The 124,938-nt window shown below is 40.2% G+C and overlaps 6 protein-coding genes and 1 long non-coding RNA gene across 10 annotated transcripts in view; 4 read left to right on the top strand and 3 right to left on the bottom strand.

Moving 5' to 3' along the window:
- The window catches only part of LOC119016783 (ubiquitin-conjugating enzyme E2 E2-like), a 79,831-nt gene extending 70,681 nt beyond the window's left edge, over positions 1-9,150 (bottom strand). The window contains exons 1-2 of the mRNA XM_037093027.1: positions 8,992-9,150; positions 3,506-3,703 (exon numbers count right to left, since the gene is read on the bottom strand). Of these exons, the coding sequence (XP_036948922.1) occupies positions 3,506-3,696 (191 nt within the window). The 5' untranslated portion in view covers positions 3,697-3,703; positions 8,992-9,150. The remainder of the gene's footprint in view (positions 1-3,505; positions 3,704-8,991) is intronic.
- Positions 9,151-10,318: 1,168 nt separating this feature from the next.
- Positions 10,319-18,517, top strand: sf3a3 (splicing factor 3a, subunit 3). Its single transcript, XM_037093018.1, has 17 exons — positions 10,319-10,598; positions 10,700-10,747; positions 11,674-11,726; positions 11,965-12,070; positions 12,176-12,248; positions 13,164-13,255; positions 13,348-13,430; positions 13,672-13,810; positions 13,905-13,973; positions 14,076-14,143; positions 16,233-16,340; positions 16,437-16,506; positions 16,649-16,813; positions 17,612-17,722; positions 17,906-17,996; positions 18,090-18,145; positions 18,238-18,517. The coding sequence occupies exons 1-17, from the start codon at positions 10,503-10,505 to the stop codon at positions 18,313-18,315; spliced, it is 1,506 nt and encodes a 501-aa protein (XP_036948913.1). The 5' UTR covers positions 10,319-10,502; the 3' UTR covers positions 18,316-18,517.
- A 5,272-nt stretch (positions 18,518-23,789) lies between these two features.
- LOC119016784 lies at positions 23,790-25,303 on the bottom strand. The gene is made up of 3 exons (XR_005074254.1): positions 24,217-25,303; positions 24,059-24,130; positions 23,790-23,972 (listed from the first exon to the last, which is right to left on the bottom strand). It is a non-coding gene; the product is annotated as an uncharacterized LOC119016784 (long non-coding RNA).
- A 5,177-nt stretch (positions 25,304-30,480) lies between these two features.
- si:ch211-30b16.2 (glycoprotein endo-alpha-1,2-mannosidase-like protein) lies at positions 30,481-42,328 on the bottom strand. Its single transcript, XM_037093019.1, has 4 exons — positions 41,166-42,328; positions 39,942-40,051; positions 32,738-32,814; positions 30,481-31,528 (listed from the first exon to the last, which is right to left on the bottom strand). Exons 1-4 carry the CDS (start codon positions 41,668-41,670, stop codon positions 30,892-30,894), a joined length of 1,329 nt encoding a protein of 442 aa, XP_036948914.1. The 5' UTR covers positions 41,671-42,328; the 3' UTR covers positions 30,481-30,891.
- Positions 32,865-69,401, top strand: LOC119016782 (protein lin-28 homolog A-like). Of its 2 annotated transcripts, XM_037093026.1 has the most exons (5): positions 50,700-50,839; positions 50,943-51,091; positions 52,111-52,271; positions 55,217-55,395; positions 63,896-69,401. In XM_037093026.1, exons 2-5 carry the CDS (start codon positions 51,061-51,063, stop codon positions 64,116-64,118), a joined length of 594 nt encoding a protein of 197 aa, XP_036948921.1. In that variant the 5' UTR covers positions 50,700-50,839; positions 50,943-51,060; the 3' UTR covers positions 64,119-69,401. The 2 variants fall into 2 exon arrangements, with proteins under 2 accessions (XP_036948920.1, XP_036948921.1); XM_037093025.1 differs by lacking the exons at positions 50,700-50,839; positions 50,943-51,091 and adding an exon at positions 32,865-35,869.
- A 7,370-nt stretch (positions 69,402-76,771) lies between these two features.
- On the top strand, positions 76,772-97,562 carry pdik1l (PDLIM1 interacting kinase 1 like). The gene is made up of 3 exons (XM_037093020.1): positions 76,772-76,918; positions 80,285-80,580; positions 91,147-97,562. Exons 2-3 carry the CDS (start codon positions 80,296-80,298, stop codon positions 91,885-91,887), a joined length of 1,026 nt encoding a protein of 341 aa, XP_036948915.1. The 5' UTR covers positions 76,772-76,918; positions 80,285-80,295; the 3' UTR covers positions 91,888-97,562.
- A 172-nt stretch (positions 97,563-97,734) lies between these two features.
- LOC119016781 (replication protein A 32 kDa subunit-like) lies at positions 97,735-107,048 on the top strand. 3 transcript variants are annotated; one of them, XM_037093024.1, is made up of 9 exons: positions 97,735-97,896; positions 97,992-98,044; positions 98,135-98,236; positions 103,475-103,585; positions 103,681-103,752; positions 103,855-103,962; positions 104,201-104,320; positions 105,164-105,230; positions 106,401-106,473. In XM_037093024.1, exons 1-8 carry the CDS (start codon positions 97,884-97,886, stop codon positions 105,227-105,229), a joined length of 645 nt encoding a protein of 214 aa, XP_036948919.1. In that variant the 5' UTR covers positions 97,735-97,883; the 3' UTR covers position 105,230; positions 106,401-106,473. The 3 variants fall into 3 exon arrangements, with proteins under 3 accessions (XP_036948919.1, XP_036948918.1, XP_036948916.1); XM_037093023.1 differs by lacking the exon at positions 105,164-105,230 and adding an exon at positions 106,607-107,048 and having other exon boundaries at positions 97,736-97,896; positions 98,135-98,191; positions 106,401-106,498; XM_037093021.1 differs by lacking the exon at positions 105,164-105,230 and adding an exon at positions 106,607-107,048 and having other exon boundaries at positions 97,736-97,896; positions 106,401-106,498.
- Positions 107,049-124,938: the final 17,890 nt, after the last annotated feature.

Raw genomic sequence — 124,938 nt, 5'->3', positions numbered from 1 at the left:
CTTAAATTGTAAGCTTTCTTGCACTATAATCAGAAGAATTACATTCTTTAATGAAAATAAGAAACACCCAGCAACATCAACCCATCATTATCTAGTAGCACAATACATCAACAACTTAAAAGAAGCATCGTCCAATTGAAAAGACCTCTCCAAAATAACAACCTTCCAGGAGACAAAAGGGGAACAGATATAAAAATATAAACACAGCCTAAACAGACGCCATAATATTCAAATCAAATCAAAATGACACAAATAAAAGAAGGAAAACAAAACAAATCAAAAACCATCCATACATCCATTAGTACCACACTCTGTATATTTGATCTAGTTCATAAGTCAATAGTCTTTAGTCTTTATTTAGCATATGTCACTGTCCTCCTATCCAATCCTTTGAAGACATATTCAGACAATGCAAATGGTGCAAATTAACGTAATTTACACACCTATACTGTTTCTTAAATTAAAAATAACTTCTTAGTTTTGGCTTACTCCAGACTTCCTCAGACCATTATTGTGAGCATTTAGTCCTAACTTGGTGTTTAACTCCAACTCCACATTTACTAATTGGAGGTAGTTTTCTTCCAGTCCACTCTGAGATAAATCGAATACTTGACTTGCCTATTCATCTTAAACAGACAAATCCATGTGTCAAGTACAACTTTTCATCTTAAAAGAACTCCTGGAATGTGTACACACAGGCAGATGATAAATAACATGAAAAGAGTATTTTTCTTTAAAGTTTCCTCAGGGGGGAAATGACTGTACATGACACACTTTGGGGAAAGAAGGGTGGAAAAAAAGACATATACAGTATTTGCAAACGAGCCTGTAATACAATCTCCACAGTTATGGAGTCATTCTCAGCTTGAGTGCGTGCTGTGTAATTTTATCTGCAGTATTTCCTGAGGTGGCACATTTTGACGGCTGAAGCAGGGGACCTGTTAGGGAGAGTGGTGCAATGAACAAGGCCAGGGGAATCCAAAGGGAAAAGTACTGGTTCGAATGTGAGTTCCTTTGAAAAAATACTTGCTTTCTGTAATGTTCCACAGCTCATTGCATGTGATGAACACTAGAGCAGTAAGCCATTACATTCTGCATGCCTTGAGAAATGCAAATAAATCAATATCAACTGAGCAGAGTTTTCATGATGGAACACAACAGCACCGACTTGTGTGTGGAGGAGTTGATGATTTATAGCAAGAAGTAGCACTGAGAAGCAACTAAATAACTGTGTGCCTGTCAACTTCCCTATAAAGTGGTAACCCTCTAGGTACTTATTTTTTATGTTGTAGCCTTATCTGGTGATAAGAAGTCATTGCTGTATTTATTTCTAACTGTCTGCTGTAGCTGATGTCTGAAGCATAAAAGCTATCACTTCCTTTGAGCCATAAGAGTTAATTCCCAGGATGTACCTGGGGCAGAATATTTACAAGAGCAGATCCAGAGGCTTTCATTAAAGTCATCGTAAAGAATAAGTCATGATACTGATAGACAGTAGTTAGACAAATACAGATTATGCTGGCCAATGTGGTTTAGAGTCAGTGAAGACGGTGAGATTCTGTATTTTTCAAATCCGACAGTCTGTCTTTCACATCCACTTCATGTTGTGATTGGCCAGCTACGTGGAGGTTGAGACAGGAGCCAGGGTTGAATTTACTCTCTAGCTCACTTCTTTCAAACTTTACAAAAATATCTCTGTTACTTTTCATGTTCAACAACTGAGTACACACAATGCACATTTAAACAACCTCTGATTGGTCAGTCAGAACAACCCAATTGTATCATCATCTGCACTCTAATGTAAGGTTTCACAAACACTAATAATTGTTTAATTAACACACACTTTCTATGCCCACTGCTTGTGTGCGTAGCAAGTATGTGATTTGGAAAGATTAAGAGAGCAGCAGCAACTGCACTGCAGTTAAATTGCAGTGGAGCAGAGGGAAAAAATTTTAGCAGTTTGTAAATGTTGTCAATCTGACAGTAATGTACATATTGGTTACAGGATGACAGTTAATACATTTAGCAGCTTCCTAAGAGTTCAGACCAAGAAAAGTTTCCCACCAGCTCAAAAAGGGGTTACCCCCGAGGCCCCAGTAACAGCCCCCACCTACATAGGACTACCATTATGCTGTGAAACAGCTCTGTAGTTTAGGTACATTATTCACAGGGTATGTACAGGTTCAAGGCCCCTGTACCAAAAGCACTTTGGTTGAAACCAGGCTTGACAGTACTGGTGGTCATGCAGCTTTGGTGGCAAGTTAAATTATGGTTTTGGCGATATTGCTTCTAATAGCCTTGTTCATCATTTGCACTGCAGCTGCCAGAAAGTGACACGGTGTAGAGGACAACAACAGCTCTCTCAACTGATCTGGTATCAGCATCAACACCCCATCTGAACTGGCTTTGCTGCTTGGCAAGCTTATTCCCCAATCAGATAACAACTGCTGTTGCTCTGTGCCATTACCCTATGATATCCAATGCCAACCTGCCATGAACTGGTTATCAAGTGAATCAGAACAGTGTTACATTAGGGAACTGGGCTAAGCCGCCAGGGGTGCATTTGAAACTAAAACATCTGGCACTGGTCTGCAACCTCTTTCTGGCGAAATTCTATGTTCAATCTCTGCAGTTCACATCAGCAGCAGTAGCCTTTAACATCTGATCATTGATTGAGTATGTTGGTGGTAAAACCCACAAAGAGCATAAGTGTGTGAACAAAATTGGCTTCCAAATTGCTATCAACACATAATAGAGCACAATATAGTATAATTGGAACTTTTCAAAGATGACAGAAAACTGTGTTTACGTGCTTACGTGTAGTAACTTGAATTAACACTCGACAATAAAATGTTCATTAAACAAAGAATGAACATTTTGTTGTTGTTGTTTAATAGCGTGGGTGTCTGGTGGGGCATCACAGGAAGTGATGCTTCAAAGTCCCGTAGTTTGTTTGGGAATATTAAAAACATGTCAGCAGTAGAGTGGACAAAGAAGTCAATATCAGACACAACAATAATCAAACTTCATTAGCACACTAACTAATAACTATTTCATAGTTTTTAAATTAATTTATCCACTGTAGTGAAGAAATCTTCCCATTATAATTCAACAGCCCATGGTGACACTCTCAAATGGCTCGTTCTGTCCAACCAACAGTCAAAAACACAAAAGTAATCAATTTGATGTACAACAGAGTAAGACAACATATCCTTACATTTATCCTCATGACAGAGAACCATGTTGGCTTGAGTAATGTCTTACACAGCTCATCAAAACTGAATTGTTAATTTTCTGTTGCTCAAATAACTAATCTACTAGTACCTTAGCGACATTGAAAATGACAGCTTGACAGTGATCACAGGAAAAATTGGGAACAAAACAAAGCAGTCAGTACCAAAGATGGAGTGAAGTGATGAATAACAACTTGAACAGCTCAATAGTGTAGGAACACACCCGGCAGAAAAAAAAACAAAGTGAAGTAAAGTTAGTGCAGCTGATCTACCTCTTGGCGCTGGTGGAGAGCTTGGCAGCTGTCTTGCTTGAGATTTTGGCCTCCTTCTTTTTAGGCTGGGTCTGGTCCCGTTGCTCAGGGCCCGGCTGCTCCGGTGGAGCTGCCTCCCTCTGCTCAGCATCAGAGCTTCCCCCACTGGTGTTGGGGCTATCGTCCGGCCTCTGCTGCACCTCACTGGACATGCTGACACTGCCCACACACACCCGAAAACACACACACAGTTAGAGCCAAGGGATTAATTTAAAATTGTTTTCATTTAGCATATGATTTTGGCGTCCTTCTAATTATGAAAACAAGATAATTGAGATTTTTAAAAAAATAAAAAGTTCCAAAAATGTAGGATATTTATCCTGTTAAATAATAGTTCATCTCCAGATCGACCAAAATAATAATCATTATGAGTTTTATGATAATCGAGCAGCCTTTTGCAAAAGACAATGACATACTCATCTAAAGGTTTTTCTGCAGCTTTATTGTTGGGTTGCACATCTGTGGGCTGATAGCTAGAATTCCATTCTAGATTTGTTGGTTAATATTTTATTCCTGATAAATTGATGAATAACTTTGAAACCGTCACAGACAAGAAGCACGACATATTCTATGGATACAATTATAAGATTACATCTCCTTGGAAACTGAGCAATCTCATTCAGCTGAAGGATGATGGTTGAAAGGCCCAGAAAAAGATCATAAGCAGACCAAGGCTTGTGTTGTTTGTTGGTCAAGAATGAACTTTTGCTCTCAATTCATGAATGATTGATGTGTTTATGATGTGTTTATGTCAGAAAATAGTTAAATGTCTGCATCCTACAACAACAATGAAACACCCCCGCATTCCAAACATCGCGATAGACCATATAATCCTCCTACTCATCCAAATCACTTGGCCCACCATTTTCTCCAGCTTTAAATCTGAAATACTGCAAAATTGGTGGGCTGTCATTCTTTTCAGAAACTACGTCTATGTCTGCAGGAAAATGCTCTAACATCTGTTCCATAAACAATACTGTGAAAAATATTGCAAATGACAGCAAATATGGCAATATTCGATAATATTGAATACTGGCCCAAGCCTAGCTGAAGTATCCTTGGGCAAGAGACTGAACCCCAAATTGGCTGTTCCATTGTTGTGTGAGAGTGTGTGCATAGCTGTGCACAAAAACATTGTAAACACATAAATGTTGGGGGTTTTCATGAATGAAGAAAAAGCTTCATTAAATTAAGTCATTGTTTGGTCTTTTCAAAACATAATGAAAATTTGTGAAAATGGAACCATTAGTTGAAGAGAAATTAATACTATGTTTATGAGACTGCTTTCATGAGAATGTAAAAGCCCTGTAACCGGTAAAGAAGCTGACTCTGCAGGGATAACTGGGGAGGATAACTGAACTGTTCTGGAAGAACACAGACATACATTGTGTAGGGATGTGAAGAAAGGAACTGACTGCTTCAGAGAGACTGACTCACATTGTTAAAGGAAAGACAAGAAATTCACCAGACTATGGAACCCTTATACTTAAGTATATGAAAGAATAATTTTCAAATGAACTTAAAGACATAAACATGGGAGAGGGAATGTGTTAGTAAACTAGTATAAATGAAAGTATTTTTTCCTTCTTCAGAAAATATGTCCAAAAGGTGTCCTTTAAAACAATTAATAGAATGGGCAAGTAGTGTATTTCTAAATTTGTTTCAATCACTAGATAGATAGATATAGATATAGATATAGATATATTGTGTCTTGTATATATATACAGTCAAGCCCGAAACTGCCAAAAATGCCAAGCCCTGGCAAATTTTGACTTAAACTTACTTTCATTCAACCAGCAAGTTTTTTCTTAATTGGAAATGACACAGGCTTCTCCCAGAAGATAATAAGATGATGTACAAGAGGCATCATTGTGGAAAAAAATATTTCTCAGCTTTTATTTACATTTGAACAAAAAGTAGCATGTCCAAAATTATTCATACCCTTCTCAATAATCAACAGAAAAGCCTTTGTTGGCTATAACAGCAATCAAACGCTTCCTATAATTGTTGTCCAGCTTTTTGCATGTCCCCACTGGTATATTTACCCATTCATCTTCAGCGCTAAGCTCCAACTCTTTCAGGTTGGAGGGTCTCCTTGCCATCACCCTGATCTTAAGCTCCCTCCATAGATTCGCATTTGGATTCAAGTCAGGACTCTGGCTGGGCCACTGCAAAATGTTAATGTTTTTGCCGCTAACCATTTCTTCACCACTTTTTCTGTGCATTTTGGGTCGTTGTCGTGCTGAAATGTCCACTGGTGCCAAAGGCCAAGTTCCTCTGCAGACTGCCTGAAGTTGTTGTTGAGAATCTTGATGTATTGTTCTTTTTTCATGGTGCCATTTACTGTGATTAGGTTCCCTGATCCATTGGCTGAAAAACACCCCTAAAGCATTAGGTTCCCACCACCATGTTTGACAGTGGGGATGGTATTCTTAGGGTTGAGAGCTTCTCCTTTTTTTTTTTACACCAAATGAAGGATACATCATTGTGGCCAAACAATTCCATTTTTGTTTAATCTGACCATAAGACCAGAAGTCTTCTTATTTGTCCAGATGAGCATTTGCAAAGGCCAAGAGGGCTTTTGTGTGCCTTATCTGGAGAAGTGGCATCCTCCTTGGACTGTATCCGTGGAACCCAGCAGTGTGCAGTGTCCGTTGGACTGTCTATCTTGAGACGTTGCCACCTGCAGAGCCCACACTCACCAGGATGGCCTTGGTGGCGATCCTTGGATTCTTTTTCACCTCTCTCACTATCCTCCTAGCCAGCACAGGTGTCACTCTTGGCTTCCAACAACGTCCTCTGAGATTTTCCACAATGCGGAACATCTTGTATTTCTTAATAATACTTTGCACTGTAGCCAATGGAACTTGAAAACATTTAGATATGGCCTTATAACCCTTTCCTGACTTGTGAGCAGCCACAGTGTGCAGCCGCAGGTCTTCAGTGAGCTCCTTTGTCTTAGCCATGACTGTCCACAAACCAACTGCAGAGAGCTGCTATTTTTCACCTGTTGAGTTTATCAAAACAGCTGTCCCCAATGAATCAGGGTAATTAGGATGCTTTAGAACAGCTTGGACTATTTGGACATGCCACTTTCTATTCAAATGTAAATAAAAGTTGAGAAATATTTTTTTTCCACAATGATGCCTCTTGTACATCATCTGATTATCTTTTGGGGGAAGCCTGTGTCATTTCCAGTCAAAAAAAAAAAAACTTGCTGGTTGGAAAAAAGTAAGTTTAAGTCAAAATTTGCTAGGGGTAGGGATGTAACGGTAAACAATGGTAAAATTCCTGACGGTGGAGGATACCATTTAAGCTTTACTTGCCATGGTAACCGCCGCGGTCAATAATCACGGTGTGGAAAACTCACAAGATACTTCCTAAGTCTCCCTACGCATGTGCAGTGCACAACGTGCACTTATTATGTAGTGAAGAAGACATTGCGGAAGGAGGACATGATAGCATCCGCTTTCAAAGAGAACCAAATCTGAAGTCTGGGCATATGGTTATTATAAGAATGCTCAGAGACAGCTGGTCCAGGAGGGCAGCCCTATCTGCAGGATAGGATTTATTTTAGATGGGTGGATTAGGTGGGTGGATGGATAGCTGGTGACTGTCAACTGTCGTTCTCCAGAAAGCTACATAGCGGTCATTTAAGAAGCTGGAAACAGAGAATTTTGATTTAATGATTTAAAACTGATAAATTGATTACCAAATAAGTTTGCAATTAATAGTCAACAAAAGAATGTTAAATGGTTGCAGCTCTATTGGGTATCTCCCTGCAGAGATATTCAGAGCCACAGAGGCAGAAAAGTTAAATACAGACCTCCAATCAGATCATTTACTGCTGATCCTCAGAACGCACCAAGCTGAACGTCTGCTGGTTCACAAGCATGCAGTCTCAATACTAAAAGACACCTACAAGGTCATTTTCACTGAATCCAATTCCTTTGTCACTGTGTGTGTGTGTGTGTGAGAGAGAGAGAGAGAGAGAGAGAGAGAGAGAGAGAGAGAGAGAGAGAGAGAGAGAGAGAGAGAGAGAGAGAGAGAGAGAGAGTGCATGTGTGTCGAACTCAAGGTGAATGCCTCTATTTACATTCCCTGCTTTGGTATGAAAAATGTATGATACAGATGAATGAGTGTGAGGGCATTTTTGCTGCACACAGCAGAGCTGAAATGAATATCAAATTGGACAGAAGTACAGACAGATTGTTCAATAAACATGACAGCGGCTTTGGCAAGCTTACTTGGCTTTTGACATTTGACAAACAGCCACTGCATGCAGGCTATCTGATGCAATTAACTGCATTTGGTGGTGAGCTGATATGGGAGATAATTGGGAGATTATATGGGTTAGCGTGATAGGGGGGCATCATTTCAAAAGGTTATAGCACGTACATGCTCTGGTGAAAGGAATCCTCTAAGGGTAAGCTGTTGTTATTATGATGTGAATATCAAAATGATGTACGACCAGTTGTCAGGGGAGAACACACTGAAAGTAAAACTTGCAGGCTGAGCAGCAAATATACTGCTCTTGCCACAAGATTCTGGGCAAATGCTTATTTCCCTTCAGGCATATAACTGTTACAACATCCTCAAAAAATTACTATGAGCATAGGTGAAGCTTTCCAAACTGAACAGGCCTATAGAAAATCAAACTTCAGAGAGAACCCACGGTTACAATACATGCCCTCCCCTCATGTGTGTCCGTGTGTGTGTGTTATATGCCCAATTCACTTTTGAGGACACAAACATTTAGCTGCTAGGTAACACTCGTCGAAAATGACCTTTTCTGACCTCAAGTTTAATGTTTTAAATAAACCAGCTATTAAATAGCGACATTTTAACGTTTTAAATATAGTTCTTTTCACCTTTATCCGCAGGAATTCCAGTGGTAAAGGTTGACTATCAAGCAAGCTAATAAGTTACAAAAGTTTCCATTTTAATGGACTTAGGTGTTGTTTTGTGCAATGGGTGTACGCCGAATGAAACGGTGGCTGTTGAGGATTTTAAAAGGTGTTTAACAGCATCCAGGTGAAGTATGTGTACGCGGCTAAAGAGGACTAGGCTTTAAATTGCTAATATTCTTAACGGGTTTCGGGGAGACGCTCTCAATACTCAGCACCGTGCTGAAGAGGCACGTATCGGGCAGGAGCCCCCCGAGCACTCACCACCACCACTCCTCCATGCTCAACATGAAGACAGCCTCGGCACGAGACGTCTTGATGCAGATAGGACGTCATGAAGCTCAACGGCACACTTGTCCGACCCAATATCGGAGCTCTCACTGACCACTGCCTACTAATCTGCTCCAGTACAAAAGACGGAATGGATGCCCCCCTCTCTTCCCCCAACCACCTCCACCGCCCCCTCCCTCCAGAAGATAACGTAATAAACCTTTGTTCAATCCGTAGAGTTGATTTTACAGATGGACACCGGCGACTCACCTTTGTAAGCAGGCTGGACGCACGGTGGCAGGGGAGATATGTTATAATTTCCACTGTATATTCCGTATTCTGTAGCACTGCTTGTCTGCTGCTTCCCGTTCGTTGCTTTGACTGACTGACTGCTGGAGAATGTGCCAAACCGAGGCCGTCAAGAGGCGGCTGGAGCTACACGCGTCGTTTCCGTTGTTAGCTAACAAAATAAAAGCCTAAACGAGCGCGCCCCCAGTTTGTTTTTCGAGAGAAGCACGAGTGAGGTGAAACATTACAGATAAAGACAGACTACACAAGAGAACACTAAAGCATTTTTACAATCTACTATAGGCAGCAGTGTTTCAAACTCACTTTTACCTCACTACACTATTATTTGCTATTTGCTCAAGTACACAAGAAAAGTACTTTAACGTCTATCCATGCCATTTCATGCCCAATGTAGATTATATATCTTTTTAATGACATTTTCACAATTGAATTGGTTATTTCACGTTATGAACACCGACAAATAAGACCGACAATCAACTGGTTGGTTTCCTGAATAGAAAAGGCTCAGTTTGTTATGCGCTTCCATGCCTATTTGATAATCACGAAATTAAAAATAATTCTCATAAATAGCCTATGGATGAACAAACAGTTATATTTTTTTTATTTGTTTGTGTTTTTGCAACAAATAGCATATCCTCACTCACTAGTGTCACATACTTTCATGAAACGCGTGTCTTTTATGTTTAGGCAGTGGATCCTCAGTTCCGATGTTTTCTTTTGTTTGCCGTAACTTGACGGATCAGACCGCCTCCGTGCGCGCCCCCCACGCGTGTCCGTGCAGACTGTGCTCTCTGAAGCGTTATGGCAAGCCTTGGTGGTAGTGTAGAGACCACAAAGGAAGTGCAAAAGAGAGCAACACAGTGAGGGCTTCCAATCCATCTTGTTTTAAAAGTCTGCAACATAATAGGATCAATGTCCTGCATGTTTAGGATTTAAAAACTCGCATGGACGGAATCCTATTCAGTAATGGAGTTATTGGTGATGTCTGTGTTTGGTGACCTACAACTGTACGAAGACAAGCTGCTCCATTGTTCAATTCAAGTAAACAGTCAGAATGAACGATAGCATTAAAATACCTCAGGAAGACGTAAAGATTTCAATTAACCTTATATAAATAACTAAATGAAACCGATATGTCCTCCACAATGTATCATTCTAGCTATGTATCTTGTCACAGGTGTCGTGTAAACTAATTCAAAAACATTTTGGACACGCTTACGTTCCATGGTATCATGGTTTGTAGCGAACATTGACAAGCAAACAAGTCACCACTGCGGAACCATTAATGTGCTCGATGTTTCTCTACGTGAAATACAGTGACGGACGTTCACCATTCGGACATGCGTCGTTGAAAACAAACGTATAACGTTACTGCACGGCCCGGGCGACTCGATTTTTATGCGAAGCAGCAGTTAGATTTTTTTTTTTTGCCGTTTCTTGTTTTTACTAAACGTCCAACACATCATTTAAGTATGGAGACTATTTTAGAGCAGCAGCGTCGCTATCACGAAGAGAAAGAAAGGCTAATGGATGCTAAAACAAAAGAAATGTTGCACAAGAAGTCCACGGTAAGCTGCTCTCTCTGTGTTAGCATTAGCATGACTGCTAATCAACGCCAGAAATATCGGCAAGTTAACTTTAAAATGTATATTGTTTCTTTTACTGACAGCTACGGGATCAGATCAACTCTGACCACCGAACAAGAGCGATGTTGGACGTAAGCATGACTTTTGATTTGTTTTAATCAAGAGGAAATGGCAGGCTAAAATTAGCTCTTCATGAAGGTACATAGGTAACCATTCCTCAAGCCACAATGGACATAATGGCTCAATGATATCATTTCTGAGTCAAAATTTCTGTCGTTGTTTACCTGAGCCACTCACTGATGTCAAAGTGTTGCAAACGTTACATCTGTGTAGTTGGGACTAGTATCCAAAGCAATTTACAATAACTGCCTTTAGCCATATGTATACAACTCAAGAATTCCAAAGATCGTGCAAGTCTGATTTAAAAAAATTTACTCCATCAGATATGCTGAACTTGTTAAATTGCTGTAGAAAGAATGGACGATAGAGACCCGGATTTCTTGTGCGCTGAATGTTCCAGTCGACCCCACTAAAGCCACGACGCTATGAGTAAAAGAAATGCAAGGGTACTTGTGAATTTGTATACATTAGGTTCTTTTATCTTATGAAATATTACATTAATCCGTAGATTTTATTGGGGGATTCTTAGTGGCACTTTCTCCTCAAGAATGTTAGTTGCAGAGAAACGTTGCTATATTTTTTTAATCTTTAGTTTGTAAGTAGCTAAATATGACCAATATACAACGGTGCCAACTGGCAACCAGTCCAGATATAAAAGCTAAAATTGTGAACATGTATATCTGTTGTGTAGTGCATTTAATGGAACACTCGCACACTACGTAAGTGCTCTTCAATAAAACGTTGCCGCAAAACAGCAGCGTGCGGTTAGATGCCCTTTTCCTGTTGAGAAACAAGGGCAGTAGTCAGTTTTGGCTGTTGGATTAAACATTTTCTCCATGTCAAATAAGGTAGGCAGGTCTGAGTTCAGTAAGTTATACAAATGTGGTTAATGTTCAATGTGAAAATAGGTCAAGGCTGACAGTCTATCTTTTGACAGAGGTATATGGAAGTGAGCGCAAATCTCCGAGACTCCTATGAAGACAAAGATGGGTAAGGCTGCGCTCCTCCCTAATCATGATACTGTGATTTGTTAAACACAACACCTGTTTAGTATTAACCATTTTTTTAATCAACTTGGTGATACATGAACAGGATTTTGAAACTATTATTTTAAGGTAAAAATGCTGAATACTTGCGCTACCTGATTTCATGTTTATTGTGGATAATACCGTCAGAATCGTGCCCTAACATGTGACCTTGAACAAGAAAATCTTTTTCATTCTGACAGAATGAGAAAGGATGAACTTGCTGCCATCTCAGGACCAAATGAGTTTGCAGAGTTCTACAACAGACTGAAACAGATAAAGGAGTTTCACAGAAAGCATCCGAATGAGGTAGTTAACCTGTCAATTAGTGACGGTAAATGGTCAAATTAGAATATATTACAGAATGAAACAGAATAATAACAATAATGCTGTCACCTTTTATTTTTTTTGTAGATTTCCATTCCCATGTCTGCAGAGTTTGAGGAGCTGATGAAGGCCAGAGACAACCCCAGCGAGGAGGCTCAGAGTACGATAACCTAGCCAATCAATCTTTGTCAAGGCTGTATTCAGCATACCTGTCTGAAACATCCTGATGGATATTCTTAACTAGGGAGTTTATCAGCTGCCCCTTTTAAAACCAAGATTTTCCAGACCAGCAGTGAAAGTTTTAAAAAAAAGAACCATTTAAGGCATTTCAGTCTTGATATTTCTAAGATGAGATCAATACATTTGCTCAGATAAGTTGTCAGTATCATGGAAAACTGTGGTCAGATACCTGAAATAGCTGCCATTAGTGATCATACATTTAGCCTCTGTATGACAGTCTAGCAGGACAGTATATAATCAAAGCAAATAATTAGATGGAACATTGTCATTTGAGTGAAAATGATGTATGGCATGATAAAATTGAATTTTTATTTTGTGTAGAAAACTATTTTGTTAACAACATGGGCCTCTTTTTCAAACTTTGTGAATGTCAACCATTATGAATGTGATGATACAAAAGTCATGTAGTTGTCATCACAGTTATGGATCAACATTATCATTTACTTTGAGTCAGGTTTGAGTTCTACTGTATGTCCAAAATTTACCCCATTATGTCAGTTCTCCACCAACTCAGAATCAGGATATCTGTATGTTGATCACTATAAGAGGTCCCTTACACATTTGTCCCATTTTTTTGTCATTTTTATTTCATACACTCTGACAAAAATATAGTTTATTGCTGGAATTGTGACTTTCTGATTTCCATACAGCTTACTCCTAAGGATGCTTTCAAATACCCGTTTGCTCCGTCGCAGGTTAAATGACCTCCATAGAGATCTGCCCTGTTTAAAAGTAGACAAGTTAAGACTGATGCTCTCTTGCTAATTTGGTAAACTGTAAGAAAGGCATCAGGTCTGTAATTGACAATTGAGTGAAATCTGTATGTCTTCCACAGACTTAGTGGAGTTCACTGATGAGGAAGGATATGGCCGCTACCTCGACCTCCATGATTGCTTCCTGAAGTACATCAACCTGAAGGGAGCTGAGGTAATGATCCTTTTAAAGGCTGCATAATTCAAAGTGAACCTTCAAACTGAATGAGTATTTTATTAACCACAGTCTGTACTCTTCCTCTACAGAAACTGGAGTATATTTCCTACCTGTCTTCATTCGATCAGCTGTTTGACATTCCTAAGGACAGGAAGAATGCAGAATACAAAAAGTAGGTCCATTACGATTATTTCCATCACGACTCTCTGCTAACATCCATATAGAACGTAAATGCTTAAAGTAGGATATGCACTAATCAGTGATTCATGTCAGGTGATTGTAACAAAATGATCATAGTTTTTTTTATTGATAAATAAATGAATGAATAAATAAATGAATAAAGCCTGTAAATGTGCAGATTGTTTATATACTGTGCTATTGGACCAACGTGATGTGAATCGTGGTTTGTTCAGGTATTTGGAGATGCTGCTGGAATACCTGCAGGACTACACGGACCGGGTCAAACCTCTGTTGGACCAGAACGATCTCTATGGCAAAGTGTTGTTAGACTTCGAGAAGAAGTGGGATGTGGGGACATTTCCAGGCTGGCCTGTAAGTTCTCTTGCTACGTTATCTATATAGTATGATAGTTGGTATTTTAGATGTACATTGCATGTAACCTGTCTGTAACCTGTTTTTATTGCAGAAAGAGACGAGCAGTGCTTTGACGCATGCTGGAGCTCATCTGGACCTCTCTGCTTTCTCCTCCTGGGAGGTAACACTCTCAGTGATCATGCTTAAAGGATCTTTAGTTTAATATTCATAGATCTGCTTATTCATACTTCTATTGATGTGTTTTTCTTTTTCCTTTCCACAGGAGTTGGCCTCTTTGGGTCTGGACAGATTGAAGTCTGCCCTCATGGCATTGGGACTGAAATGTGGAGGGTGAGCATATTTACTTGCAGAAACAATAACAGACGTCTTTTGAAAATAATAATGAAGCTATCACAGAACCCACATAAGCTAATTGAAGTTTAGGTTAAGTTTAGAGTTGTAGAGATTCTCTAGATCCACAGTTCAAAACAGATCTTGATATTTTGTTTTTTAATCTGGTGCGGTGGTTGCAGTTCCAGAAGATGGGAGAACGACATTAGACTGGATGTAAAATCGCAACTTCATGCTAGTTTTCAGAATTGTTAATTCCGTTCAATTCAGTATATTTTATTTGTCCCTGGGGGGCAATGTAAGGCACATGGAGTAGTTGTACACAGAAACAAACAAGTCACACACCCCTTAGTAGGAACTTTTCCGGAATCTGGGAACCTATTGAAGTATTTAATTACTTTACCTAGTGCTCTATCACAGAAAGTCCCATTATTGTTCCCAAGCAGTAGTCCCTATCCGATGAGAAGTCTTTGCTCTTGAGGCACTCTGTTCTTATGGTCCCCCAGTTCGCAGCTCGTTTATAACACAGAAGGTTTTTTTGTTGTTCTTTATGCTTATTCTTAAAATGCATTGTGTTTCTTGTCAAAAGTGAAATGTGCTTACTCTTAAGGCATTGACGCTATTTAGCGCTTAGTTGCTGAAGTATTGATAGTATTAGTATACATATAGTAATATGTTTGCTGGCTAAAGAGCAGGCTGGTCTGTCTCAAGATGTTACCCGAATAGGGGTGTCACAATTCTCTGTATCCACAGTCCAATGTGACTTTTGATTTTAGATATTTTTCAGCACTGACCTCATGCTTTTGTTAGACTGAGACTTTCGTGCCCTACAATTGTCATTTACATTTTTATGAGGTGCACTGGAATTCACCATGGCGTCCCTGACAAGTCCTGCGCCATAGGAAGTGATGTAGATTTAGATAGTTTGACATCTGCAGCTGAATGCACCATGAAGTGCCTCTGTGTGTGTTAAATTCCAACAAAGACAGACTACACAGGAGAGCAGCATAGATAAATGTAAGGAGAGAAAAGACACCATGCACAACAGGGTCACTCGGCACAGTTTTTTTATTCTCAGTAACTGTGTAGCGATGAGTCGTTTGAGATTTACCCACCTAACAGAAAATGATGCCATCATTTGGTGCTTGTATGACTCTGTTCTTAACAAACGTTTATATTATTTGTAGAAACTGTGTACTAGAGAAAATGAGACGCATTATGTATCTATGACTCAGGAGCTGACGGCAAATTCTTAGCTGTGAAGTGCATCAACTCCAGCAGTTAATGTTGCCACAATATCAATGAGCGGACAATAAGCCACATTTAAACCACATTCATCCATAGATAGGGATGCTGTAAATCTTGCACTATACTTTGTTTTCAATGTAACTAACAATTAATTGATCAATAGAAATGACTTGCAGTTTAGTCCTGATGCGGATTAAAATCCAAGCTTTGATAAGCCCTGCAAAAACTTATTTTTCTGAAACATCTCTGATCTCTGAATTACCTTCGTACCAGTTGCTCATTTGTTGTCCGGCAAACTGGTGCACAGGATAACTGTCTGGAAGTAGAGCTGCAGGCCACCAGTAAGCTAGCTCTGTCCTCCATGATTTTGAATTGTTAATGCTGCATTTGATTTCATTAGTCGAAATTGAAGGCTTGTTTTAACCCGTTCTTGATTTGAAATATAAATTTGTGACACCCCTACACCTGAGTTGACTGGACACTATCGCATCCCCCATGCTGCCATCTCCAATCCATAAAATACTACAAGCCAAGTAGCAGTTATTGTTTAGTCTGATATTGGTTCTTTTGGACAGCTCAGGTTTTGTTTCTTAGACTGTGTTGATGGCCAAGAAGAATCAGCATTTTTTTTTTTACATCTGTTTGACACCAAATCTTTTACCACTTGTCATTTAATTTTCTTACCTTGTGTGTGCATAAAAATCAGCAGTCATTAAGACTGCAGACAAGGACGTGGGATGGTAATGAATATTGTTAATGTGTATTAACTGCACTATAAGAATGTGCACAACAATTTCCGACTAAGGGAGGACAACTGACTGACTTAATATATACTGGACAGGACTCTGGAGGAGAGAGCCCAGAGACTCTTCAGCACAAAAGGCAAATCCCTGGAATCACTGGACCCTTCACTGTTTGCCAAGAATCCCAAAGCCAAAGGCCCTAAAAAGTAAGTGGGTGTTTAAAATTCAGTGTAATGCTGACAGTGTCTTATGATATGTCTCATTACATAATTCATAACAATTTCCATCCATCACTTTGGCAGAGACACGGAGCGTAACAAGGAAATTGCCTTCCTAGAGGCTCAAGTCTATGAATATGTGGAGATCCTTGGGGTGAGTCATATTATCAGGCTAACTCTGCTGTTGGAGTCAGAAATTAGGGCTTAGAGCCAACATTTTGAGAAAAGTGTTACCTAGCTTACTGGTGAGAGATTTATGATGTTAATGACAGCTGCTGATGTTGTCATGGTACCAGGAGCAGAGGCAACTGACTCATGAGAACGTCCAGAGGAAGCAGGCCCGGACCGGAGAGGAGCGCGAGGAAGAGGAGGAGGAGCAGCTCAGTGAGAGTGAGAGCGAAGATGAAGATAATGAGATCATCTACAACCCCAAGAACCTGCCGCTGGGCTGGGATGGCAAGGTGAGGACATGTACAAGACTATCAATAGCTCTGCACAATATAACACAAATACAACATGTACAATACGAGGAAGAAAATAAACATTTTAAGTGACATCTGGGACAAGCGCTTTTTATCAGATGTAAATCGTGATTACTGTCTGATTAACTAGTTGTTGTTACACAAATGTGTGACTGCAGGGTTTAGGAATACAAAGGCCTAGGTGGCTACCCCCTCCCCAAAAATCAGATTTGTTTCCTACATCAGATCTGAAATATGGCATGTCGGTACTGTTCATTTATATGTGATCAGATTGCACTTCTTGTGTCTAGACAAGACAAAACCAACATATCGGCCAGCGCAACTCCTGGAAAACTACAAAGGATAACTATTGTCAAGTTAAAATGACAGGTTTGGCAACATGTTTTTGTTAAACTATTTTCCTAATATAATATAAGAGAGTTTCTAGATGAAACACCACGTTGGCCTGTTTGAAATCCAGGAGCAGACAGCCCAAGACTGCCGTTTACCCAAGCAGCTGCAGCCAGAAGGTGATGCAGGAAGTGTCCTAGAGTGCTGCTGGGAAGCAGTGTTGCCCCTTACTTCAAAAAGCACCCCAGTGGACCATAAAAATCATGATGGCTCTGTATCTGCTGGTGTGATTCTGACATTTGAATGTCTCTAGAGTTTTAAATCACTAGGCACTATCTACCAGATATATTTACAATACTGTAAAATTCTAGCATTACACTCTTCTGTTTGTATTCTCAGCATATGTCTGAACTTTTTTTTTTTTGATTGCTGCTTTCTTCCGTCCAGCCGATTCCATACTGGCTATATAAGCTCCACGGACTGAACATCAACTACAACTGTGAGATCTGTGGAAACTACACCTACAGGGGACCCAAAGCCTTCCAGAGGCACTTTGCAGTATGTTTTGATTTTATTTAACAAGTGTCTATTATAAAGGCATTGTTATTACATTGAATCTTCTGACAGATTTTCCACTGTCAGCTTATCAGACTAAACAAAATACATCAATATTGTACATTAATTATAACATGAAGTGCGTACTTGTGCAGCTGAAGTATACTTTGCTCTGTATTTCTGTAGGAATGGAGGCATGCTCATGGTATGCGCTGTCTTGGAATCCCCAACACTGCTCACTTCGCGAATGTCACACAGATTGAGGACGCTGTCTCTTGTAAGAGTCTTGGGCTTGTTATGAACATCTGGATTTTGAAGATGTTTTAGAAGTTGGTCTCACTAACTGCTTTTCATTTATTTGTCACTCCAGTGTGGGCAAAGCTGAAGTCCCAGAAGGCGTCAGAACGGTGGCAGCCAGACACAGAGGTAAGTCCACACGATGGTACCAGGATAACGGATTGGTGAATAATGTCATCTTAGTTAAAATTTACACAAAAATTGCTAAATTGTGTTTTCAGGAAGAGTACGAGGACTCGAGTGGAAATGTGGTCAACAAGAAGACCTATGAGGATTTGAAGAGACAAGGCTTATTGTAGATTGAGGAGAATGTGACTGAGTCACACAGAAGACATGAAAAACATCTGATGAGCGTCCTTTAATTTTTTATCACCCACCTTTCTTTTTATTTGTATGTAGTAATGTTTTACAGGCTGTGCCCCACCCTCCATTCCTCCCTTTGATAACATTGTAATGTGGCAAAGATTGATCATTATAATAAACTGAGTACTTTTGTTTCCATCAGTGTTGGAACTTTACAGCAGCCATGCACCAACGTGTGTGTGCGCCAGTTTACTCCTGTGTTTTTATGGCAGCATCAAACACAAGTAATGCATTAAAATGTGCATTTCTCTGAATAGGAAAAACCTGCTGTTGCCATAGAGCCATGTTTGTCAAGTTATGACCAAGTATAATCCAAGATGGAAAATTTAAAGGTGCTGAATAATTGATTTTGATTTTTTTTAACCATAAATGTTCCTGCAGGGCTTGTTACAGACATCAAAGGACTGATGCCAAAAATGTAAAGCTGGTCTTGCAAAAGATAAAGATGTTAGATACTTGTAAGCGTTTTCTACTGTTTCTAGGATACATGATTCAGCATCACCTGATAGTAACGGATTTATTGCAACTAATGCGGAGTTAATGCCAAACATGAAGATGTAATAACCCTTCTCGGTGTCCTGAATATTTATCAGATTGCCCTGGAAAACAGTTTTGTAATGGGAGACTGATAAGTGGGGGAGACCAGGGGCAGATATTACACTAAAACTTCTCCAAATAAAAGAAATTTAGACATCTACACAAGCTGGGTTAATGCTGTCTATGACAAACAGCCCGAATTATGAAGTTGAATGAAAGAAACAGTTCAGCCAAAAATGACTATTCAGTTTATATCTACTCACCCCCATGCCAAGTAAGTGTGTGTTGCAGTTTGGTAATCCACAAAACATTTGTGGAGCTTTAACAGCAAAACAGCATATCGCAGCATTCTCCTGAACAACTGAAGAAGATGCTCCACACAGTGTTTTTTGGGCTCCAAAAGCCTGAGATCACACATTTATCTGGAAAGAAGTTATTTATTTACACCCTTTTTTATAACTGAATTCTTTACTGTAGCTGCTAAGCAAAAAATTTTTTAGCACACACCTGTCGGAAATGGTGACCAAGCCTCGAAGTTTCATCCAGGATGTAGATCTTTTTTTCTTTTTTTTTCTTTTTTTTCTTTTCTTTTTTTTCTTTTTTTTTCATTTTAAGGCAGATTTTCAGCAACTTAAATAGGTAGGAAGTAGAATGCTGCAACACTGTTTTGCTGTGAAACTCAAGAAATTATTTGTGACTAGGAAACTTCACCTGACTTTCTTTCGGCATGGGGGTGAGCAGATACTGACTGAATGTTAATGTTTCAGGGCAGGGGTTTTCATATCCTCACTTTTAGGAAGCTGGAATCATTAAATGATTGATCCTTTATGGTATCTGCAGTAAGAAATGCCAATCATTTATCAAAATAAATAGATAAATACATTTTTTGCCAATTGTTATGCTGGATATCATTTATCAAGAACATGCTCTCAAGAGCGTGCAATGATTTTCATGAGGTTTTATAATGAAATCAAGTAAATGTTAAAAGAGCTGACAGACAGATGATCTGGATATTGACTATTTCAGGCATTGAACATTAGCACATTAGGCAGCAAACACCTTTTATATTTCATGTTTTATATAAATCTCATCACTCTTAATCCCAATACGGGGAGCTTGCAGATGAAGTGACAGGCTCATTACCTGCTCCCACAGCACCCTGGCTGCTGTAGTAGAAGAAAATCGAAAGAATTTCCTTGATTGTGTGATTCAGTCAGTTTCCAGTTAGTGGAGTGGAATGACTGATTGGTTTCATATCTAATTTTGAAGCAGGAAGTAATTGGCACCTTATACTTAGGGGAGTCATTTTTTCTGCTGGCTATATTCAACAATAATGACTGTATTACTTGCAAGCAGTTGCTGCATAAATTAAATTAGATGACATGATTTCATGCAACAGAAGCTCTGATGTGTTTGTCATATATGACTCCAACTAAGCTCTGTCACATGATTAATATCAACAGAGGGAGCTGAAATGAAATTGGGGAGAGTTCTGCCCAGATTCAGCCAGCGGACAATCTCTAACCTGAACATGACAACAGTATGCATGGTCGAGTCTTGATATATTTGTTATTTGTTAATAGATTTGTACAACACATAGGGTTGTACAGTGAAATGTAAGTTGTAGTCTCTTTATGCTACACAATACAAACTACCTTTTATGGTGGTGCTGAGGATCACTTGAGGAGTTTCAGCCTGAGGAAAAAAGCTGCTCCATAGTCTGGTGGCATGGCAGCAAATACTTGTGTATCTTTTAGCAGATGGCAGCAGGGTGACAACATTACAACGACAGATAGTCTTACAGGTAAAGATGAGTGTCTGAATGCTATTCAGAGACTGTGTATATAGATGAGGTGTGATGACATGTGATTCACCATTTGTAAATTGGATAGTAGACAATATAAACATGAGAATATACCTATTAACTATTTCATTGAGAGTAGGAACACAATTTCAATAGAAGTATCATTTATATATTTAGGATGATGATGGGTAAATACAGAATATATTACTAACCTTAATAAAGCTGTTCAGTTTCAAACATGGTTTCATACAGTCAGTTAAAATGCCTTCAGTAATTGCAACATTAAATGCAATCCCTGAGTTTTTGTTTACAGCTCATCAAAGCCTGCAGATGGTGCTGCTTTACCATGATAGATGATGTTTCAGTGTAATACAGACAAAAGAAAACAAGCATTTGAGCAGTGCCATTTTGTTAGATTATATAAGATTAGACGAGAGTAGATTAGATAGATAGACTTGATTTATATCACAACAAGGAAATTAAAGACAGGTTAAAAAAAAGTCAAACAAATGCACATAAAGAAAGAAAAATACACTGAAAATACAAAAAACAAAGTTAGTGGAAAGTGATTGTTCAGCTAGAGCTTGAGTTACACAGTCTGATGGCTGTGGGGATTAATGACCTGCAGTAGTGCTTCCTCATACACAATGGGTATAAGAGCTTGCTACTGAAAGAACTGCTCAAGGCTTGTTGTCCATGATTGATGTCAGCTTGGCTTCCTCTCACCAACTACCTCGATGGAATCCAGTGGACGGTCCGGGACAGAGCTAGCCCTCCTGACCAGTTAGTTTAGTCTCTTCCTGTCCCTGTCCGTGCTGCTACATAGAGAATTAATGAAAAAAAGTAAAAACAAAAAATCACAGTTGCTACAGCTACACCTTTTTGTAATACTGTTTTAGTAACGGTTGTGCATCTCCTTCAAGTCACAATATCTGCTGTGAAATAGTATTTTTTTTTTCATCATGCTACACAACTAAAAACCATCACATCTGATCTATTCTAACATTCACTGAGATATTTGATCACAGATATTTGGATAAATCATGGTGAAACAATAAATCTTTCAGATGGTTATAATGCCACCTGATATTAAACGTCAGATAATCATGCTATTTGAAAGAATGGTCCTTTTACATGTTGCTACTGGTAAAGGTTGAATTAAACTTAACAACACAATAGAAATGATTATAGTAATGATTATTACTATTGTGATGATTATTGGTGTTGTTAAGTTTAATTAGTTCTGATGGACAACAACTGTTTATTTTAGAGATCTTTACACCTGAGCTCATGAATGTGCAAGCTTTATCGCTTATTTTCTATCACTGTTTCAGACTCTAATAAGTAAAGAAAGACAGAAATTATATTTCCAAGATATTTATTTAAAAAAACAAACAATTTTTATAGATATCTCCAGATACGCAATCACTATGAACATGAAAATATGTTGACTGCATAAGAGTTTAAACTGACTCTGTATGCATATGCAGAATATGAAATTATTATTATTATTATTATTATTATTATTATTATTATTAGTAGTAGTAGTATTTATAATAGTATTTGTTATTATTATTATTATTATTATTAGTACTAAGTACTACTACTAATAACAACAACAACAACAACAACAATAATAATAATAATAATAATAATAATAATAATAATTCTTAATAATTAAACAAACAATTATATATACAGTAAATAGTGTCTTCCTCCACACTGTCTCACTTCCTCTTTTCTGCAGCTCATCTGTCCCTTTCAGCCTCAAAGAACAGGGTCTGTTGAAAGTCTCTCCAAGTCATCTCCTCAACCATGCCCTGCTCCTTGTATAAGGAAAAGACTCTGGAGGGACAGTAGATGCCGGGGAAGCAGGTATGAGTGTGAGGGCTGCTGATACCCTGCATTAGTGGCTGGTGGCAGAACCTGCAAAGACGACCAGTTGGCAGGTTTACCACAGACTTCCTCTTTGCCCTCTCCTCTGCTACCCTTTTCCACTCAGCACCTCTCTTTCTGGCAGCCTCCAGCTCCCGCTCAAAAAATGGACAAGCAGCAAAATCCTCAAAGGACATCCTTCTGTTTGTGAGGCCTTCATGTGTGTAAGTCTTGAAGAGCAGTAGAAGTATATGACTGCTGGTGTTTGAAAAATGAACTGAAGAGCCATCAACAAGATAACACTTCCTGGTCACCTTCTGCTGCTGCTGCTGCTGCTGCTGTTGTTGCTGTCTCTCCAGGAAATCTGTCACAATCCTCTCCACCGTGGCACGGCTCAGTGACACCTCCTGGGAGGGAGCAACAGGAGGAGGGTTAACTGTTGCAGGAAGCAGGGTTGTGACAGGAACACTTACAGTTTGGCTGCCTGTGGTCGAACTCTGCCAAAGCTGCTGCGTCTCCACAACCTTCTCTGGGTTGGTATTGAAAGAGGAGCTGGTGTTTTCAGTTTTGCAAGATACTTCACATATCTGGAGATATGTTGGCAGGTGGTGGGTTGCAGGAGGCTGCACGGGTCAGAGCAAGCCCTATGTACCATTGCAGCATAATCTGCATCAACTCGCTTCAAAAGACCATCAGCTCCATGATGCTTAAAGAAAAGCCCATCAATGGCAGCTGTCAATGGTGCTGTCCACCTGCTGTGGTCCAGGACTTGAACAAGGCCTCCTGTCTTGATTGGTCCAGTATGGGTGGCCCGAGGAGAGGAGGATACAGGCAGTGGTGCTACTCCTGGAAGGCCTAAAAAAATGTAATAAATCAAACATATGCTTATTATGATGTTTTTTGACACATTTCAGAAGACTCATATTACTGCAGTAATATGTTTCACACAGTTCTGTCAAACACAGTGATCATTAAAACTAAGTTTGGCTTTTGCATTTGCAACAACAATTCTGTGCGAAAAATGTGACAAGTTTCATCAAAAGAAAGAAAACATTTAAAATTCAGTTTGTTGAATTACTCCGGTTTTACATTTTACAGTCATTATTACTATTACTAACACTTATTATTGTTTATTGACAATATATTAATATAACCATCATGATATTAATTGCACCCTAAGTTTCCATGCCTATGTTTAACTTATAGTTCTACTTGAGGGATGGTAGGTGGGCTTGAATGACCTGTGTCCATTAAAGACTGCATCCCAGCTTTCATTGTGGCAGATGCTGGTATCAAGGGTGCCTGGGACTGAGCGTCAGAGCACTGCTGGGAAGACAGGACCGGCACGGGATCCACCTGGACAGTTCCACTGGTCTCCTGAAATATAGCATCAAATGTAGTGATTTAGTCACTCAGTCTGTTGCTCAGTCAGTAATCGACAATAAGTGATTAATCTGTATCACCTGAGCATCTGTGTCCACGACAGCAGCAGGGCAGTGGCCCCCCCCTCTCCAGCTCCTTGTCTTCCTCCATCACTGAGAGATTAAACAATAACCTTAACTATGCATCAGGTAAATGACATGTTCACATAAAATTATCATTTGCATATTTTTCCACTAACCTATAGTGAAGGATGGTGGCACAGACACATCTGATGTAGTTGAGGTTGCAGTTGGTGTTGCACAGGACTCAGCAGCCTGCCGCTCCCTGATTTACTGCTGCAGTTTGAACATTTTGTTGTTTGGGATGCACTTCACTCTGAGGATGAAACCCACACAACCACTAGCCTTTTTCTCCCAGATCTGCTTCCAGGTGTCCTTGGCCCTTTCCCCAAAGCCGTCTGAAGCCACGGGTGTCACAGGCTTTCGGGAGAACAGGTAGTCCCTCAGGTCCACAACTTCTTGGAAACTCCTGGTGTTGTCCAGAAATGACGGCAGGCTGTCCTTGTTATGTCCCTGGGGGTTGAGGGTCCTGTCTCTCTCCTCTTCTTTTACCTACCTTAACAGGAAGATGATGTACCTGACAACATTCCCCAGAAGCCATCTGAACCTCTTTCCGTTGTACTTCCCGAACTGCAAGATGTACTCCCCTGTCACCTCCAGACAGTCTGACACATCACCGCCCCTCTGAAAGACCTCAGTAAGGGCGTTCGTCCTCACTATATCATGACTCTGGGGCAGAGACCTGTCTTGAAGCAGAGGATTTTTCTTAATCTTCATGGCCTCATCTGAGGGGCCCTGCTTCAGGTGGCCCAATGGACTCTTCCTGAAGGACACCCTCATCCTTCCTGGAAAGAAGTTAGCTTACCTCTTCATATTTCCTGTGCACAACCAAACACAATGGTTATTATACAGTAACAATTGTAATCGCACTGTTGTAGCAGTTACTCATGCTAAGTGGGCCATACAGACAGATATATCAAATGTCTTAGTGTTAAACCTTTTAATAACAAATATGCCCTAATGATTAAACACGTTTTATATGAAGGCATCCAAATAGACATGTAATAATAATAATAATTTGGTATATGATGTAGTATTTAGCCATTCAATACGTACACTGTGTATGTACACACAGCTTTAGCAAAATGAATGAACGAATGAATGAATGAATGAATTAAACTTAAACTTAGTGGGATTCTGATTAAATGTGACAAAGACAACTGCAAACTCGACCAACAACTCTTCTTCATGATGTGCAAAGTAGCATCAATAAAATGTGCTCTTGTTAACAGACTTTCCTGTTATATTTCTAACTAATGTACCTGCTAGCTACTGTTACCTAAGCTAGCAACACAACGATTACAATCTGTACTTGCAACACAACCTCTGCATTAGCAATACATCTTTCATTATGATTTTACACACTATACTGTGTGTTGTGATAATTGTCTTCTTGCCTACGGTACCATATAAAAAACCTTGTTACATACTCATGTTCAGTGTTGGGTGTAATGCCTTACTGTAATTACATTACCTTTTTCAGTAACAAGTAGTATAAGGCATTACTGTTGTGAATGTAGTAATCACATTGCAGTTCGCCAAGCTTGTTGCTTACGTTACATTGCTAGGTTAATCAATTGGGGTTGTTTTAACGAGGTATCTCTGACCATCACCAATTGGTTAGTCGCCACCCACAAGGGGAGATGGGATAACGTGGCAGCGTCAACAACACGAGCAGAACATGCTGCTGCATACGACTTGCCTGAGGACCCCCCGCTGCGTAAAGCCACTTTTGACGGTTGGAGAAACAAACATTACTTTGAATTTGTTGAACATAAGAAAATAACTTGACTGTAAGGTGCACACTTTGCCCATATTGGAAACTTCTCTCCACTGCTTGTAACAGAGACAGCACGCACACACAAAGCTTGTTGTTAACGAACCCTGGAGCAACATGAATGAGACGCCAAGTAAGCATGCACGAGAATGTAATGAGTAATGTAACTAGTTATGTAACTCATTACTTTCCTCAGGGAGTAATCATGTAATGTAAGGCATTACTATTTTTGAGAGTAATGTGTAATATGTAATATATTACTTTTTTGGGAAACGAGCCCCAACACTGCTCATATGTGTACACTATTGCCAAATGTTATTGGTAGCCTATATTCCTTGCATATTTATCATTTTTAATACAGCAATATCATTAAGAACCGTATATGTATTAGTTCAGTAGTGATCAGAGAAACAGATGATACAAATCAACACTGAATACAAATCAGGAATTCTGACTTATTTAGGAGGCTAAATTTTAAGGGCTTTCAGTTCAGTGCCTTTTTGTTATGTCTTTCACAGTAAGATGGTTTCTGGCATAATTTTGAACTAAACTAAAAATGGTACCAGGTTCTAACCAAAAAGAGAATACAATCCATCCACATTTGGTTTACATGAACATCCTCAGTATGTATCAGCTACGCTGGTGCACCCCCATCTTGTGTGAAGTTTAACATCAGAGCTTGTAGTGGAAGCACTGGAAAGGGTTGGATGATATTAACACTAATGTGCCTTAGATTGAATGTTTTCTGTGTTCAGCCATGACATTTTGACCAGGGGGGTGGTGCAAGAGACACAGGCAGATAAGGATGAAAAATATTAGAATCTGAGTATTGGTTGAGACATTTTGTGAGTCTGGACTGAGATGAATTACTGACAGAGATTATCATTGCATGCTTAACTGAATCCTGAGGCCTCCCTGCTACCAAAGTGAAACAGAATCAGCGCCAGTGGCCATGTATTGGAAGTTGCTAATTGATGATGAAATAATGCATTATTTGGCTCTCAGTATTCTCCTTAAGTTGGATAACATTACCATATTAACTCTGCAGTGAAAAGAGCAATCTTTATGTTAAAAAAAACACTCCTTCCCTGTCACAGATATGTTGTTCAGGCCCTACAGGAGCTTTGAATCACATTTCACAGTCTATGAGGGGCAAATTGTTCAGTTGTGATATGATACGCTGTTGGAGATCTTCTGTTTAATGTCAAGTGCTTGGACGGGTCACAAGTTTACTTAAATGTAATGGTCAAAAAGTCTACATCCCTCAGGGAATTCTTACTTTATATACCTTCTTCGTTCCCATTCAAATGTCTTGCATTATACTGTAGATATCTTATTTGTAACTTTTTCACCAGATCAGTGACTGTAATAACAATCTCAAAAATCAGAAAATACTACGTGACTTAAACTGTATAAACAAGTATCTAAGCTCTACTGGTGGCTATGTTGGGCTGTTCTTAAGCACAGTGCCCAGCTATCATCCACATGCTGTTGAAAGCCACTACACTGCTGGAATGGGTGTTTACCATGGTCAAGTAAATTTGTTAGCATATGCTAACATTTGCTTATAAACACAAATGCAGCTGGGGATGATGGGAATGCCAGTATTGGACAAATTAGAATATTAAACTAATAATGCACCACATAAAAAGGATCACCAATATCTGTACATAGTGGCAACAGTCAGAGCAGCAGCTAATTGTTGCTGTTCAGGCACATACCTTAGGCATGTTTAGTACAGTCATGATCATGGTATTCTATTATGGTGTGTTTCAGAGGGCGTTTTAGTCTCTTGCAAGGGTCCACATTCTTAAGTTTTTCTCACAGGGAGAATTCTAAGAGAAACACTTTGTAAAAATCACAAACTGTAGAAAAGCTTTGATTAGCTGCTCCAAGACCTGACAATTGTAAAAGGGCTGCCAGTAGCCTTAGGTTGTTTTCACAGTAGGTACGTTTGTTTTGTACCATTGCTGAGCCCCCTCTCCCTCGTCTGTCAGCTTTCACATTAGTAAGTGCCTTCTGTATGAGTACGCTCGCATGTGTCCACCTTGTTGGTTTGCGATCTGCCAATACACACAAAGAAGAAGAAGAAGCCAACACCTATATGTTTTTGCGGTCATGGTTTTATGGATCCCATTCAAATTCTCATGCAACCCACCTTGGAAATATCTGTTTTCTGTGGGTTTTTTAACTGTAGTTTTGTGGGTAAAATATTAACTTATTTAGCCTCTCTCCCAGTCTTCTGCTTCTCCTCTTGGGGTCACTCATCCTCTGGAGTCACTCTTCACAGTCAGTGTGTCTCAGGGCTCATAAAGGTAGAGGGGTCAGGAAGGCTGCTGCTGGGCTGCCCTGCTGCTGCTCCGCCACCCCGTCTTTCCCCTCTACCTAACAAGCTCAGAGACACTGCAGCTGGTGTATTTTATGACAATTTAACAAGGCATTTGCAAGCTTGTTTTATTTTGGTGAAAGAGAGAAACCTAAAACCTGATTTTTTTCTGTCTTTTTTGTTTACTTATTAGACCTAGAAGTGAACTTGCTATTATATCTCCCAGCTGAAACTATGGGGGCTATCAGACCTTACCTGTTAAAGTACAAAGTGGTATTATGAGAAGTCTTTAACATAATGTCATATATACATAATTGTTTGAGTGTTTTAACCTAAAATTCTGGCCATAGCTTACAAATTGCTCCTATAAACAAACCCTAAGGTTAGCTAAACATATGTAGGCAGCGACAAACTGTAAATTAGTACCAGCTCTTTACCTCAAGGTGCACAGGTTGACGACCAAATTTAATCTGGTCATGCGTGCACATAATCAATGAGAAATTATTTTGAACATTTTTTGGCATAGTCATTTTGGTTTTACCCTCAAAAAATGGTTTAGTTCATGTGGCCTAACTTCCGTCACCAAAGTACTCCTTCCACCGCGCTATCACCTCCCCAGTTGAAGTCAACAAGGTCCCATCCTTGCTGTACACAGCTCGGATGGTTCCCTGTTTCCCACCTCCTGAGGTGCTGGACAGTTTTCCAAAAGCGCTTTGGTGCCGCCCAACAGTCCTTCTCCATGGCCTCACCAAACTCCTCTAACACCCGCTGCTTTGCTTCTGTCACAGCTGCAGCTGCTGGCCTTCGGGCCTGTTGGCTTCCCTTACCCCTGGTGTCCACCACAGTGTCTGGGGGTTGCTGCTCCTTGGGGCACCTAAGACCCTATGGGCACAGGACACAGCTGCAGCTTCAACAACGGAAGCTTTGAACAACATCCATTCAGGTTCGATATCCCCAGCCTCCACAGGGATGCTAGAGAAGCTCCTTCGGCGTTGGGAGTTAAAGGCTTCTCAGACGGGGGCCTCTCCCAGACGTTCCCAGTCTCCCGCACTACTCGTTTGGGCTCACCAGGTCTGTTCAGGGGTTTCCCCTGCCAACAAACCCAACTCAGCACCAGGTGGTGATCAGTTGACAGCTCTGCTCCTCTCTTCACCGAGTGTCCAAAACACACAGCCTCAGATCAGCTGATGCAATCACAAAATCGATCATTCACATCTCCCAGTAAGACCACAGAGTCTCCCACTGGAGCCCCATGCAGGACCCCAGCCAGGACCCCAGCCAGGACCTCCAAGAAGGCCACATACACTGAAATTCTGTTTGGTGTATATGCACAAACAACAGTCAGAGTATTCCCCCAAGCCTTTAGGCATAGGGAGGCAACACTCTCGTCCACCGGGGTAAACTCCAACACAGCGGCGCTCAGCTGCAACTGGTAGCGCTCAACCACCCGCACCAGCTCTGGTTCCTTTCCCCCCAGAGAGGTGATGTTCCATGTCCCAGAGTCAGCCTCTACCGCCCATGTGGCGGTGCACCCGACCCCAGTGGTTTCTCCTGCGGATGGTGGGTCCATGGGATGGGGGAGGAAGAAGTGCCACGTTACTCATTCGGGCTGTGCCCGGCCAGGCCTCGTGGCAGACCCAGCCAACAGGCGCATGTTCACTGGCCCCAGGCCTGCCTCCAGACGTGGGCCCTGGGCTTCCTCCGGACTTCCTCCAGGCAGGGTTTCTTGCCTCACACCTCTGTGTTCCATGGGGTGATTTGTGAACCATACTTAGTCTACCCCCTCATCAGAGACCAATTTGCCTTGAGAGACCCTACCGGTAGCACAAGTTCCCAGGTGGCTAAACTCGGATTATTTAAAAGCTGCTGAACATTGCCCTGTTGGACTTTGTTGTATAGATGGCATTACTGTATGTTCATCAATGTACTTGAGTCTGTGTGATTTTAGTTTAAAAGGCCTGAATGGCTTATTATTGCACAGTGTGGACTAAAATTAACTACAAACAAAAATGTAAAAAAAGGAACCTAACATAGCCCTAACCCACTGCGATTCAGCGAACCCTTAATTTTGGCCAGCTGGAGCAACTTTCAGCAGCCTCTACCTCAGACTCATCTTTTTGTATTCTGCTCATGCTGATTAATTCACCATCTGCAAACTATCTTCGAAACAAAACTCTGTCTGAAGGCCATGACAGAATTACCACCTTTCTAAGATCCAGAGGTGTTGCGGATTTCTAATCTTTCTTGGAAGTCACTTTTCTTGTGCAGTGACACCATTTATTCATCAACAATAAATGGACACACATTTTAATTTGTCTTCAAACAAATACAGGAAAAAACAGTCTGTCATCATAAGAAAATAAGAAAAAAAACCTACAGAGCAGCGTTACTGTACGTAACATAGCCGTACTTCCTTGACGTGGCAAACAGATACTGAACAGAGTTGTTATCAGGAAACCATGATTAGCTATCCATCATTATGACGTTGTAGATTCAAAACATCAGGGACATATCAACCTGTACAAAAATGTTAGTGGTTAAAAACTGCAACGGTAGAGTGAACATTTAGGGAAAATCTGATCATAAGGGCTCAAAGCTGGAGAAAAACAGATAGGTGAATGAACATAAAGATATTGTCTTTTAACAGCATAGACTTAATGTTATTTCTAGGCATGGGGAATGAAGCCATGTTCACATCAGCCACTTGTCCTTCTCCTTGTTGAAGTTCTCAGCCCACTGGCGTGTAAGCTCCAAGTAGTGGTCTGGTTGGTTGGGTTGGTAGTCCAGGTACAATCGGGTCACCGTTTTCCTGGGTACAGCCTTCTCTATCTGCGTGCCTTCATGCCATTGGTTAAAAGATGTAATGGTGACGATTTCTGGTCTGACAGACAATGCTGCCTGCAAAGATGTTTCATAGTAACGTCCGTTAACCCTGTTCCTGGTGTTGTGATTGTTCCATGGCCGAACAGCTGTATCCACGTACCCTGGACCAACACTGGGAATAAATAGCAGATTGTTTGCATCGCAGAAGGACTTGATGGCTTTCCAGTTCTGGTGGGATGAGCCAAAGGAGAAACCGTTGGAGGCAAAGTAAGTGTAGATTCCATCAAAACCGCTAGCTTGGATGTCGTGCTTATGGCGCTCTTCAACAATTAGGGCGACGAAAACGCCGTCGTATGGTGTGCCTCTGATGCTGTGAGAGCCTTTAGTCGTCAGAAGCTCTGCCCAGGACTCTGGTGGCGTAAGGTAGGAGTCATAGACATAAAACAGAGGCAGGACTCGCCCTGTGCTGGACCTGAATCTGTAGAAGGCGCCATGCTTTCCGTATCTGAGAAACATAAGATGAGATGAGGCTTAGTCCTTCAAGCAGTATGCACAAAAACGTATTTTTAAGATACAACATGTAGATTTGTTGTGATTATAAGGGTTGCATATACTTCTGCTGCACATGCTCGCTTCTACTGGCCTAATTACTCTTTGTGCTCCTCCTTGTTCCAAGGATAATTGGTAGCTTTCTTTGCTTCGTGGTGTGCTGCCAATGGGTCTTTTTTATTTCTTACTACCACTAAGGGTTGCCAAATGCAGCTTTTAGGTCTGTGGCTAAAAGATATTAACTGCAGTAAAAGGCTGCAATCTCTGGATACTTTAGCATTTTAAATGAGGACAGCAGTGACTTTAGCTTAGAAGCCACATGTCAGTGATGGAAAGCCCTGAAATTAAGTTGAATTGTAATATTCATTAGTACGACTCAAAGTCAGTGTGTAGCCAGTCTACAGGCCCAGGCTACCAATATTTTAGTAAGCAGTATTTACTTTGATTGTTAATATATTGTCTCAATCTGATGCCATCACATGGCACTTGTAATACACCTAATATTTCACAGGTTGACTATGAGTCAAACATTTGGAAAATAATTATGCTTTTCTGAAACCATCATCCCTTTCTCTCCCTACATATTTGTTTTATTTCATACAGATGGTCAGCACAGTTGGTTTCCAGAAATACTGGCTGCAATATAAAGTCAACTCCAATTTCTAAAATCGGGATTAATTTTACTCCAGTCTTGTATCTTTATAAATATGGCTTCAGTGAGCCTATATTCGTGATCCTAGTCACAGCATGAGAGGCTTCTTTTTATCATCAGACTACAACTGAATATCTGATTAGACGAAACACTGTCTGATTAGCCTTGCTCTTAAAGCTAACATAATTTATATGTAGCTGTACTTATGGGGAAAGCTCAATTATTTAATGTTTTGAGGTAGACCAAGAGTCAGCTTCCCTTTGACAGACATTCAGACTGCTTGAAGTCAGAAAAAAAGGTAGCTGCTGATCCATTACAGCAGGATCACAGGGGAGACATCTATATTTAACAACCACCTTCCTCATCTTCCCTTATCAGACTTAATGTTTGAATAGATTGCCAGAATTCTAACATCAGCAGCCACTGATATGCATAGAAGAGTTCGACCCTGTGGTCAATGAAAGGAAACAGGTCTAGCACAGAGGAAAGTGGTGGCAGAGAAAAACAGCTTACTTGTCAATAATGTATTTGATGTTGTCATGCATGCTCTGGTCCGTCCGTCCTTTGTATGGCTGTATGTGAAAGGCCACCTGTGCAAAACACATTTGAACACTGATGTTAACAGAAAGATTATAAAAAGCACAAGACAAATACAAGCCTGAAAAACAAGGGGTCATACAGTGAAACTGAGCACTCTGTTGTTCGTTATACCAGTGTGTTATTTGTTCTGATGGACAGCCAGTATGAAGGCAACATCTAATTAGTAGTCTGTGGACCTTGCTAATTATTTGGTCTGTGAAGCACAGTGTTGACTGAAGTGTCATTTTGTGCCTACTCTGGAGGGGCTTCTGTACAGTGGTTGCATATTTTTGTGTGAATACTCAAATATCAAATTGCTCAACATTGTTACAGCAGCATGTTCATTTAAGGAGCAATCAAAGCAAATCAATCATGTCAATTTGAGGAAAAACAGTAAGGCTTTAATGAGGGGCTGTGCTTGCAATATTTTATATGTAGCTGTTCTATTTACAATCAGGCATAAATGTTGAGTATTTATATATCATATCGGGTATCAAATTCTGCTCTGGGCTTAACTCGGGTTTTCCTGTATGAAGCCAGGCTGTCCTCATCAGAAAAACGACCATATAGGTTGACTATGATGGCAGCTTAATACGAACCATATTTACATTTCCAGTTAAGCAGTGGACCCTAGGGGTCATAATAATTATAACGGCAGCAAAGGAGGAAGTCAGGCAAACAAGTATGCAGAGTGTCAAAGTCTATAAACAGAGGACGGTGACAGAACACGTGACTAATTATTTGTTCATGAAAATCTTGATATTGTTTCAACACAACAGCATGGCTGGCTGGCCTGCTAGTCTTGACCTAACATACCACAAAATAAATGTATTGTTTGTCAACCAAATGCAATACTATGGACTTGAATAACTTAAGCTTTCTGGCTAATGTGAGAAATTAAATAGTTTGTCCATTCAGTAATCAATGTACCTTAAAGAGCAGGATCAGGATGTGAGACGAGGAGGGGAGAATGCCTTTTGGTTAAGGTGCCAGAAATGCACATGTGGAGCAATTCTCCACATGGGGGGTTACAAGAAGGTAGATAAGATGACATTTACTGTCATAATAAAACATCAAAGGGTCACTTGCCTGGGAAGACATGGTCAACCCAAATCTCAGGGGGTCACTGTTTTGGGAAGAGATGATTGATGACTATTGTAAATGAAGGTAACCTCCTCTCTGTTTTGTATTTAAGTCAGTAACATTTAGCAACTCTCAACCTCACAAGGAGAATGTTCCACTACACTAATCACAGAGCTAAAGGGCTGTGAGCTGAGCTGACTACTCTATCCCCCGTTTGTAAAGTCATATCTAAGGTTTGTCCTGTTTACTGGAGTAGAAGAATGTTTCCAAAGTTTTCCAAAGATTGTTCCAGCTCTATGGTGTTGCAAGAAGTTACTGCTTGTTAAAACTTCAAGTTTTGACGCTGTTATTCCAATATCATGAGATCATATATCATATAATATCGTGAACTGTTTGCTGTCTGTTTATTAGCTCTCAGGATTATTCATTTCATTTCTGGTTCTAGAATGAAACAGACAAATGTGTCTTTCAAAGTGTTATGGTGCAAAAAAATGATGTCAACATTAAGACAAGTCTCAGTGGAAGCAGACACAAGACCACTTTAAAAATGTGGCATGGCGACTGAATCCTGATGCTACAGTAGAGGGACACCATCTGGAATTAAGTCCATAAAAATGAACTTTTTTAGTGTCTCCATTTTACACAACTAATGTTCCCAATAGACACCTTCAAGTGTGCATAAAACATCATAGTTCACTTAATGCCTTGGAAAAGGGGCACACTTCTACACACAGTGCTGTTGAGCTTCTGTCTCCCAGTGTTAAGTGTTCAATTATACCTTGTTATATGTAAAAATATGTCCACAAAATACTTCTACAGCAAATTTCCTCTATTCTCTTTTCCAGTAATTGTTTTAATGTTTTTAAGAGACACTTTTTAAGTGGCATAAAAACTGTTGCATTACTACAAGCAACACCTATTACTACATATTACTCTCTACAGTTGGCAGAAAAGGGATCATGCCAACGTCATGCTCACATCTGTGTCCTCATACTAGAGCTGATAGAATATGAAATATAAGAAATAAAGGGATTTGGTCATTAAGCAATCTACAGCACCGCCAGTGCTCAAAAACACCACAGGGCACTTTTAAGTTGTCAAAAAGTCATAATGCGTACAATTATTTTAAAATCTGATTTCAATGCAGTTATTTTTGCCCCGGTGTCTTTTCCTGCATGCCAGCACAGATGGACTGAATGTGCTCAGATTCTTGCATGTACAGCACAAGATTCTTGTGTATCCCTGACATATTTGGTATAAAAATAATCTTCCATTGGAGAGGTACCATGGTCCATGAGCCATCAGTCATCAAAGAGAAAAGGCAGACAATCAGTGTCCTATTGCTGTGGTACAAAGATAGAAAGAGACAGAATTTGAGACCAAAGCTAAATTTAGCCCACAGGATGCTGAGGAATTCTTGAAAATGGAGCTAAGACGGAGGAGGAGAGAACAAGTTGAGTGAATGCTCTCCATCCTCAAAGGCTTGTCCTGTACTGTCACTTCATCTGTCAACACATATGACACAAGGTGACTTCTATTCCACTGACCCAAGTGTCTCAGAAATCCTTTTCAGCCACTTTGATTTAAAACTTCAAAGAGTATCGAAAAACTATTCAGAGAAACAAAAATGATAATCCAGAAATGAAAACCACTAAAACTTGGGCAGTATTATTTGACATAAAACACAGTTTTGCTCTTTGTCAGGGACTTAGAGCTGAATGATGGATGCCCAGCTGTCATCAAGGCTAAACTATGGTGTGCTTGTTTGCTTGTAAAAAAGGTCTACAGCAGCAAAACGGAAAACACTAAAGCATTGACAGGGCTGTCGAGCCACAAATACCGAGTGCTCGACGCCCACTCTATCATTCAAAAGAGGCTGCAAGGTCTACCTAAACAGTTTCCATGGTAACGCAGCCATGTTTGGTGCCCGGGATCAGGCTTGTCAGCCGCTCGACTGGTTGGAAATCATGAAAGGCCAGCGAGGTAAGACGCTGCTCAATCTGTTCCTGTTTGGCTGAATAGAGCGTGGATGGATGCGAATGAGAATTGCTTTGTGTGCTCAGATTCCCTCAGGCTTTGATGCTGACAGACTCTCATATTTACACTCCGAGCCTCACGTGTACAGGCACTGCCGCGGTTTCTTCAGTTGATGACAAACACTAACCTGAAGCAATGTTATATCATAATGTTGGTATACGCTACATTAAATCAGTCAATTATGTAAACAGAGACGGTGAATTCAAGGGTGTGGATGCAAAATACCAAAGAATGGTCTCAAAGTCTGTGCAACTTTGCTTCTTGAGATCTCAAAATGAAAAAATTGTGCCATGTTGCCAGAGTTAACACATCTAAGAAGATTCTTGTTATACATTTAAAGTGCATGTTATCATAATGGGAATCTTATTATGTCAGTTTGGTCTCACAGACAAGAATAGGCTATTAACAGCCACAATGGGGGTGTCATGGTTGTTGTGTGAGATTTTGTGGGATATGTGGCAGCAGAAACTACTAATAATGGAAGTTTGGGAGGGAAAAAGTCTTTGGCATGGATTTATATTTTCAAACTGGGAGAGGCTGTTTAACTCCTGTTTGAACTCCTAAAGAACCACAACCACAAGGTTTTATCTTGGTCATTCATGTTCATATAGATTTCCTCACAAATATCAACCACATGTTTGATATAATGTTAGCAGACAGCTACCCACTTTACACATCATGTAGACACAGAACAATATTAGACCAATGACCAATAATTTCTAATTTGGCTCTGTTTTAATCTTCACTCCTGAGAGATGTAGACCTTTCAGTTGCTAAATGCTGCACTGTGTTTACCAGCGGGCTGCTAACTTTATTTTCATGCCGATTAGAGCTGGGCATAACATGAACAGAGTTTAACAAACCTTTTTTGCTTAAAGTAGCTTCCTGCTGTTCCTTGAATCAAGGTTGGTGAGAGCAGTGACACCTAAACAAAATCGTACAGTTGCAGCCAAACCAAGACAATGTGCTGTAAGAAGCTAAATGTCTGGGCTGAGGATAACTGCAGTGCTGGGTGATAATTATCTGTGTGTTTGTCACTGCAAACAACACCTCCCACATTACACAGTCATTTGACTGACAGCTCATGAATATAATGATTTGTGCAGCTTCAATGTTTTCATTGCAAGACTTGAGTACAGTTGCTGCTCATGGAGATGCAGTGGTGGGTAGTACCTTCAATCTTAGCCACATTTTTTCAACTTTATCCCCAAAACATGTATGACAGAAATACATTCAACAGCACTGGAGAAGAATGTGCAGATTTCGGATTAAGTGCAGTGGACTTTGAGTTGATCACTGCCCACGGCATCCTTTGAACCAACCTGACCAGCTGGACTGAGGAGAGTCGGGATAAGAGTTATGCTACACCAGGTTGGACTAAAAGCTGCTCCTGGCTAAAAACAAAGAAGAAACAACAGCACAGTGCAACAACGTGAAATCAGGGACTGCTGTGCCCACATTTTTTGCACTCGAGGGGAGGACCATGTTCCGATCTGACAGAGCACAGCAATACAGCATGACGAGGAGTGACAGACTCTGTGTCATTGATGCTCGGTGCCCAAAAGCAGTCAAAGTTGATTCACAGTGTTTACCTGATGTCAGACTTTTAAGACAAAGAGGCTGACCATATTATCATCACCATCTTGTTGCTGCTGTCTACATTCAACCTGACGCAGATGTACTACAGAATTAATTCCTGGATGTGTACATGTTCATATGTATATAAAGAACCGCTTATGTTCTACGTTTGTGTAGCACGTTACAAAATCATTTTGTCATGTTACCCTCTGTTGTATATTGTCAAATAAATCACCTGGTCACCTTGTTTTCATTTACCTTGCTGTTACTTTAAATCAAATATACTTCCAAGCGCATGTTTGAGCGTTTACTATTAAAAGGAAGAAAGGATTTTCAGCCTATTCTAATCTTTGGATGTAATTACACAATTGTTTTAAAGAGAACATCTTTATCTTTTAAACAAGAAAGCTTCTTTGTAGTAGTAAGAGGTTGCAGAGTTTCAGTTCCTCTATTCCTTTTTGATGCTAGCATCCTGACATTAACATTTCACTGAGCAATGAGGGTCAATCTATGTTTAATTAGTGAGGACACAGCACTGGAGGGGATTATAGATCAGCCTGTGTCCTCCTGCATGTCAAATGTGTTGGCTCCCTTTTCTATCAGTGACACCAGTAGTCTGGGTTGGATTTGTAACAACAATCACGCTTCACATGTCATTTTGATGTTGAATACCTACAAAGGAACTCATCCTCATATATGACTTTTGTTGAGGAAGTACCCCCACACACACACACACACACACACACACACATAAAAACACACACGACTGGTCACAAACACAGACTTCAGCCTGGGTTTTGTCAGCAGCAGCTCTGGTGCACAGAAACACTGGAGCATTAGCCCTCAGGTCAGCTGTGAGGTACACACTGTTGTGTAATTCTGACTGAGACACACAGAGAGACCCAGTTCTCAGTCTAAGACTTCCATATAAGGAGCAGCAAAGTAGACCGAGGGAAAGCTCTTCTGTCCTCTCAGTGCTGAGTCTACAGCCTGTCTGTGCTCAGCTTGTTTTGCCACTGCTGTCTCAAGCACCTTCACCCTCTCTTGACTTTATGATATCTGACCCCCTCAGCACTAAGTAGATATAAGTTTGTTAGATGGAGTGGTGCAGTGAAAAATAAAAAAAACTACCCATAAGCACCTCTAGTCTTTAAAGCAGCTAATGGCTCAGGCCTCTGAAAGCGGAACATTTTCTTCTCTCTGCAATGTCCATATAAATGTAAATGTCAGGTTTGAGGTCAGAGAATCAGAATTATAGATGCCACTTGCACCCACTGGGGAGGGAACCGAATTCCTCACTGTGAGGAGCTTAAGTGGACTAGAATGCAATGCAGCTGCAGGACATGCTGCATTTTAAATAAAGGGCATGACACAATTTTTCTCAACTGGAGAAAATGCAGTCTTGAGGACCCGTCACACTCGTGTTAAAGTTAAATCTTTGTGAATCCTTTTTGTTGTCACTAACATGGCTGGAAAATGTCTGAAGGTCATATCAAAAATATCTGGTTTGCTGCCACTAACATCGTTGAAAATGTTCCAAAATTACATCTGGTTTTGTTGCCACAAACATGGCTGGAAAGTGTCTTGACATCTCATCAAACATATCCAGTGGTTTCACACATACCAAAGTTGAAACACAATCTGGAACAGTGGTCTGTGGCTTGGCAGTCTTTTCACCTTAAACTCCAGATCTCCGTCTCCTGACATGAAAATCAGTTCATATACATGTAATGTGCACTTGGTATTGTACAAATGTCACCATGATTCATATGTCGCACACATGTTGGAATGGATCCGTGGCTTGCAGAGATGTTAACTCTCAGAATTTTTCCTCAGGTGACTGGGCTGGAGTTCAACTACGGTGAACACTTTGCAATGTTGACTAGTAACAGTACCGTCCTGACATTTGAGGGAACAGCTGGTAACTCCAAAACATAGTCAGTGTGCTATAGTGCACATGAATCAGTTGGTAAAATATGAATGTTTGGAAATAAGTGCATTTTTGTATACAAATAGATTTTTTTTCATTTGAGCTCCACTCATTATGGTCACATTAGAGGCTTTTGTGCCACAAATCGGTTCTCTCATGAAATGTCCACTGTATCCACTTCAGGGTGTAACCCATATCCAATATGAACTGACACTCATGCCTAAAAGACACAATATAGTTAGTGGCCATAGGCCATAGCGCTCAATGAAGCAAGCATCCCACAACAGACATGTACATATCTCAGAATATGATTATTTTCCAGGACAGAATTGACATGAATCGACTGCATGCAGCTATCTATCTTTTTTCAGATGCAGGGTGAAAGCATAGCTGGTGATACAATGCTTAGATATATGATGTTCTCAGGTTAAACATTTAACTGACACTGGCTAGTAATCAATTCTGTAAATCATCAGAAAGGAAAAACATACCGGTTGTCTCACCAGTTACCTTGATGCTGTGCCTGTGGGCTGCATCCATGACAGCAGGAACCAGGTCCTCGGTGGGCTCCCCGTGGTCGTCTGCCACCCCGGGAGGATACCAGGACAACACCAGCACTCCTACAACACCACAGCATGGGGAGGAGGTTTGAATGTAATGTATGATGTTGGAAGTTGACACACTGTTTTCCAAGGATTGAGGTACATGCAGGAAATGTAAACTTGGATGTTAAGTGTAAAGTAAATTATGACCTCCAGTCAATGTTCCAGTCGAATTTTTAAAAACGTATCAATGAAAAAAAACTAGTCATCTGAAAATTCTATCTTCAGATGTCTCTCTATTTTGCCTGTTTCTCCAAAGATAATTCTCCTATCACTATACATTATTCACACAGATGGAGCTTGTCCCTCCTTCTCATTTCTGCTTTTGTCTCAATAATATTAGTCTTCCACTTAATCTCTTACTCATCCCTGTATCCTAGCAACTATGTCCATATTGGATGACTCCACATGACAGTTTGCATCCAAAGCCAACATTCAGTGCCAATGCAGCATGTTACGTGCCCTTTACACAGCTAGGTAGAAAGTAAGCTTGACCAGGGTGGGGTTCTGGGTTGGCATGTAGGAAGTAGGAAAAATATTACATTTAATATTATATTGTACTAAGTATAACCCACCATGAACTAAAGGTTTTGGCTTAAGTCGAAGAAAACAGTCACAACTTTTTCCCGCGGCACAAAGTTTAATCATGCTTTGTACTGCTACTTTTAGGATGATTGTCATTTGTACACATAAAGTACAATCATCTGACTTACACCAAGTGTGGACAGTGAGATGAGGCCACTTAGTTCCAGCCGTCTCTTATCATGGGAATTTGGGGCTTTAGTGCTTGCTGGGTTTTTACATTCATCCATTTAAGAAATTAGTAATTGGTGAATACTTTACAGGCTGTTTGATGATATACCATCCTGCTTGTATTGAGGGCATTCGACAGCTTGAAGATACTCACGTATTGCACCTTTAAGACAGGTTTATGAATGTCATAGTACAGAATATATATTGTATCTTTAAAGTAAACTGAATACATTCAAAATCCAAACAAGTTTAAAATGTAAACGTTAATTCATTTTTCGGATCTGGGGTGGGATGGGGGCCTTTAGGGCTAGGGCCCTGCAGGATTGTAATGCTGAACAGTAACAACGGGCAACTTTAGAGCCAGTGTTACCACCAGTACCTGCTGCAGCCTCTTCTATCTGGGACATGTGCGACTCCAGCACCTTTGGGTCCCTGGAACTGTAGGGTCCCAGCTCGGGGTAAAAACTTGAGGCAATATCCTCCGGAGGTGCGTGCTTTCCTTGGGCATGGCTGGCTGCGATTTTGGGGTCCCAGTGTGGCACCAGCACATGATCCCAGTGAATGTACTTGTTGTCCATGCTGGGAGAGCCGTACCACAAGTAGTAGAAGATGTGCACGTCGTAGAATATGCTGTAATCTCGGTCTGATTTGGTGAAAACAACCTTAGTGTCGCTGCTGCCCATGTGGAACTGGCCCGGCGACGCCGCCACGTCTTTCACGTCCAGCCGCCTCCTGTCGGTTCTCTCCCCGATGAAGTCCATGCCGGGGGCCAGGTCCGAGAAGCCGTCGCTGGGTTTCAGCGTCCTCAGCCCCATCATGGCCCCGAAGATGAAGAGGGTGAAGAGGAAGAGGGCCACCAGAGCTTTCCTGCGGAGCCGAGTCATCGTCGCTGTCCGTGGTGCCGCAGAGCAGCCGGTCCAGCAGGCGGCGGCGGGGGGGGGGAACACGGCTTGCTCTCACAACAGCCGACCGCAGCCCGCGGGTGCAGTCATCGTCTGTCAGCGTCAATCAGGCAGGTGGAGAAAACGCGCTCAGTCACTGGAGCGGCTGGCGCATAATGGAGTCTGTGAAACGCATCATAACCGACCAAAATCCCATACCACGTCCATGTGGACGACCTGAAGGATCTCTGTTCAGCAGGCTCCATCGCCTAGGCACAGCCATTTTTCTTTCCTCTGAAAAGTGGCGGTCACTCAACAGTTCCCTCGTGTCCCCTCAGAGACCCAGCAGCCAGTGTGGTCACAGTCGAGGCTTTTGTACAGCTCAGAGAAAAAGCCGCTCTGGTGGTCACAGTCTGATTCCACCCAGTGGTTTGTGTGACTGTCTGACGGTGTGCTCTTCTTTTTCCATCGAGCCGCAGTTCCTCCTGCTGTCACCCCGTCGTTTCAACCCCGCCTGTCGGCCAGCTGTTTCTGTGCTCTCGTCGGAAACAGTCGCATCCTAGCGAAACACTGTTTTTGAGTGTGGCTCACGGACGACGGGTCGTTACATTTGTTTCTGTGGCGCTGGCAGGAGGGAGGTGGGATTATCCCCAACCGGAAGTCATATGAGGCGGGATTAATGCCACACAGCGGCAGGAGGCGGAGGTGGGGTCCTCTCTGTTGGGGATCAGTCATAAAGAGCATTAGGTTTAGTTTACAGAAACAGCGTACTGTGAAAAGTGCAATGGAAAAATCATACTACATCGTTCTCCTTGCTGATGAATTATTTCAAACACAAGGAAAAAAATCATTCAACTTTTTTTTTTTTTTTTTTTTAATTTTGCAATAACGTAACGTTTCAACCTGTATTATGGCACAATCGCAACTGAAACAATACAGGTGTGCTAATCTAGGGTTTTACAAACCCGCACAACAGATATACACCCCAAAAGGAGGAGCTGTGTCATTTCCACGTTCAGTCTCTTTGGAATCAGTGTCCAGGAAACGTATCCTGTAGGCTTCTCTCTGGAGGAGCATTCTGTCTCTCTCACCACCTCTGCGTGGCGTGTTGAAAGTGCTGAAATACCTGTGGCTACTGATGAGTTACAAATAGAACCCTTAAGATCACAGATTCTGTTCATGATTTTTGTGATAACATATACTTGTTGTGATAGTTCATATTTTTCCAAGTCCTTTCCTGGCAATGTTGATGTTTGCAAAAATATATTCTGACAAATAACTAAAATTATTTTTGCTCATAGTCACCAAATCTAAGTTGTTGCCAATATGGAGCAATGATATATGGCTATAGTGGAATCTGGGAGTCTCTGCATTGTATAAGCAGCTTGGCTCTGTCAAGAGATGCTGTCTAGTAGCAGCAGATGTACAGTACAGGTCACAATTTGACCATGAAAAAACTGCAGCTCCTCAATGTACAAGGAGAGCCTCTGTTTAAGTGACAGCTATCACTATCCCTGCTAATATTGATGGAACTGCTTATCGATGCTAGTGATGTTAATCTTGCTCATACATTCGTGAGCAGACAGTATGGCAACATGAACAAAGGATGCATTGCACCCAGTGAAGGGTGCAAATGCTGAATACTCATTATCAAAGTATTGTGTTTATTTCCCATGTTATTACCGACCATACGTCTCCACTCTGCATTGATAACCCAATACTTTACAAGAAATTCTATTCTATTATACTATTAAAACTTGTCATGATACTGATTTGACTGTTTTTTCTGTTGAGTGAGTATACCATTGTGTGCGATATGTGGAGGTGTAGTCCAGTCCAGTATGTTTCCCTAAAAAGCATTTTGATCAAGCAAAGATACTGAAAGATTGTAATTCTTTGAGACACAGTTTTATGCAATGACACACAACCAACAGGCTATGCTTGTCTCTGCTGCAAGTTGGCGATATACCAGCCAAAGAAAATGCAGTCCTCTAGACAGCATCTCTCCATGATGTGCAATGCCCTTGTTAGATGGGACATAAGAACAGCTGCAAAAACAGAAAACCGTTAAAGAAATGTTATCAACAGGGAAGAAACAAAAATAAACAAAAAGAGAGCAAGACACGCTGAGGAAGTACAGCCTGCAGCAAAGCTCAGCACCTCAAAGACTGCAGTGCAGGTGAGAAATGATATGAAGTGGAGGAAGAAGAAAGAGCTTCAAAACAGTTCATGAGGAGCAGCAAGTGACACACTGTATAATCAAAGAGCCCTTCCAAGTTCCCAACTGCACTCCAGAGGCAGGACAAAAATAAGCTTCTTCAAGACAAACAGGATTGGATCATCAAGTCAAACAATAAGATCAGCCTCAAGTATGAAGCTGATGTTACTGAGGTCAGACAGCAGGAGGAGACACTACTGAGAGGCCATTATGAGGAGCTGGAAGTGGCACATGCACACAGCCATGACAAGTTCACAGCTGACCTGCAGGTGGAGCACCAGGCGCACCAGCTTCTCCAAGACAAACTGGAGAGGATCAGTGTGTCACACAATGACATCAGCCAAAGGGATGACATTGATGTCATCACTGTCAGACAGAAGGCTTCCCTCTGTCACAGGATGACTGAGGAAATCAACAATCTCCTGCAAAACGTCTTGGAGAAGGAGGGATGTTATGAGAGACAGCTGAAGGAGCTAAAAACCCAGCTTGATATTCAGATCTCACTCAACCTTCAGCTTTCCACAGAGCTTCGGGCTGAGAGAGAAGACTCAGATGAGGAGATGGTAGACATGTGAGGAAAAGTCATGCAAGCAGCAGGACTCACTCCCTAACGCGCCTTCCATAACTCCCTTGAAAGAAGCTGAAGTCTCAGACACAACAACAAAGACTCCGTCTATCTGATAAAGAACCTGTCACATTCTGGGATTGAGGAAACCAAAGTGAAAGAAGTAGGCCGGCTTCCAATCAGACATGCACACATGCATACATACATCATCACAGTATAGACAGAATTTCTTAGGACCTCTGTACTGTAGATACCATGACAAGAAAAAATGCCTGCTTTGATGAAGCTTCTATTAAATCACATGACTGATGTAAAATATTTACGTCATGTGAATGTGGGCATGGTGGGGCAGTGTCTGACTGTCACCTCTCCCAGCAGCACACATGTCTTGCTGAAGTCGCCATATCATGGGGAATTAATTGGGAAAATGAGATGTCCACCAAAATTTTGCTGTCCCACCCATGTGTGGGCCAGATTTGGGCAACAACAATTTTACCATCTGGGATTTGTCTTTCCGAAGTCTGAAAGGGTCAAAAGAAGATCATTCCACCTAGCTGGTGCCCTTCTGTGTGGAGTTTGTATGTCCTCCCCATGCCTGTGTGGGTTTACCCCAATGCGTAGGGTTTCTGTCCACAATTTCAAAAACACACAAGTAATTGTTAAATGTATGGATTTTAATAAGAAAGGTGCCCCCCAAGTGGCATTTCATTGTTTGCAGTGTCAACATAGTCTGTCAAATAGCCTGAATAAGTGGGACATAAAATTATTCCAATAATGAAAACCAACTGGCAAAAAAAAAACCCTCTGTACTTCGGCACAGCTGTGTATTCAACAAACTGGTCAATGTCAACATGCTAACATGCTGATAAGGAGAAGGCTAAAATGTTAATGCAAAGTTAAGTTTATCATGTTAAACTGCTTAATTTAGTGTCTTTGAAAGGTAATATTAGCCAAATATTACAGCTGAGGCTGATGGGAATGTCATTACCTTTGATAAAATTAATTTACTACTGGTCACTTAGAAACAGGTTTGAAGTAGAGTGTCACACTGCAGTGAGGGTTTTGTCTTGTTCTGGGTTTTTGTTTCGTGGCTTCCTGGTTTATTTTGAAAAGTAACTCTCCTCTCAATTCAGCTCACTTCCCCTTCCTCATTGTCATCCATCTGATTGCCTCCCCTGATTCCTGATTGTGTCCACCTGTTCCCCTTTACCCTCATGTGTCTTATAGTCTGCGTCTCCCTTTGTCTTGTGCCAGAGTGACTCGTTCTACCGTGCACCCCAGCCTGTCTCCACAGCCCTTGTCTGGTCGAGTATGTCCTTTTCATGGTGTGTTTTAGCTAACCTGTAGATGAGCCATAACAATGGAGTATTAGGCTGTGTAATATAGAAAGTACATTATAATCATACTTTAAAGTTGGGGTGGTGAAACATTCAGGCGAGGGCTGCAGGCTGCAGTTGTTGGTACACCTTCTGTCGCTATCAGAGCAATGTTTAGATTCACAATCATGATCTCACTGTGGAACACATTTCAAAATGCTACTGTAACACTAGCAGGACATTTGAGACAATCTATAAGACATGCCACTGCAATTCCTCCTTAAATAAAACCCTAGATTTTGATGATAATACATCTTTCCTTTTAATGTTACCATTTGACGTCACTGTGGCACTAATCACCCATCATACAGCTCGTTTTTTCTTTTATTAAAAATGTTATGTGTTTAGTCCCACTCTCTGACTTGCAACTGCAACAGCTGGCTGTATCCTGTAGAGGCCCGTGTTAATTGGGTTGCATACAAGACAAGATCACACATTGCAGTCCTGTAACAAAGAGATTCAAAATAATGATACACCACTGTGTCACTGTTAATAGTGGAGTTAAATCTCTGTTGATGTTGTAAATCTTACTATTTATTCTGAATTCAACAGCGAGAGCCAAATATCTGATGTAAGTTTCTGCTCTAGACTAACTATTAACATTATAAAGAAACAAACGGTTGCTTTGATTTTCTGTTCGTGTGGCAATCTAAGAGCAGCATTTCCAAACAAAAATAAGTCTATTGTTATTAGTATTACCTGCAGACTTGGGGTTGTAGGGCGATCGAAAATGATTGAGTTTTAATTTTTCAGTGAATTAATCCGTAAAGGAATTATTTTGGCACGCTCTTGTTGAGTAAATTTTTCCTCCATGCTTTAATCATTGCGCATTTCCTGTAGGTGCTATACCTACAGTACATGGAATTTCTGTGGCAATGTTTTTTTAAAATAAATATATAGATGATAGCTCTGGCTTATTATGGTTGGATATGTATGACTAATTAACCTAATGCCATCTCTTTCAGTGGCCTTGTGCATTAATCAACAACAGTATCTTCCTCAAATATATATGATTTTATATTCTAAATACATAATCAGTAGACATGAGTTGCTTAAAGCACTGGTTGTATGAAACATGGACAAAGCTTCAGCTTGGCTTAAACTTAAACTTAAGCTTAAACCTGCTTTTCTCTCAGAGATTGGAGTCGGGGAGGTCAGATTGTATGTAAGCTTATGAGAAACTGACCCTACTCCTAGCTTGATTAATTACCACAATAAACAGTTTCACACTAATGAGTCTATGCACTTGGTGCCTAGATTAAAATTTTCATCATTACAGCATGATCATTGTAATTTAGTATCATTGTCCATTGTTCATTTAGTAAATTATGCTCCCATTTGGTGTAAAAAAAAAAACAAAAAATTGATGAATCGCTGCCACAGCACGTCCCCAGGTTCTCAGTAAGGTTATCAGGATATCCTCCCCAGCTCCACTCTCTCGTCCAAATATTCTCACTTCTGCCTCCAAAAAAAGCTATGATTGTGATGGCCATAATACCATACCTGAATCTCTCCACAAAGTAATATGTGAAGTGGGTTTAGACTTGGATGTGAGAAATGTGACCGAAAGAGGGCCTGAGTGGAACTGTCCCTGGTGCTGAAAATAGTCCTCTGTAAATACAATAAACCAGGCTACTGATGACTTAATGCATGAATAGAGCAGTGTCTGTTGTTTGCCTTTTCCTTTCAACAATGTCTTTACATCTGTAGTTAATTGCATCTGTTTCTAATTAGGGAGCAAAACCCACTATCAATATGAATTCATCCTTTCAACATCAAACTTAATTCATTTTGCATGGACCTTTAATCAGAAGCTTCTTTCATAATCAGACACCTAAAAACAGATTATTTAGATGTACACACAATATGTACTGAAACACTAAATGAAACGTACTGAATCTAAATCTATCTCCAGTCAATGTTGTAAAACAATTAAATATGAAAACCTACAGACACTGTGTGCAATAGATGAGGTCAATGATGAGGCTATAGATACTATGTATTTTTCTTATTGTCAGTAAATCCACATCAAGACTGAAAGACTGTGTGGCCAAAAAAAAAACTCATTATATGTCTTATTTTTCCACTGAAAAACAATTGAAACACATCAATGAGCCTCACTGGGTGTGGACTGGACTGGGTGATGTGTTCCCTCATATCCATGGACAGAAAAGCAGTCCCACATAAACTGTCCTGCTACTCCACATGTTCATTAGGTCACCAAATGCGGATTAATCAAGAAATCAAGTAGTCCCGAACAAATACACTATATCCTCCTGTTTAACAATTGATGCAACAAATCATAGTTGATTTTGGTCTTTTCACAGGGTCTGTTGACAATGAGAAAAATGTAGAGCACCAGCTTTATCTTTTAAGTTGCTTTGTGTAGGATTTGGAACTGGCTGTCACATTGGCGCCACCTGGTGTTATTGTGAAGAGTGAGCCTGTGATAGACAATGCATGCAAGCACAGATCTGACCAGTGGAGAGGGAAGTTTATGGGCCGAAAGCAAAACATAGACTGCACCACTTTTCATCAGAATAGTATTATTGTTTTATAACATTAGAGTCACACATGTAAATCACACAGATTGCCACTTTAAAAATCTACAGCACTCACCAAACTGGAATAAAAATGGTCAAATTCAGTCAATCAAATCAATCAAAATAACAGTCGCCACCCAAAAACTAGTCCTATTGATTTGACGGACAGGTCTCTTGAATAAACAAGGCTTTAGCATGTCATTGTTGTCTTGGCCCTGGGGTGGCCCTTAGCAGTCTCTGTAACCCCCCCCATGTGGGATTGTATCTGTCACAACATGGCAGCGCATTGTAGATTTGTATTGATCAGGATTATTGATTGATTTCGCTTTAGAAAAGAGGTGAAAAGTGAGCTGACAGGCTTCCCGTGGGATGGCTGCTTATTTCCATTCAAAAACACCCTGGCAGTCATTCCCAAAGTGTGTTTTAAAGCGCACATCACTACATACACAATGTGAATACTGTGGTCCTAACAGTGCGTCAATATGTGCAATTTATGGAACATTTTACTGTCGAAGACTTACTTTCTCAGTGACATAACAGCCTGTGTGGGTGTACGTGTGTGATGACTGCTGGCTGAGCATGTGCCGAGGCTTTGTTCCCACATGCCCCTCTGGATGACTCAGGTCACCTTAGGGTGGCTTGTTCTGTCGTGCAGCAGCCGGTGGGCTTTTCCTTTTCCATGATGACTTTCAGAGGGCCTCTGGCTACACTATTGAACGCATGAATGGAGGTAGTCATTTGGTTTTCATCAGAGAACTCCTCTCTCTCTGGCTTTAGCTCATTATCTCTGCATTGTAAGGGTGTGTGTGTGTGTGTGTGTGTGTGTGTGTGTGTGTCGGTGTATTTGCTGTCATTACAGAAAGATCCATGACTCAGCAGCGGCTAATTACCAATTAATGAGCGCGAGTGAATTGTTACAACAGGCCATCGTATGTCTGTTCACAAACTGTAACAGGTGGACTTGAATCACCTCAGCGGAGACAATGCAAGGAGCTTAACTTCATCTGCAACAAATGTGATTCATCTAGTTAGAATAAGGAACAGAGAGATACCATCTGGTGTCTAAGTTACACCTATCAGTGTCAGTCATCACTAACGTAAGCACACTGTTCATTTAGAGAACATTTGTACTCCTCACTGTACTGTTGTAGTACATTAGATAAATCAGGCGAAGATTGTGATAGACTGAAGAAAACTGTGAACACTGGAACAGCAATGCTTTAATAAATCCCTAATTTAACAGTGAAAACAGATGGAATGCCTTCATCACAAGGTTCTACATGACCCCATGAATTTAAACATTCATTTGAAACCTTTCTCTTACCGATTATATATCAATGTTAGGTGTCGTTTTTTTTAAAGGGCTAAAAAATGTTATTCACAAAAATAACATTAGAAATACATGTAATTTGACCAGTTAAATTTTGTCCAAATGTCCAAATTAGGGAATCAACACCAATTAGCACTTAATAAAAGGATACATTAATGGTTATATTAAATGGGTGTTTTACGGAGCATTTGAACGATTTAAGTGTTTTCAATGGCTAAAAATAAACCTTCAATTTTACGTGAATTGTCACATTTAAAGTATAAATTAGGCTTTCAGCTTAGGTAAACTCGTGTAAGATTGATATTACTCTGTGCCACAGTATTTAAAGTTGTTTTTTTTGTGTTTTTTTTTAAACTGCCACTTGATTCCTTTGACTTATCTTATTTTTGAAAGCAGTGTACTAATGGAAAAAGTCAATTTTAAGTCAACTAGGCAGAGGGTCTATTCTAAAATCAGTAAAATTCCAGTATTCTTTTGAACAATTTCATGCGTATTTCCTTTTGGTTAAAATATTTGGATGTGAACTGTGTGAATCAAGGTTTCACTGCAAAATGTTGGAACAAATATAATTTTAATTACATTCGTGGATTAGGCCTATATATATACTAGATAATATTATTTGTGTTGACATGGATTAGGCCTATATATATTAGATAATATTGCTTGTGTTGACACATAACACAGTCGCTGTGTGGTGGAGGCTGGTAGTGGGCGGAGTGATATCCTTCTGGACCTTTGGGTGAAAAGCTGATGCTGTAATGTCCAACGCTATAATTGGTCATTTTGGCTCCCCATCTTATTGACCAAGTGTGATTTATCTGTAATTGACAAATCACGTGGACTTGAAAGAAAAGGTGGTGGTGGGGTGTGTGTGTGTGTGCGCGGTGGGGGGTTACCAGAGGTAGGAGGGTCAGTGAGGTTCTACATATTGTGTAAGACGAGACCAGGAGGCAGGAGAAAGGCAGCCTTTCTCCTGTAGGATTGCATACACACACACACACACACACACACACACACACACACACACACACACACACCGCGCACGGATATCCAGCATGCTGTTAACTCAGATCATCTGATATTTTGTGGGCCGGCGCAGTTTCTGCAGGAGGCTGCGGAAACCTCCCACCATGGCAGAAGGTATGAGGAACTTCTTTGCAGATGAAGGAGGTTGAATAGAAAGAGGCCTCTCTCTTTGTCTTTTCCACTCCTTTCTGAGGGGCTGGTTGGTGTGTCTATTCAGTGTATAGTGAGAGAAAAGCAAGTCTTTGTGGACGTGGAGGTAGAACGGAGGTGTGAGAAGCTGCAGGCAGCAGTTCAGTCCACTTCAAGGCCGGGAAGAAGCAGCAGAGAGCGGCGGGATGGTCTCCGCTTCCAATCAGAGTTTCACAGGTAGACCAAGAGAAAACCATTTACTGAACATTTACTGAGAATCCGCTTCTTACGAGGAACAGATAAAGACCTTTTAAAGATTGGCTTACAGAAAGATTTAGCTGATTATCGATTCTAATATTGGCAAAGGAAGGACCCGTTTTTATTCTGAGGGCCTGCTGGTCATGGGAGGTAGAATTTTAGGACATTTTGGGATCTAAAACAACAATAAGAAATTACTTGATTTGCTCTCTGACTGGTGGAAAATGCGAGAATGTAGACATGATAATAATAATAATAATAATAATAATAATAATAACAACAACAATAAGAATGATAATAATGTAAGAAACAAAATATATACCAGCAACGACAGTTAGTTTACAAAATATAGTAATGTATCATAAATAACGAACACACACTTTATACAGGCGTGATTTGTTTTTTTAACTACTTTATTGTCAATAATTGACTTAATTTCCGCAGCACCACTTTTATCATGTTGATCGTGTTTTATCAGTTTTAGATGTGTTTAATGTGACCCCCTATCAATAGGAGAACGTAACAGTAATAGAGTGGAAAGAGAAAAGCAAAAGAAAGAAATAGATAATGAATAGATAAATAAATGAAATAATCGATGAGGTCATTCTTTTTTTTTTTTTTTTTTTTTTTTTCAGAATTAGTCAAGTTGGCTTGTTTCCGCCTCTCAAACATGTGAAAATGTGTTGTTTTTGTTGGCTGGACAAAATAAGACTTTTAGGTATGGCATCATGATCTATGGGAGATTGTAATGGGCATTATTCACTGTTTTTGATGGCGTTTTGTAGTTGAATGTAAATAGTCTGTCGATTAATTGATTATAAAAATCGTCCATTTGTACCCCTGTTTTAAAGTATTTCCCACATGCCTTGTCTGAGAAAATATGTAACTTTTAATATTAACAGTATTGTAGTACGGGCCCTGCTGTCTTTGTGTGTTTTGCTGGTAATCAGGACACAGCACTCTAACCATCACTGTCTGTGTGTGTGTGTCCCATGCAGGAGGCTGTGTGCACAGACAGGAGGAGGGCTCCACCGCGGATCTGTGCCGGGGCAGTGGGGTCTGCAAGTGGTTCAACATGCGAATGGGCTTTGGCTTCCTCTCCATGAGCAGCAGGGACGGAGCTCTGCTGGAGGAGCCGCTCGACGTGTTCGTCCACCAGGTGAGAGGATGCTGAGAGGCGCTCCGCTGCACTGAATGCGCTTACACATAAACAGTCCAGACTTCATGTCAGTTGGTGGAGGGCGCGACAACATAGGGCATTTAAACATTTTGCAAGCGTGAACCCATTTGGTATGGAATACCATCGTGGTGACCAAAACAGGTATTTCAAGCCAAAACACAATCTTTTCCTCACTGTGCCTAAGCCTTTCAAGACCATAGGCAAAGCATTGCTACAAGATAGAACTGAGCCTTAGAACAGTAAAGATTCAACCTATATGTGGTTTGCAGAAACCTACATGGTTATTATTATTCCGGTGATAGGATCCAGCCATTTTCAGCATGTGTAAGAATTCAGTTTATTCATTAAAACCAAAGGCAAGGGGATATCTTTCATGTAAAGATTAAACTAATTTTTTAAGAAATATGACAAGCATCTGTGATTGTAGCTTCTCAACTGTGTAGCTGAACAGTTTTTTTTTCTTTTTAGAAAAAATGTGTCGTATCCTTGTAAGAAGACTAAGACATCTGCTGTGTTTTGTGTAAAATTACCTGAAGATTAACACATCTTAAAGTCAATTATGCCTGATTTTTGTTCTGACACTCCCCAATTTGCTTCATCTCATGGACAGATATTTGCTGTGGAACCTCAATCAAAGATGTGTGTGTGTGTGTGTGTGTGTGTGTGTGTGTGTGTGTGTGTGTGTTTGGGGGGGTTTAAAGGGGTTAGAGGCTAAAGCAGAGAAAACAAGGCTCATTCCTCTACCCATCCAGCCCTGCTTCCTGTTATAAAGTCATTAAAGCATCAGGGAGCCCACCCAACCCTGAGTTTCAGTCCCACCTCCCATGTGGACCCTTTTGGCAGAGACCTCTTCTCAGATTACCTCTCTCTGTGTTGTAAATCTGATGAGAGACAGGGGACAAAGGCATGTACATGCCGATTTGGTGCCCTGAGCTTTGATCAAATGGGAGATTGTTGTACGTATTTTTGTAATGACCAACATCTAAATAATTTGGAGACAAATCTGAAAGATTCTGGTAACCACTGACACAATGTGCTCAGAATTTGCAGTACCTGAAGACCTCAGTATGCTTCTAACAAGACACAGTGTGTTGTCTGTCAGGTCTAAAGGCAAAAAATGTTTACACCTGTTCAGAAGAAAGCCTGTCATCTCCTGACTGCTTCAAACTGCCACACCAACCCAGTTCAATAACTCCGTGTCTTATAGCCTCACTGTGATGATTCGCACAAATGACAAAAAGGGCTTATGTCCACATAACCTTTTTTTTTTTTTTTTTTTTGCAGAAAAGTGCTGGCAGTGGTGTTGGGTTTGTGTGGTGAGAGAAAAAAGTGCTGTGTGTTGTTTCAATTGACATGCGCTAACTTTGTTTGTATCAAACACACTTACAACAAACTTACAACTTGTAAGTGACACAAGACTTATCAGGACCATTTCAGCGTCCAGCAGATCTGGTCCTGAATGATAATTACTGTCTCTGTTATGCTATTTTCTGTCTGATAAAGCTCAGAATCGACAGACACAGCCAGAGCAAGCTTCTATTTTCTTGGTTACCCGGCCTATTCACCAGTATATAATGTTAGTGGTCGAGGTTTTAGCAAATCACAGATATGCCCAAGTTTGACATTGGATAGGCTACATACCACACTGACATTTGTACAAAATGGTGTTAAGGAATGCTTTGGAGACACCCATGGGGAGGAGGGGTGTTTGAGAGCATTGATGTTTTAACAGGGCTGTAAACATGAACAGGATTTTTAGGAGAAGGCTGAGCATTCCCTGACGGAGAGCTACTCATTTATGTTTGTGCAACATTTATAGTGATTATCTCAAATGTGCAGTCAATTATTTTAGTAAGCTGCACCTTTGTCTTAATCAAAAATGGAAATGAGTAATTTAATGTGCAGACATCTAGAACCGTTAGCCCTAAACAGCTGTATTTATCTCATAACAAGCTGCTAAAATAACACTTAAACCTACAATACATGATTTTTTTTAAAACTTGGGGGCAGGTTAGGTAAACACAACACTGACATATCAACTAACAACATTTATTATTTTCACAAATGCACACAGTCAATTTTCAATTTGTACACATGAGTCATATTTGCGTCCACCTGATGAATTTAAGTCTAATATTTACTCTTATTTAGCTCAGTTTTTAATCTCCATCAAGGAAAACATGCTCTTTTGCTACTAAACGCTTCACTGTGATCACAAGCTTTTCTTAAGCTGTGAGTCAAAACCAACACAACCTCATACCAAAGTGAATGAATATCTAAATTGCCAGCAACTCTGAATGACATATATCACCAATGCCAAATCACTATGATCATTGCAGCGTAATATCGTCAGACGTACTGGATCTTCGTCAACACTTGCTTTTTGGTTTTGGCAAGAAAACTACTTGGTCAGATTTAAGCACTCAGACTACTTAGTCAGGTTTAGAAGAACACACAGTTTGACTTAAAATAACATTACATTACTTGTGTACCTTTAGCTAAAAACCTACCTATGTTACATAGTGACTTATGTTCATGCGTAACTTCACTACATAGGTAAGTTAAAATAACTCACTGGTTTTACATTGGACATAAAAAGCGGTCCCCTGAATCAAAGTCCTATACAGACTTTTTACTCTTTATACTACTTCTCCTCACTTACTCCTTTTCAGCTGTAATAATGACTACAGCCACTAAATGTCATTGCCTAACAAGAAATACCAATATAGGGCATTGTAAGCCGCTTTTGTAGTCTACCTACTGTTCACAGTGGTTGATGACCGGCTGACCAAAACAGTGAAGTTGTGGAACTGAAATGTTTTTGATGATAAATCTCAAACAGCTCATGAGAAACCCAGATAAATCTGTTGTAATTCCATGACAAATCCCTAACACCAATGAACCCCACTCTCTCTCATTAACAGAGCAAACTGCACATGGAGGGCTTCCGCAGCCTCAGAGAGGGTGAAGCTCTAGAGTTCACGTTTAAAAAATCATCTAAAGGGCTGGAGTCTGTCTGGGTTACTGGGCCAAATGGAGCACCATGTCTTGGCAGCGAGAGAAGGCCAAAGAGCACCCAGAAACGTCGCCCAAGGGGTGACAGGTAGGTCCAGTCTGATATACATGCTAATTTACGACATGAACAGTTTTGAGAAATATGCTTTCTCAGTAAAATGAGATTATCGATAATCTTATGTATAAGCAGACCTAGAGTCAGGATGTAGTTAGCAGAGTTAAAGAAAAGAAGTGGGGGTCAAAAGCTATCCTGGTATTGTAAACATATGCCTACTAGCTCCTCTAAAGCTAACTTATTGAAATGGCATATTTTGTTTGTTTAACATGTGCACAGATAGATGGGTAGAAATGACTGTTGTTCACTTTAGGAGGAGTTACATGATGGAATTATTTCTTGAACAGTTCGCCAGACACAGTTGGTTAACACAGGTTCTGATTTGTAACGGCCCGGTGTTATTTTACTGTGACGACATTACATTTTCCCCAACAAATTGTTTCAATATGCCATGAATGATCAATTCTATCTTTGTGTGCAGATTAAACAAAGAGATTCAACATTTTGATTTTTGATCTTTAGGGGTGTTCTAGACAGTTGTTTTTGCGCTTTAGAAAGAGCCTGGCTGCCTGTTTCGTCTTGCTTCCAGGACGGGTTCTACGTCAAGTCAGGACCTGCTCCTGACTTGAGAGCCATAGTGAATTAACACATTGTTTTTGTCTTGAACCCACATTCGACTCCTCCTGGCAGTGACAATACTAACACAAACACTGTCAGTGTGGCCAATTATGATTCTTTCTATCATGAATTTTTGATCCATGGAGGTTTCATATATCTAATAAAACTTTTCTAGAGCTGAGGAAAGCGAAACTCTACTGCGTATATTCAGCAGGCCACATAACCAAGAAGTAAACCTGGAGGCTAGAAAACTTTGTTGGCGGATGCACTAGATGGGTACTCTTACTTGGACTGAATAGGAGCTATCTTTGCATATGCTAATAGGTCTATATTATATCTACTGTGGAAGTGCATAAAACTTGGCGCAGATGGCTTCAGATATAAAAAACTCCAGTATTCTGTGAAATACAACAAGATTGATCTTGGGATGACAAGCTTAATCAGCACTGAGGAAGCTAGTTAAAAAAAGATTTTCACCAATGTACCACACCACTGCTGTGTACTTATTGTGTGAAGTTGCACGTTTTATACAAAAAAGTACTTTAATTGATCTCTTGAATAGTGAAGGTGGGAGTGATTGTTCAAGATTCCTGTCTTTTGTATTGAAATTATGTAGCTTCTAGAGAATGTGCAAAAAGTATTGAGTGTGAAAAGGAAACATGAAGTGGCTATAACAATGTTATAAATGATTTGCTTACCAAGGTTGAATGATGAGTGTTCACTATCTTAAACTAACTGAAGTGGTGAAAATGTTACTTTTCAACTTTATTGTGAATCTCCATCAAGTCAGTTTATTTTCACATTCACAATCATACATAGTTCAACATCTAGTGAAACTGTTACAGGTACCGGCAGCAGAACAAGTCTACAAGGAGTAGAAAGATGGAATAAAGATGTATCTAACTTGGAAAAGAATCTCGCAAATAGAGCAGATAAAAGAAAATGGAAATTGGCTATCCTGCAAAAGGTTTTTTTTTTTTTTTTATTGATATCAATTCTTTAAGATTAACCATTAAGGAAATAAAGAAACCAAAATATTATTTTAGCAATTGAAGATGTTTTTTGTTTGCCTCAGACTCCTATTGACAAAAAGGACCTGATAAAGAGGGAGATATTTGTAGTGTTCATATCTGCAAGTGATACCAGTCTCTATTTTCCAACTTGTTAAGTTATGTGTAAAGCCAGGGGCTTTGAACTGAACTGAACTGAATTGAACTGAACTGAACTAAGCATTCAAACAGAAGGTATTTTGCTCTTTGTGGAGCAGCAGGCTGAGCTGGATCAATACATAGTTTGATCTCAGAATACCCCTAACGTTCTGCTTTTTGGTCTTTGTGTATCTTTTTGTTATCAAATGCAAACTTGACGGCTATAGATTAACCTAAAAATGAATGCTACTGAGAAAACTGTAATTTATTTGCAATTGCTCCATTTGTCTTGGAGGCTCGTTTGGGTAATCAAGATCCAGTGAGACTATTAATTTGATAGCATCTTGTAGAAATGAGCATATTTTCATGGCTGGCAGTGATAAAATGGATCCCACATCTTCCTGTCTTTAAATACCTGCTGGGTTTGATTACATTCAGATGTTTCTCCTCTCAATTCAATTTGAGTGGTCCAACTGAGAGAAAAGAAGTTAGATTTGCAGATTGGAAGGAATTAAGATCTGACAAAGTTATTAATGCGATAACATCTTATTGCCTTGGACTTTATATTAACATTAATCATGGTGCCTGGACCAGTGATAAAAATAATCCCACCACTTCCTGTTCTTAAGTATCTGCTATAGGTTTGATTGCATTCACATGTTCCCTCTTTTCTCCCAAACATAAATGTAGTATTCAGAGTGAGGACGGATCTTATCCATTTAATTGATAACAGATGTAGGTGGTCAGAGGTCACCATCACCATGGCAACAATGGGATGTGGTGTGCAAATTAGGTTGTGGAGGGGTGGTGGTTGAGCGAGTGGGGGTCAAGGTTCATAGGTCACAGTAGGCCACGTGGCCACTCTGATCAATACTGAGCACTGATGGGGGGGCTAGGAGGAAGAGAGGAAGGAAGTGGTGGCTGGCTGAGAGGTGATCCAGCGCTTACTCTTATTTCATCACTCTGTATCTCACAGACGAAATTGGACCGTTTTAAAAAGCACTGATTCTGTGTTTTTTTCTAACCATCAACAAATTCCATGGAAAGACAGAACACTGCAATTAATGGATCTACCGAGACATACTGTGTGTGAATCAAAGGCTGATATATTGTCTTCCTCTGTGCCATAGTGTTGCATTGTTGTGAAAAAAAATATCAAAAAACACATGAGCCACACTGTTACACTGTAGTTTATTCTGATTTGATTCGACATACAGTGTTCTGCTGCCCCATATACTATGCAGAGCACCGATTGTGTGTTAATAACAAGGATAAAGTTAAGAATGGTCCCCTTAAATGCACTATTTCCATGTTTAAGTGACATTTAAAACTACACTGAACAGCTGTTTTAGGAAGTTACAGTGCCTACAATTTTTAAATGAAACTGTATATTTGTTTAGACCTCCCATCTTGTCTCCCAGTGTTTAAGCATCTTTCTTGTTATGGCCAACAACTAGGCCATAGTAGGCCATAGACAAACAGGGTCGGGTAATTGGAAAGTATTAAAGCTGGTGTTGTTTGACTTATATTAGGGTTAGGGTTACATTTATTATTAAAAAAAGCTCAAATCTGCTGTTGCAACTGCAGCAAGCCCATCCGACACTTGGACTCATTTGGCCAGTATAAAATTATTGGATGACCCACCTGTGTGCATTCTGTCCATGCACACATTATTTTGTGATATTTATGAAGGTCCTTTGTCATCCAGGTCATGGTAATTGTAAGTGCTGTATTGTAGGCAGACATTTCACCTCTCATCCAAGAGGTTTTTCAGTTTTATCTAGCTGGAAGGGAGTTGGCAGGTTCTTAAACTCTGTGTGGGAGTGTCTTTACAGAGTCAGAGTTTGTGGGTCGTCAAACCGGCTGTCATGTTTTTTACATCCCTAATTATAATGCTAGGTGATTTCTTACATATGAATGAGTCTCGAGGTAGTTTGATATGGTTAGTGATGACAACTATGTGCTGCATTCAAAGTACACAGGCCCTGAGCCTCTCATTCAGCAGCTAACCCAGTAGTGTCGGCACATAGCACACCTACTATAGCTGTAAGGAGTAACAAGGTCTCCTTTTCAGACTGAGGTACAATCGTGATGACTATGTATTTTCACTGTGGCATATGAGTTGTTTTAATTATATTTTCATCAGACCAAAAAAACCTAAGAGAGCTTGTGGAACGTTGCAAACTAGCCGCTAACACATTATTCCTGCTGCCCAGCGAGAGCTATGGAAAGTCAGTGTTTTTGTACTTAGAGGCTGTGGAGGGAGGCCTAAAGAATCGCTTTTGGATTTTTTTTTTGGGTTGGATACTTACTGGTTTCTCAGCTTTAAGAGATAGAAAAATATGTTGTTGGTTTTGTTTTTGAAATAATTATAGGGTCGAAGAGAGTCTTAAAAGAAGTCTTTGTGTATTTGGACAGGCAATGTTGCCTTCCCTGGAGACGGAGAGCAGAGAGCCCATAGAAAATCAGGCTGTCAGTGTAGAAATAATCAATACATTTTGCCTGCCTGTTTAAGTGGTTGCTGTCTCTTTGTGTCACGGTGCACAGTGCTTGGGCCTCACTGGCCTTATTTATTCTGCTCTAATGAATTCCCCAACAGGATTTCACTTAGCTACTGATCATTAGCTTGCTCAGCATAGATTTACTGTGAACAATACACACATAACTACGAGATCAAAGCAGCCTGTTTAGCAACAACTCTTGTGTGTGGAGACTCAGCAGTGGCAAGATTAGGGCTGAGTGATAATTTAATGCTATCGTCTAGTAACTTTCAGTGGAATCCTGTTGGTGAAAAGTAATTGTTGTCTAACATATTTCTGTTTAAATGACAGATTGCTTGTGAATTTAAATTAGAATCAGTTTTTTTGTTTGGAAGGCCTTTTTTTTTTTTTTTTACAGCAGACAAGTCAGCTTGCAATGCCAGCAGAAGCACAGGTATCATCATATTGTTTATGATGGGTTTGCTGTTGATGAATTTCTGCCAGATCAGTAGTCATCTTACGAGCAGTTTGAGGGGGCTAATGAAGATGCCTGATTAAATGCCTGAACATTTAATGATGCCCACTGGATCCAAAGATATCTATCCTATAATATCTATCATGAATTCTTGTGAGCTTGTTTTAATATTGGTGGATTAGTGAACATGTTATGTTAAATTGTTGTCTTGTGTCTGAAATGGACTCTCCACAAAAAGTTCAGTTAAACAGGTAAACATCAGCTCATCAACAGTTTTTTTTTTTTATTGAAAAATCTTGAATCTCTTAAAAAGCCAGTATTGTTAATTTCAAACGTTTTACTAGCAAAGGATTTCTCTTACTTCACTGAAAAGTGTTTTCTCTGTTTAAAGTTACCGCATCACATTTGTGTAATTGCATATTGGACTATAATTGCCTTCCAAACTGTGATGTCATAATATCCTGCTGGAAAAGCCACGTAAAAAGATGAAAAAGAATGTTTTTAGTTCAGGGTGACTTTAGACGCAGTGCTGAACCAGCGTCCACCTTGTTATCTTGGTTCGTGGAAAAACCAAGCCAGGCTGTCAAAGAATCCCTGATACCTACCCCAGAGGAACAGAGATCAATTTGGACAATTCCCGTAACAACTGTTCACCACTGGGACTCCACTTAATGTGGATGCATGGTGGCAGGTCCTGGGTACAACCCAATTCCCTCATTTGTTGTTTCCTCACTCTGTTCTGTAACTGAAAGTCGTTCTATCAATGAACACAGAGGCAAATGATGACTAATGATATAAATACAAGTTGTGGGCTCACTAAAAAATCTAGAGAAAGTGTAATGTGAATAACAGAAGCTTTGTTTGCATGACAGTTAATAATGATATCAGCAGGTGCATCACATCCCGACTAATATGTCCTAGGAGTGATTAAAATTGTGACAATTACATAGGCGCTGAGCTCACATAGACTGCCAAATGAGACAGTAAAGCAGATGCAGTTCCCAGCAGTCAGAGCTTCTCCAGAGATGAGCCTTTTGAAATCATCCAGGAAAAAACTGCTTGCCGTCTGCAATGAAGTTATTTAAACTTGTAAAAAGCACAGGACTGATGCAGAGGCATAAGGATAATTGGACAATAAAATCTTTATTTTAACCTTTTCGAAAATCCAAGTTAATCACAGTTTAAGTGTAGTACTAAATTCTATTCCCTCAAACTTAAATCACATAAATGTCTTTACTAATTACACTGTACACACTGCAAACAAAGAAACACATTTGCTATTACCACAGTAGTGAAGCTTGGATTACATATCCATGGACACTGCGGTAAATTCTTGGATTGGGTAGTCCAAGTAATAAAAGAAAAAATCTAGAAAATGTATCTAATTACAAATAACCTGCGCTACCAGCAGCAGAAGTGATGGAAGTGTAGCTCTCCATAAAGAGAGCTGTGCATGGAGCAGTTTGACTTCATTGATTATCTAGATTTATTTGTTCTGTGATATTATTAAAAAATATATACTCTGTACACAGTTTATCATAAAAGATGGGTCAGATTTCTGGAGATATCTGCAAATAAGAAGTAGTTTGGGGAGTGTAATTAAGCAGTTACCTGTGGAAGATAATATGGTACAGTTCTACTTTAAATTACCTAAAAATAAACTGTCATCCTCCATATTTTACAAGATAATTGCTAATGCAATGCATGGCAATTGCGAGAATCTTAGACTTGTGGGCAAAGATAATTCCCAGTGCAGGCTGGTTCACAAGAGAAGCTAGAGGCAAATTTATACACTATAGGATACTTCCTTGGTATTTTACAGCTGTCCGGCTTCATGAAACGGGTTTACTGGAAAATAATTTGTGCTGGAATAGTAAAGCGCATTTACCCACAATATCCAGGCATTTGCCCGATGTCTAGCAGGCTTTACTTCAGCTGCTAGGATTATCCTCCGCCATTGGAGATGTCAAGTCAGACCGGAATATAGAGAGTGGGTTAAGTTATTGACAGAGAATTCAGAATTCATTTGAGTTTAATGTTTGTTAACCTACACAACCATAATCATTTCTGCTTGTATGGAAGAAGTTTTTGTCTTTTGGTAAGCTGTGCAACAGGAGCCTGGATATATGTCTCTCTTTGAGTTCTGTTGATTATCACGGCATAAGAATTGTCTCTCTCTTTTATTTATTTATTTGGACTTTTCTTTAGTTGGTGAGTTAGATCCCTAGAGTGGGTTAATGGATGACTTTTTTTAAAAGACTGGTATTGTGCTTGTAGACTCATAAATCATTAATGCTATGGGCAGTGTAAAGATGATGCTTTTGCTTCTGTCTTGTCTGCGCGGTCCAATTTTTTGTTGTTTTTCTTTTGTATCTTTTTTTTTTGTAGCACTCCATACTTGTACAGGGGCGGCTGTAGCTCAGCGGGTAGAGCAGGCCGACTAGTGATCGGAAGGTCGCTGGTCCAAATCCTGGCTCCAGGCAGGGCTGTGCTGCATGTCGAAGTGTCCTTGAGCGAGACACTGAACCCCACATTGCTCATCAGTGAGGGCCCTGCGATGAGCTGGCGACTTGTCCAGGGAGCACCCTGCCCTCGCCCTGAGACAAGGCTGGGATTGGCTCCAGCAGCAACACCCTGTGACCCCATGGAAATTGGAAAGGGATAAGCGGCTATGGACAATGACATGACATGACATACTTGTATATTTGTGTTAATGTTCATATTGATTGAAACACAATGATCAACAACAAGGGACTGTGTGCAGACAAATTCATCTAAGATCTGAACTAATGCTGGAGTGTGCTGCCCTCTGGTGGTTGAATGTCACTTCACTGCAGATGAGACATTTTTGAGAATCAAGTGAAATGAGCTACTTCACACACTTAGGGTGTATCAGTCTGTTGCTGAAGGAGCTGCCTAGTGCTGTGAGAGTGTCCTGCAGGGGGTGGGACTCCTGCACGAGCAGTGATGACAGTTTGTCCATCATTCTGCTCTCTCCCACCACCTGCACTGAATCAAGAGGGCATCCCAGGATGGAGCTGGCTTATCAAGTCTCCTCCTGTCTGCTGCCGAGATGCTGCTGCACCAGCAGACTACTCCATAGAAAATGGCTGATGCCACCACAGAGTCATAGAAAGAGATCAGGAGGTCCCCCTGCACCCCAAAGGACCTGAGCTTCCTCAGCAGATACCTTTCTTGTATGTTGCTGCAGTGTGATCAGTCCAGTCCAGTTTATTGTTCAGGTGAACTCCCAGATACTTGTAAGATGTCACCATCTCATTGTCTGTTCCCAGGATGTTCACCTGCGTGTAGAGTTGTTTTTGCCTGTGGAAATCCACCACCAGCTCTTTGGTCTTCCCGGCGCTGAGCTGGAGGTGGTTCCGCTGGCACCAGTCCACAAAGTCCTGAATAAGTTCTCTGTAGGCTCTGTTGTCCTCGTCCCTGATGAGGCCGACAATAGCGGAGTCATCAGAGAACTTCTGTTGAACTTCTGTAGAAAGTTCCACTAAAAACTAAAAGTACAAAAGTATTTACAAAATTAATCAAAATTAATTCCAAAAGTACCAAAATTTAAAGTACCCATTGCAGAAAGACATATTTCAGATTAATTTATGTTGTGTTTATTGATGCATTGATGCGACTTTACTGTTGAAACTAGTAAAGGTGGTTTTACAAAGATACTTTCCACCACTGACTAAAAGCATGAATGTGTTGGAGGAACAATGATTTTCATTTGGCAGTTGTGCCAAAGTAACTGAGCAAAATTGTAATAGCCGCCTTTGAAGTAATTCATTCTCTTCTGTCCATTCTAGATGCTACAACTGTGGAGGTACTGGCCATCATGCTAAAGAGTGTCAGCTGCCCCCTCAGCCCAAAAAGTGCCATTTCTGTCAGAGTGTTTCCCACATGGTGGCCAGCTGTCCACTCAAAGCACAGCAGCAGCATTCATCTCCAGGCTCTCAGGGACCAGCTACCTCATGGAGGGATGAGGAAGAGGGGCAAAACCAGACCACCCTCTCCAAACACTTTGAGTGAATGACTAAGGGAAACTGTGAGGTTATTCACTGGAACACTGCTAACAGAAAGAGCTACCTCAGGTTTTATTTATTGAGTGATAAAATAGGAGTCATCACCATGGTGCTGATGTGATGTGTTTGTTCAGTAGAGCACTGACAGTCATGTCCATTTTTTTCTTTTTGTGCTGTTTTTCTGCCTTGGATAAGTGTCTTAACTTTAGTCAAACAATCAGACTTCAGCCATGTAGTAGCCACACATATCAAATCCCTGTTTGGACTCATCTGACATGATGTGTGCTCCCGTTAGCTGAACCTTTTAAAATAGTTTCAATACAAAAATCTTGCTGGTTTACAACTTCCTGAAGCATTGGACACATTCAGGGTGTATGGAAACTTCTGAGTGGCCTGAAACACCAGAATAGGCTTGATTGATGAATCGGTTTGGAGATATTGGACCCTTATAGCACCCTTCTTTATCAGATCATTAAAGATTATAACAAATATAATAGATGCAGGAAAGTAGCAGGTGTTTTAGGTTCAGCTAGTATGCAACATTAACTTAAGTAGCCTGAACATTTGAAAGGGGATTTCTGGTATTTTAAAACTTTGGCCCTGTGTTTGTTTTGGTGTGTAAATGATTCATACTCACCAAAATTTTGGAATTGATCCAAAAGATCAATTAATTTGGCTGTCGGGTACAGCTGCAAGGTAGTCCTTTGGGGTTCCTCCCACAAATTAGTTGTGCACAAAAGTGCTTGTTTTTGCCAGTGACAGGCTGAGGTTATTATTCTGAGTATCAGACAACATTATGGTAACGATTCCTACAAAGACAAACCTTTTTGTCAAATGATAATGATTTTTGAGACCAGAAACATAACTCATGGAGTTGGCTCACGTAGGAGATATGAGTTGTTGCAGAGTTGCAGAATCCACCAGTGTAAACATGAATCAAAGTTGGGAGGAGGAGTTTGGAGTTTACCTGGATGAACTGCCAGCAAGAACTGGTATCCAAAGACAGCTGACATTTGACAATCTAGTTGAAGCAACAACTGTTACTCTCCTTGAACTAGACTTGGGCTTTTGGTCACAAAAAGGATCTTGTTACTAAACAAAAAGGTCGTTATCTGTAGGAATCTTTTCTGTAATGTTGTCAGACACACAGAATACTAACCTCAGCCTGTCAGTGACAAAAACACTTTTAGTGGACATACATTAACCATAAAAAGTGTTCAACCCGTTGAATGTTTTCCCGTGTTTATGAATGGAATCATGGTGAATATGATTGACTTTATTGGCAAATATCAAAAAAAAAAGAAGAAACTCCTTAATGTCAAAGAGAAAACAGATTGCAAAAAAGTAATGTCAGTTAATCAAAAATGAATTATGTAAAGTAAGTGATTGTATAAGTACTCACCCCCTTTAAAGTGACTGACCTAATTCAACAGAGGTCCAGCCATTTGGTGCTAGTAGTCTCACTATTAGTAAAATGGAGATCAGTATCAGTATGTAGTATAAAGGTACCTGTGTCTGAAGGTCCATTTACTGGTTAATCAGTACTCCTGGCTATAATTACACCATGACGACAAAAGAGGTTGTTGAAAATTATAAGTCAGGGGGTGGATACAAAAACATTTCCGAGTCACTGTGTCAGTGGAGTCAAAGGCTTCAGTAACTTAGCTGGGAGAGAATATGCATTCAACAACTGCTGCCCTGGTCAATTCGAAGAAGGTTCTTTTTGGCCATCAGACTAGATGCTGTGTTTGGTGAACACCAAACACTGCACATCACAACAAACACACCATCCCCGCCGTCAAGCATGGTGGTGGCAGCATCATCCTCTGTGAACGCTTCTTAGCAGCATGCCCTGGGAGACCTGCAAAGCTAGAGGGTAAAATGAATACAGCAAAATATTTTGAAATCATTGAGGACAATCTGATTCAGTCTGCAAGAGAACCATGACTTGGGAGGAGATTTATTTTCCAGCAAAACAATGACCCAAAGCACACAGTAAAGTCACACAGAAATGGTTTAAAGACAACAAGGTGAATGTTCTGGAGTGGCTGAGTCAAAGCCCAGACCTCGATCCAAAAGAGAATGGACTTGAAAAAGGCTGTTCACACCGAATCCTTGTACAACCTGACAGAGCTTGTGGAGAGCATCTGGATAGCTCTCAATCAGTCAAATCACTGGCTGGACCTCTGCTGTGATTGTGACCAAAGGTGCTTCTAGTAAATACTTGAAGGGGGTGAATACAATTACCTATTGTACATATGTGTTATCAATTGGCATTACTTAATAGCAATTTGTTTTCACTTTGTCATTTTGGTTTTTTTTTTGTGTGTGTGTCAAAAATAGAAGGCAAAAACATCCAAGGGGGTGAATGTTTTTTTATAGGCACTGTAACTGTGACAGAGGGAGTTTCCTCAAAGTATTATCTTGCAGCTTTCTCAAAATATTTCAACCTAATATTTCAATAGACCCTAATACTGTGTTGTAAATGAATAGCCAAAATAGCATTATTGTTAAGTTTTTAATTTTAGAATAATAATAATAAAAAAATCCATACTTACCTTGAAACATGACATAAACAATCCAATGTGTGAATGCAAGAGAAAAACATATCCTGCGCTGCCAAATACTTTGTTCTAACTATTTGTGTCTGCCCTCATGAAAACATTTTCAGGTCCTGAATCATGAATGTCATAAGTGCCAAAACCCACACTTTCCAATAGGGTTTATGAGAGCTGCTTTCAGGTGCCATTCCACTAAAAACAGCATTACTTCACGACGTACTTGTGAAAAATAATTTTACTTTTCCCAATTACTGGGGAGGTAAATGTCTTAATTACCAAGATGCCATTTCATTATTTGAACTCGTATGCAAGACCAGCATTGATTGTATGGCAGTCCTTGTCTGCAAAACAGGGAAAATCCGAAGGGAATGTTCAGACTGATATATATCAGGGATTTTTTTCAAATAAAAAATATCTGCTGTAGATGAAGCAGAAGGAAGAAGTTGAGGTGTAGAAATCTTTTTTGCCATTTTCAAATCTTTTTTTCCTTTATTCATTTTGGTGGATGGCTAAATGTACATAGATTTTTCTTTTTTATATTGACTATTTATTCAGAGTTGTTCTCTCTGAAGGGCAGACAGCTCTAATTGTTTCCTTTGAGCCTGTGCTATGATTCAGAAAGATACTCAAGAAAAAAAAAAACATGCTGTGCTGTATTTAACATTGTTTTTCTTCTATGTAATTCTATTACTGTTTAATTGTTTGATGACAGTGTAATTTTGTGAGTCTTTAATTTAACTGTACGCTCACTTTGCAGAAAAAACACAGCAGTCCAGTGCTTGTATGTGGAGTAGCATAGAATGTATATAGCATCCTTATTTTGAACTCAGGGAGAATGTTTGTTGACGTAGTTTCTTATAGGATGTGTTTATGTGTTTTATTATGGTGGAAGACTCAGGAAATTGAACTGCCAAACAAGCCATGTGCTATCTTTGTCATTTTCTGCCGCACAAAACAGAGCAGCCAGTACTGTGGTTACCTTGAATGACTTCAGTGACTTCATTATGTATCTCTTAGCAAGATGTGCAGTGCATTTTTTGGGTGGGGTTTGTTCCATGCTATTGTCTGTAACATGTGGTTAGTGGGAAAACACAGACAATGTGATGTCTTGATAAGGTTTCTAGCTATTATGGATTATGACAGCAGAAAGTGTTTTACCATGACAGAGAACACAAGCTGAAGGGGAAGCAAGCTTAATTGATTCTTTTTCTTTTTTTCTAGCTTTCAGAAGACTAGAATAATTTCAAGTTGCCTAAATGTGTAGTCACTTGGCCTAAGTCATGACAGCCAAATGGGTTCAGCAACTGAACTAGCTCCCTAGATTTAGACTAACTAGACTTCAGCACTGTTTAAGATGTGTTCTCTTCATAGGCCTTTAGTTAGGAAGCATCTTTACATAGCCTACATTCCATTTACAGCATTAAAGCATAGTTTAACATTTGGGAAAATATGCTGAGTGGAGTTGGAGACTGCTGTTGGCTAAGCTATCTAAATAAGCTCTGGAATACACTGAACATCAGATTAATACATAAGTGTGCATATCAAAAAACTATTATTATTTCTCAATCATTGGCACTGACATATTTACTTTTAATAGTCCTGCTCCGATGAATAAGCTACCAAATTAGTAGTCAGAGATGACAACGCAGATATCCACTGACATTTTTCTTAAAACAAAGCAAGCATGGCACTACATTTTAATTTGTTATTATTGTACATAACCCAAGTTTTTACTCAAATTTTGTACATGTCTTGATGTATCTGCATGTTACTGAGTAGACTCATAGAGTAGATTCTTCATGTTAAAGGGGACTGGGAAATTAGCCCACAGACTAAACAGCACAGAGGTTTAAAAGCATCAGTATTGATCATCATTAAGGATCAATAGGCCTACATTATGTGATTGAGCTCACCATAATGCCAACCACGCTGCAGTACAATGGGGTCTGATCTACCATGTTTAATACTCTAATCCCAAGACCAAGTCCCAGTGTCTTGTTTCTTGTAATTTGCTTATTAATGTATGTGTGACCAAGACAGAACTCGTCATGTCAGAAATCTATATAAATCTACCTCAGGTGTGATTTTTGACATCTTGAGAGCAGCATGTTTAAACAACTGTTTTGTATGTATCACAAAATTAGTTGTGTGTTATGTTGTCTGTAGTATTTATTACTTTGCTTGTTCACATTTCAGTCTTCTTTTGGTGTGATGTTTGCTACCTCACAGAACTTACTCTGATATTTCTATGCTATCTTTATGCCTGTTGTTGCTGCCAATATAGCAAGAGATCCTGCACTTAAGACTAAACAGGTCCTTTTGAGTGAAGTCCGGGCCTTGTTTCAAGAAGATTTAGACACATAAAAGAACTGTTAGATATGCAGATAAGATGTTTACTTGCACACTTCAAACAAATCCCTGCATCTTTACAAGCCAGAGCAGACACACCCACCATTTCTTTCTTTCTGGGAACTCATCTCCAGCACCCAGGTCCACCCTCATATCACCGTGCAGGCAAATAATGTTTGGTTCAAACACGTTCATGTTGACGTTGGGTATAAATGCACTCATTGCTCAGGGTTGTCCTGAACACCTACTGTAGCCTTATGTGACTCAGTAATTCAGAGTGTCTTTAAATGTGGCTTATCTCCCCGCTGTGCTTGATCTTTCAGCCTGCAACTGAAATAATTTGTGCGACAATACAATGGGAAATAAAGAAGTAACATGAAGATTTGTGTTTCTTGTATTTACATGTAATGTTGATGACTGGGGAGGTGTAGAGGCAGGGGGTACTGTTGAGGTCCAAAGCAGTGTGTGGGTGGGTGGCATGTGTCAAGCAGGATCCAAGGTTTCCCAGCATTTGGGAGAATCCATCAAACTGTTTTAAGGGACTTCAGGTGCTGTTGGAAATGCTTAAAATAGGTTAGCCATAGTCTATGGGCTGAAATATGTGCCAGAAGAAACTGAAACTGAATATTAATATTTGAACTTGAATTGCTAAACTTGAATAATTGCATTAAAAAACTGAATTGTTATTGTTTAATTTGAATCATTGCATTGAAAAACATTGAATCTGAATATTATAATTTGAAATTGAATTAATTAGTTTGGAAAATTTAACTCTACATATTTTCACATTCAGTTCTCACAATTCAAATTCAGTTCTGGCAATTCAATTTCAATGTACTGTGACTGACATCTGGGAAGTTGAGGAAAAGCAATCGAGCGCAGATAACTAGGACTCCTCTTCGGCCAATCAGCACCTACGTTTTCACCTACGTAATTTACCTTGATGCTGACTGGGTTGCTGGCTGGTTGCCACACGCCACGAAACGAAGGAGGGGGTCATCTACTTGGTCGTGAAATAACAGGAAATGAAGTTTGAATAGACATAGCGGTTCAAAATGAAGGTTAGATGGTTAGAAATCTATATAAATATCTCCCTGCAAGTATGAATGCATTCATTGTGTCATGATATAACAATTTTTTACATTTTAACAAGTTTTATTATACGTTTATCGTGTTCATATCATCGGACACAGTAACCGCAATTATTGCATATATTTATACAAGATTTTATGAGAAATCTCAGAGCAAGAAAATTAACAATTTAAAGTAATTTATTTGATTATGAAATATTTTATTTTAATACTTGATGTATATAATAATAATTTTAAAAAATATCGAAAATGCTGGAAACGAGCTGATCTAAACTAAAACAACAAAAAAAGAAGAGCCGTTGTAATTAGTGGCCGCAGATTATCTCCGCTCTCCTCGCACAGTTACCATACACTTGTGGCATTTTAAGAGTCCGTCGTTTTGTTCCGTTTGCAGCTCTTTAGGACTGGAACTGCCTCCGTGTCCGTGTCTGCTGCTGCTGCTGCTGCTGCGGTAGTTGCTTCCGCTGTTGCCCACCTTGTGCCCTTTCCCCTCCAGGTATTCTCCCCTCAGCTCCTCTGCCAGTTGCTGCAGGACTTCCCTCCAGGCTCTCCTGCTGCTGGTGCTCCCTTGAACAAGATGCGGGCATTGATCCCGGCCAGTTTGATGATGTTATAGAAGACCACCACTGGCCATCTTCGCGCACCGCCTTTGACGGAGTCTGCTCTCGCCATCTGGTCCAGGACCTCCACACCGTACTTCGTGTTTTTGTAGTAGCCTGTATCGCAGACTCTGGCTTTGCCTTCGCCGCATCGAAGGTGCCCCCACACCTGTGTGCACGGTGCTCAGGGTGCAGACATTCCTCCTCGGCTTTCCCTGCGACACAGTCGCATCACCACACTTCACTTCGTGTTGAACAGCTCCGCTTGTTGTGTCAAGGAGGGGGGAACTCCCGTTTATGTTTGCCCATGGTGCCAACCAGGTTGATACAACTATAGATTGATTAACTTGCAAGTAAATTCGCAAAGAAGCACAAATGATGAAACAATAAAACCTCGCAAAATGATGGGCGGTCAATACGACGGCTTATGGCCGAAATAGGTAAAACATATATTTTCTTTGTCTTTTGTGTAATTTATATATTTAAAAAAACTATTCTAAATCAAAATACAGGCACTTTTAGGAAAAACCATGTAAGAGCGAGTTTTTGCACATATATGTTTGAAAACAGAAAAGGGGGGGGGAGGAATCTGTTGTCTGCAGCAGAGTTGATGGTCAGCAGCTTCATTTTGCACCCACAGTCAGTACTATTAGTAGGTGTAACAAACAAACAACAACCACAACGACCATTATTCAGTGTATCATTACATTTGTGTGAAGTTATTACAACTAGTGCTCTGCCCCTAGGATGAATGTATTCCTAGAAAAGTGGGAGGCTAAGTAGCTGGATGGCCAAATGAGGCTGTGTTTGAAGGTGGGTTGTCAGGGATATAATTGGCCGTTTTTGACTACTTTTGATTTTACCTTTATATTTCACTGTATAAACTATTTACCTTGCCTTTTCAGGACAACCTCACATGTGTGACTGTACAGTTATTAGGAATATAGGAAATACATACATACATACATACATACATACATACATACATACATACATACATACTTACATACATACATACAGGAAAAAGTTAGATGTTCTACTGTGAAAACCACAAATACACGACGTAACACACTAACTATACACTCCAAACAGGCTATATGTCACAAATCTTGCTATCTCTATCACGCCACTGCTGCTGTCATTAGTCATCATAACTCTGGTTTTGGACGTGCCAGCGCGTCCGTCTACACAGCAGGTGGGCCGTGGGGGCATGGGATGCTGGTCACCAGCATACCAGCACCAAAACACAACATAAGCTGGTCTTGCTGGTCACCAGCTATGCTTTTCTAAGGTGTTTTCCAGCAGGGTTGTGTTGACACTTCCATTGTATTGACTCAATATGCAGCATTTCTCTATTGCATGTGTTTTGGGGTTTATGTCGTTTTGGTTGTGCACTGTTTCTTTGTTTGCAACATTTATCCATTGCAGCATTTTGTTGTTGCATGCGTTTGGTTCTGCTTCGTTTATGTATTTGCAGCGTTCGGAAGGGAAGTTGCTGTGCGTTTGCCCCTGTTGGTCACCATAAAAAACCTATTGATGAAGAGGTTCACACAGTGCACCACCTGCTGGTCATTTCTTGCAACTACATTGCCCCATGCCATTTGCCAGTGATATTTCTAATTATTGAGAGCAGACATCACCACAGCGCATCCTTCAGAAAACGTGCTATAGTACTTTAATTTTCAAAAGAGACATGGTGCGTTTTATCAGCTGCACATTAACAGTCAATACAATATGCTGTTGCATTACTTTATTTTATTTTATTAATTTAGGCTGTCTTTTTCTCTTGCATTACTTTGTAATCCATGCACCAGCAGAACATTTCAAAAATGAATGAAAGGTTGTTCATTTGATATGACAAGCATTTTTATTGTCATTGAAGGTCATAAAACAAAATCATGTGCGGCACTGCTCGGTAAGAGCATAATGAAGCTATAATCAAGCTAAAGGCCATAGCCGCCAATATAAGTATGGTCTGTGATCATAGCATAGTCTCGTCTCGTCTGTCTGTGGCAATTTGTGTTAACATTGAACTGTCTAAAGGCTGAGACGCGAGAACCTTTATTTTGAAGAGCACAGCACAAATATAATTGATAGAGCACACTAGCAAATCAGAAGCAATGGTGTGCCGAAGGCCCACCCACCAATGGAATCGAAATATTGAGTGGTAAATTTGATTTGTCTGTACGAACAAAACAGCAAACAAATTGGTGATTTTTGTTTTTTTGCCCAAAACCAGAAAAACAAAACAATGACCTGTTTCTGGTTTCTGAATATGTCATACCAAAAAACAAAAAAAAACAAAACAAAAAACAAAAAACAAAAAACAAAAAACCCCAAACAGTTCAAACGTACCTTGGTCCCAACGCTGTCTCTGATTGGCTTGCCCTGACAGCACTCAAATGCTTCACAGAGTGGCTGGGTGTTTGTGCCAAGGAAGGCAGTGCTTATATGGCACAAGCACATCATGGATAATCCTTCTGCTACCCCCAGTGCGCCCCTGAACTCCCCAGCCCAACCATGGCCATATTCGAGCATGCACATGTTGGATAGAAGCATCTACAGACACGACCTACGTGTTCAAATATGAGCTTTGCAAGCCAAAAACAACAAAAAATTTGACTTAAAAGAAATCACCAGATGAGTCCCCACAAAATGCTTTCAAATCTCTACTCAAAATGTCCAAAATGTTTGTGAAGTTCAACACTAGTGTCCCAGCCAGTGCAGCATGTGAGCAGCTTTTTAGTGTTGGTAAAGATGATTTTAGTGCCAAACGGAACCGGGTGTCTGATAAAAACTTTGAGAGACAGCTCATGTGTCATGTCAACAAGCGATTCTGCCCTAGTATCTAGTTCTAGTGCCTAAGTGTTAGTGCCTCTGAAGTTCCTGTGATGTTGACTGTAACTGTCTGAGAGAAAGTTTAACTGATGTGTTTATTGTGTATGATTCTGTTATAAGTGCATTATCATTTAGGTTCATTAAGTCATTAAAATGTATAACAAAATGTGTCTGAAAGATACTTAAAAACATCTGTACAAGAATACTGCAGAATGTAACGCCTGTTTAGGTGAGAAGCATTTTGGGAAATGTGATATCATATGATGAGGTCACTTCAGTGGCATTATGGGTCACAGCAACATGGCTGTGGATGAGCAAGAAGTAACTCCAGAGTAAAGTTGTGCTACATGTGGTCCAAGAGGCGCACACGGTCATTTTCTTTATATGTTTAATTCTTATGTGTAATATTGTTAATACTCTTTCGTATAGAAATTAATTGCATTGCATTGTAAGTTGTTTTATTTTACTTAAGCACATTTCAGTTACGCTAATGTGTTTCTGACTGTTTAATGGACACTGGCTTGTGAGACTTTGACAGTGAGTGAAACCAGTATGTGATCTGTGAAACTTTATGTCCTTTATTTTGTTGAAGTTTGGGTGTCTGCTGAGACAGAGAGAGAGGGAGCGAATAAACCTTGAAAAGACATCTGTATGAATCATGGACATTATTTAATTGGACTTGTGTAGCTACATTGACAGAAAATGTCAGCTTTTGTTCTTTAAAATTATAAATTGAGTTGAGAGGCATATTTCTGCTGCCATGTACATTTTTTGTAGGCTGTTATATTTTATTTCATATACTCCACATGGTGATTTATTTAACGCTGGGATAAATGAGTATAATGAGTATAAGTAGTTGCTAAAGCTACTTTTTTTAGAATCAGAATACATCATTGATCCTGGGGGAAATTGTTTTTGTTACAGGTGCTCCGTGCAAAGTAGAAATAGAAATACACCGTGAATGGAAACAAGAGATAAAGACAGAAATAAAATATCGAAGTAGACAATAATAAAATAGAATAAAATAACATCATAAAGTAAACAATAAAATAAAATATTAACTAATAAAGTAGACAGTCTGGAAATATTTACAATAAAATATAAAGTGAGATAATATATACACTATACATGGAAATAATGTATTGTTAAATTACAGTTTTTCTTTTTTTTTCTTTTGTTTTATGTAAAAAGTCCGGTCATCAGAGGGAGGAGTTGTAAAGTTTGATGTTCACAGGCAGGAATGACTTCCTGTGGCACTTAGCGGTGCACTTGGGAGCAATCAGTCTCTTGTTGAAGGTGCTCCTCTGTTCCACCAGAGTCTTGTGGAGAGGGTGAGAGCAATAGTGCAGTATCGCCTGCGCCTTCGACAGGCTACAGCATCCTCCTGTCTGACACTGCTGTCAAAGTGTCCAGCTCCACCCCTACAACGTCACTGGTCTTCCTGATTAGCTTGATGAGTCTGTTGGCATCTGCTACTCTCAGTCTGCTGCCCCAGCACACAACAGCAAACATAATAGCGCTGGCCACCACAGACTCATAAAACATCCTCAGAATAGTCTAGCAGATATTAAAGGAGCAGAGCCTCCTCAGAAAATAGAGGCGGCTCTGTTCCTTCTCAGATGTTTGTAGTGTTCAACAATGTCTATGTTATGCCCAAGGATGGTAACTGGGGTCACTGGTGTCCTGGTTCTGCTCAGATTAACCACCGGCTCTTTGGTTTTTGTTGTGTTGAGCTGCATGTGGTTCAGCTCACACCATGTTACAAAGTTATCCACCACAGCCCTGTATTCAGCCTTATCACCCTTGCTGATAAATCCAACTACAGCAGGGTCACCAAAAATTTCTGATGATGGCCTCTGCCTGGTAGCTGAAGTCTGTGGTGTAAAGGGTGAAGAGGAAAGGAGAGAGGACAGTTTCTTGTGGGGCCCCAGTGTTGCTGACCAATGCATCTGACACAGTGCTGCAAGCGTGTACTGTGGTCGGCCAGTGAGGTAATCCACAACCCAGGACACAAGGGGGGGATTCACCAGCATCGCCATCAGCTTGTCACCCAGTAGAGCAGGCCTGATGGAATTGAAAGCACTGGAGAAGTCAAAGAAAGTGATCCCCACAGTGCTCCCTGGCCTGTCCAGGTGGGCGTAGACATGGTTCAGCAGCTAGATGATGGCATCTTCAACTCCAATGCGGGGCTGGTAGGTGAATTGGAGGAGATCCAGGGGCGGCCTGACCATAGGCATGAGCTGAACCAGAGTCTTCATGATATGTGATGTCAGCGCCACCGGTCGGTAGTCCGAGAAACCACTGGACTGCGGCGTCTTTGGCACTGGAACGAGGCAGGACGTCTTCCATAACACAGGAACCCTCTGGAGGCTCAGGCTCAAGTCGAAGATATGATTTTAGCAGTAGTTTGACAAACTACATTTCTCCAAGGGTAGAAATGTAGTTTGTCAAACTACTGCCAGGCTGAATTACATGTAGCTATGTAAATGACTTTGTAGCTACGCTTGCAAAGTAGCTTCCCCAACACTGGTGACAGTGACTGTTTCAGGGGATAGAGGAGGGTGCCCGACTGACTGAAAAAAATATGGCGACTAGTCAAGTTAGCCAGATTTGGCATTGCGTAAGACCGGAAATGCCGCGATTTTCCTTATGGATAAAGTAGTTTATGAATTTCTAACCTTGGGGAAAAAAAAGGTTTGTGAAATTATAACATGATGGGCTAACAAGTAAATGTAAATATAGCCACGTATGTGATAATATTTATCATTAATGGAGTATGTCATTCTGTAAAAAGAAAAGGCCTGGCATCAACATCTGATAGATCCTGCATGATCAGATTCAGTTTAGTGTACTGGGACTTTTACATTACCTGACACAATAATATTTACCACATTCACGATCATTTATTTGCCTGCATGCTATCATTCTATAACATTTTTCTTTGTAAAACAACATTTTCTGAAGTAGTCCTTTATTATTGGAAAGTTGATTATGGCCATTGTGCCGTGATCAATTCATTAATAATACAAGTACAACATAATGAGCTATTTCAAATGCATTTGAAAGGACTGTCAATTTTTGATATCGAAGAAACTGGAATATACTACAATTAATATAGCCATGTTCGTATTTCCAGGTACTGGCTGTTCTATTGTTCTTCGCAAGCGGAGCTTTATTTTGAAATGTACAGCAGGAAGTCATGTAATTTGGACACCTCTGCGCAGCACTGCACAGCAGCTGCACGCTCTCACGTCCAGTGTTTGACAAAACCTCCTTGGTTTGACTGTGCGAGCAGAACGTGTGCGGCGGTAATGGCTGCCAGGGAGAGTGAGGAAGACAACAAATGAACCCCTGAGAAACGATTCAAAGGTGAGACTGAAAACATGACAACCTGCAGCAGACCAGCTGCAGCCTTTTCTACATTTAGACCATTGTCTTGTCCGCTGTGGCTACTTGTCTACTTGGCTCGCAGGTGTGTAGCCTCTGTGTTGTGAGGAATCTTGAATTTCTGGATGGCACACGCACATACAACACACACAAGACAATAAACTGTCAGTACCTTGTGCTCGTCACGCACGCCTCCCCTATGCCCCAGCAATCTTACGATTTTAGAGCAGCAGACTTGTTTGAGGTTTGAATTATATAACCTAGATGCAGACATCCATTTCGATTGTGCTGGCGAGAGCTGGACTCTTTGTTAGCTGGTGTTAACGTGATTAAGCTAACGTTAGCTAACCAACAACATCGTTAGCTGACGGTGGCCAGGCCACATAGCTATTAGCCTGTTAGCCAATCAGGCAAGTGGATATCTAATTAGCCCGTTAGCATGCTGGCTATCATTCTTTCTGTCAAAGAGACTTTCACTTGAGACTCATCGCGGGTGTATCTTTATCTAACAATGTCAAATGAAGTTTTATCATATGTTCACAAAATGGCCAAATACAGACAGGTGTTGGAGTGAGTTTGAATACTGTCACTGACTTGTCCAGTTGTCTTGAGTATGGTAACGTAAGGGTTACATAAATAATTTGAGTTTTGTTGCAGAGCTAGCTAACTGTTTGTGGGTTTGGTATACAGCTTAACTTAGTTTTGGCCCATGTTAATAGTTTCTTCTTGAAAACAAGAGTTAACTTCTTAAAGCAATGTAACTTCAGAGGTCCGCTGAGTAAACTCCTCAATATTTGAACTTAAAATTCAATACAACCAGCCGCAAATCATACGTCCCATAACCATATATTATGTCAGTGAACTGGCCAGACCAACCCATGGATATGTTGGTTTTTATTAGGAATCCACAATGTGAATCTTATTCTGATGACTGATAATTACCTGCCTCTTGTAACTGATAACCCAAAAAATAAATGGGTAATTTTTTGTACATGTTTCTCAAAATGTGTGGTTTTATGTGCACCTGAAGGTATAAAAGCTTATATTTTCTGTCCCATAAAGGCATTGAGAAGTTAATACAAATGACAGGTCTGATTTGATAGATACTGTCAAAGCATTTATTCATTTATTCTAAAGTCTAATTTTCAAAAGTCATACTTTTTCTTTGTTTTATGAGTAATAGTGATGCCACCATCTTATGCCATCAAACTGATCAGACTCACTGGACTAATGTCAGAAATCCATCTATCTGTGGTAAAACCTGTGTTGCTTATTTTGTTATCAATCAGGTTACGAATGTGTTGACCACATCAGAGAATTAACAGTGGCTTGAGAGAGAATACTTGGGTTCTGGTTGTGCCATTAGCTGGTGAAATCCTGGGTCTTTGACTGCAGAAAAAGGCTGGTCATCAAGTGCAACACATTTTGTGATTTATGTCAGTACTTGCTTAGGTCTTTCGAGTTATATTTAGGAAACTTCCAGCAGTTTTTAAATGCCTGTTAAATAGGCACATGCCTTTTTATAGTGTGGAAAAGATAACTGGTGCTGCTTCGTATTCCTTCCTTTTTCAGTGGTTTTGTTTGTTAAAAAAATAAAACAAGCAATTGAGAATTATAACCTGCTCACTAAATGATGAATTTATTAGTCATTATAATGACTGACATGTAATTAGTTGATTTAGAAATTAGTCATTAGTTGTAGCCCATAAAGCCTTTTAAAGATGTCTAACCATAATCTTTTCACATTTACTCTTTACTAAACTGACCTGATTATGAACAATATCAATAGGTGCTGCTCAGTTGCTATTTTCTGGTCTGGCAGGTATATCTGGATTTTGTTATAATAATAAGGATGAGTAAAGCTGATGGTATCATTTGACCTCTTCTGGTGAAATGTGACTTTGCCACACTTATGATTTTTAAAGTGCCATGATGCTCATATGCAGGGGATTGCAGTCACAACACCCTGACAAGGTAACATAAAAACCATGTAGCAGATACCAGTTGGTGAAACTTTTTGTCACTTGAACACATTGGCATAGTTTTGTGACTCTAATCAGGGTTTCCGCAGGGTCTTAAAACGTCTAAAATTTGACAATCTCAATTTTAGGCCATAAAAAGACTTAGATACATCCATATTTTGCAAATAGGTCTTAAATTACATTTAGTTAGGTCTGCAAGAGGACCTTCAACTTGGGAAACTTGGTGTCATAGCACTGGTGTCTCCCAAAATTGGAAAAACACAAAGTCCCCAGCGAAGTCACGCTATCACACACTTCTGTACGCCTTTGTCACCAGTTCCCGGTCCAAGTTCATCCACTTCTGCTGGACCCGAACTCCGCGCCGCCTCTGCAGTCTTGCTGTCAAACGACATTCAAACCATCTTTGACTCAACTTTGATGCTGAAAGCGGAGGTGCTTTGGATTTTGAACAGCGTTGCTAAACATTTTGGCAAAAAATTTGGATGTAAAAAAGTTGTACCCCTTTCTCCTCCAGTTTGATGTGAGGGGAGGAATGTGACAGCCCCTCCTGTCCTTTCCTTTCCTGCAATTTCTCATCTTCCACTGTTGAACAAACTGAGCGGAACTACACACACGCACAAACACACACACACACACACACACACACACCAGGGTTATTATAGTTAAGTAAATTAGATTCCCAGATAAAAACTAAACTAAAAGTAATTAATCACTTGTTAAACTAATTAAAACTAAGTTGAATATAAAAAACATACTGAAAAACTGATAATTTAAAAACTATAATAACCCTGACACCACACTCACTCACTACATTCTTCCATTGTTTGAGTTACTCTGTGAATGGCAATACATTTCAGCTCAACCTTTTAGGTCCAGAGACACCCATGTGAAAACTTAAAAGAGATTATCAGGGTTTATTGGGTAGTTTGATATCAGGCTAGAAAAGTTGTCTTAAATTTCAAGAGAAAATTTGTGGCTGAGAAAATAAGGGAATTGATTTTGTGGCTGGGGAAAGAAGTCAGAACACATGATCAAAAAGGTAGCAAAAGGAAAATAATCCTACCTCTCAAAGGCTGATTTCTGGTATATAGGTGCTAGGGATTCTAGACCAGGGTGAAATACCAAATGCAGTCAGTAATTTTAAACCAGATCTTGTTTGGCTTTTGTGTCCACACACCTGTCCTTTCTCATCCTTTTTTGTGTTTTTTTTAGTGTGCAAGTGACACAAAAATACACAGTGAGTGAGACACAGTTCTCAGTTAGGGGCCACTGTGTTCCTGGTGAAAAAAGTTAGTCGGGAGCCCTGCAGTGGTTATTGAAGCAACAAACTATTTTTCTTAACCAACCCTGCGTTCTTTGCCCACAGTGAGGACTAGGATGGTAAGCAGTCAGCCGAAGTACGAGCTGATCCAGGAGGTGGGGCGCGGCAGTTACGGCGTTGTCTATGAGGCAGTAGTGAAGCGCACTGGAGCCCGGGTGGCAGTGAAGAAGATCCGCTGCCACTCTCCGGAGAATGTGGAGCTGGCCCTGCGGGAGTTCTGGGCCCTCAGCAGCATCCAAAGCCAGCACCCAAACGTCATCCATCTGGAGGAGTGTATCCTGCAGCGTGACCAGCTGGCCCAGAGGATGAACCACGGCTCCAGCTCCCCGCTTTACCTGGAGGTGAGGTTACAGAGTTCACTGGAGCAGGGTTAGGGCAGTACATTGTAATTTAACAGTAATTCTGCACTGATGGTGCCTTCATATCAAAATATAAAGACTATAGACATAAGCTTTAAAATCCTGTTGTTAACACCACGGATCGAAGTGGATCTTGATTACTTCATTTATGAGATCAGACGACTTGCTGAACGTTAACTTTTTGTAACGTTTCATTGCTGTAAGTGCATACCCAACGCTTCCTGCAGCTTCTTCAGAGTAAAAGCCTACCAGGAAAGACCATTGATTATGACCTGACTCACTAATTGTGAATTGTTTGCAAGAAATATCACTGGGGGTAGCTTGGCTTAGGCTATACATGCTTGAACTGAGGGTTGAAGCTATTGGACTGGTACTTTTCAACATTTTTTGCTTTTTTAAATAGAAGTTAGTGGTTGTTTAATGTGTGGGCTGAAGCCTTATGAAGATATCTTCGTGCAAACTGTGGCGGCTGCACCTCTTATCCCCATTACTTTTTTCTTCAGGAAACGAAGAGAATATTTGGATAGATGCTTTCAAGCAAATGACTATCAGAGTTAGTCCTACATGCCGGATTAAAGTATATCTCCATCAATATTATGGCCCTTGGCGCTTAGAATTTTCAGTTGAAACTTCAATAATAGACTCTATGATTGTGCCATTGCTTTGCAACTATATGTTGCAGCTTTTTAGTGTCTGACGATATGGGTCCCATCACCACCCCCCTGGTGGATGTACTGACAACTGTGACTGAATTAAATTGATACAAGTAAACTTGATGATTTTCAGGCAGGTTCTGGAGGTATGAAGGTTGCGTTAAACTGTCCTTTTTCCTGCAAAATTCTTTCATCTATTATTACCTATCATTTTATTATTTTTTAAATTAATGGGAGACTGTCTATTTAATAGCATTTAATTAAAATAGAATAACTCAATCATAGTAACATATAACCTACAGGATAAACTTACACAGCATCATCAGATGCAGCACGAGAGATTCCTGCAGAGGTGATCGTCAGTCATTCTTCCATCTTTGCATCGAACAGATTACTTTGCATTGCTGTTGTAATTTTGTTGTCAACCTGCACTCCTCTCTGCTACCACACGGAAGGTTAGTGGCAGCTGCTGTCACTATCCGAGCTTCCTCTCGCTACAGAGTTACAAAATCGGTCCTGCAAGCACTCATTTCAGCAGGAGAAATCCTGCAGCATGTGCTCCTTCTGCTCTGGTGCATGGCTGCAGCCCTCTGCTGTAACCTGTAATGATCACAGACAAGCTCAAGTACTCCAGTCTATAGCTTTTCAACACACTGTCAGTACCCATATTGCAAGGGGGGGTCTGCTATAGGTGTTCTACATGTGGTTACTGACAGTTTTGAGATTGAAATACTTGCATACTCAAGATCACCCTCAGTTTGCTCATATGTCGAAATGATCGACAGACTTCAAATTCTTCCGTCATTATTGAAGAAATTCAACCATTAACACAAAAGAAAATTTGTTACAGCAACCTCTGGTATGAGGAGCATATTTACTCTGTGATTGACTTTGGATTGGCATGAATACAGTTCATAATGCAGCCCTCTGGACAAGTGAAGATCGAGTGGTGCCACAAGGCAGTAGCATGAAAAATTGGAGAAATGGTAGTTGGATTTTATTTGGACACATATTTGTTATTTTTCCATCCCTGGACTCGGGCTGCACCACAATGGGGGGGGGATTCACGGCGGTATAAATGAGGACTAATTGTCTAAGCAAACGGTGCTTACCTGTCATTGCAGTACTGGCTGGTTGTCTTATTTAATCTGATGTAATTAGACATGGGTTATAAATTGGCCATTGGTCACACTACTAGACTTCAAGGGTCAGTGTCCTGCCTGTTTTCTTTCTAGTCTGATAGATAAAAACATTTGCATAGATACAAAGTGGTTGTGGCTCAGGGAGGAAAGGCACACTGTCAGTAACTAGGTAATTACAGTAGATGACTGCCATACTGGCCAGAGATTTGTAGCGACTTGTGCAAATTGCTCCGTCAGGATTGGTGCGTTGTTCCAGGTGCCGCTCCACTCAGAATCCCTCAGGCCAAGAAGGGGGAGGAGCACCAATAGGCAGGCAGACACACACACACAGACACACAAAACGGAGGCAGAGCTTGGTGACGACCATAACAGGTGGGTAAAAATATCAATTCATCAGTGCATTGCAATATATTTTTTCCCAATTCAATACCGATTCAGAAAATACTCTGAATAGCGGGTAGCCGATGGCTGACGCACCGCTCTTTCGGAGACTGTAAACTCCCAGCGCAGCCGGTCTCGCCCTGTGCCTGCTGTTAGCACTCTCCTCCAAGGAGAGAGGGGGGTACAGTGTCAATGTTTTAGCCCCTCGCGTCTAGCCAGAGGACGGAGGGACGGCGGTTATGTCGATCTTTATGTCAGACAAAAATGTACCACGCAGTCCCAGAAAAAATGGCATCATCTCAGCATAACTATGGTTGCACTATTTTATATCTAAACACATTATGTGCCTTTGTTTACATTTAAATTCGAACTAGAACTTCGTAGAGGAAATATTTATGATTTAAGATTACTTTTTTGAATTTAAAAATTATCAACAGATGAATTGTTGTTTATTACTACTTAATGCTGAATTGATATTGAAGCATTTAAATCAATATTGAATCAAATTAACAGTGAATTGAATTGCAACCTAAAGAATCAAAATCAAGTTGTGAGATTCTGAACAATACCAAGCCCTAAATTACAGTGAACAGAAATACATGGTTTGGATAAGTGCGTAACCTCATCCAAAATGTAACCAAAACAAACTTGTCCTCCTGCTGCTGTCCAGGCTGCCAATATATGCTGTAGGTAAACACTGAATAGATCAAACAGTAATAAAGTGAAAATATCACTTTGTTGTGGTTGTGGCTCTTGGATATCAGACTTGTACAACATAACGATGTAACATTTTTATAGAATACTGTACATTTTACCATATGAGGCAGCTGGATTCCCAAGATCATGTGATCTAAAAGATTTGCTTGTGCCCAAACACTATAACCAATCAGCATCCGATGAGGAACAATGTGCAGCTCTGTGATGGACAGATCATTAGTCCAGTCGCCTACAAGGCATTTTTTTTTATGTCTGCCCTTTTCCAAACAGTTGCTAGATGTGAAAGTTAACAGGAATTTCAGTCGTTAGTTTGACTGATGGGCCTTGCCCCTAACAGTTAATCTATTATTTCATCATCTGCCCCAGTGACTTACACTACTTTAGATTGTTGCATGCTGATTTTGTTAATATCTTCAGACTGAGTATTTGCTGGCAAGATGTAGGACCAATCATTCCTCATCATTCCTGACCAGAAGTCACAGAGATGACAAAGATGACAGATTTCAGATGAGGGAGACAAGAGCCAGGACAGGAGTCCAGATATGATTGACATTTTAGCAGGTAGTTGAAAGACAGTTGTTGGTTGGTCACATGTCCCTGTCTCAAAATAGACACTGTATATAACACTATAATTTTTGCTGAAATGGAAGCCTGTTTTGATTTGCAAGTATTATCCCAAGATATATTCTAGATTATTAAAGGAATGTCTATTTCTCAATCCACTACCAACCACCGTTGACATATTGTTGTCACAATGCTTCTGGCAAAGATGACATGTCAGATTTTTCTGTGAGAATGTAAAATGAAGTTAAACATAAAGGTCAGTTATTTTTCCTGCATCATAAAATGAGACATCAGCAGCAAGCTAGTTTGTGCGAAGTCCTATTATAGTTATTGGTGTTGGAGACAGACTATCAGCACAAATATTGGCACTTGGAATTAAAAAAAATAAGCATTTAATCTCAGACTTGTATCCCTCTGTGTGCTGCTGATGTGTATTAACAGAAGAGCTGGACATTTCTGGTTGGAACTGTGTTGTCCTTGCCCCGGCACTTGCATGAATGTGTTGTCAGGTTGAGGGGGGAGTGGGGGGACTCCCCTTCCCAGTCAACCTGTCTACAGCCTGTCATGTTGCAGTGCCTCCCTGTTGTCTGACGGCGGGAACACAGGCACTCCCGGTGCCTGATTATAGTCTCTCAGCGGCATGCAGCCTATTGTCAGACTATCCATTCGTTTTTTTTCTGCAGCGCTAGCATTGGACACATTCCCAGAATCCCTTTATCCCAGCTCCTATTTTATTGCTCTGTAATGTTCCAGTACGTGCTTACAGAAGAACAAATGATAATAGGGCAGAATTATCTGACTGCGCCAACTGTGGGATAATTTGCATCAATTCTTTTTGGGTAGTGGATTCTTTGGCTAGTGGCATGTCAGACAATTTGCAGCTGTTTGTTTACAGCAGGGTTTCCACTAGGGTTTCCACATGAAATTACCTGCTACACACATTCAGTAGTATTTGAAAGTATTTATGTTGCACATATGTATATATTTTCCCTGTATGTATATTATAATTGATCATTTTTCACTGGTTTGAGTTAGAGCTGCGTGATATTACGATATATATCATAGTGTGGTATAAAAATGATATAAGGATATAACCAGTGTTGCCACAGTTACCTTGAAAAAGTTATCTGATCACTGATTACTCCTAAAAAGTAACTTAGGAGCTGTCCACACCAGCCTGGTCAATTTTGCAACTTTTAAGTTATGTTCCTGGTATTACTGTTCTGTCTACATGCAACTGTGCTTTTGGAACACTGAAACCGTGGTCTTTTGAAACCGGGGCCCAGGGCGAGGTTTTCAGCCTATTTGGGTTTCAGCAGTTGCGTGTGGATATGGCAACCGCAAATATTTCCGTTGCTTTCGTCAGAGCTGAGCATGTGCCTTTGTAAATATTGCGCGCGCAGCAATGTAAACACAGAGTAATGACAGTTAGAAGGTGGTTAGAGGTTGTTAACGATCGAGAACTAACCCAAGTTAACCAGCTCGATCCAGACAAATGATTCCCCTTTGTGAGTTGCCACTGTTGTTTATGTTTTGGTATTTGCCGTGCTTTCCCACTCTGGTTTTAAACTATTTTGATTGGTTAAATTAGCCTTCCCGTTTTACGTTACATCGCCACCTATTGCTGTGGCATATGTATTACATGTACATTGCATCATTTGGTGGCGGATTTACGGTTGCATGTGTACAGAGTTATTTTTATTACACCCCTCGTGTGGATGCATTTTTTTTATTTAGCAAAACCTCGGTTGCAAGATTAACCGGGCTGGTTTGGACAAGGCCTCAGTTACTTTACTGATTATTTGTTTTTAAAAGTAACTAGGTTAGATTACAAATTACTTTATTAGTTACTTTCAGCAGGTGCCGAACCCCCCCACCTCAACATAAACATTCAGCGTGGCCTTCAGATTTCTCTCCATCTCTGCATACTCCTTCTTCAGGTAGGAAGAAAAAGATGTTCTGTGAGGCAGCACAGCATTGATAGTAGTGGGATCTTGTTTGTTATGGCATGAAAGAAGGGTGAATCAACCGTGTTTAAGGGCAGCATTTACTCTACAACATACCACGCAACCAACTAATTCTAACCCTTGTCGCCAGCACAGAGTGTACAACGAACCTGAATATTCTCATCTTTAGCTGACACAAACTCAAAATACTGACTGTATTTCTAGCTAGAAAATGCACAGCGTTTGTATCGGTGTGTGGTGTAACAGGTGAGTTGTCCTCATGCTGAAAACATGACGCGACGTAACTCCCCGACACGCAAGAATAAAGCAAAAATATATATATTTTTTAAGGAAAATGACGAAAATAATAGTAATGCACAATGACTTTAGTTACGTAACAAAAGGAGACATTTTCATAGGCCGACCTCTTCTGTGTGGTTATAGGAGATATCCGAGAGGGGGGCGTTCATCCCCGAGGTGAAGTTCGGTGTGTCCAGTGGTAAGATAGCAGTGTTTTGCAATGTCGTCACTCAGAGCTAGACACACAAATTGCTCTGTTGTTGGTTGTAAAAATCCACATAAGTCTCTCTCTCTCTCTCTCTCTCTCTCTCTCTCTGTCTCTCTCTCTCTCTCTCTCTCTCATATCCACCATAACATTAGCGCTTGGTACCACTCGCGTTGGAGGCATGAGGGGAAGTGTTGCAGGCAAGGCTCTCCAAGTAGGCGTTGACAGATGGCGCTCATTAGCATTTAAAGGTACAGGCACAGAAACAGCCTGCTCTCAGTAGAGCTCACTTTATTGACTTTTTCAGTTTCTAATAACCAAATGGAAGAAGGAAGCCTCTTCTAAAGATGATGCGCAAGAAAGGCTGTAAACAGTCTGCTAAGGACATGGATTGCTGGAACCTCCTGGGATCCTGTGATCTGATGAGACAAAGATGAACTTATTTGGTTCAGATGGCGGCAACTGGGTGAGGAGTACCAAGACAAGTGTGTCTTGCCTACAGGCAAACATGGTGGTGGGATCGTCTTGGTCTAGGGCTTCATGAGTGCAGATTTCTCCAAGAGGTTGAATTACACCATCATTTATACTTTTTTGAAATAAGCCACTGTTTTGTATTTTTCACTAGCTATAATATCAGATTGAAGGTTTTATTACATCAGGAGATGTTTGTAAGTGTTCAATTTTTTTTTTTTTTTTGGCCGGGGAGGGGTCTGTCTGATTCCTATTGAGCCCTTTTTTCATTGGGTTCTGGAAATTTGCAAGTTACAGCTTGAAATGGCTTGGTTTGTTGCATGTAAGTGATGTTCAGTATTTCTTGACAAAATATGAATCTCAGTTTCTTAGCACAACGCACATATTTTTAAAAATAATTTCTGACATCAACAACTCAGCCTAACTAAAACAAACAAAAAAAAAAAACTAGGCCGTTTTGGAACAGCACTGCTCACTTACAAGTATTTTGCTATCCGTTTTGCAGTAATACTGTTTCATGTGGTATTATTGCAGATTTACTGTGCTGTTTCAATGCAACTTATTATATCAAAAATGAGCTCAAATGGTTTAAAATGGTGAAATACTGTACGTGCATTGAGCTAAGGAACTAAAATTAATGTTTTATCCAGAGACACAGAACAGGATGACAAGCAAGGAATTACAAGCTGTAACTTGCACATTTCTGGAACGCAATGAAAAACAGGCTCCATAGTAACATGGATAACCTTGAAGTCAAAACAGTCCGAATATCTACAGATGAAATAAAACCATTTAATTGATATTACAACCAATGAAAATGTGCTTGATTAATTTTACCTAAGTCATGGAACGTTTCTGAATATTGTATGTATTGTCTGGGATGCTTCTAGGAAGTAGGAGGGCCCCATTTCTAGTAAACGTATTATATGGTGTCAGGTTAGTGCACAGACTTGTATAATCATAGATACCAATTCGAGCATTTTAGTCAGTGATGGAAGTACGGTGGGGTCAATGAACAATGCCATCGTCAGTATTATTTTATTTTCCCAACAACCCAATTTTTAAATTTATCTATTTTAATTGCTGTCGCCGGTTACTTACCAGCCCACACTTTGTGTTCTCTGATGCTTCATCTTTGGCTGACAAACCAGCTGCATTCATCTCTTGGATTTTGATTGACGTTCTAAGTGTTGTCATGGATAACACTTAGAACGTCAACTCCTTTCATTGACCTTTATGTGCATTAAGTCAGCAAATGGTTGCTCTGGCTTGTTGTTTTCAGTGTAAACAACATTATTGGTGGTCTGAGCAGTGCAGATTTAGTGGCCTTTAGGACATATTGCTGGGCCTCCAGAACAACGTAGAGCTAGGTGACCATCACCGTACACTACATTAATGATGACTGGGAAATTGAAAATCCCTTCCTTCCAGTGTTTCCCCTAGGATGGAGTTGTAGCAGTGGAGGTGAATGTTTGCCCGCTTTCAAAGCACAAAGTGCACCCTGCCGGGAGGTTTCTATGTGTCTGTCGGCCCCAGAGGGGCTCTTCAGGCTTAAGTACATTTGTGCACAGTAATGAGCAGGGGAAATGTCTGTCTAGTTTACATATGAGGTGTCTCAAGCTTTAGGAAAATACACCTTTATTGAACACAATAAAAGTATAATCTTTAAAACAATTATTGGCAATAATTTAACAAATATATTGATAACCATCCATATACAGTAAAATCACATAACACAAATACTAGAACAATCCAACAGGTCTGTGCCTCTAAGAATAAATCTGTCAGTAATTTCAGATTGACAGCTCTCGCACGCCACAGTGGCACTCGCGCATGGTAATTAGAGATAGACCGATATGGTTTTTTCAGGGTCAATACCGATACTGATTATTAGTAGTCAAGGAGGCCGATAACCGATATTTGGAGCCGATATTCATTTGCAGTAAAAGGGAAAATATTGGTGTCAACATTTTGAATAATACAAACTCCAAGACTTTGAGTGTTTTTACACATAGACTTAAGTCTATCCATCTGCAATAAGGGTTTGAAAAAAGAGAGAGACTTAAAAGTGGGGCCACATGCTGACATATGCTCAACTCATCATGGTTAATTTACTACAGCATTTGGGAAGCCTGTAGTTGATTTTGTTATGTAAATTTATTTTTATTTTACCAACATGTGATAGCAGGGAAACTGTCATTCAAATCTAGGCTGCTACATTACTAATGATGAATGTAACTATAGCTGAAAAAATAGTACAATGATGATAGAGACTATTCATCCCCGAACACCATGTAGTTCATGTAGGCTTTATGATGCAGTTGCATAATGTTTAAAGTTTTGAACAGCAATATTCTGCTCCTCTTCTTCAAGAAACTGTCCAAGACAGCTTCAGGACACACAACATGACAATATGTCATTTTCTGCTGCATGGAATCTCTCAGTCAACACAGAAAAAGATCAAGTAAAATAACTTGGTAGTTAAACAGCCATTATTGCCCTACAGTTTTCTTTCAGAAGGTGCTTTGCTGTCAGTTTCTGCAGCTTCTCATGTGGCTTACACACACACGCGCTATTCTCTAGCCATCCCCTCAACGTGCTCCACACTCAGCCTCAGTCTGCCGCTGCTAGGTGCATATAGAGGAAACACTGCCTTCAAACTCACCCCATCTATGAAGCTCACATTTGGCAAAAGTGCTGAGGGAAGTAGTCGTAGATTGCACACTGCAAAAAAAGAGTCACTAGATGGCAGGTGTCCTCTATGACTTATTTTCTTTTGTTTACACTTACAGTTACTGATAAAACAAGTTATTGTTGCATTTATATTGTTAACACCTTGTTTAAATTTGACAATAATATCTTAGTATGGTACATTGCAAACAGATAATGGAGATTATATCACTCATGTAGACCATTATTTGAAATAAGAATTCAAAAAACTGTTTCCATGGCATGAAACCAATGATCCTAGACTAGTCTAATAATGGCATAGCCATTATCGCTAAAAGGCAAAAGAAAGAAATAGAAAATCAAATTGTAGCCCTAAAATCAGGGATTTGGATAATCGTGATACGCCTAGTGATGACGAGATTAAACCACAGTTCTGCAGTGCGAGGAGACAGAGGCAGTGTGTGTTTCTGACTGTGGTTACAGGCTGGTTGATTCAGCGGTACCGTGGTGGAGTTTCACTGGCACCCCTGGATTGAAAACACAAACTGTCAATGTTGCCAGGCTGCTGTCACTGTTGCAGCAGCTCCCTATCTAAAAGCACCTTTACCATTCAGCTAGAGTTTATCTGCTGTCAGTGACACTTCAGCAGCCATTTTGGGCTAAATTCACCTAAACTTTGACGATTTTAGTTCCTGTCAGTGCTTGAACTTTATCTGACTCTCTTGAACTTCTTCCATCTCCTGAATTTCTTCCATTTTAACTGCAATTTCACATTTTTGCATTAATTCAGCCATTTAAAATTTGACATTTGATTAACTTATTCTACTGCCACTACTTTAACAAACCTGAAGCTTTTCTGTGTTTAATAGAAATCATAATTTAGCAAATTTCAGAAGCACATCCCATTTAATCTTAATTTTATGTGAGATTGATGAAGCCTTAGAAGTTTGTTGTCCACTGTCGAAAAGAGAGACTAAATGAACTCACCTCCTGCAGCAGGCATAAAAGATGAGACCTCTCGCACTGATTTTGATGGGAAAAAAAAGGCCCACAAAGGCAACATGTTATGAATACAAAGCCAGAGTAACCTTGCTTGTTTGTTTATGAGCGACATTTTTCCTTTTCACCCTGCAGAGCTGTTACCCACTGTGTCAATAATCATGTAAGCGAGACCTCACCTTAGTGATATAATTGTTTTGGTTGTGCTTACTGCAACCATGTCTGTTGGGGTTTGAGGTAAATGTGTCGCTTGTTCTATTTCCTTTAAGTACAGATATCAGTTTGTTCAGTGGCTGGTTAAGTACTTTTGGATGTAGCTATTATTTATTTCACGTTTGATCAGCTCAAGTTTTATTTCTGCTAGTGTTAATGGATAATGCGAAAAAATCAAAAAATTCAGATAGTGGCACATCCTTACTTGTGCAGCATGCAGAGGCTGACTGTCCCTCTTCAGTGGTCTATTGTTGACTTAAGTTTTTCTCTTATTGTTTCTACTGTAGTTGGTGGAGACGTCTCTGAAAGGCGAGATCACATTCGACCCGTGCTGTGCCTACTACTTGTGGTTCGTCACGGACTTCTGCGACGGTGGCGACATGAATGCCTACCTGCTGTCCCGTAAACCCAGTCGCAAGACCAACACCAGCTTTATGCTGCAGCTGGGCAGCGCCCTGGCCTTCCTGCACCGCAACCAGATCATACACCGCGACCTCAAACCAGACAACATCCTCATTTCCCAGGCCTGCACGCCGGCTGGTTTGTCTGAGCCAACCCTCAAAGTGGCAGACTTTGGCCTCAGCAAGGTCTGCTCCACCTCTGGTCTCAACCCTGAGGAGCCGGCCAGCGTCAACAAATGCTTCCTGTCCACAGCTTGCGGAACAGACTTCTACATGGCCCCGGAGGTCTGGGAGGGTCACTACACGGCCAAGGCAGATATTTTTGCCTTAGGGGTGATTATCTGGGCCATGGTGGAGCGCATCACCTTTGTGGACGTGGAGACTCAGAAGGAGCTGCTCGGGAGCTATGTGCAGCAGGGCACAGAGATTGTACCCTTGGGGGAGGCCCTGTTGGAGAACCCAAAGATGGAGCTGCTGATCCCCGCCAGGAAGAAGAGCATGAACAGTCACATGAAGCAGCTGATTAGGGAGATGTTGTCGGCCAACCCCCAGGAACGGCCTGACGCCTTTGAACTGGAGCTCAGACTGGTTCGTATCGCCTGCAGAGAGCTGGACTGGGACACGTGATGGATGAATCAACAGCACCACAGACTCAGCTGATCAAGCACATGTGCACATCTCATCAGCTACTTTTAATTAGGTGGTCACATAACAGGGGATTAATTGTTTTTTTTTAAACTAGGGAACAATAATTAGAATAGTCATTGTCTGTATCATGGCTTAAACCATATCCACTGTCCAAGCACATCCAGTCCTCTACTAGTTGTGTCTTTATATTGAAGGGGAGAGGTGTGACACTCACCGCTGCTGCTGCTCCAAACTGCGGCTTAGTCTCAGGCTAATCACATCAAAGCTTCCACTTCCCCTGTAAAGAATCACTTGAGCGTGATGGAAGGGCAAAGTGACCCCAAAAATCCTGGATTCAATTAAAAGTCAAAGTCAAAAAGTTTGTCTACAAATACCATCTTGGACTTGGTGCTAATTGTTACAAAATGCAATATGAGACGTTATCCTGTGATCATTACAGTATACATTCATCCAAAGGGCCAATATTAAAACACAATCACCTCAGAATGTGGAATGTTTTGAAGCATTTGTGGCTTTGACAGAAACTGACTTACCAACTGACATCAGCCTGGTACATGATCACCAGCATGAATATTGTCAAGACTTGATTCTGTTTTGGTATCCAATGCTAATATGCCCTGAATGCTCAGGTAATAAGAAACATTCACCATGATGGTATTTGTAGACAAATTCTCTGCTATAAAGGTTAGTGTTGCTCAGTAGTCTTAGAGGGGAAGATTACCAAACTTTGGTGCTTGAAGATAACTTTTTCTTTCTGAAGGCTGCTTTGTTGGTTGTGTGGGTGGGGTACTTTTTTTTTTTTTTTTTTTTTGATCAGTGAGTGTCCAACCATCAGGTGCTTGTGGTTGGTGTTCTTTTCTCTTCCTGCCATTATATATTTAAAGATAAGTTGATTTGTCAAAGACACACCCCAAACCAGTGTAATAGAATGTATAAGGATCAAGACAGGTCACCTTTATTTGTATAGAGCCTTAAACACACAAAAAAAACATTTTGAATTACAAAGCACCTCATGGCTATCAAGCAAAAGAGCCATTAGGATAATTCTGGTTTACTGTAATGCAATGTGGTTCTTATTTTCCATCATTCATGTTGGTAATAATAACACTGTACTCACCAAGTTAATAGACTGCTCAAGAAATGTACCACCCCATTTTTTAGGTAATTTCTTAAATATTTGACTCTGGGTTACTAGTTAGTTGTTTTGGGCTTTTGGCTATGCTGAGATTTGACACATCCATACAGTTAACTGAGAGAAGACTCCATTAGAAAAATAATCATTAGTTGTAGCCCTAAAACATACACAATGTTGTTCAGATGTTCAAAATAGCTCTTATGTTGGTAGTACATACAGTCTAACCCTAACACACCAACAAAGATTGAATTTAAGCTTCACTGTAACTGTGAACAATTATGTCTTATACACAAATACTAACTGCTTATAATCTAATAATCTGGTTGCCTCCAGCAACATCACTCAGTGGCCAAGTTGCATAGTAGGTAATGTAGGCACCAGGTTTTTTAAAAAAAGAATAAGAATACATGGAATATTAAAGGAGATATCGCTGATCATTTGATTTAATCATTTTAAATTGTCCATAATGAATCCAACAGTATTCTTGGAGTGCAATGCTAGACTAGTGAGCTGCTGTCCAAAACCTGGTGCCTACATTACCCACAGTGCAGCTTAGCCACTGGTGACATCACTGGAGACAATTTATTAGCTTCCTCTGGAGCCTCAAAAAGCTTGTTCTCATGGAGTAGTACTCCTAAGACCTATAACCACTGACTTAATTAGTAAAATTGGTGGAGCTAACCTTTAAAGTCAGATATTGGAGCATCTGCGACTGGTGCTACACTGGCCGACATGCATTAGATGTTACCTGAACAAGACTTTTTCAATGGTACTTGGAAACCCTTAAAACACTCTCCTTGGCTAAAAGCATTGCAAGCTTGTTAAGGTTGTAAATGCTGTGGAATTTATAGCCATGGTTCGATGGTACATACTTGACCCAATTTAAAAAAAAAAAATAAATAAAAAAAATAAAAAAAAGAGAGAAATAGTGTTTGAAAAGTAATGTGCTAACTTGTGGATAGGGCTCCACAATATTACCAGTAATATCTGCGACATTTGGATTTTCTACTATGTGGAATTGACAACAGATAACTTTAATAGATTAATAGTAGATGGAAGTCATCATGGCTACAACCACTGAGTGGCAGAAAGATGCAACATTGTTGATATTAATCAGTATTTGTAATTTGTAATTGAGTTGTTGATGCTGAAACATTAAATTGTGGAGCCATACTCTTGGCCTTAGATATATCATAATCCTTTGCACTGCTGTGTGTAATAGTTGAAAGAGAAAAGGTTTTTCTTTATTATTGTTATTATGATTTAATTAGTCTATAAAATGTTGAAATGTTGTGCAAAATCACAATTTCCTAGAGCCTGAAAATGAATGTCTTCAAACCACTTTAATCCAACAGTCCAAAACCTAAAGGCTATTTGTTTTGTATCATAAATGACAAAGAAACTGTAAATTCTTACTTTTAAAAAGCTGGAGCCAGCAAATGTGTGATGTTTTTGCTTTAAAAAAGGACTAAAATGAAAAGCAATTATCAAAATATTTGGCAACTTATTTTCTTCAGATTGACTAATTGTTGGATCTGTAGTCATAAATGTTAATTACAATTTACAGGTTAGTTCAACTTTGAACTACCAGACCAAGTTGTGCTCACTCAGTTTTTCTTGTTTCTATCTCCAGTAGTTCACCTCCAAATGAAGTGGTTTGGTTAATCTGGATAAACTGTTTGGTTGTTTTCAGCCTGTCTGGTGACATTGGACTTTATTGTAGCAGTGCTGTTGTGTTCCCAGAAATGAGCTGTTATTTTAGTGAGTACAGTGGTGTCAGCCAATAGAAACAATGACCAAACTTAAAAAAAATCAACCCCAAGTTGTAATAAACCAGAATTATCTCTCAACACGAAAGTCTCAATAACCGAGCACAGTACACTAAAGAGGCTGGCCTCCATTCAAAAGTATTTGTGGAGAGACTCCCACAAACAAATCCATTCTTGAGAGAGATCACTGTGTTGCCTAAACATAGATTGAATGATCTGAAGGGTGAGCTGCGTGTATTACACAAGCAGGGACGTGAATATTCACATCGGAGTCCATTTGGACAAGAGACCTGAATGAGTAAAAGGGGCGAGAGATTCAGTGAATCTCACTGAATGCACTTTGATTTTGTTGTTTATATTTATTCCTCATGACTACCTGCTGCATTATATTGAGGAGCTCAGTGAGGCTGGATTCAGTGTGATAACTGTGTCAGTATTTGTTTACCAGACGAATACAATGTCAGCCAACAGTCGACTTGTGTATGCAGTGCCTCTCACCTTCAGGGAAGAAGCGAGAGAAGACACCAGCACACACAATCCTCCACGAGCCAGAGGATCCCTGCCTTTTTTTTCTTCTTTCTCTGATACATAATACTGTTGTGTTTAACTTGATCTCCTCTCGCTGTGTCACTGCTGCTCCATTCCTTTGGCTCTGGATCTTACAGTAATCCCTTTCTTCATGCTTCCGACAGGCTAATTCTAAGCCTATTAAGTTGTTGCAGCACTTGGCAGAGGATCATGCTTGGGACCCCTTTTGCCTTTCAGGTCATACATAATTTGTGCACTTTTACAGGAACCTATAAAACCAAACAATCCTGGCGTCTTCACTGCTCTCAAACTAGCAGAAAATCATATTTTCTCTGACTTGTTGCCAATATTTATCTGCTATATGGCCTTTAATCCTCCCCTTAGCTGCAATAGTTTTATTTCTTGTCATGATGCGATTGAAATTTGCCTTATTTCTGAAACTCACTGTTTTCTTTTTGACACTAGAGTGGCCTCAGTGATATTGCACTCAAACACAGAATTGGCAGATGTGCTTGAGATGCCACCACGTTTCACCAACTCTTAGCATGGTGCTTTGGTATGAAAAGCAATACCACTAATCAGTATTAAAACGCCTGTCTGTACTGCAGGACATCTACGCTGCTTTGGACAATGTTGCTTTGCCTCAAGAATATGGTTTTTGTGGCTTTCTGTTCACGAGCATCAAAGTTTGGACTCATAGTAGGCCACCCATATCCTCGGAGCTCTAAGCTGAGGATGATGGGTCGAGTCATTTCCGGACAGATTTCTTCCTTTAACCTTTCCAGACTAGGAAGGAAGGAGGAAGACAACCGGCTTCCTGTAAAGTTTGAGACGTTTGCCAAACAAATGCTAGGTCTGGGGGTATTAAGAGATTTCACTCTTTGATTTTCTTGTATTAAATTCCTTTGCACATGTGTAAATACTGTATAGGATCAACAGGGGATGAACAAAGGTTGATGTATATTTGACTGGATGTGCTCTGTTTTCAAGAGCCTGAACTTGTTTGACATGTAAATTGCTGTGATGGATTCAATTTTACTTAAGCTCTTAAAACAGCATCAGTTTACTTCAATCATGGAAAAGATGTGATATATTTACAGGTCAATACCATTGGTGTGCTAGTGATAATTGTATGTTTTTCATTGGCCTGTTTGTGATTTTGTGTAAGCAAAGCTGGTATACAACGTGGGTCGTCTTTTCTGTCTGGTACTGGGCTGTTTGCAGATGGAACTCTGGGACATCAGTCAGACATCATCACTTTATTAGCCCTGATCCAGGACCACCATACTGCTTTGCTTTCTTCCGGTACTTGGACATTTCAGTCTAAGTGGCTCATAAAATTTGTTTTGGGAAGAGTATTGAAAATGAGAACTTACTAAATGGACAATATGGCATATTGATATGCCCCCCCTGTGAAATATGGTGGTCTTTGTTATTGTTTTGGAGCAGGGGGTAGTGTGTTGCCTCAGAGCAGCAGCAAGGCAAGACTTGCTCATTATCACACCACTGTAGTCACCGCTGTTTCATGCTGTAACTCTGATGGCATTATTCAACTGTCTAAAACGGTCTACCATTACCAGCGAAGGGAGGCAGATCAACTCATACATCCCAGCCGGATAAGCATCCAATGTATATCCTTGTGGCAGGTGTGACAGGGTTTTTGTCTCCACACCATACGTCTGTAACTAAGCCATGTTCAGCCTCAGAATATTGAAACAAAGATAGACGACTAGCTACATTGAGGAAGCTTGGCTAAGCGTCTTGGAATTTGCATAACTGGGCAGGTTTAATAAGAATGCATTGTATATCGGCCCAAGCCTGCCAGATGGTTGGCAGGCTTTTGAATGAGCGCACACAAAAAAAAAAACCTTACTTCCCAATGCTTCTGTGATATTTTGGCTATTTTGCACCTGAATAAACTAATTTTGCCACCTTAAAGCACGCTTTCTGTAACAAATGTTATGAGCTGCTTTGTGACTGAAGTATCGTAACTTGTAGGAGATACCGATGCAGGACTGTGATACCTAACAAGTGCTGGGTCAGGGCCACACTTAAAAAAAAAATGTCCTGTGGCAGATGTAGAATACACTTGGAAACATGTCTAATAAAATCTGCACTCACAGCCAGGCAAACTTCTGCTCTCACTCTTTTGTATGAACAATTTTTGCTCTTATGTCATTGTATGATATTTTGAAGAGATTAAATGAAGTTTATCAAAAGTGGTGGGGCTTCCTGTCAATCACTGTTGAATTGATGGATTTTTAATAAAAAGAATGGAAACAACTGAATTGTTGTAAAGAAATGGAGCATTTTGTCCCCAGCTTTGTCCTTTTTTCCCCCCTGTGCTGCACCTTAGGTAGCTTGATTGCTATAATTCAGTTCACCTGATAACCTGGGCACACATGCAAAGTTAGCCTACCTCACCTTCCAGCCTGACTGTTTATGTGCTGGCTTCTGATGGCCCTGTAGTCTTAGGTTTCTGGGTAGACATTACTGAGGAATACATGTAGCTGCTTTTGGGACAGCTAAGTGCAAGTTGTGCTATGTGGAACCAAGGTAAGTTAGCAAATATCTAAGTCAGCCTAACAAAAAAAGCTTTGCCCAGTTGCTTTTATTTCTTTACACAGTTTACATCTTCTGCCTCTACACAGCTTGTAGCCAGTCCCTTGGTGGGATGACCAGCCACAAAGCAGTGACATCAAAGGTGTGTCTATCTTCTTTTGATTATTGTTAAGGATGTGAAGAACGTGTGTGTTTAACTGAAATGGATTCCTTAACCTTGGTCTCTCCACAGAGGGCAACCCTCCAGATTTTGCCCTGCACTGTGTCTCAGCTGCTGTCTGCTCCCCAGGTCAGCAATGATACCTTTGCAATTTGTGACTGGGAACTGAACCAGGTATGAGAAGCAGCTTTACATGAGTATGTGTCACTATTTAGTTATGTGCAGGGCAGAGGTATGGACTCATGTCATGAGTCATAAATCTGGTCATAATGGATGTGAAAACATTAAAAAAGACTAGCCAGTTGACTGCAGAGGGACAATGACATGGTCAGAGTTGTAATTTAATATATTTAAAAACAAAATGATTAAACAACGTGAGCCATTATGTCAAAAGATATTCTGTGTTGCAGTTCTACTATAGTTAGCATGCTAACCAGCTAGCCCCAATCTGTCCAAATCCATAATAGCTCTTTGCATTGCAGGAGGCGGCAGTCTGATAGCCTCCACAGTTAAAGACAGGAGATAGGATACAACCATACAGCTGAATTTAATTTTGTCTCATACCTTACTGAAAGATTACATGCTAAATTAACTAATTGTAAAACACACCTCTTTCAAACTTGACATAAATAAAATAAAACCGTTACAAAGTCTCCTACGGGTCATGGTGAGATTAGAGGGCAGTCGACCTGTTCACTCTAACAAGCCCAGAGAGACAGTCTGGTAGTGAAGAGTGGCTTCACAGGATGAGCAGCAGAAGGCTGTGGGAGAGGCCGAAGAGTTCCATGAGTTTGATCCATAAGAACATGGCTCAGAAGGAAAAAAAGTATTGTGAGGAGACGTCAAAGTCTACAGGTGGATCTGTAGAAAATTGTAATACCCTTGACACTGATTTTGCCTGCTGCTGATTATCTCCTCTCCAGTCCCTGCCTTCCATGTATAGTAGTCCCCAAGAATCAGGGGCGGAGCCAGGGGGTGACCAATGGTGGTCGAGGCCACCATATCTTTCACCAATCTTTGCCCCCCTCCCCCCAAACACTTTGCCGGAACCATTTTTGGACGCAGGTGCTCTCACATAGATGCATTTCAACAGCACACCTCAAACAAGTAGTTCTCCACCCAAACAGATGGTGGCGGTAGTACACTCAATTTGAATGTCCACCACCTACAAAATTACAGAAGAAGAAGTAGTTGATGTTATGGCATGTGTTGAAAGTGAAGAGCAGCGGACTCTGCATGTGCAGGAAGTTGCAGTTGCAGGTAGCAAAATAAAGTTTATTCACTATGTTTGAAATGTTTCTTGTCTTAATGTATGTGTATTACAGCTTGGGTGATGGAGTTGAAACAGATTTGGTAAAGTTTGCTAAGTTAATTTAGGCTGTTAAGTTAGCAGTATGAAAATCGCAAGCAATAAACAGTGTCACTGTGTCAGTGTCATTTAAAAGAAAATATTCAGTTTTAAAAAGCCCCAGCATTGTAGAAGGCCATTAAAAGTGAAGTTAACTTTCAGTGCTGATTTAGCTTGATAGTGTTGGTCAGTCTGTCATATTCTTGAAAGGGAATTGAATTTGTTTTCCATGCAGTCTCATATTCAGTACAGCCAAATGATATGTGAAGAACTGCATCTTATATAATGATTTTATATAATACTAAAATGCAAAATATTGTAATTATAATAATCATACTACTACTACTACTACTACTACTACTAATAATAATAATGATATTGCAACTTTGTGGGTTTGTTTGATAAAAGTGTCTTCTGTAGTATTCTTATGTGGTGTAAATTGTAATTGTCTCATGAGCTCTATCACCAATTAAAAAGACACCACCTTCACAGGTGTTTCAGATCTTTTCTAAATCAGTTTTGGAATACGTTAAAAAGCTCATGCGGATCTTCACAATGTAATTCTACATGGTAATCACTGCCTTTATAAGTAAATGAGTGAGTGATTAAGAAAAACTATTAGATCCACAGCAACTGGCCATATCGAAAAAAAAAAGTTAGGTTTCTGTGCCACCCCTGTGTGAGCTGTGGTCTCAGTCAGTCTGGCCACCCCTATGAAAATTGTCTGGATCCTCCACTGCCCATTATCAGTCCTGGTTGGATTACAACTCCCAATGAATTAGAGGAGCTACATAACAGATCCAAAGATTGCACTCATATAAAACTAATGAGAATTGCTTGCCTACCACATATACCAAGAACGTTTTCTATGTTTGCCTCCCGGTTATGTGGTCCATTGAATCAGTGCCCGGTTAGGGAACTTAGACTTAGAACTATACTATTCAATGTGATGACAAGAGCAGCAGTTGGTGGTTATTCTGATGATATGTTGCCCCCCATGCTTTTGGCCATATTTTACAAATTGCACCTTTAGCTGAAACACTTCATCTTCACTTTGACTTGGAAGAAATTGGTATTCTGCTAAAGACAAAAGATTAATTGAGCCTACAACTAAACTTGTGACTCTGAAACATAGGCACAGCAGTGTTGAGCTAATTGCTAACATTAGCATGCTATCATCAACGGTTTGCATCTGCTTTCCATGTTCATCTTAGTTTAGCATGTTAGCATGCTAACATTTGCTAATCAGCACTACACCAGCTGTGGCTGATGGAAATGTTGTTAGTTAGCAGATATTTGGTAATAAATCATATTTTTGGACTTGCATTCATTGACTAAATATCAAAATGTGCTTATTCATCTGGGCGACGTCAAGCCCCTCATTGTTTTAACGGGACCTTGAATGGCTGTGGTTGATTAGCCTACAAGACAATCCATCCAATAATTTAGATATTTCATTCAGGACCTAAGTGGTGGGCTGACATGAAATTATGTTGTTTTTTTCTTTTTGTTTTTTCCCCCCAACTATTCAAAGTTAATCTGATGGCAAACAATCATGTTGTGCAAGCAGGATGTACAGAAACCGAGACCGGCCATGGATTTTTCTTTTTTTTTTTATGCACCGTTATCTCGTGATAACAACCTATTATCTGGTTATCTCAATATAACAAAGGTTGTTTTGTCATGATAATGAATTAATTTATTTCATTATCTCGATTGTTTTCTCATGCTGAATCTGGCTTGGTACCGTCCACCTTCAAAACAGCTTCAGTGACCCCCATCCTCAAGAAGCCAGGTCTGGACCCAGATGACTTACATAACCACTGGCTGATCTCCAACTTTCCTTTCCTCAGCAAAATCCTGGAAAGAGCAGTTACCGCCCAACTCCAGCAGCACATGTCCAACCATGACTCTATGAACCCCTTCAGCTTGGCTTCAGGGCACACCACAGCACAGAAACTGCCCTCATCAAGATCACCAACGACCTCCTCATCGCTGCAGATTCTGGCCACATAAGTATTCTGATCCTCCTGGACCTCCCTGCAGCCTTTGACACAATATCCCACACCATTCTCCTTACTCGCCTATCTGACTACCTTGGTCTCACCGGTACAGCACTCTCCTGGTTCCAGTCCTATTTAACAAACAGGAAAAAGTTTGTCACCATTGAAGACTCCAGTTCCACCCCAGCTCCAGTCAACCAGGGTGTGCCTCAAGGCTCTTTGTTTGGACCCCTCCTCTTCACTATCTTCATGCTCCCCCTTGGTCAGATAATTCGCAGACATGGTCTCAACTTCCATTCTTATGTTGATGATACTCTAATATATCTCTGAACCAAACCGTCCACCCAGCTACCCCCACAGTCACTCATCAACTGCCTGCATGATATAAAACTCTGGATGACATAAAATCTACTCAAACTAAACACAAATAAAACAGAGCTCACGGTTGTGGCCTCCAAGGCGCTGCTCCAGAAGCTTGGAGATCCTCTCCTGGATGTGGACGGCTGCACTGTCTCCCCATCCACAGAAGTCCACAACCTGGGTATCATCCTTGATTCGATGCTATCTTTCCAATCACACATAAAATCTATAACTAAATCAGCTTTGTACCATCTCAAAAACATCTCCAGACTCCGGCCCTCCCTCTCCGAACCAGTGGCTGAGACCCTCATCCATGCCTTCATCATCTCCCGCCTGGACTACTGTCATGGAGTCCTGTCTGGGCTCCCTTCCAGAACCCTGGACAGGCTCCAGTATGTGCAGAACTCAGCTGCCAGGGTCCTCACCCGCACCAAGCCCTGGCAACACATCACCCCCACTCTCATCTGCCTTCACTGGCCCCCAGTTAAATCACGCATCAATTAGAAAATTCTCCTCCTGACCTATAAATCTCTCCATTCCCTCGCACCCCAATATCTGTCTGACCTCCTCCACCCTACCCAGTCTTGGACACTGCGCTTATCAGGCACACACCAGCTCTCCATCCCTCACACCAAATTACAAACCTTCAGTGACAGAGCCTTCTGTGTGACAGCCCTCACTCTCTGGAACACTCTCCCAGCTGAAATCCACAAACTGACTTCTCTGGAGACTTTCAACAGAGACTTAAAAACCCATCTTTTTAATAAGGCCTATCATCTCTAGATCCAGCCACATCTTATGTATGTATGTCACGTCACGTCACGTCACGTCACGTCACGTCACATTACATTGCTAAGTTAACGTTAGCCTACATTTGTTACCTTACGTTACCCCTGAAGCAGCCAGATAGATGGGAGTTTGTCAGCCTCTCATCTGCTAACTGGTAGCCCCTAAACAAACCCAGTCAAGTAAACAAACTAATGTGAAGTGTAACTTATCGGTAGGCTTCAGCTATTGCCGGCAACGGAAGCCATTCGTGGCAGCTCCTGTAGGTTGAAATTCGTTATCACGAGAAAGCAATCTTTGATATATCGAGATAATGAGCTAATAAGTCGTTATCACGAGATAACAGTGTATTTAAAAAAAAAAAGGAAAAATCCATGGCTGTTCTTGGCATCCGTAAGGATGTGCAAATCACTGTTAAAATATTATATTATATATATATTTCTAAGACATTATGGATGGGGTCCTTTTCAAGTGCACATGAAAATGCATTTACAATTATTTCCGTGACAAATTCCATTTGCTACCATTTGACATGATCGCAAGCTTGAAACACCTACTGAATTGATCTTGAAGTGAGATTATTTTCTCACCTGCTGTTTCCATCAAGACTTAGATAATGAATTGTTTAGGGTTAGGAATTAGTTCGCTATGCAAGTCTCTAAAGTATATAAAGTGAATGTGAAATAATGTCCAGATTATTATTTTCTTTGTTTCTGTGATGTATTTCTATTGTCAAATATATGTAGATATGGCTGCACCAAAAACAAGAAAATCCCTTTAATTACGTACATTGATAAAAATGACGTCTTTCAAAACCTGGCATTTTAATGTTGCCTGGTTTGCTTCCAGGAGCACTTGGTCTGAGGCTCACTTATTGTGCTTATTTTTATTTCCCCGTGCTTTGTCCCCTTACAGGTTTCTGTTGTGGGCATCATCAGAGGATTTGCTCCCTTCGTGACATACATCCAGTACTCTGTGGATGACATGACTGGTCCAGCTTTAAACGTGAAGCAGTGGGTTTCAGAGGCCAGTATTATCAACAGGCTCTGTCCAGAGCTACACCTGGAAAACAGAATGCACTGTGTTGGTAGTTAATGAACTTTAAATTGTGTTTCTTACAGGACTGTGTTCCGATGACGTTTACTTCACCTGGAACATATGTGAGGGTTATTGGGAGTCTGCGCAATTTCAGTGTAAGTGATAGTTCAGAGTTTGTAGCCTTAAGAGTGAAGTGAGCACTGATAGTTACTGATTTTTGTAACATTGAGACTCATTCCTTTTTGATATTGCATTAGGGTCAGAGGTCATTGCTGGCAATGAATATCCGTTGTATCAAGGACCTGAATGAGATTACATCCCACATGTTGGAAGTGGTACAAGCCCATAAGCAGTTTTTTGGAAAGGTAGGTTTTAGTAACAGTAACTTTGTGAAGAATCTTATGTTTAACAGAAAGTTAGGAAGTAATTCAGCCTTTTAACTGCAGACTGAGACTTAGAGTAGAATTCAGACTGAGATACAAACATTTTCATTTGAAACGCAGAATTCAACATCATCATACTTCAGTTTGAATCACTTCAGGTGGAGGACTGTTCCTGCTATAGTCGGTATTTAGTAAATGGTGTGTTAATGTTGTTATTCAGGTGTTTGATGTGAATATGAATACCACTTCTGCTTCGCTGTCTGGAAGAGTCCTCAGTCAGAGTGGAGGAGGACATCTTGAAGGCACCTTACCAAATGGTTTGTCCACCATCCAAGGCCAGGTTAGTGGGTTTAAGGTTAGAAGGCCTCATTAATAATTGTTTCATACGCACAAAAGAGGGTGTACACCACTTCCTAAGCAAAGTTTGGGATTCTTAAAAAAGGGGCAAGACCTTTTGATTTAAAACTGTGTAAAATGTCCTTTTATCTGCTCCCTTTTTCATCTTGATGCTATCAGTGGAATGAATATTAATTAGATTCATTTCACTGACAATTTTTTTGTGTGTAAGCACTTTCTGTGTCTCATTCCTATGCCTCCTTTTGACATGAATCCTGTGTGCTGTTTTATTATTGAGGTCACAGAAATTCATATTTTCAAGTAGTGCTAATCTAAACAGACATAAAAGTTGAATTGGTTGTAGATCCCTTTATTGGTTGTCCATGGTAGCTGTTCCAGGTGGTGTGATTTTGTTTTCTTTCAGTTGGACTCAGAGACCATCGTTCTAAACTATTAATGTAATTATTAATGTAAAAGTCATTTATTACTTACTTGATATTTGTTATTTTGCTCAAGTCCTTGTTTCACAGAAACTATTCAGCAGAGGTCAAGAGAGCAAAGTTAACATGATCTATTAAGCCATAATGGCAACGTTAATGGGAAATTCCAGAATTTTCCAGAACCAGAATTAAAAAAATAATAATTTTAAGAGATTTAGGAAGTTGATTTTTAAAAATAAATTGTGGGATAATTTGTGTTTTATTCACATTACTTTCATGAGTGTTTGTTCATCCTAAACAGCCACATTACTGTGCATTTCTCATAAGCTAGCGAGCCAGGATGTGTTTGTGTGTTTGAAATTACTGTAACATTACGTTCCTAAAGTAAAGTACATAATCCCCTTCAGCTCCAGTCAGCAGTCATCAGTCACAGGACAATGGAGGTCGTCTCGTTGGATCACTGCTGCAGTTAGGGTAATAAACAAGTGAAGATAAAAACACTATTCTGTATTCCAAAAGTTAAAACATGATCTCTGAGCTCACCTCTTGTCACCAAATGGCCGATGATCAGAGTAGAATCCAATATGACAAAGAAATAGCTCTTCAGTTAGTAACTACAGTGAGTTAAAGAGAAACTCTCGCCAAAATGCAACCTAGGTTTTTTTGTGAATATATATGAGTCAAGCCTTCGTGCAAAAGCATAATTGCAAAGAAAGAGACACTTTTAAGATTGACCGTATTTTCGTTTTCGGCTCAAACTCATTTTCAGTGGGAGTGCATGGGGCACTTTTACGCTACCATCAAAATCGCTATTTTTAAAACATTAAGAAGGCTCGACACAACGTGAAACTTTGCTCGTAGTCTCACCAAGGTCTCTACACACGAACACGAGCATTGAGAGCATTGTTTGCTAAAATGAAAGTTTTTGAACAACTCACCTTAGCAGTAGCTTGTTCCACTAGCTGCTGTCATGGCAGCCCAGACATACTCGGGGATCGACAGAGCAAACTCGGTGTACACAAACAATGTTCTCAGTGCTTGTGTTCATGTGTAGAGACCCTGGTGATACTATGAACAAAGTTTCATGTTGTGTCGAGCCTTCTTAGTCAATCTTAAAAGTGCCTTTTTCGTCGTAATTATGCTTTTACAGGAAGGTTTGACTCATACATTAACAAAAAGCCTAGGTTGCATTTTGGCGAGAGTTTCGCTTTAAAGGTGCTATTTGTAAGAAAAGAAGATTTTTGAGTCTTATTCCCAACTTGTCATTGTAGGACTGGTCAACGACCATCCCAAAGCAACAGTTTTGGAATGAGACTCACAAAAGGTCCTTACTGTACTTACCAATTACCAAATTATATTTGACATTGTAATTAAATTCATAACATTATTTACAAATGAACACAATATTGAATATTGCTACAAAGTAATGTAAATTACATTTAAAAAGCTCAACAGCAGTGTATTTCCAGAAACTGAGTTTAATGATGAAGGCAGTCCACAGTGAGTTAATTGTAAGTTACAGTGGTGTCTCTGGAATGGCTGACTGCTGTTGAAGAAAGTGGAAAAATGCAACCAGACACATTTGTGAAATGCTATGTTACAACACCACAGGGTTGTAAAGCCATTTGTTTATTCCTGTTAAAGGTGTTGCATGTAATCAGGGGGTTTTCTGTCCATGAACGTGGCATCAGTTTACATGACCTGAAGACACAGCTCAACTACCTCAGTATGAGAGACATCAGGTGCCTCTTGACCTCATCTTCACACCTCTTGAAATTAAAGATTGCTAAGTGATTATTTCCATCATTCCACATACTGCATACTTTTCTCTTGTCTCTTTTATTGTACAGAAGTTCCTTGGTGTTGCTGGTAAATGAAGGTCACATATTCTCTACCCTTGATGAGCATCATTTCAAGGCGACAGAACAGTAGTAGTCTGCCTGGAGGCCAGTGAAACATCAAGACATCATATCTGATCAGGATGTATACACTCCCCACATTTTCAGGGTCACATAAATCTTTATTGTTTTTGTTAAATTTAGTTATTTATTTATGACAATGTACTGTAGCTAATTCTTTGTCAGTCTTGGTTTAAAGATGCTGAAACAGTTACAGGAGTTATAGTGCATCATTTCCTATAACACATTACTGCATTGATGTATTGCTGGAGTTTCTTAAATGTATTTATGTACATTATAACTTTTTATTTCAAGTTTATTTGTGCTCTGAATTGTTGGGTACACAGCAAATGATGTCATGATTGCTGAAAATAAAAAACAAGTTTAAAATGTGTCTCCAGCCTTTAAAAAACAAACAACATTTTCCCAGGGGTGAGTGAGAGAAGATGGCAACAAATCTGTTGACTTCGTTCTGGTAAAACAAGTTTGGATGTTGAGTAGACTGTTGGGTTGTCAAAAATATAGTTTTACCAAATAATTCATTTTAATAATTATTAATTTAATAATTTTACAATTAATTTTAGGGCATTTGGCAGACGCTTTTGTTGAAGCGACTTAATGTATACACCGAATGCGGTGCCATGCATGGTACCGTCCAGCAAATCAGGAGCAGTTTGGGGTTCAGTATCTTGCCTAAAGACACTTCGACATGTAGACCAGGGGAATTAAACCAGCAACCTTCCAATAACGAGACGCTGGCTCTACCCCTAAGCTACTGCTGTCCTTATTGATCCTGAATATTTGAAATGCATTCAACAGCTCATTTTCCACAGTATCATTAAATCAGTACCAGCTGTGCGGTCACATTCAGTCCAGTTAGCTCATTAAGTATGTCAAGTGCAGAGCCTCGGCCACTGCTTTTGGTTGACAAAGTTAGTGGCAGGAGTGCTGTTTGGAAATACTTAACGTTTGAGGCAAATGAACAGGGAAAGGCAAAGGATGTGGGAGCACAACACATTTAGCAAAACACTTTGAGGACAAAGGTATTGTATGAATAGGTAATCCAGTATTCTGACCACACTTGTTTTATTGACAAGAAACCTTGTCTATCGTAAACTGCATTAGCTTGTGTCCTAATCCTCTCTGGGGAAAAAAGTGTATTATGTCACTTTGAGACCTTTCCAGCATCTCTAGCAAGAACTGTTACATGTCATGGAATAATTTTGAAACAAAGAGCAAAAAAACCCCAAAACAATCCCATAATGAACAGCTTTTTCTTGATCTTTGGTCCTCCACCATCAAGTTACAACTTAGGCCCCATTCTACTACACCCCTTGCCCCTTTGACTCAGCCCTGCCCCTCAGTTTTACACCTTCATGGCTAAGGCAAGGGTTTGTGGTTTGAGCTACATGGCCCTCTAAAAGAGGTTTTTCAGAGGCACACATCAAAACACAGGTTATGAGACCCTTGTCGTTATATGTTATGGTCCTGTCTTTACAATAGGCAAGGAAAAAAAATCTGTTTTGTTGATGTCTCTGTAATGAACTTCCTAGCTAGCTAATGTTACATTGTAATAGCTGATCAACTGATGAGAGTCCAGGTGTTTCGTTATATGAAAATATTGCTCTCATTCAGGAATGACTGATCAGCATGCTCATGATTTGATTTAAAGAAGTAGGATGGTGTTGCAAGTAGCTTGGCATGTTTGTGGTGTTGCCCATGTACTTTATTTTACCAGACAGTTCTTGCATATTGTGTGGTCTTTTATTGAATCGCTTTGTCCCATCAATGTTATAAAAGCCAATGTGTGTCCAGACTTTGGACTTAAATGCAGATCGGGCATCTCTTAGCATAACCTTCTTCAAATTGCCGTCTGCCAACTGTAAACTTCCTCTTCTTCAGCTAGTTAACTTGTGTTCAAGTTTCCCTCATTCATGTGATAAGTGCCACCGCAGGGAGCCATAAAGTCATGAAACTGGGGTGTCCAGTTGACAGGGAAAACTCTTGAGAGAGCCTAAGTTTTCTAAATTAAAATATCAATATTTGGCAGACTGCACGAGGAAAGAAGATGATATACTGCCATATTGATATTTTGTCCCACCCCTACTCACCACTGTATGCGCTAAATTGTTAATTCAATTTAGCTGACGCCTCGTTAGATATAACCAGCATTGCTGAGAGAGAGTGTTACTCCTCACTAATTCATCAGCCAACAAAACAAAACTGTCAGAAATATTCCTATTCCTGTCCGAATTTCAGATGTATATGTTATTAAGATATAAGTCAGTGTGGGAATACAAATGATAAACTTCTCAGCTTTTGTTTCCAGTGAAGGAACACCGCCACCAGGACTTCACCTGGATTTGATGAAAGGAGACAAGCCAGTGGAGGTGAGCTTAATTGTCTCCTGTTCATCAAACTGTGCCAAGACCTCACTGAACTCAGCCATGAACTGAGCAGCCTGACCTTAGAGGCAGGACATATGCTGGGTGCACTCTAGGACATCAGGGGTGTCAGTCAGAAATGCTGAATTAACGTTTTTTACGTGAAACAGTGATCCAACTAGCAGTCCATTTCATAACAACTGAAACCAGAGTAATACATGGAATTCGTATTTTTGCAGTGACGTGTTGTGTTGAGCATACATTGAGTGCTGTATGTTTTCTATTTAAGACCAAATGCACTTAAATTGGGATTAAAAAAATGGCTTCACAATACACATATTGTACATGTTTTACTTTCATTTTATGTGCTCTATTGATGAAGTTTAATGGTGCATTCATGATTATTTATGCCCTCTTGAGGACAGTGAAACAAGCTGTAAACAGAAGGTTGACATGTTATTATCTCATAAAATTGTTATCGTGGACACTTCACCAAACAAAAGCCAGCCAACACAGAGCAACATTAGCATTCCATTGGAGTCACTTCTGTCCACCCTCTCATCCAGTTTCAAACACCTCCTGAGAAAATAATCTGTCTCTTTAGCTGCTAATGTGCCACTAGTTAAGTCTTTTAGATTTATCTGCCGGTTTCAAGCAGGACAGTATGGAACAGTTGTTAAAGTACCATCACCAACCTTTGATGATGGAAATGCAAAAAACTCCAAAACATTCCAAAGTGTAACCAACCAAGCTTAACTAAACTTGACTGCTCGGTGGAAACGGGGCTTACGTACAGGCAAGCAGAAGATGTCAAGAAAGAAACTATCTCTACACTTCCTTTTCTTACAAAACAGAAACAAGGAGCAACCGTAGACCACACTTCATTCAGATTCAACATGAAATAAATAAAACTCTTGGATTGTCTTTCCATGGCCATTTCTGTTTTGGTCAAAATAAATCCCAAGTCACAGAGTACATGTAAAAATATTCCAACTCTATAACTTTTTTACCCACGGCTGATGCCCAAATCTCTGTCACATCTGTCCTGCTGCACACTTCTCCCGTCCCCGCCTGCCATTTCTTGTCATCCCCGCAGTCATAGTCCTGATCAGAGCTGCTGTAAATCACCGCCTTATTGTATACCTTTTTGTCAAAATGCACTCTGTCGGTCTCAGAAGCTGTGTAAAGTCCCAGCTGAGCTGAGTCCCGGTGATCCATAGTTTAAAATCAGTTTCTGAACTTCTGTAGCTGTGCATGTTCATTAGTATCTCTGTTCATCAAATAGATGCATTGCGGTCCTTTTAAGAGGCACACCACTAACAGAAAAAAATGGAGACAGAAATAATCATATTGGCATTATTTTCTGTCATCTTAATATACAGTATGTCTCATATGTCTCATTGTTTTGCTCTCAATAAAAAAGTGAATGAAAACAATCTTTGGCTCTGGCTCTGGTGCTTCTTGTTCAGCACATGGGACTATGCTGTGATGAATATGCCTGGAACCACACAAGGCCCAGCAGGTTCCATTATACTTCACCATGTCGTTCAGGGCATCTACACAGGTCCACATTCTGAGGGGAAAAAAAAAACCCCAGACCCAAAGCAGCATGGCAGCAGGGGAGCTGATGGCAGGGGAGGATGAAAAACTGAAAGGCCTGCTGGGATTTCCTGAAGAGATGGAGATAGGCATGCACGATATCAAGCTTTGTTTGCCTCTCTTGGTTCTCAGCAGGGTGTAAAAACTAAAGTCTGTATTCAAAGAGGTATCCTTCTCTGCGCAAAATACTCCTGAATGTGAGCCGCTCCAAACTCCAGACACATTTTCGGAAGAAAAACTGCATTTCTTGGGATCTGACAAAGCTGATGATTGACAGCTGTTGGGGCATTAATAATTCATAGCCTGTGCTGGTTTTCATTCTAGACAAAGGAGGTAGCCCCGGAAAGCAAAATCTTAAGTCCATCAACTAAGAACAAAGACTTTTTTTGAATCCAATTGTGAACTGAAGCTTTTACGGCAACCTGAGTATTATTTTATGCCTCTTTGACTCAAATATTTCTCCAAAACATGTGAATTAAGATTGTCTGACTCTACAAAATCAACAACGCCCACAAACACATCTCAACCATGACCAGGCCAACCAAGACACCCAGAGGCTTATGAAAAGGAGAAGTCTCTATGCGTTTATCAGCACTGTGCTTTTCCTTTAGCAAAAAGGCATTTGATTGAATTCAGACAGCAGTTGTTCCAATTACTTTTACTACTACTAAGTCTCAGTATTATATGATAATACTGTATTTATTGTCTTTACTATATATGTATATACAGATATGTATATACATACATGTACTGTATATACAAAGGCCTTAACACCTTTTTGCTCTAAGGCCTTTTAACGCCCGATGAACGCATGCATGTTATGACCCTCAGTCTGCTCTGTAGCAGAACTGGACAAAGAAAAGGGTCTTTCAAATGGCAAGTTCAACTTCACAGCCCTGCCAGATGGTTCTCTGAAAAAAGAGAAGAGAAAAGTTATTTGAATTTACTGTTGATGTGAACCGAGTTACCACCAGAGTACGGTGAGCCTCAAATAACACTTGCTGGCCAAGCACACAGCTGATGCAGAGAGCCGCCCTCCTCCTCACAGATCACACTGTACAGTTTTAAAGGGAGACGCGTAGACAACTCTACATGAGAAAAAGTTTCAATAGCAATAGCTAAATGGATGGCTACAACTTTTAGGCTGATTAACATTGTTTGGTTAACCTTTACAACTGTAAAGTTGGACACTACATTGTATTAGTATGACTCAGGAATGTTACATTAAGGTCAATGTGCCCTTCTGTTGTTGCTTGTTGGGCTTGAGTTAACCATGTTATGGTTTCAGTATATTTTTTCAGCATGCAGCACCTTTGAGGTTATTCTGGAGAATATTCTGTACAGTATTAAGCATTGTTTTAGATCATTGTTATAATAATACATGTACATTTACATAAAGCAAGCCTATTCATCAACACCCATATTAATAACTTAATGCAATTTCATTCTAATGTGGTTAATGTATTAGGGTTCCAGCTGCTCATTATCAAACTGTATTCATCTTTTTAACCTACTCTACGCACACATCCCCTCTTGAATATAACTGATTGTTCCATTTGACTCTATTTTTCCCGACTTGTAAAAACTCAGGTTTTCTTATGATCTGACGTCCGGCATGCTGCTCTGATTATGCATCCCAAAAAACGGTCAAAGCTTGTGCATATTTTAAGTGTATTTAAGTGTAAATATTTGAGGTGTGATCCTACAATATTGCTAAGAATACATTCTCAAACATATCTTTCAAAGCCAGATAAAACTAATATTTGCATGATGCAGCATTTTGTAAAACAAACAAACAAACAAAAACAAAACAAAACAAAAAAAAGCAACACATCCCAAATGCAAAAATATATATACAGGACATTCCCCAAACAAACACCGGCCCCGCACCAGGACCTTACACAGCAAAACCTCTGAATGAACCATGCAAGAATAAACATACTCTGAAGAGGCCAATTTTCACATGCCCAAGCATTACTAATACATTTTAAAGTAATTTTATTTTACAGTACAATTGGTTTCACCATTCATTCTGCTTCCTCTATCCATCCATCCTAAATATGCTATCTGAGAATCTAAACATTGCCGTCTCATTCCTAGGCCTGTCTTATTTGGAAGCTGACTGGGTTTTTGAGCTCAGTTTATTATCAGGGCATGATAAAACCAAAAGGACACTGGATAATATCAACATCTGAGACCAAACACTAAAGCCAATATTTGCCTCGCATAACGCACCCTAGTTTAATTGAGGAATTATCAATATTATTTTTATTCGCTTTACTTGGGCTGATGGACTCAGCATGATGAATTGCACTGCTGAGGCTGACCGGTGCCAAGTTCAATGACCTGTTGGCTCAGATTGGTGCCAGGATTTCCCACCAAGACACCAACTACAGGTGTTCGGTTTCATCTGCAGAGTGCCTGTCCATCTGTCTCAGGCTAGAGGCAGTTTCTTAATAGGTATGTCAAAATCAATAAATGGTAACCGTAACCAGCACCCCCAAAAATAAACAAAAAAACAATTTCACTGTAATATAACTACAATAAATTGATCAAAGGTCGGGTCAAGTCTGTCAGCACAGCTTTTAAAATGCTTGTTACCTGATTGGAGTTTTGATCGATCAGAGCAATGCTCTGCTGATACATGTTTCCATGACCGACCAGGTAGTCCCATTTCCTTGTTTTCTTGCTTTCCTCCATGCAAGCCCTGTTGTCCTGCCTCAGTACGAACAGATCTGCAATTGCACAGCTCTGGGTGTTCACAAACGGCCATGATTAGTGACTATAAAATTTTCACCACACAGTGTCACTCCAAACCTTTGCTTGAGTTCAACTCACGCAAATGTGTGCCACCCAATGCAAATAACTGCAAGTTGGCATCTATTTGTGTCTTGACATTGACCTTGTGTGTTGCAAATAATTCACCTAGCATTTGGCCTGAATAACCCATTAGGGCACTGACACACCGGTGCCAATGCTGGCCCTAGATCATTAACATTTGAGGCTTTAACTAATATCTCACTGGATTTACAGTGACACACACTGTACGAGCAGTGGGTGAGCTCTTTATCTAATTTGCATTCTCCTCAGCACCTTCTGTGTGAATTGTTCTTTGTGTGAAGTATACTTGGTCAGTAGCTGATTTACTCATAAAAATAGGAAGAAAATGTCACAAGCCAGGAAAGGAATAGTAGACATACCTGTAATAGTCTGTGACAAGGCTATGAACTGAGGGTGAACACTGACTTCAAAAGATCTCAATAAAGAAACCAGTATGTGTGACAGTGAAATCAATGCTATTTTTCCCTTTCTTTTTCTATTTTTACACCAGCGGCTTCCTAAGCAAGCGCTGCTGTCAGATATTTATGAAACAGTTGAGTGAGAGGGCTGTAATTGATATGACTGTTATTAGAATCCATCTTTGCTTGATATTTGTATAATAAACTATAATCCATACCTCTCACTTGGTTGTGTGTGAAATGATGTGGAGGAGGATTAGCAGGTCCCTGGAGAAATCTCCCACTGAGCTTACTTCACTTTCATGTGTTCACTTTTGTCTGCATGCTGCTAATGGTCCCATCTATGGCTAAATAAAAAAACGGAGAAACCTTGAGAGTGCTAATTAAGTGATTTTTTTTTTTAAGCAAACTGATTTTGATAGCGTGTCTCCAGCACATGCTAAATGTGTCATAGTCTCCCCATGTTGATGAAAATCTCCTCTGAAGATTTTGAGCACCTATCTGTTCCCACTGTTTGAATCGTGTCCTGATTGGTGACAGGTTTTGCTTTTGAAATGGCTTGGCTTGTCTTTTTTGAGTGCAGTGTTTTTTTTTTTTGTTTTTTTTTTTCATTGTTGTATTATTTCACATTACTGCTGTACTGCGCTCTCTTTACAGCCATTAATAATTGCCCCCACCACATAATGAAGTGTCTCTGTGCCTGACAATATGCTGCCTGCTGCTAAACAAGACTCCAGACACCCGTCAGCACAGAGGCATGCAAGACTTATGTTGTTTTTCCACCAGAGGGCAACATGGGTACTGTAATCCACAGACACCCCCTACGTCTCCTTCACTCCATGCTCCTCTAGATGTAAATTACATTCTTTCTTTATGTCCTGATTTGTTTTGCAATACCGCATGCCATTAACAGTCTGGATAGATAGAAGATGGATGGATGACTTACATTTGTTTTAATGGGAAAGCCTCTCTTTTACACTATGTCTCAGTATGAGACACTGAGGGAAAATAGAAAACTCCAGCTTTATTTCACTTCAGATTTCAAGGATATAATGAGCGTGCTACATTATCTGCCTACTCTTCCACAGTAGACGCTGTTATCTGTATTTTGAATACATCAAATCAAATACAGGCATACACTGTGGCTGTGAGTTAAGCATACATTACATAGTTTTCACCTTTAGGGGTCTCTCCAGCTCTGCGCAGGCCCTGCCTTCTAGCCAGTGCAGATAAATGGCACCTCGTTAATCAAATCTGCATGAGTGCGCTCAGGTTGCCATGGCAATAATTATCAGAGCTGCCTAATTAACTTTCTCAATTGCTTAATGATATACGACCCTCTGAACTCCCTCATTTTTTTCCCTCTAATCCAAGTTGTTGTGTTTTTATTCCTCCATTTTCACTCCCCAGCGTTAACCCGTGACCGCCAAGATAATAGAAATTATAGAGAAATTAAATTCAGCACCACATCATTTCCTGTCGGCCCACACCAGCCTGTTCCCCGGGCTGGTGTCAAACTTCACATGCAGCATGGGCGCACACTACTGAGTGCCGACGCATGTAGCCGACGTGTGTCTGGCCTGTACAGTGTGTGACTTGCATACTTTGTCTTGTGCAGTGACCTCGTGTGACAGCTGACTGAAGGTTGGGAGCAGCGGTCCTGTCGTCCCTGATCAGCCAGGCGAAACTCTTGAGATACGCCCAGACAGGGGGAATCGTACCTGGTGACACCCACCCTGCCATCCCCTGTCACAGTCGACCCCCATGTACTGTCTACTGCCTTTCCGTGCAGCCTCCTGTCAGCTTGCAGCCCCCTCACTGGCTGCAGTCCACTCCAAATGTTGTTCTCTCTTAGTTTTTCACATCTTTTGCTAAAAATTGTAGAAGTTTACAAGATGCAACTGTATTTGGCCAATACTGAAATGCTGGAAAAGTACTGTCTAGTCACTCTCCAACTTTTTTATGGTGTAGTTTCAGAAGCTTGTGCAACCTCTCCATGAATAAACAAGAAGCACCTACAAGAAATGCTAAACTGTGCAGTTTCTTGACCTGAAAATGTTCCAGGTCATGAATATCAGACCAAAATGTAGCTTTTTCTCTTCTGAAACCTACATTTGTGGAACTGACACTACCAGAAAAATCAGCAATAGTTTGCATCCAATCTACTACCAAATGTCAGCTTTCTTTTAAGCCTGCCCACAATCATTCCTTAACATTAACCGGTTAATTTTACTACACATTTAATGGGTAAGTTTACCTAAAAATGAAAATTCTGGCTTTATTTCATCACCCCCATGTAGATGGAAAGTCGGGTGAATTTTTGTAGTCTGCAAAGCTTTTGCTTTAGCAAAACAGTGTTGCACCGTTGCTCTTAAAAAATTGACGTAGATGTAGACTTGTTCTGCACGCACTCACACACGCACGCACGCACGCACGCACGCACACACACACGCACGCACGCACACACACACACTGTTGAGGTGTCACTCACTTGTTAAGTGTCAAGCGCTAACGCTACAGCTGTGAATTGGATTTCTTTCATGCATTCTCACACTTCTTGTGTCTACTGGTACTGTATAGATTTCTTTAATTGTGGTTGGGCACATACACACACACACACACACACGCACACACACAAAAACCACATAAAATGGCTCCATAGAGCAAATCCAAGTCTTCGGAAGCCCAAGATCCTTGAGACTTGGATTAGGCCGAACGATCTAAATGGAGCCATTTCATTGTGTTGTTTTGTTTTGGGCTGTTGTTTAAAACAAGTCCCCAGCTACTTGAGTTGTTTAGGGGGATGCTGCAATGCTGTTTTGGACTATAAAACTTCACCCTGCACTTCTGTAATTTTGGTTATCTAACAAGACAAGAATAAGAAAATCCATGGAAGCAACTGAGGCAGATATATCCTGACTACTCCTCGCTCTGAATCATGCATCTTAAATGATTTTTTTTGATTGACAGGAAGTTGTTTATGAAATAAAATGTTTTTAAATATGGACATTAATTCATTAAAAACAGGGCAAACACCATCTGCTGATGAGGATCATGTAATATGATCTAAAATGTCAGAGCAGCTTCTAAATGGACCCTACATTTCGATGATCAAGAATGAACTTTGAACTTCAGCGTTCAGTGTGGTTCAGGTTGTACAACATGTTGGTAGAACCCCAGATCTGTTCGTGTTGCTCCTCTCTGTGAACCCTCGGTTGTGACGGTCGTACAGAGGCCGTGTTACACTGAAAAGCGGCCGTCCAGACCCATGCCTGAGGTCTGGGATCAGTACTGGGTTAGCAGACCGCAGGGCCTGGAAGAGTTCATGTGATTAACTTTCTGAAACCACCATCAGGAAGCTTTACAGGACTGGGTCAAATCAAGCTTTGGCAAAAAAACCCCTTGCAGTGTGGTTACCACCAATGTCTGCCATATGTCTGGCACCGCCCGTTGACACAGTGTGATACCATTCCACTTTTTATTCCCCCCATAACCTAATTTCACATAATCCTAACCTTCCTCCTTTGCCTTGTTTCTTCCTCAGAAGACCTACTTGTGCTTTAATTGTACTTGCTTGCTTTGTTGCTTTAAAGCCAGTGGGGAAAAGTGGCAGGGGAAAGATTATCTTTGTAACACCTCTGCACTGCATCACAGTGTATTTTTTTCCTCTTGTGAGTGGATTTCATGGTTGAGAGTGCAATTTGAAATAGGATTAACAGTAGGTGTCGGGTAGTGTTAGCTAAACCTCTTTATGTCAGGTATGGCAGAGAGAAGTCTGTCACTGCGTCTGCCTGAACCCTTTCACCAGTGAACATTGCTTGAGGGGGGATTCTTTAAATATTACTAAAACTCTATTTGTATTCATCAAAGGGCTGTGAGGCAGGCAGGCACAACACAATGCTGTGATGTCTACCAGTGAAAAGCAGAAGAAAGTATTCACGTGCGTGGTATTAGACAACCTCAACATGTACTGCCAATATGGGAGCAAAATGCAGCCTTTTGTTTCTGTGGGATAAAAAAATAGATAAAAAAATCTAGAAAGTGCTCCGTCTCTTTTCTGTCTCAGTGCCTCTGTGACATTGGGAGGCCACATGGTTGGCTGTGGCCCAGACCCACAGAGAGGATGCATTCCTGGGATGGCCATTGGCACTGTATGAGCTGAGATGCCCGACCCTTCGCTACCACAGTTTCCGCACGCAGCAGTGAGTCCCGTTTGAAAACAACAGTTTCAGCAGGCTTATGTAACTGGGGTTGGTTGTGAAGAAAAGGGAGGGCTGCAGGGAGGGATTATGGACCGATGGAGAGAAAAAAAACAGGGGAGGTTGTTTAAGGCTGAGCATTGAAACAAAGTAGAGTACAGTAATTGACTTGCCTAAAGCTAGTGTCTAGCTCAGAGATTGTCAACTAAGTGCAAAAGAGGACAAACACTATGCAGGTTTCATTTTGAAAAGATTTCAGTCATTAGTCCTTTTTCTTTAGTTGAACATGTTCTAATTAGTTACTTGAGCTGCTGTAAACTTTGAAATTACAGAAGCAACGTGCTTTAGCCGAATTTTGCCAGAGCTCATTTTTATTCAATCTTGAAGGGGCAATTTGTACGATATGGCCTACATTTTAGTTAAAATATTCAAAACATGAATATTATCAATTGAATGTGAAGAAACAATAATGTTGTGGTCATGTCAAATATGTTAGTAGAAGTTAGCATGCTAACCAGCTAGCCCAGGTCTATCCTGTGTCCTAAAACCACTTTGTACTGCAGGACGGAACAGGCTGATAGAGCCAAGGGTTATCTACACTTAGTCAGCTATATCCTACTATAAATAGGCTAAATGAAAATAACTCACAAAATGTCAAAAAGGTTTTTTTCTTTTTTACACTTATTTTCCTTACTAAACAGAAAAATAAAACTGTACACCATCTGAATTGAGTTTTTCTGACTTGAACAACATGAACAAAATAAAACTCACTGAAACAGTCTTTGTTGTTACACAATCACCTCTTTAAGGGTGAAATAAATCCTCAGTGTACAAAGCAAGATGTAAAAAATATTTCATCTCAACACACCGTTTGTTGCCTGACTCTGGCTTGCCTCACAGCTCAATGAGCAACTTACTACTGCTACAGTAAAAGAGTATAGTGAGCAGTTAGTGGTTATGCTGCAAACAGGTCAGTTATGAATCTCTATTATGAATTTTTGATCCATGGAGGTTTTGTGTTTGTAAAGTCTTTCTTAAATACAAGGAAAAGAAAACTAAACAGTGGAGAAGCTAGAAGCGTTTTTGTTGTATGTGCCAGGCGAGCATTGGACTAAATAAATGGCATCTTTGGATCTGGTATTTATTACATCTATGGGTCAAAATATGATCTTTATAATGTGATAATATATTGGTGTTGTGTTCACAGCTCTTTCCCCTGCCCCCTTGTGCCCAAATGCTGCTAGAAGACAGAATTTGGGTTTATTAAACATTTTCTCTGGTAATTAGAGTTTTGTTTTAATTAGTTAGGGTTAGGGTTAGTTAGAAGTTTCTACCTTCAAAAAGGTTCTGTTTAGCCACAAAATGTGTGAAGAAAAATTTGCTGCAAGGTCCCAGCAGATTTTTTCCTTTGTGTTGGGTTGGTATAAAGACTTCCGTGGCCCAATGGGAGAGACTCAGCTTTATGATTAAATGCAGAGAAACAGGTGAGTCAAAAACTCATGGTGCAACCTTTCTTTCTGTTTGCCTCATTAAGAGCACAGAGGAGCACATCCAAACTTCCCTGATTGGAGGCGTCAGTGGCAGCAGTCAGTGTTACTCAACAGTTGAAAGCCTCAGGGTTTCCCAAGGCAGGGAGTGGCACCCTCTCCACCAGTGAACACATCAATAATCCTGCAGGTTGACTGACTGGCTCACTGGATAAGGCATGAAAATGAAGGAGGGAGACCTGTGGAGAAGAGGCAATTAGTGTTCACTCAAAGGTGTGCGGGACTTCGGAGTAGTTAGTGGTGTAGTGTTAAAAAGGAGAGTAAACCCTGCTGTTGGTCAGGCTAATGTGAAGAAAAAAAAAATCAATTACAAAGAGGAGTGAATGTAACCTTTTTATGAACCCATTTCCATATACTGTAAACTGTACACCACTTACCACACGATTTCCATGTATTCATAGGTATAGTTAGACATTTTAGAATTTACACTTCTTTGTCTTCTTTGAAATCAGTCAGAATGAAATCTGTGCATCCAGTGCACACAGGCTCTGGGATGATTTTAGTCCATGTTTTACACTAAAACAATACTTAAACTTCAAGGATAAAAGTGTAAAAATATGCCTTCAACAACTCCACATCTTTCCTTCTCATGCAATGTACAAACAGAAATGTAAAAACAAGACTTTGTGGTTTCTGTATTTCACAACAAGTCTCCATACGTAAGTGACAAAGTAGGTCATGTCAGTTGCAAAACAACCCACAGAAATGTTTGCTACATAATCTGTCACCTTCATGGTTAAAGATGCATTGATTGATTTTTTCAGCCACTTGGGGACAGGGAAACAAGGTTACAGTTCAGGTTGACTTTAAACATAACAATGACATATTATCACCTTATAAAATTGTTTGGGTGAATGTTTTTAACGTACTGTTTTCGACCACCTGATTGTCTTGACTTTGTCTGCTTACTGTTTAGTGGTGGTCAGGTTATTTGATGAGGGTTTTTTTTTTAAAGCTTTTCTGAGGAAAACAGCTGCGTGCAAGTGGAAAGCTTGATGCCAACGCAATGAAATTACAGACCATGAAACCAAAACAATAGGCTAAAAGTCGGCAAAAATCCTTTGAAGAGCTGAGGGGAAATGCAAATTTGGGTGGTAATATTCTGTGGGTTTGTCACTATGAGTAGCTCCTTTCAAGTAACACATAGTCATTTCATCCTCTGTTTATATGGAAATATTACGGCAGATTTAAACACACAGTTTGTCACTCTAATTCTCTGTTGTAACAATGAAAACTAAATTTGACGATGGTGTGTAAGCTGGGATCATGGGAGTTGTTTTCTTTATTGTCGAATAGCCACCATTGGTGATTAGATGTGACTCAGGCAGAAATGTATGAGGTAATGTCACTTTATGATTAGTCTTATTCATCAACTTACTTCCTTACTCTCGGACCTTCTCCCTGTAGCAACAGGCAACCAAATTAATGACACTGTCAGCTTAAGTACTTAAATCACAGACTTCTCGGGTCTGGTTTTGAACTCAAAGTTTAGGGAACTAAAACTTCTTTATGGGTCAGGAAAGATTGTGATCATCCTCAAAAGAAGCCAAGCGTTGTCAAAGTTGGGATTCTTTGTTTGCCAACTATTCACCACAAATGCCACCATGAGAGGTTTTATGGCATTGTGACATTGTCATGCTATGTTACATTCAGTCATTATTTGTGCGACTGTGACAATTTGCTTGACAGGGCAAACATAAACATAGGTTCGAAGAAACAGCCATGGTTGTCATTTTCCTGGTTGAGAGCTCTCAAGCCAGATTCCAAAAAATGAAGAAAACAAAAACAAAAACAACAACAACAAAAACAGAATGTGATCGGATCCTTTTGGACACAAACTTAATTGGAAATGGTACAAAGACAATTAATTAAAGTTTCACCTCATCAACCCAGTGGATTTTTGTATTTATCTGCTTATTGTGGATTTGATGTAAGTAACACATTTCAAACAAGTTGGTACAGGGACAACAACACACTAGGAAAGTTGTGGAATGACCCGAAAACACCTGTTTGGAACAGGTTTCATCCTGTTTTTATTTATTGGAATGAGGGTTGTTGTCTGAAAGGCATTCTATTTTACTTTTAAATGCTTAGCACTTACCTCTTAGTTTCCAACAGTGACCCTCTGAAAATGACAAACAGTATAACACGCTTTGCAAAACAATGCTGCAATGGATCATCGACAGGCATACCATCGTATCCTCTCAGTATGGCTAGATTTACCCAAGGAAACTACTTGTTTAGGTTCTTGAAATCATAACAACAACTACGCTACTTATGTAACTTCAGTATAAATGTAACTACATTACATACATAAGTGCAGCGACGTTACGTAACCTCATTATGTAAGTAAGTTAAAATAACTCACCATTTACTTTTGCTTTCACACTGGCCTTGAACAACCATCTCCTGAGTAACAGTCCTGTGCTCATGTTACCTGACCATCCATCCTCGAATTTCTCCCAGTGTTGACTTTGTTCCTCTTTGTGCTACTTTTCCTGACTTCCTCCATTGCTTCTGTAATAATTACACCAGCCTCTTGAGGTCACCGCTGAACAAGAAACTTCAGTATTAGTTGAAATAAGAGGCTTGAATATTCAATTTATATGGTTGTTTTTCTGTTGAGGAGGGGCTGTTGTGTGTTGTACATTGTGTTCAGTTTGACTAACATGCCTCTGAAGTACGATATGTCTGTGGTAGATGCCCAAAGAAGAAGTTGATATAACTCCTCTCATCTGATTGTAGGTTTAGTGCCAAGCATATGTCCACGAATATTGGACTGCTCCTTTAAATGTATGCTAACCTAACACATCTGTAAACAGATTTTTCTGGTGTGTATGTCTTTCACTACATCCCTTTATTTGAGCATCAGTGGGCTAGGAGATAAACTCAAAGAGACAGCTTGAGGGAGGTGGCAGTGATGGTCAATATGCATATCATCAATATTTGATGCTGAGAAAATAGAGGGACAATGGACAAACATGAATCTCACACAAATCCATTTGGCAGCATCAGTCAATCTGACAAATCATTTCTGGAAATGAAACAGTGATGTAAAAATATGTTTCTCGGAAGAGTTGAGCGTTCACTCTCTTCTTGTCTTCACTTCATATTTTGCACAAACAGCCACAATATCTTTGACAAATCCACTCCCCCCTGTGTGAAACCATGTAATTCAATTCGTGTCCAGCCGTGTGACTCATGTTTCTCATGTTTACGCTGTGGCGGTACATCACCTAGCTGTGATGACGAGGACTTTGCTCCAAGCCACAGCTGAACACCCTATATCCACCCTGCTGGCACTGCTTCAGTGTTTTCATTCCATATGATAGAAGTCACACCACATTCCTGTTACAACTTCTCTGCGGCACATCTCCTCTGGAAACCGCAAAGCCATGTGTTTTAAATTTTCCCTCTGTTTGTTCCCATTTACAGCATCTCTCTCCACTTCTTCTTTTTGCCCTCTCTCTCTCTCTCTCTCTCTCTCACACACACACACACACACCAGCACAGATCGCTCACTCTCTTCATGTTGATAGGCCCATTTAGTCCTCATGAAAGCATTCCATTTAGGTGCATTTGAGGTTATGGTTGTCACTGACAACTGGTTGTCAGAGAGTGACAGCCTCTGTCAGTGTTGGGGTTTCCAGAGGAGCTTACAACACACAGAAAAGCTATTGATGGAGGGCGCTTCATGGACTCAGACCCACAAAGAGCAATGGCGTATGGCAACGACAGGGAGGGTTGGTAGTTTGATTCTTTGATCCCAAAAATAGGAAGAATCACAACTTCTGTTAATTAGTCATTAATGCATGGTTGAGTTTGTTGATAGCAGGGTGCTTTCATCAGTAAAAAAAGAAATAACGATTAAGAGGGAGAAAGCAGGACTGTTGCTAGATTAAGCTCTTTTCCACTGCGGGAACCATTTCAGAAAAGTGCGTTTTGACCGGAGGAAACAGTGCACATTGAGGTCCTGTGTCAGAACTCCTTTACTTTGATCATGCTATCTCATAAAAATTATCAAGCCATGCTTCAAGCTATGCACTTGTGGTGTTGAACTAAGCAGCGTTACTTTGAGTAGCGACGGCCATGGTTTAGGTGTGGTGACCAGCAAGAAAAAGACGGAAAATATGTTTTCGCTCTGCTCTTGACAGACTTTGATTTACCAACTGGCTTTGCTGGTGGGAGTGCTTTCCTACTGTTGGTTTGATTAGTTGAAGTTAGCCTGTGATAAATAGTGATAGAAAGGTGTTTTATCCAATCACCTGCTAAACATTTTTCTAAGTGCCTGCCCTTTTCCAAACAGTTTCTCATAGTTCTGTTTCAGATGGTTCTATGTAACAAACCATATTTCACATCAGGTTAATTGAATACTTAACCGCAAGCGTACAAGGTGGGTGAGTTTGCTAAGCCTTTCTTCCAAAGTTTGTTTAGTGTTTGAAATGCTATATTTAGAGTTTTCTTGACAATAGCCAATAGCCAATAGCAGGAGAATGTCTTTGTTCTTACAGAAACTCTCAGCTCCCTGGTGACCCCCCTCCAGCTGGCACCTTAATCATGTTTTAACAGTAAAAGGAGACTGTATTGTATAGATAACTCTTGATTTCAACTACACGAGTCAGCTCTTGCTCATTTGTGTTTCACTTTCAATGTTAGCAACTGAAAAAAAAAAAAGTAGAAACAATGACGTAGCTGGTTGGGCCATTCCAATAGGAAACAAAAAAAAAATCAAGATGGCTTTCTTGCTGACACGTCGAATGCTGTGAGGATACAGTGTTCCTTACTTCAACCTCAGTCTGTCCATAATCTTAACCAATTGTTTGTCACACATCTTTAAATACACTTTGAACACATTTTACTTGCCATATATCCCATCTTTAACCTTCAGCATTCAAAATCTGCCAAGCGCAAATATTTTAAAATGCAAGAACTTCAAGAGCTGTAAAAACATTTGCACTGGACCTAAAAAAAAAACATAAACAAATGCCAGTGAAACTAAGTTTTACAGGTTGAGCGTTTATTTATTTTCGTCCCAATAAAGATGCACACAATTTTGTTAATTCATAAAGCTCCAACCTTTGACTGGATATGTTGAATTTTTACCAGCATTTTCCCTCACTTCTTCTGCTGTACAAGGTGTTGTACTTAGTGACCAGTTTCATTGTTAAGGGACCTGCATTCATTGATTTGATCAACAGTCCTTTGTTAATTAGGTTGTCAAAAATAGAAAGAACATAATGTTAACGTTTATCTTTAATAATCCGTAATTGAATTCAAACAAAAAAATGGATGAACGACGAGTATGTTATTACATTT

This window comes from Acanthopagrus latus, chromosome 3, assembly GCF_904848185.1.
Source record: "Acanthopagrus latus isolate v.2019 chromosome 3, fAcaLat1.1, whole genome shotgun sequence".
In the NCBI taxonomy this organism is placed as follows: Eukaryota; Metazoa; Chordata; class Actinopteri; order Spariformes; family Sparidae; genus Acanthopagrus; species Acanthopagrus latus.
The sequence above is the reverse complement of the archived record's forward strand: the minus strand, read 5'-3'. Positions and strand labels throughout refer to the sequence as shown.

What these genes read in the sequence shown, in the direction of transcription:
- sf3a3 (XM_037093018.1), top strand. Translation starts at nt 10,503, where the DNA reads ATGGAGACTATTTTAGAGCAGCAGCGTCGCTATCACGAAGAGAAAGAA. An exon ending in TTGGGACTGAAATGTGGAGG is followed by an intron (nt 14,144 to 16,232) that starts GTGAGCATATTT and finishes TATACTGGACAG; the next exon opens with GACTCTGGAGGAGAGAGCCC. An exon ending in AAAGCCAAAGGCCCTAAAAA is followed by an intron (nt 16,341 to 16,436) that starts GTAAGTGGGTGT and finishes TCACTTTGGCAG; the next exon opens with AGACACGGAGCGTAACAAGG.
- LOC119016782 (XM_037093025.1), top strand. Translation starts at nt 35,803, where the DNA reads ATGTTTGGTGCCCGGGATCAGGCTTGTCAGCCGCTCGACTGGTTGGAA. An exon ending in TCGACGTGTTCGTCCACCAG is followed by an intron (nt 52,272 to 55,216) that starts GTGAGAGGATGC and finishes TCTCATTAACAG; the next exon opens with AGCAAACTGCACATGGAGGG. An exon ending in CGTCGCCCAAGGGGTGACAG is followed by an intron (nt 55,396 to 63,895) that starts GTAGGTCCAGTC and finishes TGTCCATTCTAG; the next exon opens with ATGCTACAACTGTGGAGGTA.
- si:ch211-30b16.2 (XM_037093019.1), bottom strand. Translation starts at nt 41,670, where the DNA reads ATGACTCGGCTCCGCAGGAAAGCTCTGGTGGCCCTCTTCCTCTTCACC. An exon ending in GATAGAAGAGGCTGCAGCAG is followed by an intron (nt 40,052 to 41,165) that starts GTACTGGTGGTA and finishes GTGGTGTTGTAG; the next exon opens with GAGTGCTGGTGTTGTCCTGG. An exon ending in ATCAAATACATTATTGACAA is followed by an intron (nt 31,529 to 32,737) that starts GTAAGCTGTTTT and finishes TATGTTTCTCAG; the next exon opens with ATACGGAAAGCATGGCGCCT.
- pdik1l (XM_037093020.1), top strand. Translation starts at nt 80,296, where the DNA reads ATGGTAAGCAGTCAGCCGAAGTACGAGCTGATCCAGGAGGTGGGGCGC. An exon ending in GCTCCCCGCTTTACCTGGAG is followed by an intron (nt 80,581 to 91,146) that starts GTGAGGTTACAG and finishes TTTCTACTGTAG; the next exon opens with TTGGTGGAGACGTCTCTGAA.
- LOC119016781 (XM_037093021.1), top strand. An exon ending in GTGACTGGGAACTGAACCAG is followed by an intron (nt 98,237 to 103,474) that starts GTATGAGAAGCA and finishes GTCCCCTTACAG; the next exon opens with GTTTCTGTTGTGGGCATCAT. An exon ending in ATAAGCAGTTTTTTGGAAAG is followed by an intron (nt 103,963 to 104,200) that starts GTAGGTTTTAGT and finishes GTTGTTATTCAG; the next exon opens with GTGTTTGATGTGAATATGAA.